The sequence below is a fragment of the Oncorhynchus clarkii genome, chromosome 20, assembly GCF_045791955.1.
Source record: "Oncorhynchus clarkii lewisi isolate Uvic-CL-2024 chromosome 20, UVic_Ocla_1.0, whole genome shotgun sequence".
NCBI lineage: Eukaryota > Metazoa > Chordata > Actinopteri > Salmoniformes > Salmonidae > Oncorhynchus > Oncorhynchus clarkii.
Genome location: NC_092166.1, coordinates 48,316,107 through 48,431,595, shown reverse-complemented (window position 1 = coordinate 48,431,595; position 115,489 = coordinate 48,316,107). Strand labels below are relative to the sequence as shown.

At 43.7% G+C, this 115,489-nt stretch overlaps 2 protein-coding genes, 1 long non-coding RNA gene and 1 pseudogene across 3 annotated transcripts; 1 reads left to right on the top strand and 3 right to left on the bottom strand.

Annotated features, from left to right (window-relative positions):
- Nucleotides 1-13,071: 13,071 nt before the first annotated feature.
- LOC139377108 (twinkle mtDNA helicase-like) lies at nucleotides 13,072-27,867 on the bottom strand (annotated as a pseudogene).
- A 1,849-nt stretch (nucleotides 27,868-29,716) lies between these two features.
- Nucleotides 29,717-105,684, bottom strand: LOC139376449 (semaphorin-4G-like). The gene is made up of 16 exons (XM_071119064.1): nucleotides 105,550-105,684; nucleotides 77,656-77,925; nucleotides 62,370-62,518; nucleotides 61,878-61,940; nucleotides 61,542-61,640; nucleotides 54,573-54,666; nucleotides 54,321-54,434; nucleotides 52,714-52,868; nucleotides 42,239-42,414; nucleotides 36,337-36,475; nucleotides 35,731-35,953; nucleotides 35,429-35,544; nucleotides 35,175-35,329; nucleotides 34,885-34,946; nucleotides 32,144-34,243; nucleotides 29,717-30,343 (listed from the first exon to the last, which is right to left on the bottom strand). The coding sequence occupies exons 2-15, from the start codon at nucleotides 77,780-77,782 to the stop codon at nucleotides 33,228-33,230; spliced, it is 2,688 nt and encodes an 895-aa protein (XP_070975165.1). The 5' UTR covers nucleotides 77,783-77,925; nucleotides 105,550-105,684; the 3' UTR covers nucleotides 29,717-30,343; nucleotides 32,144-33,227.
- On the top strand, nucleotides 36,756-42,377 carry LOC139376451 (uncharacterized). Its single transcript, XR_011627925.1, has 3 exons — nucleotides 36,756-36,793; nucleotides 41,542-41,770; nucleotides 42,247-42,377. It is a non-coding gene; the product is annotated as an uncharacterized lncRNA (long non-coding RNA).
- Nucleotides 48,605-51,201, bottom strand: LOC139376450 (uncharacterized). The gene is made up of 3 exons (XM_071119065.1): nucleotides 50,924-51,201; nucleotides 49,312-50,321; nucleotides 48,605-49,176 (listed from the first exon to the last, which is right to left on the bottom strand). The coding sequence occupies exons 2-3, from the start codon at nucleotides 50,234-50,236 to the stop codon at nucleotides 48,932-48,934; spliced, it is 1,170 nt and encodes a 389-aa protein (XP_070975166.1). The 5' UTR covers nucleotides 50,237-50,321; nucleotides 50,924-51,201; the 3' UTR covers nucleotides 48,605-48,931.
- Nucleotides 105,685-115,489: the final 9,805 nt, after the last annotated feature.

The following is a 115,489-nucleotide window of genomic DNA, read 5'->3' as shown; positions in this document are numbered from 1 at the left end:
CCATATGTGTCATTTCATAGTTTTGGTGTCTTCACTATTATTCTACAATGTAGAAAATAGCAAAAAATAAAGTAAAACCCTTGAATGAGTAGCTGTGTCCTAAGCATGTAGAGGTCTGTCATTTTTATCATAGGTACACTTCAACTGTGAGAGACAGAATCTAAAACAAAAATCCAGAACATCACATTGTATGATTTTTAAGTAATTAATCAGCATTTTATTGCATGACATAAGTATTTGATACATCAGAAAAGCAGAAATTATTATTTGGTACAGAAACCTTTGTTTGCAATTACAGAGATCACACGTTTCCTGTAGTTCTTCACAAGGTTTGCACACACTGCAGCAGGGATTTTGGCCCACTCCTCCATACAGATCTTCTCCAGATCCTTCAGGTTTCGGGGCTGTCTCTGGGAATATGGACTTTCAGCTCCCTCCAAAGATTTTCTATTGGGTTCAAGTCTAGAGACTGGCTAGGCCACTCCAGGACATTGAGATGCTTCTTACGGAGCCACTCCTTAGTTGCCCTGGCTGTTTGTTTCGGGTCGTTGTCATGCTGGAAGACCCAGGCACAACCCATCTTCAATGCTCTTACTGAGGGAAGGAGGTTGTTGGCCAAGATCTTGCGATACATGGCCCCATCCATCCTCCCCTCAATACGGTGCAGTCGTCCTGTCCCCTTTGCAGAAAAGCATCCCCAAAGAATGATGTTTCCACCTCCATGCTTCACGGTTGAGATGGTGTTCTTGGGGTTGTACTCATCCTTCTTCCTCCAAACACGGCGAGTGGAGTTTAGACCAAAAAGCTCTATTTGTGTCTCATCAGACCACATTACTTTCTCCCATTCCTCCTCTGGATCATCCAGATGGTCATTGGCAAACTTCAGATGGGCCTGGACATGCGCTGGCTTGAGCAGGGGGACCTTGCGTGCGCTGCAGGATTTTAATCCATGACAGCGTAGTGTGTTACTAATGGTTTTCTTTGAGACTGTGGTCCCAGCTCTCTTCAGGTCATTGACCAGGTCCTGCCGTGTAGTTCTGGGCTGATCCCTCACCTTCCTCATGATCATTGATGCCCCACGAGGTGAGATCTTGCATGAGCCCCAGACAGAGGGTGATTGACCGTCATCTTGAACTTCTTCCATTTTCTAATAATTGCGCCAACAGTTGTTGCCTTCTCACCAAGCTGCTTGCCTATTGTCCTGTAGCCCATCCCAGCCCTGTGCAGGTCTTCAATTTTATCCCTGATGACCTTACACAGCTCTCTGGTCTTGGCCATTGTGGAGAGGTTGGAGTCTGTTTGATTGAGTGTGTGGACAGGTGTCTTTTATACAGGTAACGAGTTCAAACAGGTGCAGTTAATACAGGTAATGAGTAGAGAACAGGAGGGCTTCTTAAAGAAAAACTAACAGGTCTGTGAGAGCCGGAATTCTTACTGGTTGGTAGGTGATCAAATACTTATGTCATGCAATAAAATGCAAATTAATTACTTAAAAATCATACAATGCGATTTTGATTCCGTCTCTCACAGTTGAAGTGTACCTATGATAATAATTACAGACCTCTACATGCTTTGTAAGTAGGAAAACCTGCAAAATCGGCAGTGTATCAAATACTTGTTCTTCCCACTGTATATCCTCCTCTGGATATAGTCTGCACTTTTGGGGGGTAGGATGGAGGATATTTTGGGTCAAAGGTGCCGAGCGCACTTGTGTTAGTCAGGCGGAGAAATATCCCCCTAATGTCTTTGCAACCAGAGCGGAGGGCAGAGAGCTTCTTCATCATATTTTAATTTGAGCCAGTACTGGCCTGTAGTGTGGCTATGAGGGAGTTTAGTCATAGATGTGCCTTGCATGCTACACTAAGCATAAAGTACACAGAGAAATAACCATTGCAATTATACAAAACAAAAATGTGATTATAAAGAAGGAAGCACAATACAAACAACAAGGCAATTTGAGTTCACTGAAGTGTTAAGCAGAAACCAGGTCATGTAATTTAAATGCAAAGGCATCAAAGACTAAGCCAGAAAACACTTCATTACCCCAAAGGCCAACTTTCAAAAGGCTCCTCCACAAAAAAACTATAAAGAGAAGAACAGATACAGTGTCTGCTTCAAGAAATCCTTGTTTGTTTTTGGAGTTTTCCTCCAATAACGTATTGCTTCCAGAGGATTATTTCAGGATCAATGCTGAACAGGAAGCACATATTTTGCAGTAGTCTTCTCGCTACATACTTGTATAAGGAAGAAAAGGTCTGTGGTTGTCCCACAGTTAGCCTCACAAAGTACAAGAGCGATCTGATGCCAAAGCCGCGTTGATGATTGACTGTGATTTAGGCTCCTGAAATTACCTCCAGCTTTGTCGACATAGTTGCCTTGATGTCAAATGAAGGGAAGTTAAGGAGCCGAAGAACTGTGCATATCCATCCCCACCAACCTTAGTATTACAAAAGAGCAGCAGAGGCTTCCATAGGGGAACGAAATTGTTGAGATTCCTGCCATATATACCTGTATGGCTCCATGCTTATGTAAGACAACGTGTATAGTACATTTACATAACTATTGAATATAAGCTCTCTGAAGACAACCCTCTAAATCTACGTGATTCAATTATTAGCCATGGCCAATTTCACTTATTTTCTGAACCCGTCAGACACTTGAGTTTGATTAGGGGAAATTTCCCAGATCTCATGTTTTGCCTTCTCCATAATTAAGGTGTTGGTATGAAGTAGGGCTGGGCGATATGGCCAAAATATTATATCACGGTATATAAAAAAAAATTGGACGGTATGACGGTATTTGACGGTATGTTGAGTTTTTAAATAGGTACAGTTCTACATTACTTTATGAGTAGTGAGTGATCCTAGAGTGGCAGCACATACATTCTACATGATTTCATTGAGTCTTTTTCCATTCTGATTGTTTTATACTGTTCAATTCAACTTCAACCAAAACAAATGTCAGCACTTTTATCATTTCTGCATTTCCTGCACTCAATTGCAGTAGTGAAAAAAGTACCCAATTGTCATACTTGAGTAATTTTCTATGAACATGTCTTTACTTTTACTGAAGTAAAAGTGAGTCACCCAGCAAAATACTACTTGAGTAAAAGTCTAAAAGTATTTTGTTTTAAATATACTTAAGTATCAGAAGTAAATGTAATTAATAAAATGTACTTAAGTATCAAAAGTACTTAAGTATTTTACACCACTGCTCAATTCAGATAATTTCCACACTGCCACGTAGGGCTGCACAATATGGGCAAATAATATAGGATTTATTTTTAACCAAACGTTGCAATTGGGATTTCACTTGCGAATTAGAGAAGAACTGTTTGAATCATGGAAATAGAATGACAATTCTAATTCTGTAGTTAGAATACAATAGTGGGCACTTTGAATACAGTGTTGTTTGAGGTGAAAACAAAATAAAATGCCAGGGAGGAGTTATTGAGACAGGGTTGGAACTAAAGTGTTGATAACTCTTTCCTAGGGGATCCTAAAAGCTTTGGCTACATTGCGTGTCTTCTAGCTACCCTATGTAGCTAACATGTTATTACTTTGCATATTCCTCTTCAATTTAGAAAATACTGTCGCACAAACAACATGCTGCTTTAGGTCTACACCATCACTGGTTTTATCAGCCTGTATTAGCTAGCTATGTTCTCTTACTCAGAACATATATTAGCTAGCTAATAGCATTAGCGACTAGCAGTTAGCGTCTCACAAGATTTTGGTCAACTTGCAAAGAAAAGACAAACTAGCTGTTTGCTGATGTAAGAAACACAAACTAACAGTGTCATTATAGAACGCAAGTGGATTTATAACTATTTAGGGCTAGGTGTCCTGCTGGAGGGCACGCAATTCAAATAAATAATCCTAAAAATTATGGATATTAAACATTTAGGTACAGTTGAAGTCGGAAGTTTACATACACTTAGGTTGGAGTCATTAAAACTCGTTTTTCAAACACTCTACAAATTTCTTGTTAACAAACTATAGTTTTGGCAAGTTGGTTAGGACATCTACTTTGTGCATGACACAAGTAATGTTTTCTATAATTGTTTACAGACAGATTATTTCACTTATAATTCACTGTATCACAATTGCAGTGGGTCAGAAGTTTACACACATTAAGTTGACTGTGCCTTTAAACAGCTTGGAAAAGTCCAGCAAATTATGTCATAGCTTTAGAAGCTTCTGATAGGCTAGTTGACATAATTTGAGTCAATTGGAGGTGTACCTGTGGATGTATTTCAAGGCCTGCCTTCAAACTCAGTGTCTCTTTGCTTGATATCATGGGAAAATCAAAAGAAATCAGCCAAGAAAATTGTAGACCTCCACAAGTCTGGTTCATCCTTGGGAGCGATTTCGAAACGCCTGAAGGTACCACGTTCATCTGTACAAACAGTAGTACGCAAGTATAAACACCATTGGACCACGCAGCCATCATACTGCTCAGGAAGGAGACTCGTTCTATCTCCTAGAGATTAATGTACTTAAATGTACTGGTGCGAAAAGTGCAAATCAATCCCAGAGCAACAGAAAAGGACCTTGTGAAGATGCTGGAGGAAACAGGTACAAAAGTATCTATATCCACAGTAAAACATGTCCTATATATCAACATAACCTGAAAGGCCGCTCAGCAAGGAGGAATCCACTGCTCCAAAACCGCCATAAAGAAGCCAGACTACGGTTTGCAACTGCACATGGGGAGAAAGATTGTACTTTTTGGAGAAATGTCCTCTGGTCTGATGAATCAAAAATAGAAATGTTTGGCCATAATGACCATCGTTATGTTTAGAGAAAAAAGGGGGAGGCTTGCAAGCCAAAGAGCACCATCCCAACTGTGAAGCACGGGGGTGACAGCATCATGTTGTGGGGGTGCTTTGCTGTAGGAGGGACTGGTGCACTTCACAAAATAGCTGGCATCATGAGGGAGGAAAATGATGTGGATATTTTGAAGCAACATCTCAAGACATCAGTCAGGAAGTGAAAGCTTGGTCGCAAATGGGTCTTCCAAATGGACAATGACCCCAAGCATACTTCCAAAGTTGTGGCAAAATGGCTGAAGGACAACAAAGTCAAGGTATTGGAGTGGCCATCACAAAGCCCTGACCTCAATCCTAAAGAATATTTGTGGGCAGAACTGAGAAAGCGTGTGCGAGCAAGGAGGCCTACATATCTGACTCAGTTACACCAGCTCTGTCAGGAGGAATGGGTCAAAATTCACCCAACTTACTGTGGGAAGCTTGTGGAAGGCTACCCGAAACATTTGACCCAAGTTAAACAATTTAAAGGCAATGCTACCAAATACTGATTGAGTGTATGTAAACTTCTGACCTTGTGGAAAAGTGATGAAAAAATAAAAGCTGAAATAAATCACTCTCTCTCTGCTATTATTCTGACATTTCACATTCTTAAAATAAAGTGGTGATCCTAACTGACCTAAGACAGGGAATTTGTACTAGGATTAAATGTCAGGAATTGTGAAACTGAGTTTAAATGTATTTGGCTAAGGTGTACGTAAACTTCCGACTTCAACTGTACATATGTGTCTTATATCGGTTGAAAGCTTAAATTCTTGTTAATCTAAATGCACTGTCCGATTTACAGTAGCTATTACAACAAAAACATGCCATGCGATTGTTTGAGGACGGCACCCCTCATCAAAATATTTTTCCACCGGCACAGGTTTCATAAATTCATAAATAGCGATTACATTTTCACCTACTTTTTGAAAATCTTTCTTCTATTTGTCATCCAAAGGGTCCCAGCTATAACATGTAGTGTCGTTTTGTTAGATACAATCCTTCTTTATACCCCAAAAAGTCTGATTAGTTGGTGCCATCGATTTGAGGAATACTCTCGTTCAACATGCAGAGAAAGGATTCTGGAAATCTACCCCTAAACTTTGTTTCAACAAGTGAAAATACATTTCTGTTAACTCCTCAGATACCCTAAAATGTAGTCAAACTATAATATTTCTTACGGAAAGATGTATGTTCAATAGTTAACCGATTTTAGCAGGTGCATTCTATCTTCATGGCACACGCAAACACTAATTTCCAAACCTGTGTCCCTGTAGTAAAACTGATATTTCTTATTCGTTTTTGAAGTTACAACCCCGAATGACTTATGACTTAATTTTGTGCCATTCTAAGAGGATGGTCTCTTTCAAAAAATAAATTCAGGTTGGTTTTTCTTTGGATTTTCTCCTACCACATCTATTGTGTTATATTCTCCTACATAATTATTACATTTCTACAAACTTCTAAGTGTTTTCTTTCCAATGGTACCATTATATGCATATCCTGGCTTCAGGGCCTGAGCAACAGGCAGTTTACTTTGGGCATGTCATTCAGGCGGAAATTGAGAAAAAAGTGGCCTAGCCCTAAGTTAAGAAGCAAAGAGAAAACGGCATTGTGGTCATCAACGTTATTGCATGTGCTGCATTGACCATGCAGACTGAATGCAAGTGTTTCGTGGTTGAGGAACATCAAATGCGCTCCGCGAGTGAGGTTAGGTCTGTGTGGAAAGTGGCACAGAGAGAAAAAGCAGAGAGAGACTCAAGTAGCGAAGTAAACTACAAAAATTGACATTACACATGGTGTATCACATTTAACAAACCAGACATTCAAATACCGTTATAGAAGGTAAAGTAACAATCCAAACCGGTCCCTGCAACAATACCGGTTTATCATAAAATACGGTATACCTCCCAGCCCTAGTATGAAGTTGTTCCATCTTCTCCTTCTCCAGATGTCAGCCATTTGAATGAGCACAGAACTCAGATCAGAGGTAACAAACCATAAAACAAAATGATAAGCTTCAGGATGTCAATATTTGATCATACTGCCTCTTACAAGACGGTCCTCTCATCCACTGCTTGAATGGGGCACAAAGGGCCTCTACAACCAACGCTTATAATGCCAATGTCCCACACCCACACTGTCAGGAATCAAATCAAATGATTTGTCACCTGCGCCGAATACAACACCTTACAGTGAAATGCTTACTTACAAGCCCTTAACCAACAATGCTTTAATAAGTTTTAAGAAAAAAAGTAAATAAAGTAACAAATAATTAAACAGCAGCAGTAAAACAACAAGCGAGGCTATATACAGGGGGTACCGGTACAGAGTCAATGTGGAGGCTATATACAGGGGGCACCGGTACAGAGTCAATGTGGAGGCTATATACAGGGGGCACCGGTACAGAGTCAATGTGGAGGCTATATACAGGGTATTACGGTACAGAGTCAATGTGGAGGCTATATACAGGGGGTACCAGTACAGAGTCAATGTGGAGGCTATATACTGGGGTTACCGGTACAGAGTCAATGTGGAGGCTATATACAGGGTATTACGGTACAGAGTCAATGTGGAGGCTATATACAGGGGGTAGCAGTACAGAGTCAATGTGGAGGCTATATACAGGGTGTTACGGTACAGAGTCAATGTGGAGGCTATATACAGGGGGTACCAGTACAGAGTCAATGTGGAGGCTATATACAGGGGGTACCAGTACAGAGTCCGTGTGGAGGCTATATACAGGGGGTACCAGTACAGAGTCAATGTGGAGACTATATAAAGGGGGTACTGGTACTGGGTAAATGTGGAGGCTATATACAGGGGGTACCGGTACAGAGTCAATGTGGAGGCTATATACAGGGGGTACCGGTACAGAGTCAATGTGGAGGCTATATACAGTGGGTACCGGTACAGAGTCAATGTGGAGGCTATATACAGGGGGTACCGGTACAGAGTCAATGTGGAGGCTATATACAGGGGGTACCAGTACAGAGTCAATGTGGAGGCTATATACAGGGGGTACTGGTACAGAGTCAATGTCGAGGCTATATACAGGGGGTACCGGTACAGAGTCAATGTGGAGGCTATGTACAGGGGGTACTGGTACTGAGTCAATGTGGAGGCTATATACAGGGGGTACCGGTACATAGTCAATGTGGAGGCTTTATACAGGGGGTACCGGTACAGAGTCAATGTGGAGGCTATATACAGGGGGTACCGGTACAGAGTCAATGTGGAGACTATATACAGGGGGTACCGGTACAGAGTCAATGTGGAGGCTATATACAGGGGGTACCGGTACGGAGTCAATGTGGAGGCTATATACAGGGGGTACCGGTACAGAGTAGATGTGAAGGCTATATACAGGGGATACCGGTACAGAGTCAATGTGCGGGGACACCAGTTAGTCGAGGTAATTGAGGTAATATGTACATGTAGGTAGAGTTAAAGTGATTATGCATAGATTATAAACAGAGTAGCAGCAGTGTAAAAGAGGGGTCTGGGTAGCCATTTGATTAGATGTTCAGGAGTCTTATGACTTGGGAGTTAGAAGCTGTTAAGAAGCCTTTTGGACCTAGACTTGGCACTCCGGTACCGCTTGTCGTGCGGTAGCAGAGAGAACAGTCTATGACTAAGGTAGCTGGAGTCTTTGACCATTTTTAGGGCCTTCCTCTGACACCTCCTGGCTGAGCAGTTGCCATACCAGGCAGTGATCCAACCAATCAGGATGCTCTTGATGGTGCAGCTATAGAACCTTTTGAGGATCTGAGGACCCATGCCAAATCTTTTCAGTCTCCCGAGGGAGAAGATGCCCAGACCTATGGAACCAGAACCACACAGCCTAGAATCATTATGGAATGTTCTGTTACTGTAGCCTACTTCCACAGCAGTTAAGCATTCACATGACTAACCTCAGAACTGAGGGGGAAAATTATCGAACAAAAAACCTAGCACCGCATCTGCTCAGAAACTGTCTCCCCTGCCGTCTCAGCAGAGCTGTGTTTCAGATGTTAAAAATCGCTCCCATCTCCATGCCTTTTGTTTGCATTGAGTGGATAATATCATGTTGGTCTCCCCTTCTTCTTAAGTCAAGGACCGCATACAAGTCCTTGGCTAGAATACAAGGATACAATAACATTTTAGGAGGATGGTTGGCTGTGCTTAGAACAACATTTTAGTTCCAGCAAGCTACATTTTAGGTCAGTTAAGAACTAAGTCAGTTAAGAACACATTCTTATTTTCAATAACAGCCTAGGAACAGTGGGTTAACTGCCTTGTTCAGGGGCAGAATGACAGACTTTTACCTTGTCAGCTCGGGGATTTGATCTTGCAACATTTTGGTTACAAGTCCAACGCTCTAACCTCTAGGCTACATGCCAGGACTACCAGGCTAGTGTCTTGCCAGGAGTTTCCCAGGACTGGTCTATGTAGGGAAAAACTATAGTGGATCTTACAGACTCCACAGTCTTATCTATTCAGTCCTGAGGGAAGAGGCGGTTAGAACAATATGAAACAGAGACTAACCAGATATCCCTGTACTGCACTCTGATTCTGAATATCACGAGAATCCCTGACATGGTATGCACGTTAAAATAAAAAAATGTAGTGTTCTTGAGTTAGTAACTAACGTAGAATCATATGGTCTGTGTAGCGGTCTGTTGAACATTTCATGACGTTATTACATTGAAACACAGTTTATCAGAGGTGTCGAACAATGTTTCAGTGGGGGGTACACACCTGCAGATTTTCATCCTGACACTTGGAGCCGACAATGGTTTTACCTAATCCTCCAGTAGAGCTAATGTGGTTGCACAATGCTTGTTATGTGATGCATACAGTAGTTGGCGCCCCCCAAGGGGTGTGGCGCCCCACTTTGGGATCGTGCCGTGGGGGAGATCTTTGTGGGCTATACTTTGTCTTGTCTCAGGATAGTAAGTTGGTGGTTGAAGATATCCCTCTAGTGGTGTGGGGGCTGTGCTTTGGCAAAGTTGGTGGGTTTCGATCCTGCCTGTTTGGCCCTGTCCGGAGGTAGTCGACGGGGCCACAGTATCTCCCGACCTCTCCTGTCTCAGCCTCCAGTATGTATGCTGCAATAGTTTGTGTCGGGGGGCTAGTGTCGGTCTGTTATATCTGGAGGATTTCTCCTGTCTTATCGGGAGCCTGTGTGAATTTAAGTATGCTCCCTCTAATTCTCTCTCTCTCCCTCCCCTTCCAGAGGACTACCTTGCCTGATGACTCCTTGCTGTCCCCAGTCTACGTGGTCTTGCTAATCCAGTATCTACTGTTCTGCCTGCGGCTATGGAACCCTGACCTGTTCACCGGACGTGTTACCTTGTCCCGGACCTGCTGTTTTCGACTCTCTCCCTAGCGCACCTGCTGTCTCTGCTATGAAAAGCTAACTGACATTTACTCCTGAGGTGCTGACCTATTTCACCCTCGACAACCACTGGGATTATTATTATTTGACCCTGCTGGTCATCTTTGAACATCTTCGCCATATTCTGTTATAATCTCCCCCCGGCACAGCCAGAAGAGGACTGGCCACCCCTCAGAGCCTGGTTCCTCTCTAGGTTTCTTCCAAGGTTCCTGCCTTTCTAGGGAGTTTTTCCTAGCCACTGTGCTTCTACATCTGCATTGCTTGCTGTTTGGGGTTTTAGGCTGTGTTTCTGTAAAGCACTTTATGTAAAAAGGTCTTTATAAATACATTTGATTGATTGAGTCTCTCTACTAAATGATATATAAACAAGGTCATCTGACACCTGTGAAGTTTCATTGGCCAATCAGAGACAAGTATGCACACCAGTCTAAAGCCTCAACATAATTTACCACCTCACGACACACAGGTGATGAGGGTAATTTAATCACCTCCTTTGTCAATGATTAAAGCCATATTGACTCACAACAGGAATCTAACACAAACAATATACATTTACTCCTTAAAGGACCCCAGGACAAAGAAGCTAAACATTGTCCACCAACATTCACTCCTTAAAGGACCCTAGGTCAAAGAAGCTAAACATTGTCCACCAACATTCACTCCTTAAAGGACCCCAGGACAAAGAAGCTAAACAGTGTCCACCAACATTCATCCTTAAAGGACCACAGGACAAAGAAGCTAAACATTGTCCACCAACATTCACTCCTTAAAGGACCCTAGGTCAAAGAAGCTAAACATTGTCCAACAACATTCACTCCTTAAAGGACCCCAGGACAAAGAAGCTAAACATTGTCCACCAACATTCACTCCATAAAGGACTCCTTAAAGCACAGAACTGGCTCATCCATACATACAATATACGATAATACTCAGCTGTAGGTTAACTACATAGGCCTCCTGTACACAAGTCACGCATGATCATGTATGGAAACTCAGAGCAGAAACTGTTTTGGTGAATTACAAAGAGAGGTCGACCGATTATGATTGTTCAACGCCGATACCGATTATTGGAGGACCAAAAAGCCGATACCGATTAATCGGACGATTTTTATTTATTCATTTGTAATAATGACAGTTACAACAATACTGAATGAACACTTATTTGAACTTAATATAATACATCAATAAAATCAATTCAGCCTCAAGTAAATAATGAAACATGTTCAATCTGGTTTAAATAATGCAAAAGCAAAGTGTTGGAGAAGAAAGTAAAAGTGCAATATGTGCTATGTAAGAAAGCTAACGTTTCAGTTCATTGCTCAGAACATGAGAACATATGAAAGCTGGTGGTTCCTTTTAACATGAGTCTTCAATGTTCCCAGGTAAGACATTTTAGGTTGTAGTTATTATAGGAATTATAGGACTATTTCCCTCTATACCATTTGTATTTCATTAACCTTTGACTATTGGATGTTCTTATAGGCACTTTAGTATTGCCAGTGTAACAGTATAGCTTCCGTCCCTCTCCTCGCTCCTCCCTGGGCTCGAACCAGGAACACAACGACAACAGCCACTCTCGAAGCTGCGTTACCCATGCAGAGCAAGGGAAACAACCACTGCAAACGTTTGAAACGCTATTAGCCCGCGATAACTAGATAGCCATTTCACTTCGGTTACACCAGCCTCATTTCGGGAGTTGATAGGCTTGAAGTCATAAACAGAGCAATGCTTGACGCACAACGAAGAGCTGCTGGCAAAACGCACGAATATGCTGTTTGAATTAATGTTTACACGCCTGCTTCTGCCTACCACCTGTAACGGTTTTCTTGAGTCGGAGGAGAGGCGGACCACAACGCAGCGTGGTTATTATTCATGGTTCTTTAATATAGAAACTATACATGAATAGACTAACAAAACAAGAAATGTGAAAAAACCAAAACAGCCCTATCTGGTGCAAACACAGAGACAGGAACAATCACCCACAAAACCCAACACCAAACAGGCTACCTAAATATGGTTCCCAATCAGAGACAATGACTAACACCTGCCTCTGATTGAGAACCATATCAGGCCAAACATAGAAATAGAAAAACTAGACATGTAACATAGAATGCCCACTCAGATCACACCCTGACCAAACAAAACATAGAAACATACAAAGCAAACTATGGTCAGGGTGTGACAGTACCCCCCCCCCCCCCCAAGGTGCGGACTCCGGCCGCAAAACCTGAACCTGTTGGGGAGGGTCTGGGTGGGCATCTGTCCGCGGTGGCGGCTCTGGTGCTGGACGTGGCCCCCACTTCACCATAGTCTTAGTCCGCCCCATTGTCCGCTTCCGTGGCCTCCTAACCACGGCGACCCTTCTAAATGACCCCACTGGACTGAGGGGCAGCTCGGGACAGAGGGGCAGCTCGGGACAGAGGGGCAGCTCGGGACAGAGGGGCAGCTCGGGACAGAGGGGCAGCTCGGGACAGAGGGGCAGCTCGGGACAGAGGGGAAGCTGAGGGGCGGAAGCTCGGCGCTGAGGGGCGGAAGCTCTGCGCTGAGGGGCGGAAGCTCTGCGCTGAGGGGCGGAAGCTCTGCGCTGAGGGGCTCTGGCGCCACTGGGCTGAGGGGCTCTGGCGCCTCTGGGCTGAGGGGCTCTGGCGCCTCTGGGCTGAGGGGCTCTGGCGCCTCTGGGCTGACTGGCGGCACTGGCGGCTCCTTGCAGACTGGCGGCACTGGCGGCTCCTTGCAGACTGGCGGCACTGGCGGCTCCTTGCAGACTGGCGGCACTGGCGGCTCCTTGCAGACTGGCGGCACTGGCGGCTCCTTGCAGACTGGCGGCACTGGCGGCTCCTTGCAGACTGGTGGCACTGGTGGCACTGGGCAGACGGGTAGCTCAGATGGCGCTTGGCAGACGGGAAGCTCCGGCAACGCTGGAGAGGAAGGCTCTAGCAGCACCGGAGAGGTGGGAGACTCCGGCAGCGCTGGAGAGGAGGAAGGCTCCGGCAGCGCTGGACAGGCGGGAGCACCTGTAAGGATGAGACGGAGAGACAGCCTGGTGCGGGGGGCCGCCACCGGAGGGCTGGTGCGTGGAGGTGGTACCGGATAGACCGGACCGTGCAGGCGCACTGGAGCTCTTGAGCACCGAGCCTGCCCAACCTTACCCGGTTGAATGGTCCCGTTCGCCCTGCCAGTGCGGCGAGGTGGAATAGCCCGCAATGGGGTATGCAGGCGAACCGGGGACACCGTGCGCAAGGCTGGTGCCATGTAAGCCGGCCCAAGGAGACGCACTGGAGACCAGAAGCGTAGAGCCGGCTTCATGGCACTTGGCTCGATGCCCACTCTAGCCTGGCCGATACGCAGAGCTGGAATGTACCGCACCGGGCTATGCACCCGCACTGGGGACACCGCGCGCTCCAAAGCATAACACGGTGCCTGCCCGGTCTCTCTAGCCCTCCGGTAAGCACAGGAAGTTGGCTCAGGTCTCCTACCTGGCTTCGCCATACTTCCTGTGTGCCCCCCTCCAATAAATTTTTGGGGCTTCCTTGCCAGCCGTGTTCCCTCATATCCCCGGCTCCTCTCTCCGGCTGCCTCTGCTCTCCTAGCTGCCTCCACCTGTTCCCATGGAAGGCGATCCTTTCCCGCCAGGATCTCCTCCCATGTGTAGCAACCCTTGCCATCCAATACATCGTCCCATGTCCATTCCTCTTTGCGCCGCTGTTGCTGTTGCCCGTTACCACGCCGCTTGGTCCTGTTGTGGTGGGTGATTCTGTAACGGTTTTCTTGAGTCGAAGGAGAGGCGGACCAAAACGCAGCGTGGTTTTATTCATGGTTCTTTAATAAAGAAACTATACATGAATAGACTAACAAAACCAGAAATGTGAAAAAACCACAACAGCCCTATCTGGTGCAAACACAGAGACAGGAACAATCACCCACAAAACCCAACACCAAACAGGCTACCTAAATATGGTTCCCAATCAGAGACAATGACTAACACCTGCCTCTGATTGAGAACCATATCAGGCCAAACATAGAAATAGACAAACTAGACATGTAACATAGAATGCCCACTCAGATCACACCCTGACCAAACAAAACATAGAAATATACAAAGCAAACTATGGTCAGGGTGTGACACCACCACTTAGTCAGATACTTAGATACATGTATGCTTGTATGCTCAGTCAGATTATATGCAAAGCAGAACACACTAGATAATATCTAGTAATATCATCAACCATGTGTAGTTAACTAGTGATTATGATTGACTGTTTTTTATAAGATAAGTTTAAAGCTAGCTAGCAACTTCCTTGTGGAGTGCAACGAGAGAGGCAGGTCGTTATTGCGATGGACTAGTTAACTGTAAGGTTGCAAGATTGGATCCCCCGAGCTGACAAGGTGAAAATCTGTTGTTCTGCCCCTGAACGAGGTAGTTAACCTAGGCCGTCATTGAAAATAAGAATGTGTTCTTAACTGACTTGCCTAGTTAAATAAAGGTATAAAAAAATGTGTTATGAAAACTTGAAATCGGCCCTAATTAATCGGCCATTCCGATTAATCGGTCAACCTCTAATTACAAACACCCTTGTCTGCATCTCCAATTCTGATCATATGCTTGACAAAAGCGCTTCACGTTTAAATGAGGCAAACAAGCAGCAATGCGGTGGGTCAGCTATCTTTCAATTATTACTTTTCAAAAGTCATTCATTGACAACATCCATATCATAGTAACCTTATTTGACATAACTATTTTCACCTTTAGATAACAGCTTTCACCCCACCTTTCAGTCACAAAAGCAAGCACATTCTCCAATCAGGTGACAAATCATCAATATTAAGCAATATTTTTTTTCAGGATATTATATCATACTCTGTACCATAAACGGAAACCCAAATAGCTTTTTTCTGTCATATCATATCATATCAAATCATAACATAATACATTATATAATGCCATACCCTGAGACCCTGTACTTTGCTTAGATCAATGAGTGTTGTCTGTCCTCTATGGCTCTTCCCCTCTCCATCTGTTGTGCCCTTCCCTGTTGCAGGAGTCTTAACAGCTCTTAGCGTTTTGGTAGCTTTGGGTGGCCTCTCCAAATTCACTAGTTTCTCATTTTTAACCGTTGTCTCCTTCTTTACAGTTGTCTCCTCCTTCTTTAGAGTCTATCCTAAAGTCTCCTCGTTCTCTGACCCCTCCCCCTTGTCACCTTTGACCTTTCTCAGCTTGTACCAACACACATTGATTAAAAATACATTGGTGACAGTGTGTGTGTGTGTTACAGTGAATCTCTTTGATTGAAAAATTATTTGGGTCTGTGAAACTAATATATATACATGCAACTGTTGTTGATAACGTTGTCACAAACACCCCCTATTGATCAAACAAGGAGAAGCACCCAACACTGACAGGTTTAATAAAAACACTGCATGCTTTAGAGAGGCATACAAGGAAAGAGCGTTATATTGATGTCTATAACTATATTATTCAGAATTAGATGTAACCCTCCACTCACTTTGGCTGTTCCAAAGATGGATGCAGTCTAGTTCTCTGTTGTCCTCCTCCTTCCTGGGTTGGAGGATCAGAGTGACATTACAGCTGCTGTTGGTGGCAAACTTCCTGAAAGCTCCGATAATGTCTTCCCGGATGGCCCATCATGAGGTTGTCAATGATCACGTGACTGATGACATAGCGGTACTCAGCGTGTTGCATGGTGTCCTGCAGAGGGAGAGAGAGGAGGGAGTTATTTACAACTCAAGCAGTACAGTACACCTATTGATTGACATATCACTTAACACTTTCAGAGGACTCACTTGATGTTCTGCTGCCCATGGAAGGTCATAAAGTAGAGGGGTAGGTCCTCAACCCTGTCAGCCCACGAGTCATACTGGTCCAGGTTCCCCTCCAGCCTATGCACGGCGAACTGGGTCAGCATGATCTAGGCCAGGCGCACGTTGTTGATCTCAAAGGTGCCCCACAGCGGGTTGACACCCTGCATGCACGGGTCCAGGGCAAACTCACTGATGAAGGTGGTCTTGACGCTGCCCGTGGTTCCTGGAGGTCAAGAAAATATGAGAGGTATGGTAAAGTGAGTTCGAGGCACAATCAACAGACGGATCAATTGCTTAGTTTTACTTTTGTTTTGACTTACACAGCGAAGCAATATTCTCACTCAGTCTAGTCTCAGGTTAAAAATCAATCCCCCATTTGAAGAATATTCTTCCATAGCTAACTATATACTTCAGTGTAAAGCATCATGACCAAATGTCAATGTGCATGCCAACCAACTATAGACTATACTTGTGAAGACAGTCAGCTCCCACTTTTGAAGGGCCTTCATTATCTTGTTGAGCTCCCTCTGATCCACTTTTTATTTTTAACCTTATTTAACTAGGCAAGTAAGTTAAGAACAAATTCTAATTTACAATGACAGCCTACCAGGGAACAGTGGGTTAACTGCCTTGTTCAGGGGCAGAATGACAGGTTTTTACCTTGTCAGCTCAGGGATTTGATCCAGCAGCCTTTCAGTTACTGACCCAATGCTCTAACCACTAGGCTACCTGTTGCCCACCCACCTGCTCTGTGTTGGCCAGCTCCCCAAAGACATCCTCCCTGAGCTGCCTGAACGACACAATGGACTTTTGGGTGGCGGGGATGAAGGCTTTGACGATGCAGGTCAGGTTCCTGCCCTCGGCCAAGGCCTCTCGGGTGCACCAGTGAGCAGCGCTTCAGGCCCAGCTTCCTGGAGAAGATCTTGGAGGCCTCCCAGGAGCGCATGTCGCCTCCCAGCCACAGGGTGACCCATTTGAACTGCTCCAGGTAGGGCAGGAGGGCCGGAGGCAGAGCGTTAACCCTCCGGGGAAGCTATCCAGTGTTGCATTTTGTTTAGCCTAGCCAGCTGCTGTAAATGTCAATTTGTGTTTATTAGCTGTCCCTGTCAGTAAGTTCACATTTTTTATAATGTTTTGGTATGATCATGTGTTTCATTTCAAGTACCTAGCTGTAGGCTTAAAGAAACATCAACTCATATACTTTGCATAGAAACCCAAATAAAAGCATTTAAAGTGCATTCAGAAAGTATTCAGACCACTTTTCTGTAACACGTTCTGTTACAGCCTTAAGTTCATATAGCTTAATTTGTTTTCCCCCCTCATCAATCTACACACATTACCCCTTAATGACAAAGCAAAAACAAGGTTTTTGAATTTTTAGCAAATTTAAACCCCCCCCAAAAAACTGAAATATCACATTTACGCAAGTATTTAGACCCTTTGCTATGAGACTCGAAATTGAGCTCAGGTGCGTCCTGTTTCCATTGATCATCCTTGAGATGTTTCTACAACAGTTGCGACCCGTCATTCACCTTTTTTGAGCACCACAATTTTAGCTTAACATTTTTTATGTTATTATTTATTTTTAAGTGGAGTGGTTGCATGTTATGCATGTTATTTTGACATTAATACGTGCCACACATCAGTTTGCAAACAAGTTAAAAAATAAAATAAATAATTGAGTTAATAAAGGGACAGCTTTATGTAGGCCCTAACAGTGTGTGTGCACCGTTTGTCACCATTATAATGCAATTCATGTATTGTTTAGTGTTGTGTTTTGTTGTGTAGTGTAGTGGCTTTGCTGGCATGCACCCCCCCCCCCCCCCCCCCCCCCCAATCAAAAAAATGTAGTTTGCCCAACCAAGATTCACAAGCTAAAATCACCACTGTTCTTCAACTTGATTGGAGTCCACCGGTGGTGAATTCAATTGATTGGACATGATTTGGAAAGTCACACGCCTGTCTATATAAGGTCCCACAGTTGACAGTGCATGTCAGAGCAAAAACCAAGCCATGAGGTCGAAGGAATTGTCCGTAGAGCTCCGAGACAGGATTGTGTCGAGGCACAGATCTGGGGAAGGGTACCAAAAATGTCTGCAGCATTGACAGACCCCAAGAACACAGTGGCCTCCATCAATCTGAAATGAAAGAAGCTTGGAACCACCAAGACTCTTCCTAGAGATGGCCGCCCAGCCAAACTGAGCAATCGGGGGAGAAGGGCCTTGGTCAGGGAGGTGTCCAAGAACCCGATGGTCACTCCAACAGAGCTCCAGAGTTCCTCTGTGGAGATAGGAGACACTTCCAGAAGGACAACCATCTCTGCAGCACTCCACCAATCAGGCCTTTATGGTAGAGTAGCCAGACGGAAGCCACTCCTCAGTAAAAGGCGCATGACAGCCCACTTAAAATTTGCCAAGAGGCACCTAAATAACTCTCAGACCATGAGAAACAAGATTCTCTGGTCTGATGAAACCAAGATTGAACTCTTTATCCTGAATGCCAAGCGTTACATCCGGAGGAAACCTGGCAGCGTCCTTACGGTGAAGCATGGTGGTGGCAGCATCATGCTGTGGGGATGTTTTTCAGCGGCAGGGACTGGGAGACTAGTCAGGATCGAGGGAATGATGAACAAAGTGAAGTACAGAGAAATCTTTGATGAAAACCTGCTCCAGAGCGCTCAGGACCTCAGACTGGGGTGAATGTTCACCTTCCTACAGGACAATAACCTAAAGCACATAGCCAAGACAATGCAGGTGGCTTCGGGACCAGTCTCTAAATGTCCTTGAATGGCCCAGCCAGAGTCCGGACTTGAACCTGATCAAACATCTCTGGAGAGACCTGAAAATAGCTGTGCAGCAATGCTCCCCAACCAACCTGAAAGAGCTTGAGAGGATCTGCAGAGAAGAATGGGAAAAACCCAAAAACAGGTGTGCCAAGCTTGGTAGCGTCATACCCAAGAAGTCTTGGGGCTGTAATCGCTGCCAAAGATTCTTCAACAAAGTACTTAGTAAAGGGTCTGAATACTCATTGGAATGTATTATCTGTTTTTTATTTATTTACACATTTGCAAAAAAAAGTATCCATTATGGAATAAGGCTGAAACGTCACACAATGTGGAAAAAGTCAAGGGGTCTGACAACCTTCCAAATGCACTGTATATGCTCTATATACAGTTTAAGTCGGAAGTTAGGATAGGCTGGAGTCATTAACACTCGTTTTTCAACCACTCCACAAATTTCTTGTTAACAAACTATAGTTTTGGCAAGTCGGTTAGGACATCTACTTTGTGGATGACTCAAGTTATTTTTCCAACAATTGTTTACAGACAGATTATTCACTTTCTTATGGAATATCTACATAGGCGTACAGAGGCCCATTATCAGCGACCATCACTCCTGTGTTCCAATGGCACGTTGTGTTAGCTAATCCCAGTTTATCATTTTAAATGGCTAATTGATCATTAGAAAACCCATTTGCAATTATGTTAGCATAGCTGAAAACTGTTGTTCTGATTAAAGAAGCAATTAAACTGGCATTATTTACTAGTTGAGTATCTGGAGCATCAGCATTTGTGGGTTCGATTACAGTCTCAAAATGACCAGAAACAAAGCACTTTCTTCTGAAACTCGTCAGTCTATTCTTGTTTTGAGAAATGAAGGCGATTCCATGCAAGAAATTGCAAAGAAACTGAAGATCTCGTACAACGCTGTGTACTACTCCCTTCACAGAACAGTGCAAAACTGGCTCTAAAATCAAATCAAATCAAAGTTTATTTGTCACGTGCACCAAATACAACAGGTGGCAAAATTACAGTGAAATTACTTACAGGCTCTAACCAATAGTGCGGAGAAAAGAAAGTATGTGTGTGTAGGTAAGTAAAGAAATAAAACAACAGAAGAAAAAAAATTGAAAGTAAGAGCAGCACGGATATATACAGACACCGGTTAGTCAGGCTTATTGAGGTAGTATGTACATGTAGGTTAATTAAAGTGACTGTGCATATATAATGAACAGAGAGTAGCAGTAGTGTAAAAAGAGGGGTTGGCGGGTGTTGGGACACAATGCAGATATCCCGGTTAGCCAATGTGCGGGAGCACTGTTTGGTCGGGCCAATTGAGGTAGTATGTACATGAATGTATAGTTAAAATGACTATGCATATAAGATAAACAGAGTAGCAGCAGTGTAAAAGAGGGGTTGGGTGGGGCACACAATGCAAATAGTCCTGATAACAATTTGGTTACCTGTTCAGGGTCTTATAGCTTGGGGGTAAAAACTGTTGAGAAGCCTTTTTGTCCAAGATTTGGCACTCCGGTACCGCTTGCCATGTGGTAGTAGAGAGAACAGTCTATGACTGGGTTAGCTGGGGTTTTTGACAATTTTCAGGGCCTTCCTCTGACACTGCCTAGTGTAGAGGTCCTGGATGGCATGCAAATTGGCCGTACGCACTACCCTCTGAAGTGCCTTGCGGTCAGAGGCCGAATAATTGCCGTACCAGGCAGTGATGCAACCGGTCAGGATCCTCTCGATGTTGCAGCTGTAGAACCTTTTTAGGATCTCAGGACCCATGCCAAATCTTTTTAGTTTCCTGAGGGGGAATAGGCGTTGTCGTGCCCTCTTCATGACTATCTTGGTGTGTTTGGACCATTCTAGTTTGTTGTTGATGTGGACACCAAGGAATTTGAAGCTCTCAACCTGCTCCACTACAGCCCCGTCGATGAGAATGGGGACGTGCTCGGTGCTCCTTTTCCTGTAGTCCACAATCATCTCCTTAGTCTTGGTTACGTTGAGGGATAGGTTGTTATTCTGGCATCACCCGGCCAGGTCTCTGACCTCTTCCCTATTGGCTGTCTCGTCGTTGTCGGTGATCAGGCTTAACACTGTTGTGTCATCAGCAAACTTAATTATGGTGTTGGAGTCGTGCTTGGCCATGCAGTCGTGGGTGAACAGGGAGTACAGGAGGGGACTGAGCACACACCCCTGGAGAGCTCCAGTGTTGAGGATCAGCGTGGCAGATGTGTTGCTACCTCCCCACACCACCTGGGGGCGACCCGTCAGGAAGTCCAGTATCCAGTTGCAGAGGGAGGTGTTTAGTTCCTTAGCTTAGTGATAAGCTTTGAGGGTACTATGGTGTTGAACGCTGAGCTGTAGTCAAAGAATAGCATTCTCACGTAGGTGTTCCTTTAGTCCAGGTTTGAAAAGGCAGTGTGGAGTGCAATAGAGATTGCATCATCTGTGGATCTGTTTGGGCGGTATGCAAATTGGAGTAGGTCTAAGGTTTCTGGGATAATGGTGTTGATGTGAGCCATTACCAGCCTTTCAAAGCACTTCATGGCTACGGACATGAGTGCCATGGGTCTGTAGTCATTTAGGCAGGTTGCCTTTGTGTTCTTGGGCACAGGGACTATGGTGTGCTTGAAGCATGTTGATATTACAGACTCAATCAGGGACATGTTGAAAATGTCAGTGAGAACACCTGCCAGTTGGTCAGCACATGCCCGGAGCACACGTCCTGGTAATCCCTCTGGCCCCCAGCCTTGTGAATGTTGACCTGTTTAAAGGTCTTACTCACGTCGGCTACGGAGAACGTGATCACACAGTCGTCCGGAACAGCTGATGCTCTCATGCATGCCTCAGTGTTGCTTGCCTCGAAGCGAGCATAGAAGTGATTTAGCTCATCGTGTTACTGGGCAGCTCATGGCTGTGCTTCCCTTTGTAGTCTGTAATAGTTTGCAAGCCCTGCCACATCCGACGAGCGTCGGAGCCGGTGTAGTATGATTCAATCTTAGCCCTGTATTGACGGTTTGCCTGTTTGATGGTTCTTCGCAGGGCATAGCGGGATTTCATGTAAGCTTCCGGGTTAGAGTCTCACACCTTGAAAGTGGCAGCTCTACCCTTTAGCTCAGTGTGAATGTTGCCTGTAATCCATGGCTTCTGGTTGGGGTATGTACGTACAGTCACTGTGGGTATGACGTCCTCAATGCACTTATTGATAAAGCCAGTGACTGATGTGGTGTATTCCTCAATGTCATCGGAAGAATCCCAGAACATGTTCCAGTCTGTGATAGCAAAACAGTCCTGTAGTTTAGCATCTGCTTCATCTGAACATTATTTTATAGACCGAGTCACTGGTGCTTCCTGCTCTAATTTTTGCTTGTAAGCAGGAATCAGGAGGATAGAGTTGTGGTCGGATTTACCAAATGGAGGGTAAGGGAGAGCTCTGTACGCATCTCTGTGTGTGGAGTACAGGTGATCTATAATTTTTTTCCCTCTGGTTGCACATTTAACATGTTGATAGAGATTTGGTAGAACTGATTTAAGTTTCCCTGCATTAAACTTTCCGGCCACTAGGAGCACCGCCTCTGAGTGTAGTTTCCTGTTTGCTTATTTCCTTGTACAGCTGACTGAGTGCGGTCTTAGTGCCAGCATCTGTCTGTGGTGGTAAATAAACAGCCACGGAAAGTATAGCTGAGAACTCTCTAGGCAATTAGTGTGGCCTGCAATTTATCATAGTATACTCTACTTCAGGCGAGCAAAATCTAGAGACTTCCTTAGATTTTGTGCACCATTCAGCCACGATGCCGTGAAACATAGGATATTACAGTTGTTGTTGTCCCGTTGGTATGATATTCGTGATCGTATCTCGTCTAGTTTATTGTCCAATGATTGCACGTTGGCGAGTAATATTGACAGCAATGGCAGCTTTCCTTAGTTGTCTTCTGTGGGTCCGTACGAGGCATCCTGCTTCTTCTTCCTCTGCGTCGCTTCCTTTTGCGAATAATTGGGATGTCTGCCCTGTGAGGTGTTTGGAGAATATCATGTGAGTCCTGTTGCTGCTGTTGTTGTTGAAAAATCTTCATCTAATCCAAGGTGAGTGATCGCTGTCCTGATATCTACAAGATATTTTCTGCCGTAAGATATGGTTGCAGAAAAATTATGTACAAAATAATTTAGAAATATCGCAAAAAAAACACATAATAGCACAATTGGTTAGGAGACCTTAAACGGCGGCCATCTCATGAACTTCTTTGAGGAAAAGATCATGATTATTAGAAAGGAAATTATGGACTCCTCTTTAAATCTGCGTATTCCTTCAAAGCTCAGTTGTCCTGAGTCTGCACAACTCTGCCAGGACCTAGGATCAAGAGAGACACTCAAGTGTTTTAGTACTATATATCTTGACACAATGATGAAAATAATCATGGCCTCTAAACCTTCAAGCTGCATACTGGACCCTATTCCAACTAAACTACTGAAAGAGCTGCTTCCTGTGCTTGGCCCACCTATGTTGAACATAATAAACGGCTCTCTATCCACCGGATGTGTACCTGTCACGTTCTGACCTTAGTTCCTTTGTTTTGCCTTTGTTTTTGTATGGTCAGGGCGTGAGTAGGGGTGGGCAGTCTATGTTTGTTTTTCTATGTAGGTTTTTGTGTTCGGCCTAGTATCGGCCGGCTAGAGTGGGCATCGAGCCAGGTGCCATGAATCCGGCTCAGCGCATCTGGTCTCCAGTGCGTCTCCGCGGGCCGGTGTACATGGCACCAGCCTTACGCATGGTGTTCCCGGTTTGCCAGCACAGCCCAGTGTGGGCTATTCCACCTTGCCGCACTGGCCTGGCTACGGGGAGCATTCAACCAGGTAAGGTTGGGCAGGCTCGGTGCTCGAGACCTCCTGTGCGCCTTCACGGTCCGGTCTATCCAGTGCCACCTCCAGGTACCAGCCCTCCGGTGGCAGCCACCCGCACCAGGCTGTCTCTCTGTCTTCTCCCTACAGGTGCTCCCACCTGTCCAGTGCTGTCAGAGCCTTCCTCCTCTCCAGCGCTGCCAGAGTCTCCCGTCTGTCCTGAGCTGCCAGTCTCCCGTCTGTCCTGAGCTGCCAGAGTCTCCCGTCTGTTCTGAGCTGCCAGAGCCGCCAGTCTGTCCAGAGCCGTCAGTCAGCCAGGAGCTGCCAGAGCCGTCAGTCAGCTAGGAGCTGCCAGAGCCGTCAGTCAGCCAGGAGCTGCCAGAGCCGTCAGTCAGCCAGGAGCTGCCAGAGCCATCAGTCAGCCAGGAGCAGCCAGAGCCGTCAGTCAGCCATGAGCTGCCAGAGCTGCCTGTCACGCCGGCGATTCCAGAATCGCCCTTCACTCCGGAGCTGCCGGTGTTTCCCGCCTGTCCGGCGCTGCCGGAGTCTCCCGCCTATCCAGCGCTGCCAGAGCCTTCCTCCTGCCCAGTGCTGCCGGAGTCTCCCGCCTGTCCGGCGCTGCCGGAATCTCCCGTCCATTCGGGACCCGTGGCGAGGGTGCCCAGTCCGAGGTCGGCGGCGAGGGTTGCCGATCATAAGAGGCCACGGGGGAGGTTGAGGAGGCGGACAAAAACTATGGTGAAGTGGGGTCCACGTCCCGCGTCAGAGCCGCCACCGCGGACAGACGCCGACCCAGACCCTCCCCTATAGGTTCAGGTTTTGCGGGAGGAGTCCGCGCCTTTGGGGGTGTACTGACACGTTCTGACCTTAGTTCCTTTGTTTTGTCTTTGTTTTTGTATGGTCAGGGCGTGAGTTGGGGTGGGCAGTCTATGTTTGTTTTTCTATGTTGGTTTTTGTGTTCGGCCTAGTATGGTTCTCAATCAGAGGGAGGTGTCGTTAGTTGTCTCTGATTGAGAATCATACTTAGGTAGCCTTTTTCCACCTGGGTTTCGTGGGTGTTTATTTTCTGTCTTTGTGTGTGTCGCCAGACAGGACTGTTTAGGTTTTCGTTCGTTCACTTTATTGTTTTGAATTTCAGTGTTCAGTGTTGATTTATAAAAGATTACATCATGAACACTTACCACGCTGCGCATTGGTCCTCCGATCCTTCTCACTACTCCTCCTCAGAGTGGAGGAGGAGTAGCAGTGGCAGTAATAAAGCCTCTCTTGAAAAAGCCAAACCTTGACCCAGAAAATATAAAAAACTATCGGCCTATATCGAATCTTCCATTCCTCTCAAAAATTTTAGAAAAGGCTGCCTTCCTGAAGACAAACAATGTATACGAAATGCTTCAGTCTGGTTTTTAGACCCCATCATAGCACTGAGACTGCACTTGTGAAGGTGGTAAATTACCTTTTAATGGGATCAGACCGAGGCTCTGCATCTGTCCTCGTGCTCCTAAACCTTAGTGCTGCTTTTGATACCATAGATCACCACATTCTTTTGGAGAAATTGGAAACCCAAATTGGTCTACACGGACAAGTTCTGGCCTGGTTTAGATCTTATCTGTCGGAAAGATATCAGTTTGTCTCTGTGAATGGTTTGTCCTCTGACAAATCAACTGTAAATTTCGGTGTTCCTCAAGGTTCCGTTTTAGGACCACTATTGTTTTCACTATATATTTTACCCCTTGGGGATGTCATTTGAAAATATAATGTTAACTTTCACTGCTATGTGGATGACACACAGCTGTACATTTCAATGAAATATGGTGAAGCCCCAAAATTGCCCTCGCTAGAAGCCTGTGTTTCAGACCTAAGAAAGTGGATGGCTGCAAACGTTTAACTTTTAAACTCGGACAAAACAGAGATGCTTGTTCTAGGTCCCAAGAAAAAAGAGATCTTCTGTTGAATCTGACAATTACTCTATTTGATTGTACAGTCGTCTCAAATAAAACTGTGAAGGACCTCGGCGTTACTCTGGACCCTGATCTCTCTTTTGACGAACATATCAAGACTGTTTCAAGGACAGCTTTTTTCCATCTACGTAACATTGCAAAAATCTGAAATTTTCTGTCCAAAAATGACGCAGAAAAATGTATCCATGCTTTTGTTACTTCTAGGTTAGACTACTGCAATGCTCAACTTTCCGGCTACCCGGATAAAGCACTAAATAAACTTCAGTTAGTGCTAAATACGGCTGCTAGAATCCTGACTAGAACCAAACAATTTGATCATATTACTCCAGTGCTAGCCTCCCTACACTGGCTTCCTGTCAAGGCAAGGGCTGATTTCAAGGTTTTACTGTTAACCTACAAAGCAATACATGGGCTTGCTCGTACCTATCTCTCTGATTTGGTCCTGCCGTACATACCTACACGTACGCTACGGTCACAAGACGCAGGCCTCCTAATTGTCCCTTGAATTTCTAAGCAAACAGCTGGAGGCAGGGCTTTCTCAAATCAAATCAAATCAAATCAAATGTTATTTGTCACATACACATGGTTAGCAGATGTTAATGCGAGTGTAGCGAAATGCTTGTGCTTCTAGTTCCGACAATGCAGTAATAACCAACAAGTAATCTAACTAACAATTCCAAAACTACTGTCTTGTACACAGTGTGAGGGGATAACGAATATGTACATAAGGATATATGAATGAGTGATGGTACAGAGCAGCATAGGCAGATACAGTAGATTGTATCGAGTACAGTATATACATATGAGATGAGTATGTAAACAAAGTGGCATAGTTAAAGTGGCTAGTGATACATGTATTACATAAGGATACAGTCGATGATATAGAGTACAGTATATACGTATGCCTATGAGATGAATAATGTAGGGTAAGTAACATTATATAAGGTAGCATTGTTTAAAGTGGCTAGTGATATATTTACATCATTTCCCATCAATCCCATTATTAAAGTGGCTGGAGTTGAGTCAGTGTCAGTGTGTTGGCAGCAGCCACTCAATGTTAGTGGTGGCTGTTTAACAGTCTGATAGCCTTGAGATAGAAGCTTTTTTTCAGTCTCTCGGTCCCAGCTTTGATGCACCTGTACTGACCTCGCCTTCTGGATGATAGCGGGGTGAACAGGCAGTGGCTCGGGTGGTTGATGTCCTTGATGATCTTTATGGCCTTCCTGTGACATCGGGTGGTGTAGGTGTCCTGGAGGGCAGGTAGTTTGCCCCCGGTGATGCGTTGTGCAGACCTCACTACCCTCTGGAGAGCCTTACGGTTGAGGGCGGAGCAGTTGCCGTACCAGGCGGTGATACAGCCCGCCAGGATGCTCTCGATTGTGCATCTGTAGAAGTTTGTGAGTGCTTTTGGTGACAAGCCAAATTTCTTCAGCCTCCTGAGGTTGAAGAGGCGCTGCTGCGCCTTCTTCACAATGCTGTCTGTGTGAGTGGACCAATTCAGTTTGTCTGTGATGTGTATGCCGAGGAACTTAAAACTTGCTACCCTCTCCACTACTGTTCCATCAATGTGGATAGGGGGGTGTTCCCTCTGCTGTTTCCTGAAGTCCACAATCATCTCCTTAGTTTTGTTGACGTTGAGTGTGAGGTTATTTTTCTGACACCACACTCCGAGGGCCCTCACCTCCTCCCTGTAGGCCGTCTCGTCGTTGTTGGTAATCAAGCCTACCACTGTTGTGTCGTCTGCAAACTTGATGATTGAGTTGGAGGCGTGCGTGGCCACGCAGTCGTGGGTGAACAGGGAGTACAGGAGAGGGCTCAGAACGCACCCTTGTGGGGCCCCAGTGTTGAGGATCAGCGGGGAGGAGATGTTGTTGCCTACCCTCACCACCTGGGGGCGGCCCGTCAGGAAGTCCAGTACCCAGTTGCACAGGGCGGGGTCGAGACCCAGGGTCTCGAGCTTGATGACGAGCTTGGAGGGTACTATGGTGTTGAATGCCGAGCTGTAGTCAATGAACAGCATTCTCACATAGGTATTCCTCTTGTCCAGAAGGGTTAGGGCAGTGTGCAGTGTGGTTGAGATTGCATCGTCTGTGGACCTATTTGGGCGGTAAGCAAATTGGTCCGTAAACACACCGGCCAGCTGGTCTGCGCATGCTCTGAGGGCGCGGCTGGGGATGCCGTCTGGGCCTGCAGCCTTGCGAGGGTTAACACGTTTAAATGTCTTACTCACCTCGGCTGCAGTGAAGGACTCACCTCGGCTGCGGCTATAGAGCTCCATTTTTATGGAATGGTCTGCCTGCCCATGTGAGAGACGCAAACTCGGTCTCAACCTTTAAGTCTTTACTGAAGACTCATCTCTTCAGTGGGTCATATGATTGAGTGTAGTCTGGCCCAGGAGTGTGAAGGTGAACGGAAAGGCTCTGGAGCATTTGACCATGCTTGTCATTTATGAACATTTGAACATCTTGGCTATGTTCTGTTATAATCTCCACCTGGCACAGCCAGAAGAGGACTGGTCACCCCTCATAGCCTGGTTCGTCTCTAGGTTTCTTTCTAGGTTTTGGCCTTTCTGGTGAGTTTTTCCTAGCCAACGTGCTTCAACACCTGCATAGCTTGCTATTTGGGGTTTTAGGCTGGGTTTCTGTACAGCACTTTGAAATATCAGCTGATTTACGAAGGGCTATATAAATACATTTGATTTGATCTCTTCCGGCACCAACAGTAACCAGAATAGAAAGAGTAGTGGGAGGCTCCCGTGCACAACTGAGCAAGAGGACAAGTACATTAGAGTGTCTAGTTTGAGAAATGTATGCCTCACAAGTCCTCAACTGGCAGCTTCATTAAATAATACCTGCAATACACCAGTCTCAACGCCAACAGTGAAGAGGCGACTCCCGGATGCTGGCCTTCAAGTCAGAGTTGCAAATGAAAGCCATATCTCAGACTGGCCAATAAAAATAAAAGATTAAGATTGTCAAAAGAACACAGACACTGGACAGAGAAACTCTGCCTTAGAAGGCCAACATCCCGGGGGCGCCTCTTCACTGTTGACGTTGAGACTGGTGTTCTATTTTTGTGGCCATCTTGAGCCTGTAATCGAACCCACAAATGCTGATGGTCCAGATACTCAACTAGTCTAAAGAAGGCCAGTTTTATTTCTTCTTTAATCAGAACAACCGTTTTCAGCTGTGCATAATTGCAAAAGGGTTTTCTAATGATTCATTAACGTGGATTAGCTAACACAACATGCCATTGGAACACAGGAGTGATGGTTACTGATAATTGGCCTCTGTACGCCTATGTAGATATTCCATAAAAAAAATTATCCGTTTCCAGCTACAATAGTTATTTACAATATTAACAATGTCTACACTGTATTTCTGATCAATTTGATGTTATTTAATGGACAAAACAATTGCTTTCCTTAAAAAAATAAGGCAATTTCTAAATTAAACTTTTGAATTTTTTAAAAATATTTGTATAGCTTATTGTTATTTTGCTGTTAGTCAGCACCTCTACATACACTGTATGTCGGGGTTGGTAATCATCTCTAGTTGCGCCGTAATTGGCTCGGTGTTCTGTCACTCATGGGGGACAAGGATAGCCTGTTGTAGCAGTGGTAAGGATTCGCTCTCACCCTTTGTCACGGTTATGTTGCAATTAATGTATTGTTTAGTGTTGTGGCTTTGCTAGAAAATTTAGAGTTTGCCCCACCAAGATTTACATGCTAAAATCGCTACAAATGGTTATACATCATCTGCGGTTGTGAGGCCTGTTGGACATACTGCCAAATTCTCTAAATCGACATTGGAGGCAGTTTATGGTAGAGAAATTAACATGAAATTATCTGGCAACAGCTCTGGTGGACATTCCTGTTGTTTGCATGCCAATTGCACACTACCTCAAATCTTGAGGTATCTGTGGCATTGTGTTGTGTGACAAAACTGCACATTTTAGTGGCCTTTTATTGTCCCCAGCACAAGCTGCACCTGTGTTATGGTAATGCGGTTTAATCAGCTTCTTGATATGCCACACCTGTCAGGTGGATGGATTATCTTGGCAAAGGAGAAATGCTCACTAACAGGGATGTAAACAAATGAATGCAAAAAAAAATGAGAGAAATAAGCTTTTTCAGGGATTTTTTATTTCAGCTCATGAAACATGGGACCAACACTTTACATGTTGCGCTTATTTCTGTTCAGTGTAGATTGTAAAGTATTAGTAATTTCTACATCGAGCCAGAAAACAACAAAACACATAACATGGATGTAGCACATGGATGTAACACTTTACAAGGGTATACTGAATGTTCTTATGTACAGAGCAAATAAGTCCTCAGAAGAGGTATAGTGCAAATACGTCTTTTAGTCATTGTTCACTCAAATGTATTCTGTAGGTGACGTAGAGTTCAGGTCTAAACCTTGACTTGAATGTTGTCATGTCTGTATGACGTGAGTGCCTATGTTTATTGAAATTAATGTTCCACACTGTTTATGGGGACATACAGTATACTGAAGGTGTGTACTGGAGGTATACAGTATACTGAAGGTGTGTTGAGTGTAGCAGCCAGCATGTTTGCCATTTGACCATAAGTAGCAAGTACAATATCCATAACCGCATCCAAGTTCACTGCCAGTGGAGATTGGACACACTGATTGTCCTTTGGTGTGTTTTGAGCAGACACTGGCTCAGATCATCAGGGTTCGTCACACACTTCAACTTCCATTCACCAGCTTCTCCATCTCCTTGTGTATCTAAAGACAGAAAAAATATCAAAAACAGAGAGACTTTAAACATAACACCTGTAATGAGAAATGACACACACAAAAGTTTAAATGTTCAGTTTGTTCTTTCAATATTCATCCTCAACTACCCTCATTGTGATTGCACTTATCGGTACAGCGTTAGTTATTTTACACGAAGAGGCAATAAGAGAAGGGAAACACATTCATCAGGCTTGCTTGATCCCCGCTGTAGACAAGCTTTTATACAACATTAATATAATGGTCCTGTGACAGTTTATTTTACCCTTCCACGAGATACCTTGAGGAAACTGTCCAATGCAACACCTGGTATAGTCCATCAATATTCTAATCAACCAATAAGAAGATTCTGCTCGGCTATTATAATGACCAATGGGGAGATCTTTGTTATATGGGCACATCTTTGTTATAGCCCAGCACTGAAACATCTGATTCCACATAACTCATCACCAAGCCCTCGATTGGTTGAATACAGTGCTGGGCGAGAACAAAAACGTGCACACCCTGTCGGACCTCCAGGCCCAGGGAACAGGATGGAGAAACACTGCAGTAGCCCCTTTGCAAAGACAAGGTCACAAGCACTGTTTGAAGGCCAGGCTTAATTGATTGGAGGGCTTTCGTGGTGGTTTGTGAACTCAGCAGGCTCCTTTAGGGGAGAGGGGAAATAAGAGAGGAAGAGGGAGGGAGAGGAAGGGTAATAATGGATGGAATGATGATCCTCTAGCGTGGGGGTGAAGGTGTAGAGGGGACAGGGAATAGAAAGGGGAGCATGTACGGATAGAGAGGGTGGGAATAAAGAGAGGGGGAGGAGGAGGAAACCTGCTGATGGTGCAAAGCATCTCCTGTCGGCCCCCCTCCCCCTACACACACACACAAATACACACTCCCTCCCTCTCCTACTCTATCAGCTCACTGCATCACTGACCAGGACACACAGGTCAAATGTTTCCTGTGCCGCTTGGCCGCATTCGATAAAGTCTGCGAAAAAGGACAACAAGCCTTAACTTGGTGTCTCTATGGAGTCCAGCCCAGGAGCGATGAGCGCTGCTGTTACTGTCAGCGACGTAGTGACAGATACACAAACCGGCGTGCTGAGCCACAAGGGAAGCCACAGGGCAAGAGCTGATTCAACACTTTACTGTGGTGAGGAGACACCTCTATTTAACACGGCCAGCCTTGATAGGTTTATAAAGCACCGACTGACTGGCTGACTGGCTGCTGGGAGATACGTTTCAGTCAACTTGTTACTAAGCTGGATACGCCTGAAATAGCAATGTATTACCTATATAGTGCACTACTTTTGTCCAGAGCCCTAAATAGTCCCTATAGTGCACTACTTTATAGAGAAGGATGCCATTTCAGTCTCTGACAATATTTGTTTTAGTCACTCTCTCTCAAGGCAATGGAGTATATCCCTGGTTGTTGCTAGCGTATGTTGTTATTGAGTTGACACTGATGTCACGTAGACATTGAGAGAGTGTTGCGGGTTAGGTAACAGTGACACAGGTCTTTTTCAGTGTGATGGCCCTATAGCTCATCTGGCTTGTGGCCACCAGCTTGGGACAACAAAGGACACAAATCAACCTGGGCTGGAATGAATATGTCTGCCGCTCTGCCCTTCACCTTTTATGGAGAGGAAAATGAAAGCTGATATTGACAGAATCTGTTTGGTGGTGGTGGTGGACTGAATTTGAAAAAAGGTTCAAATGACATAGTGTTACTGTACATGTTCATAGTAATTGTGAAGTATTTCAACAAGACGTGCAGGGCACAGCTTTCTCTCAGTCTTACCTTTGCTTTCTTGTCTCCTGTTGGGCTCACACATTTCTGGCAATCAGGTCCCACCGTCTTCATCATCATCACCATCATCATCACTCAGCTTCTCTGATCAATCTGGCGAGAGATCAGTCCTTCATGATAGTCTTCATCCTTTAATGCTAGTGTTAATCCGGCCAAGCTTAGATGAACCCTGCTGTCTATCTATAATACTGCCGTTTTACCCCTCTGACACAGTCAGATGCTAACAACACAAAGATGCAAAAAATCGTTTCAATTTGGTTTCGCTACAACCATTTCAATTGCCATTATTTCCAAAGTTGCTACTGATGGTTGCCACAGAAATATAATAGCTATTTACATGAGAACAAAAGAAAACAAAGATAAGTGTGTGTTATTGAGTTATGACTGAAATGTATTAGGCCTGGGTCTTTAAGAGCCATCATATAAGTACACTGTGTGGCACTCAACTACAGTAGCCATCGTTGTCTAAACTCAACAGCTCCGAAGATGGTCTATAATGTTCTTACAGGCTTGAATAGTTCCTCAGTCGAACTCATTACCATCTTACGTCATGGTCATTGGTCATATGACCTGGACTCTCATTGCGAGTCTGTGTCCCTTGTCCCACGATGCATCACAGCGCTCTCTGTCAGTATGTCAGCTGACTAGACCAGCACTGAACCTTATCGTAATTGACCAGCTTCCACAATAGGGTTAGGGTCTGAGGTAGGATTGTAACTAACTTGTGTATGTATCATGTATTTGCTTGGAAGTTCATCAAAGGGTACATGCACTAGTACAGTGTGTGTCCAAAATGGATACCATGGCGATCTCCATGACTGCTCCAGTTAGGGAAAGGTCAAAAAGTCCTCTTTACTCCAATGTTCAATAGTGAAATGATGTGGGTGGGCCACTCGTCTCGAGTCACGGGAAGTTGCACATTGGGTTTTAGGTATGAATACTCCCACAGGTTGCTTTGGCACTGGGTAAACTAAAGCAGTATAATACAAGTTAGACCTCCCTGCCTCTTGGGGGCACTATTTTGTAGTTGGGTTAAACCAATAAACAGATCAACGGGAAAGAGCTCAAGGTGGGGCTAGACAGAGCTCTCGTCTGTCTCCTGGGGGTCCGGTTGCGTGTGCTTCCTCTTCTCCAGGATGCGGTTGAGCTCTTCGGTGAACGAGTGGTAGAGGGGAGACATGCTCCCCTCTGGGTCCGACGTCTGCCTCAGCAGCACGTAGCTGTTGCCGTTCATCTTGCGTAGGACGCTGGGTAATGTCGCCGACATCCCGTTGGTATACTCTGACGACACGTACTCCGAGGAGGGCAGGGGTGGTGGCATTGGGAGCGGCGGAGCGGGAGGGGGCGGCGATTTCCCTGGAGATCCTTCTGCGGGCACGATCTGGAGGAAGCCATCGCCCATGTCGTCCATGTTGGATACCGACAGGGAGCAGCGTCCGTGCTCGCTTTCCTGCCTGCCGTTGCAGTGGCTGGAGATGGTCTTGAGCTCCAGGTGTGAGCTCCTCTTCCTCTCGGCTGCGGCCCCCAACTCGGGCAGCTCCTGCTGGGAGTACTTGCGGCCCTGGTATGGCCCCCGGCTGCAGAAGCTGACGTAGAGCAGCACTACGGTCAGCACCAGGCACAGCCCCCCCAGCACGGCCACCAGGGAGATATACACGGCCTCCATGTGCCTGTAGGTCTGGAACTTGGGTCCAGGGGGGAGGGGAGCCAGCAGGGAGGGCAGGGGCTGCTCGGTGGGGCTGCTGGGGGGAAGGGAAGGGCTTGGTGGGGCGGTAGTGGTGGTGGTTGATAAAGTGTCCGTCACGACTGTTGGCCCCACAGGGAAAGGCAGGTCAGGTTGCACCGTCACGGTGTACATCCTCACTGGTACCCACACGTCGTTCTCCACGGCGTAGCAGCGATAGTCTCCGCTCTGGTCGGGCCGGGCGCAGATGAGAAGCAGGCCGTCAGTGCCCACACGAAGGCCCGAGTCGAGGCCATTGCCCTGGAGATGGTGGCCATCCAGGGTCCAGCGTGGAGTGGCCAGGTTGGAACGTAGATCGCAATGGAGGAGGACATCGTCCCCAGACATCACTGTACGCCTGCGGTGGACTACAGACACACAGAGAGAGAGAGACAGAGAGACACAGAGAGAGAGAGAGAGAGAGAGAGAGAGAGAGAGAGACAGAGAGAGAGAGAGAGAGACAGAGAGAGACACAGAGAGAGAGAGACACAGAGAGAGAGAGACACAGAGAGAGAGAGAGACAGAGAGAGACACACAGAGAGAGAGACACACAGAGAGAGAGACACACAGAGAGAGAGACACACAGAGAGAGAGACAGAGAGACAGAGAGACAGGGAGACAGAGAGACAGAGAGACAGAGAGACAGAGAGACAGAGAGAGAGAGAGAGAGAGAGACAGAGAGAGAGAGAGAGAGAGAGAGAGAGAGAGAGAGAGAGAGAGAGAGAGAGAGAGAGAGAGAGAGAGAGAGCGAGAGCGAGAGCGAGAGCGAGAGAGAGAACAAAGTCCAATCAAGCCCCCCAACCCATTTTTTTGGTAGTTTTATAGTTAATCTCATGTTATTTTACACCTTTTGCCATGAGGCTGAGAGAAAATTCAGCCGTTTTAAAGCTAATTTCCTGTAATTCCGGCCCCCCAAAAAATCATAGCTTATGACGTGTTTATATGCGACACTTGTGGGCCCCCTCGCACTGCGGGGGCTGCGGCAGTGGTGTGTGTGTTCAGTTCATACCAACTCCTGTGCTGTTGTCACAGCCTCTTTTCCCCCCTTGTATATCCTGGGTTAGATTGGACCTGAATAGGAGCCAGAAGAATGTCAGTTCTCATTTATTATTTGCAGGCATACAGAAACACAGGAGTAACTTGATTGGTAATTATAAATGTACTGTACAGTATATGGAATAACACAGAAAATAGAACAACTATTCTAAAGTCAACACAAAAAATATTATGGTGAGATCATTGATAGAAAAGATTGATAGCTTCTTCTAATAAAATGTGTGTGTGTGTGCCTGCCCTCACCTGTTTGTGCGTGAGGAAATTTTCACACACAGCGCCCCGTCCCAGCCACAGAAGGGGTCCCGGGCAAACACACAGTCAAAACAGGACGTGTAGCGCTGGCAGGAGGACAAGGGGACCTGGAGCACTGCAGAGTTGGAGCCAACATAGATACTTTCCTGTTGATGGATAAATGATGTTCAATACAATTTTGATAACACTGTACTCAAAGCCAAAGGTATCATGCTTTATAAGCATGTATGTGCCACGTGTAACACCTGTGCCTGCGAGATGACCATGTTGTCTATAGGCTGAGGGTTCACAAACAGCTGCAGCTCCTCTATGATGTGCATTTGACCTCCTATCTCCACAGCCCTGTGCAGCCAACCCTCATCTGCAGGGAAAAACAGACATATAATGTTCACATAACATTCATATAACCATCATAACCTTCATATAACATTGATAACTCTCATAAAACATTCATATAACATTAATACAATAAAAAACTGAAGTTAAATAAGTGTTCAACTATTCCTTGTGTACTATGTTTATGCATTATAAACCTAGCCAGACTCACCAGTTCCCAACAAGAGCACTGTGTAGACGTGTCGGTCCAGGGCTGCCACCCTGTGCACGGCCATCTTTACGTAATTGACACTTCTCTTGAACAGTAGGGGGTGCTCTCCTATGGGGTGGACCTGGGTGGACATCAGGGGGTGCTGCCTCGCAAAGGCTAACACGTCATCTGGGAGGTCACGGGACGAGTTGATGCCCTGGGACCTGTGCACGTCTGTCATACACTGGGCAGTGAGAGAACGACAGAGGTCGGAGAAGGAAAGAGAGCGAGAGAGCAGTCAATGCAGATCAGAAAAGAGTGAGTGAGACGGAAATAGAGACAAGGGTGCACCTCAATAGCATTAATGGCCTTCCTCTTCTCCTCTCCTTCCATACATTAGCATATAAAATAACTATAGAAAGACTGAATTAGTGAAAACCGTGTCTAAATACTGCTTTCACCAATTCAGTCTTTCTAGATGCAGGAAAGAAGACGAGGAAAGGAGGACACTGTGTAGAGAGTATTGAGATTGATCCAAAAGATAGTATGTAAATGGGGGCAAGGGGAGAGAGGGAGGCATAAGGTTTTCTGTAGCAGGGAAATAGAGGGGTATTGCTAGAGACTTACCGAGCCAGGCCTTGGTACTGGAACCTTCCCTGTATATTCCCTCCATTTGGAATCCTGCACCTCCATGTAAGGCCCCTCGAAGGCCCTCTGAATATCTGTGAAGGAGTACTGGCACACCGCAGATGCCTTGATATTTTTCCTGAGAGAGAAAAAAATGCACCAAGTCAGAGATTAATAATTCAACGTTATATCAACATTGAAGCGTTTGTTCTCTTGGAAAGTAAATGCCACCTGCCACCCAGATCGAATTTCTAAATCCACGAGCACTCACCAAGAGGGAACATTTGAATAGACTTTAGTTAGGTTGTAGTAGATCATTCACTGAAAGCTGAAAGCTATGGTGGGTGGGGAAGGGAGTGGAAGTTTGGTTATGGGCAACAGTAATAATTTCTTGTTTCTGTCTTTCACTTAGTCTACAACAGGGATATGGGGATTTGGGAGTATGTCACTGACAGGGGTAAGGTCGTCTTATCTCAGTAGTAAGCTTATGCTTTATTTGCATTCAATGTGCACTTTAGTCATGTGCTCAGGGCCGGCGCCAGAACGAATCAGTTGGATGGCCCTCTGATATCCATAGCCAGACTTCCTGTGTGCACGGGCTTGCATGTTATAGTAAAGACCATTGGCAGCTCGTGAGTTTCAAGTTTGGGGAAGCTTATAACTTGTACTACCATTTCTACCGATCTGAGTGAAAGAAATTATTGTATGCACATTTTTCTGGAACAGATTCTTTTGAATAATAACGTTTTTGTTTCGCAAAATCATTGTCACGTGGTTAATCACGTGATACAAATCTAAAAGTTCACGTTCAACTACGGCGAGAGCACCATACTTGATACACGGTGGTACATTGGCGACTAAAGAAATGAGTGCATATAACTCAGGGTAGCCTATAGGCCAATGCAGGAGCAGGTCTATAACTTCCATTGTCATCTAAGTAAAAAACAAAGGCCTAAAGCCGACAAATAAAACAGTAGAAAATATCCTAATGAACATGTTGGTTCATTCAATCACATTCCACTCTCTACTTTGTTTATATCTATCTTGTCTTGACTTGAGCTATTGCTAATGCAGTGCAACATTGTTTCAAATCATCAACTGGAACCAGCCGGATATATGGGATCGTCATGTTTTGCCCTTTCACAACGAGGCTTGGTGATTATCGAGGCCAGGAGTGTTGGAAAGATATTTCAAATACTGAGGAACTATCATTCGCAATGGATGTAACAATGTGTGAGGTGAAGAAAAAAATACTGAGAAGCTCAGCTTATTCGTGGTGTACGTGGTTAGTTAAGACAATCAGAAATCAGACATTGCCTATTGGGCACTTTTCCTACATTCGCATGCAGCAGGCCAGGTAGGCATACCTCTATCCTTGCTCAGGCGGGCGCGCTCAAAATTATGACAGAGACCAGACACATGCTCATTGCTTTCGGAGCACTCCAAACAAAAGACAATGAAAAGATTTACAAAACTCGTAATGGTTATGAAATAAACCAAAACTTGTTTCTCACAAGTATAGCCGGTTGTAAACTCCGCAAACATCCTTTCCACTCAGAGAAATGAGAATGATAAATGACTGTAGCCTAATTAATACATGCATTAACAGAAATGTACGTGTTCGTGTTTCTTGGTTTGTTCATTTATTCATTAAATGTGTTCACTCCCTGCACGTACTTGCTGCCCGACTCTCAGCGTACATCGTTACACACAATGAAACAATACATGTGGAAGGATTAGCGGGAGATTGCTGAGCCCATTCTGGAGAGTTGAGTGCATGGATTTTTTTATTGTTTTATTTAACTAGGCAAGTCAGTTAAGAACAAATTCTTATTTACAATGCCGGCCTACGCTTCGCCACACATCCCTCTTCTTCTTTTTGCAATATTTAAATTCAAGACAAATCGTCTTCACACATATTTGAGATACTTTTCACTGACAGATGCAACTCAATCAGCTAGACATATTGCCACGTGCGCTGCCCAAATTGCGCGATTCCCAAATAGGCATAGGCCTACACATTTGTGATTTCAAACAATCCACGGGGGGAAACTATATAAATTGTGTAGCTAAGTCATGCTCTCTGAAGTATTTCGAATGTTTTTATTTAGACAGGAGTAATTATATAATTTTGGCAAAACATCAATTTAGTTTAGGGGAAACCAGCATCCTAACAGTGCACCCGCCAACTTTTCTTTCCAATTTGCAAGAGGCTGAAACCAGATATCTGTATATAATGACGAGATCCTCATGTCTCCGCCTTAACAATGGGAGTCGCGGGAAAGTTTAGGTCTACATATTATACCCATAGAAACGCATTGGGCTTATTCTGGACAGATTTTGGCGAGAGTGAGCCCTCTCTCTTCGCCTCTTCCTCTCTGCTGAAATATAGAGTCTGGCTTACTCACTCAAGTCACACACATGGTGACAGGTTTAACTCACAAAGGTGCACTTTCGTATGTCACAAATCGGGGAGGGGGGGGGGGCAAGACAGTATAAGAGCCCGTGAGGGAGAGAGAGAGAGTCCCAATACAAAGGAGAAGAGAAAGCTATACAAAGTTATACAAAGTGAGCGTGAGAATGCTATTTTTTGCTGTTTTTACCCTCCATCTGATTCTTAGTCCCGTCAGGACAGTTGGATGCAGCATGACACTGCATATCATATAACCTTTGTGAGACTTTAATATTCACATGGAAAAGTCCACAAACCCACTCAAAAACGCTTTCGGAGCCATCATCGACTCAGTGGGTTTTGTCCAACATGGCTCCGGACCTACTCACTGCCACAGTCATACTCTGGACCTAGTTTTGTCCCATGGAATGAATGTTGTGGATCTTAATGTTTTTCCTCATAAACCTGAACTATCGGACCACCATTTTATTACGTTTGCAATCGCAACAAATAATCTGCTCAGACCCCAACCAAGGATCATCAAAAGTCGTGCTATAAATTCTCAACCAACACAAAGATTCCTTGATGCCCTTCCAGACTCCCTCTGCCTACCCAAGGATGTCAGAGGACAAAAATCAGTTAACCACCTAACTGAGGAACTCGATTTAACCTTGCGCAAAACCCTAGATGCAGTCGCACCCCTAAAAACTAAAAACATTTGTCATAATAAACTAGGTCCCTGGTATACAGAAAATACCCGAGCTCTGAAGCAAGCTTCCAAAAAATTGGAACGGAAATGGCGCCACACCAAACTAGAAGTCTTCCAACGAGCTTGGAAAGACAGTACCGTGCAATTTCGAAGAGCCCTCACTGCTGCTCTATCATCCTATTTCTCCAACTTCATTGAGGAAAATAAGAACAATCCAAGATTTATTTTTTATACTGTCGCAAAGCTAACTAAAAAGCAGCATTCCCCAAGAGAATATGGCTTTCACTTCAGCAGTAATACATTCATGAACTTCTTTGAGGAAAAGATCATGATCATTAGAAAGCAAATTACAGACTCCTCTTTAAATCTGCGTATTCCTCCAAAGCTCAGTTGTCCTGAGTCTGCACAACTCTGCCAGGACCTAGGATCAAGGGACACTCAAGTGTTTTAGTACTATAACTCTTGACACAATGATGAAAATAATCATGGCCTCTAAACCTTAAAGCTGCATACTGGACCCTATTCCAACTAAACTACTGAAAGAGCTGCTTCCTGTGCTTGGCCCTCCCTATGTTGAACATAATAAACGGCTCTCTATCCACCGGATGTGTACCAAACTCACTAAAAGTGGCAGTAATAAAGCCTCTCTTGAAAAAGCCAAACCTTGACCCAGAAAATATAAAAAACTATCGGCCTATATCGAATCTCCCATTGCTCTCAAATTTTTTTGAAAAAACTGTTGCGTAACATCTCACTGCCTCCCTGAAGACAAACAATGTATACGAAATGCTTCAGCCTGGTTTTAGACCCCATCATAGCACTGAGACTGCACTTGTGAAGGTGGTAAATTACCTTTTAATGGCGTCAGACGAAGGCTCTGCAACTGTCCTCGCTGCTTTTGATACCATCGATCACCACATTCTTTTGGAGAGATTGGAAACCCAAATTGGTATACACGGACAAGTTCTGTCCTGGTTTAGATCTTATCTGTCGGAAAGATATCAGTTTCTCTGTGGATGGTTTGTCCTCTGACAAATCAACTGTAAATTTCAGTGTTCCTCAAGGTTCCGTTTTGGGACCACTATTAATTTCACTATATATTTTACCTCTTGGGGATGTCATTTGAAAACATAATGTTAACTTTCACTGCTATGCGGATGACACACAGCTGTACATTTCAATGAAACATGGTGAAGCCCCAAAATTGCCCTCGCTAGAAGCATGTGTTTCAGACATAAGGAAGTGGATGGCTGCAAACTTTATACTTTTAAACTCGGACAAAACAGAGATGCTTGTTCTAGGTCCCAAGAAACAAATAGATATTCTGTTGAATCTGACAAATAATCTTGATGGTTGTACAGTCGTCTCAAATAAAAACTGTGAAGGACCTCGGCGTTACTCTGGACACTGATCTCTGTTTTGATGAACATATCAAGACTGTTTCAAGGACAGCTTTTTTCCATCTACGTAACATTGCAATAATCAGAAATGTTCTGCCCAAAATTGATGCAGAAAAATGAATCCATGCTTTTGTTACTTCTAGGTTAGACTACTGCAATGCTCTACTATCCGGCTACCCGGAAAAAGCACTAAATAAACTTCAGTTAGTGCTAAATACGGCTGCTAGAATCCTGACTAGAACCAAACAATTTGATCATATTACTCCAGTGCTAGCCTCCCTATGCTGGCTTCCTGTTAAGGCAAGGGCTGATTTAAAGGTTTTACTGCTAACCTACAAAGCATTACATGGGCTTGCTCCTACCTATCTTTCCAATTTGGTCCTGCCGTACATACCTACACGTACGCTACGGTCACAAGACGCAGGCCTCCTAATTATCCCTAAAATTTCTAAGCCAACAGCTGGAGGCAGGGCTTTCTCCTATAGAGCTCAATTTTTATGGAATGGTCTGCCTACCCATGTGAGAGACGGAGACTCGGTCTCAACCTTTGAGTCTTTATTGAAGACTCATCTCTTCAGTAGATCCTTATGTAGTATTTATGTGTCAGGGGGCTAGGGTCAGTCTGTTATATCTGAAGTATTTCTCCTGTCTTATCCGGTGTCCTGTGTGAATTTAAGTATGCTCTCTCTAATTCTCTCTTTCAGAGGACCTGAGTCCTAGGACCATGCCTCAGGACTACCTGGCATGATGAATCCTTGCTGTCACCAGTCCACCTGGCCGTGCTGCTGCTCCAGTTTCAACTGTTCTGCCTGCGGCTATGGAACCCTGACCTGTTCACCGGACGTGCTACCTCTCCCAGACCTGCTGTTTTCAACTCTCTAGAGACAGCAGGAGCAGTAGAGGTGCTGACCTGTTGCACCCTCGACAACCACTGTGATTATTATTATTTGACCATACTGGTAATTTATGAACATTTGAACATCTTGACCATGTTCTGTTATAATCTCCACCCAGCACAGCCAGAAGAGGACTGGCCACCCCTCATAGCCTGGTTCCTCTCTAGGTTTTCTTCCTAGGTTTTGGCCTTTCTAGGGAGTTTTTCCTAGCCACCGTGCTTCTACACCTGCATTGCTTGTTTGGGGTTTTAGGCTGGGTTTCTGTACAGCACTGAGATATCAACTGATGTAAGAAGGGCTATATAAATAAATTTGATATCAGCACAAAACACAAACACCACTGCTGCCAGCTACTCTATACCTTCGCTTGCCATTCCCATTCATACTGCTGCCTCTCAAAAACAGACAACAAATCTCTGTATACTAAGTTGTGAGTGTATGACCATACAACAGTATCAAGCCAGTAGCAGTATGGTAAACAACTCACATTAGTCCATCCTCTTACCATTCCAGGCCAAAGATCCCGTAGAAGACGGTGCTGTGTATGTCTGGGCCCTCCAGTACGAAGACACTACGCAGCACATTGAGGTGGAGCTCGTAGTCAGGAACGGAGCACACCAGCCTGGCCTTCAGGAAGGACGTCCACTTCCTCTGCAAGGTCCTCTGGCCCCCCCAGTCACCCTGGAGGGAGGAGAGTGAGGTTAGAGATAAACAGGTCATCAGAGTCACACAAACACACATCAACACAGGTTTTCTCATGGTCATACATACCTATACCACACACTCATACGTTATACACACAGAGACAGGTGCACACACACACACTAACACAACCCCACTACACAATAGAAGCATTACCAAGTACCACTGAATGAGAGTGTTTGGTTCTGGCTCAAAGTGTGCCTACTTGAGCATATTTACTCTAATTGCATTTCGGGCAGCAGCAGCAACAGCATAGGAGGCGCTCAGAGGCGATGGCATTGAGAAAAAGCCTGAATAGACAGATTGTGCCCCTCATTTAGAGCAGAGACTTCTCGTCTCTTTGTTTGTTGGGGTTTTAATAGATCACCACTGGGCACACATTGTGTGATTCAATGTTGTTTCTACTTCGTTTCAATGAAATGTGCCCAGTGGGTTGCTCTTCATTTCTGTTTTACATAAAAACATATTCTACCCAGCCTCAGTACTTTATCCTTTAGAAAATACAGTAGTCACAGTAAACAAAGCAAATTAAACAAACACAAAACAGCACACGTTACTCATACAGTACCAGTCCAAAGTTCTAGAACACCTAATCATTCACGGCCTTTTCTTTATTTTTTACATTGTAGAATAATAGTGAAGACATCAAAACTATGAAATAACACATATGGAATCATGTACTGTAGTAACCAAAAAAAGTGTTAAACAAATCAAAATATATTTCAGTTTTGAGATCCTTCAAAGTAGCCACCCTTTGCCTTGATGACAGCTTTGCGCACTCTTGGCACTCTCTCAACCAGCTTCATGAGGTAGTCACCTGGAATTTCAATTAACAGGTGTGCCTTGTTTAAAGTTCATTTGTGGAAATTCTTTCAGCTAGGGCCAATAGCTTTTTAGGCTGCTAGCCAAGTAGGCCTGCCTCAAGCATGGACGCCACATCTGGCAACTGGATGGCTGTGCGGTAGACCGTACACCGTAGATGCTGGTTGCCGATGGAAAGGAGGTTGGGGATTTGCTGAGAAGCAGACAAACCTGTGGCACGCCTCCAGTTGTGGTCTGGCTAGCGACTAATGTGAACTCTGTGTCTGCGGATCTGTCGCCGCCACAACTGTCATCATCATGGGCGACTGCCACTGTGCCATTGGGGTGAATCGAGCCCACCCCCAGATGGGCTGCTGTGGCCCAGTTAGGGCTGGATCCATCACGTTCTACCCCCACCATCACCACTACCACAGAGCAGACATGTCCCAATTTCCAGAAAGCTGCATTTTTGTATATAGGGGTACTGCAAGCATGAAACAATGGAGATTACAGTTACACCAGGCACAGCCAAAGAGAGAGGAGGAGTGAAAAAAACAGCCTTCTGTATCTCCAGGAGTGGTTTCTGGGCATGCTGATCTCCAATGGAATGAGGTGGTGAGAGAGGGAGTGGGAGGAAGAGAGGGGGAGAGGAGAGAAAATGACAGACACAGAGAGAGAGAGAGAGAGAGAGAGAGAGAGCAAAATAGAAAGGGGGTGGGATGGAGAGAGAGAGAAAGGGGGAGAGAAAGAAAGACTGCCATTGGAGCGGGCTTGGGTGGGCTTCTACTCTGCCTGGCAACAGTGGGACACCAAGGAACCCCTCAGAAAGCAGCCGAGATGGCTGGTCTGAGGCACTGCATCACAGTGCTATCTGTGCCACTAGAGAACCTGGTTCGAGTCCAGGCTCTGGCGCAGCCGGCAGCGACCGGGAGACCCATGGGTGGCTCACAATTGGCCGAGCATCATCCGGGTTAGGGGAGGGTTTGGCCGGCAGAGATGTTCCTGTCCCATCGCGCACTTCTGTGGTGGGCTGGGAGCAATGCACGCTGACAGGGTCGCCAGGTGTAAGGTGCGTCTGGCTTCCGGGTTAAGCAGGCATGGTGTCAATAAGCAATGCGGCTTGGCTGGGTTGTGTTACTGAGATTACTCACCACAAAATCTACTTAGTGGAGCTGGATCCCTTCATCACAGGAGCCCTTTTTTTAAAAAGACGTTGCCGGAGAAGAGGAAGGTGAGCTGGTGTTCTAGTCCGGTTAAGGAAAAGGTCAAACCACCCTCCGCTTCCTACTATATTACTTGCTAATGTACCGTCTCTGGACAATAACCTTTGTGAGATCAGAGCGCAGATGTCCTACAAGAGAGACATGAGTGACTGTAACAATCTGCTTTACAGAGACTTGGCTGATGGAGGAGGTGCTTGATCAGGCTATACAGCCTGGCAACATTGGGGTTTCCATACATCACGCAGACATGGAAAAATAACTTTGTGGGAAAAACCAAAGGCGGAGGAGTATGATTCATGATCAACAACTCATGGTAGGATTGTAGGACTGTACAAACCCTTAAGAGTTTCTGTTCCCCTGACTTGGAATACCTCACAATCAAATGCCAATCCAGTTATTTCTGAGAAAATTCACAGCTGTTTGTATCACAGCTGTGTACATCCCCCCCCCCCCCCCCCAAGCCTACACCACGCTGGCACTCAAGGAATTACACAGGACTTTGAACAAATTGGAAACAGCATATCCCAAGGCCACACCTGTTGTAGCCGGGGACTTGTAAGGAAAATTCCCTTGAAATTCCACCAACACATTTTTTGCCCCATTCGCGGGAAAAATACATTAGACCAAATCAAATCAAATGTATTTATATAGCCCTTCGTACATCAGCTGATATCTCAAAGTGCTGTACAGAAACACAGCCTAAAACCCCAAACAGCAAGCAATGCAGGTGTTGAAGCACGTTGGCTAGGAAAAACTCCCTAGAAAGGCCAAAACATAGGAAGAAACCTAGAGACAAACCAGGCTATGAGGGGTGGCCAGTCCTCTTCTGGCTGTGCCGGGTGGAGATTATAACAGAACAATGCCAAGATGTTCAAATGTTCATAAATGACCAGCATGGTCAAATAATAGGTCTGGGACAGGTAGCACGTCCGGTGAACAGGTCAGGATTCCATAGCCGCATGCAGAACAGTTGAAACTGGAGCAGCAGCACGGCCAGGTGGACTGGGGACAGCAAGGAGTCATCATGCCAGGTAGCCCTGGCATTGTTATTCTCTACTCCAAGATGGATACAAAGCCCTCCTTCTGCAAATCAGACCATGGCTCCATTCTGCTCCTCCCCACCCCACTCCCTCAAGTTAAATCAGGAAGCACCCGTCGTAATGTCTGTTCATGTCACGTCCTGACCTTAGTTCCTTTTTATGTCTCTATTTTGATTTGGTCAGAGCGTGAGTTGGGGTGGGCATTCTTTGTTTTTTTCTGTGTTTTGTAATTCTATGTGTTTGGCCTGGTATGGTTCCCAATCAGAGGCAGCTGTCAATCGTTGTCTCTGATTGAGAACCATACTTAGGTAGCCTGTTCCCACCTGTGTTTGTGGGTAGTTGCTTTCTGTTTTTGTGTCTGCACCAGACAGAACTGTTTCGGTTGTTCTCATTGTTGTTTTGTTAATCAGTGTCCAGTTCCATTAATAAAAGGATGAACACGTACCACGCTGCACCTTGGTCCTCACCTTCTTCCACCAACAGCCGTTACAGTTCAACGCTGGTCTGACCAACCAGAATCCATGCAACAGGATGGTTTTGATCACGCGGACTGGGATATGTTCTGGTCCGTCTCTGGGAATAATATAGACGAATACACTAACTCTGGGTTTATTGGTTTGTTTGGATCCCTAGAAGGCCAGCATCCCAGAGTCGCCTCTTCACTGTTGACTTTGAGACGGGTGTTTTGTGGGTACTATTTTATGAAGCTGTTGTATTGGCCAGTTGTATTGCTTTTTAATCAGAACAACACTTTTCAGCTATGCTAACATAATTGCAAAAGTTTTTTTTATGATCAATTAACCGTTTAAAATGATAAGCTTGGATTAGCTAACACAAGTGCCTTTGGAACACAGGAGTGAAGGTGGGCCTCTGTACACCTATGTAGATATTTAATTAAAAATCTGTTTCCAGCTACGATAGTCTTTTACAACATTAACCTCTTGGTCTAAACTGTATTTCTGATCAATTTGATGTTATTTTAAATGGACAAAACATTTGCTTTTCTTTCATGAACAAGGACATTTCTAAGTGACCCCAAACGTTAGAACTGTAGTGTAGGTAGAGTTTTGGAGCTCCCGAGTGGCGCAGTGGTCTAAGACACTGCATCTCAATACTAGAGGCGTCACTACAAACCCTGGTTTGATTCCAGGCTGTATCACAACTGGCTATGATTTGGAATCCCATAGGGCGGTGCACAATTGGCCCAGCGTCGCCTGGTTTAGGGTTTGGCCGAAGTAGGCCGTCATTGTAAATAAGAATTTGTTCTTAACTGACTTGCTTAGTTAAATAAAGGTCAAACAAAAAAAGGGCGGGCTTCTGAATCTGGTTGGCGGTTGCAGTTAAAAAATATATCTTTATCTTTGGTTTATTACACAAATAATATGTTCCTTTATTTTTATTACATTTTTTTTTCTTTGCTTCCTCTTGGGCCCCGGCAAGCCTCTGCATTTGTCCAGCCCTGAATAGGACCCCAGTTATCACTCAACTAAACAGAGTGCATACCAATAGTGTTGGGTCTGTGACATCCACTTGTATTGATCATATATTGTCCTCCCCAACCCTCTTTTCACACTGCTGCTACTCTCTGTTTATTGTCTATGTATAGTCACTTTATTTATATATATATTTTTATTTAACATTTATTTAAATAGGCAAGTCAGTTTTAAAGAAAAAAATATTATTTACAATGATAGCCTACCGGGGAACTGCCTTGTTCAGGTTAACTGCCTTGTTCAGGTTAACTGCCTTGTTCAGGCACAGAACGACCGATTTTCAAGCAATAGGAAAAACATAATTCAGCAGTCCATTAACCAGTTGTTGTGTGTAAGTCTGTGTGTGTGCTGAGGAGTTGACGCTACAGGCGTGGCTCTCTGATGACTTCCAGGCTTTTGGGAGGGAGGGTGTACAATGAGCCTGTCATAGCGGATGTAAGCAATGTCCCCACGCATTCTGGCAGTTTTAATGGATGGGATAAGTTCTTTCCTCTTCTGGCGCACAGCTTCAGGATAGTCCTCATTGAGGAAGATGTACGTTCCTCTCAAGTGCTTGGCTCTTTACAGAACAGCTACCTTGTCCTTGAACCTTAGGAACTTGAACACTATCGGCCTGTGCCTGTCACCTGGGCCAGAGGTGGGGTCTACAGGTGGGGTCTACAGTCCCTTCGAGCTGACCCTGGGAGAACTGAACACTATTCTTCAGGTCCTAGAACTCTCTGGTCAGATCGTCCATTCTTTTATTAGTTGAACCCTACAGACGAAGAACCATATATGTGACAATTTTTCCATTTTAAGATAATCAGTTATTTTTATATTATTAATTGTGTGTACCACATTAGGTGTTTTATGGTTGAGAAATACTTCACCATACCCATATCTTCCAACAACAATTTATATTTTTTTGTTATTTCAAATAATACTTTTTTTATTGTCGTTTTAATTTTTAGAATGTGGAAGAACAGTATATCTCCAGTGATGATTTCAGTTTGTGGAAGAACAGTATATGTGACATTTTGCATGACTCTTGTAAGATGTCCTTTTTTAACACCTGATATGATGTTTTAAGTACTTTCAAGTACATATGCCCTTCATGTAAATAACTTTAATGCAATATGCAGTTAATTCATTTGTATGGAGGTTCATTTAAAGGTGGTCTATCAACTTTAGCAATGATGACTTTTCTTAAAAGTTGAGTCATGAAATCTTAGTCTCATTTAAAATGAAGCCCTCAATGTGAACATACCATAGAACTACCAAAATAGAATACAATTAAATTAATTAAATCAAAACAAGCACAACTTGTAAATATCAAATAGGGATAAATGTGATGTGCCAATATGCATGTCCATTATGCAGGTCCCTAAGGTCAATATTACAAAACGTTCAGAAAACCATTCTCTTTGCGTTTAACACTATGATCAGCCATTACGTTGTGAATTGCGTTAAACCCAAGCTAAAGGCAAGAAATGTCCTTCTGCGCTGAGGTGACAGCAGTAAATAAGTATTAACTGCTTAGAGTTAATGCTAAATGTGGTGACAGAGAGACAGTGTATATTGTAATGAATAAAAAAAGGGAATCAAGATCAAATGAATACTCACATACTGTATGTGATGACTTATTTGTTTTTAATTCATTCAGATTAAAAAAGGTTCAAATGATCACACAAAATAATTATCAACAGAACACATTGTACATAACATTTTCTACACTAGGAACAACATCTTAAAATTAAATGAATTCAATATATTGTGCTGGTTCAAATCACACACACATTGATTCACATAGAAAACACCTACGATACATTTAATTTCCTACAATAGGGGTGACATGTCTTCTGAAATGTATACAGATTCAACATACTACAGTATACAGGTTCAGGGGATCATAAACTCACAGAAAAAAACGTTTAATTATGTAGCTTAGTTTAACAACAAATTATTCACTCTGCAGTGATTCATAAAAAGAGCGTGCAGCAGCTGGCAAGTAGTTGAGCATGGTCATCAGATCTTGGTACTTGTTTTTTTTGATGGGTAGAGGACTCTCATATGCTCTAGGGTAGTGGCTTGCAAAATAGGGAGGTTGAGGTGTAGCTCCGTGTTTTGGTTTGGAGATCAGCCACGACTTCCATCCCTCAAATAGACTGTGGCTCTGTTTGGCGTACAGATTCCAAGGATCCTCAACTGAAATTAGAACAGAAACATTTTAAGTTCTTGACATCAATAACAACTTTCACAGTCAAGCATTAGGATATTTTATTGTTAGAACAACATGTTGCATGTTGATGGGATGTTAGTAAACTATTCTCTGTGCAATACCTGTGACTTTTAACCACCTCACTGAGGTGATCTGTAGTCCAGCTGGTCGCTTGAGGACAGAATCTGGGAGGTGCCTGAAGTCTTCACATTGCATCCTCATCACCTTGAATGGTTTTGCTGGTTGTGCTTCAAGTATCATCTTTGAAACATCATCAGGTGTATGAAGGACTGACACCTTGCGCCTCTTCTCGATGGTGGCAAAAGATCGATCACAAGGAAGAAAAGAATGACCAGAGACCATGAACTTCTGCTCAACTTGGGTAAAGTAACCCATAGAGACGAGCATCGACATCAGATTGAGCATCCGCCAGTTGTTATTCTGCCCACAGCATCTGTCACTGAATATGATCAACTTGCGCACCTCTGGTTTGGTGAGTGGCGTGAATTTTGTCTTCACCCACTTCATTATGCAGCTTGCCACCTCAATGGACCCTCGGTGTGCAATCCCCTCATGCCAAACACACATGTATGCAGGATCTTCTTTTCCAAGTTCCTGGATGCAAAAGTTAAAATTTGACAGCTGCCGCTGGTAGTAGACATTGGAGTGGGTCAGATTAGGGGTGTACATCACCCCCTGTAGATCCACAGAAATAACATGGCAGTCAGCATTGGCTTTAGCCCACTCAGTGTCACTTTGAAGCTGTGTGTAGGCCTTTTCGGCTTTTCGATGGTGTAACTCACTTTCAACTGCAATCTTCCTCTTCTCCTCTTCAGATGTTGCTGCTGACATCTTAGTGAAGAATGCGTCACATTTGCCACAGGTGTCACTCCTGGGTTGGCCGAAATTGAGACTCTGCTGTTTGAAAATGTCCCTATAAACCCAGAATTTTGCAGATGATGTGGTATTATTCTCTTTGTAGAGTCGGTACATTCGCAACAAATTCAGATCAGGGCTGAGGTATTCTCTGTGTACATCCCCCTTCATCCGTGAGTAGTGGTTCTGGGTTCTTGGGAAAGATAGAATGTGCTCCTTGATGCCCTCTTTCACTGTAGCATGTATCCGATGTGGCCTGTAAGGAGACAACAAGGTGTTGTTAAACTTGTATTCTCTCAATGGTCTAGGGACCTGCCTTAGAGTGCAACTGTGTCGCTATAACCGGGGTACAAATCCCGGTCACGCCATTGCCGTTTGTGGCCGGGGGTCCTGTAGGGCGGCGAGAATTAGGCCAGTGCTGTCCGGTGGGAGGGGGAAGGTAATCGGCACTCAGTTCTCAATGCTCAGGTGGTAGTTGGACAGCTTAGTTACCATCATTTTGTTTAAAAGTAATAAACATTTTTATATTTTTGTTTCAGAATTCGCTATTCATCCATTCGATACTCTATGTTAATGTTTAGAAGATTGTTTAGAGCACTGCTATAGTGAAATAATCCAGGCTGGAATCCATAGTGCATTACCTATTGCTATGCTTCCCTCTTCCATCTTCTAAAGGAGACCTAGCCTCAGTAGCCTGATCTGGAGACCCTGCAACCTCACCTGCCTCAGCTAACTTTTCCTGAATAACCTGACCAAAACAATTACATTTCAATTAGCAGGTTATTAAAAACTAGTACAGCGAATACAATATGTTTGTAATTGATATTCATATAGACATTAATTCATATTTTCACTTGCCTGAAGACGGCTGTTGGTTAGCTGGAACACAGACATGAAAGTAACCTTGCACACATTCAATCTCTGGCCTGCTTGCTGTACATGGTATTTGAAGGTTTGTTTCCGTCGTTTGTTCTCCTTTGTATCCTCAGGTTTACGTCTCCGTTTCACCTCATGCTGCAATAAAAATTGACAATGATGAATTCAGAATTTAATATACTGTAGCACATTCAGGATATTGCTTGATCAGGACCTCCATCTTTCACACACTCCCAATCTATACACAGAATGAGTTTGTATTGCACCATTGTGCAACGCAGCACTTTTAGAGTTAACGTTAATGTACGTATCATTACTGTCAAAGTTAAACTATGCAAGTGTTCAATATAGCTATTATAATAATAGGCGTTTTGTCTTATTTCTAACCTGTTCCAAGCCGGAGAGAATCAACGCTTGTTGTTTCTCGTATGGGACAGTATAGAACCTGTTGAACAGATGCAGCTTGCGTTCATCAGTCAACTTTCCACAATCCTTTCTGCACGTCGCGGAACACGCTCTTCCCTGCAGGATACAGTGTAACTAGCTAGCTACTGTAGCCATGTCGAATCATCCGGTGGACGGAGAAAAAGTAGCTAGCTATGTTTCTTCTATAATCTAGCAATAACATTTGTAACGATAATGTATGAGTTAGTAGCCAACGAACTTTAGCTAATATGTTTTCTCTATAGTTACAAATTAGACAACCCAGAACATACATGTTAGTTACTGTACTCTATAGCTAGCTAGCTAGCTTGATTGTTTGATATACGGTTCTTCCACATACCTCTTTTGGACAGCTTTTCCCAGTTTTTTTTTGACCCTTACGATTTGTATAGGGTTTTCCCGCATCCCGTAAGATCTTCCTTTGCCTGTCTTTCCATTCTTTTAGTTTTGTTTTACGTTTCTTTCCCACATTTCTGCGATTTTCATCAGCAACAGAAAGGTTGTGCGCTTGTCCGTCCATTCTGAGTGCTGCACATAAACGGTTATTCCACGAGAGCCTATCTTTAAATTTAAAATTATTGTTAATTAGCGCATGGAAAGCTTGTGAAACCGGTTCACTATAGAAAAATGGTGTCCAATAATGATTTTTCATGTATATCTCTTTTTTTTTTTAAATGTCACATATACGGTTCTTCGTCTGTAGGATTCAGTTGACTCCACCAGTATTTGGACACACCTGAAGCTATTTTCTTGTTGTTGTGACAACAGCTTGTAGAACTATTTTTGTTAATTTAAAAGATCCTTCACCTGTGATAGAGAGACCACTGTCCTCAATGGTATTCCCAATGGCTTTGGTCTTTGTCATGGTTGCGATGTAGGCTAATGCTGGTACTCCACGCAGTTCCAGACAGCACAGCTTGCAGAGCCGTTGGAAACAGCAACAAACAGCTGGGATTTAAACAGCCACAAGCCACGTGAATATCCGCGGTCTCAGCCACAAGAGCTAACCGCGTCGCGGGCTGTGTTCAAACTGTCAAGGAAATCTGGCTAGCTTGATATGCTTCACCAAGCAGCAGTTCTTCAAACCTTAGGGTTTGGCAGTACGTGTGTAATTAGTTCTTCAAGCTTCTGAGATTGAGGCGAATCCCAAATGTGAGATCTCACTCATAATATCAGAGAACCTGGGTTACGCAAGTAATCTTGAGGTTCCTTGTGTTTGATACCGTTACATTCATTCCATTGCAGCCATTGAGCCTTTTCTCCACTTTCCCCCTCCATTGAGTTGGGCAACCCCTAATGCCATAACACATGTCCCACTTCAGGCCTACCTTGCAGATGCGGGCCACCCGTGCCACCCTGGTCTGGCTGGGGTAGGCCATCTGCTCCTGGCTCCTCTCTGTGAAGAAGAAGTAGATCTTGTCGTCGTCGCCCACTGAGCTGTTGACACTCTCCTTCAGCAGCGCCGAGCCCACAAAGTCCGCCTCTGCTCACACAATGACAAAAACAGATCATCACACTGTGTACATTCTGTCCAACTCCTGGGAAAGCACATACTATGGTGAGATTCATGTTATTGTCATCCTCATACCATGCCACCTACTGATACAGAGATAATGTAGGTGGAAAGCAAAGATAACCACAGTATATGAATTAGAGTATGCTAAGGTGAAGGCAGAGCTTGTATTATGAAGGAATGACTATTAAATGCCCTATGTTTTTGGCCAGTACTTAGTACCACACTTGGGATCAAATAATTAGATTTGATAATATTTACTGCATTTTAATGACTTTCATATACATTTCAAAACAATTACTTGGACAACGTTTATTTGAAAATACAAGTAGTTCAATATTTCCGGAATGTATTTAAAAATTGGAATGTATTGTCATGTATTTACAACTAACTACCGGTATTTGAAGTAATGTATTTTCAAATACTAATACTTTACCCATTGAAGACCCCACCCAGTTTGACTTGCATGTTTAGGTCAGCCCAAGGGGACCCCGAAAAATAGAAATGGTTGATTTGGCAAATTTGAAAATACTCAAATACACAGAAAATAAGTATTTCGAATACAAATATTTAAATATGCATGTATTTGAACCCAGGTCTGCTTAGTACCATATAGTCGTAGTATAATGAATCAGAATTACAGATTACATTGGTATTCCAAAATTGTATAGCTGTACGGATCAAACAGGACCACAGTGTCCGGTTCAGGGGCGTAGGCATGGGTGGGTCTGGGTGGACACAGGCCCACCCACTGAGGAGCCAGGCCCACCCAAAATAATACATTATTATTACAAAAATGCTTCTACACACATCAACGAATTTCTGGCTATGCCCCTGGTCCGGTCTGGAGCGTGAAGTCAAGAGCTCTGTTGGTCAGCTACTGCGTAGCAACCTAGTAGTGCCAAAAACCCTGGTCTGCCCTAGAAAGCCTATATAAATTACAATCGCCCGAACACATTTTTTTTTCTAGATGGACGTTTTGGGCTCCCCAAGGTGAATTAAGTTCATTACAAATTGAGACATTTAAGTAAATAGTGATCCATTCTGACTACAACATTTGTCGTCACGCACGACACACGACAAATGTCGTCACACACAAATAACACAGACCAATCACGGGCCAGCAGGCTACGAGAAGGCTCCATAGACGTTAAGGTTAACTCTATCAGGCAGGATGAAAATGACTATAGCGACCTTGATCTTTTGCTAGTTATGGCCACTTTCACCATGATCCTTAGATCGTTTTTGGTGCCATTCAGCAATACGGCACGTTTCAAATTCAAATACTTCTGCCCATCAGGAGTTTTCCATAGAAATACGCGGATGACGTCAGCACTGTCTACTGGTTTTAATGTATATGGGAACAAACCACAAAATGAAACCAATGTCTATAAGATAACGGATGGGTCAGCCTCTCTTTACCCAGCAGCCATCTGGTGGGGGCCTCCTCTGTCCTCAGAGTGGGGAAGGGGAAGTTCCGACGGACATCCGGAGAGCTGCGGAACTCATACTGGGAGGCTGAGAACATCTCACCGTCTGCAATCAGGACCAGAGAGATGGAGGGATCAAAGAGAGAGAACACAGAACCGGGGATAGAAGAGTGTCTCTCAGTTCATTCTTAGTGGTGGGTTAGGGCAAAATAGTGCAGCCCAGGGGGTAGATTAGGGTTCTTACCCACAAGGAGGCCGGTGTAGCCCTTGGCTGGGTCGTAGGGACACCTGTCCCTGCCCTCTTCGAAGCCAGAGGAGAAACTGAAGCGTTCCACATCCTGATAGAAAAGAGAAGAGAGAGGATCAATAACTACAGTAGAGGAATATAAATCAAACCATCACCAAAGCAGGTAACCCAGCATGCTAATAGAGCACTTCAGTATGAATCGTAATACCCATAAAACCTAGCGGTCAAATACAGAAATGGTTCCAATCGATTTTACAACCTTAATTTTCCCATAAGGGAAACACTTAAAAGAATCAAATCAAAGTGTGTTTGTCACATGTGCCAAATACAGTGAAATACAGTCAAATGCTTACTTACAAAATAAGGGCTGTGTTTTTTTAAATGTATTTATTTAACTAGGCAAGTCAGTTAGGAACAAACTCTTATTTTCAATGACGGCCTAGGAACAGTGCTGCCTTGTTCAGAGGCAGAACGACAGATTTTTTCCTTGTCAGCTCAGGGATTTGATCTTGCAACCTTTCAGTCTGACGCTCTAACCACTAGGCTACCTGCCGCCCCTTTTGTGTAGGCTTACCCTGGCTTCAGTGGTCGAAAAAGTACCCAATGTCATACTTGAGTTTATCCCTTAATAGAAAATGACTTGGTGAAAGTCACCCAGTAAAAGTATTTGGTTTTAAATGTACTGAAATATCAAAAGTAAATTGCTAAAATATACTTAAGTAACAAAAGTAAAAGTACAAGTATAAATAATTTCAAATTCCTTATATTTAGCAAACCAGACAGCATAATTTTCTTTTTTTAAAATTTACAAATAGCCATGGGCACATTCCAACACTGACATCCCTTACCAACAAAGCATTTGTGTTTAGTGAGTCCGCCAGATCAGAGGCAGTAGAAATTGTTCAGGGATGTTAACGTGATAAGTGTGTGACCATTTTCCTGTCATTTTACGCATTCAAAATGTAATGAGTACTTTTGGGTGTCAGGGAAAATGTATGGAGTAAAAAGTACATTATTTTATTTAGGAATATAGTGAAGTAAAAGTAGTCAGAAAATATAAATAGTAAAGTACAGATCAAAAACTACTTAATTTGTACTTTAAAGTATTTTTACTGAAGTACTTTGCACCACTGCCTGGTGTGATGTTTTGACAACCGTGTAAATCTATCTAGGACAACGTGACTTTTATCAAAAACCCTGTATTTATTCCCCAAAAATGAAACATTAATTAGCTACTAATGTGGCTATCATACAGAACTACAAATGCCTGTCTCAAGCTTCACGTCACTCACCAGGGCCATGATAATCTGGACGAGACTGACGAATCAAGGCAAAGGTAAGAATATCTGGATTAACTATCTAATGTTAGCTAAATTTAGTAATGAGTAGATTGGGTAAATTTGTTTAAATTGACAATTCTTGAACTGTCTAGGGCAAGTTTTGAATATACACAATACCTGTAATCTAGCTAGTCTTGAGGCAACAGCGTGCTTACTTTACTGCAGGAAGACATTGATCTGTTACTTTCACAAACCGGCTCGAAGCCCGTAACAAAAAGGGAGACAACGTGGAGATAATAAATAACAAAATATATTTATTAACTAAGGTAACCTATAGCCAAATAAACAATAGTGTGTCTGTGTGGAGAGAGTCTCCTCAATCAATGTGGAAGAGGTCTATTTATCCTGGGACACACCCGGGCCCAGGTGTTTCCCATGTAGCTGACGACCCTACCAACTCCGCCCACCGGCATCCTAATAAGGAAACAAGAACAAAGAGAGAATACAGCAGACAGAGTGGGAGGGTCGTCAGTATAGCTACAAGGAAAGGTAATGTAACCTTATTTAGTCCTATTTGCATTGGTGGGTTTTAAATGAATTGTTATTCACACATTTGTTTTTGAGGTAGAATTTCTCCCATGTTATTGATGCCAAATTGCCAACATTATTCCAGAACCAATGGGTGAGCCTGAGTCTTATCACCTCTTATCACCTCCACTAGGAAAGCTGTTTCAACTTCCTGTAATATTTCAGTCATTGCAGGAAGTTCAGAAGAGCAGGAGTGTGTGAAGGGTTTTGTCCCAGCCCAACTCTAACACAACAAATCACAGCGATAGGCTATGATTTGTAGTCAGGTATGCTTTGTAATCAGGGATGGATTCATATACTGTAGATGTTATTGATTTATAACGCATGCTCCACTCTCAAGTTGAACTTGTTGACTGATGCCAAGGCGGTGGTTGCGAAGATGAAGGGAGCAGCTGCAGACCAGAAGACTGCAGCCAAGGCATCACTGGTCCACACCTGCCCTGCCCTATATATTTGTAAGTTAATGTACTGGCCTTTGTGGTGCAGTCTTTCATATGTGTAGTAATTTGTTGCATCGTATTGCTTAGCTTATCATTTGTGTCAACTTTGAATTCAATCTTAGCCACAGATTGTTAACTTACTTGATTTTGTACTTGACCTTTTATAGACGCAGAACCAAAGACATTCAAGCGGCACTTTGAGAGCATGTATCCAAAGTCTTCAATGGTCCCAGTACTGGTTGATGTGCAGGCCTAAGTGACCACACACACTCAAATGGAACTCCAGCTAGGGTAAGATTCTTTCATCATTCACACACAGTAGACATAGTCCATGCTTTTGTCACTTCTAGGTCAGACTACTGCAATGCTCTACTTTCCGGTTACCCGGATAAAGCACTAAATAAACTTCAGTTAGTGCTAAACACGGCTTCTAGAATCTTGACTAGAACCAAAAAATGTGATCCTCTTACTCCAGTGCTAGCCTCTCTACACTGGCTTCCTGTTAAGGCAAGGGCTGATTTCAAGGTTTTACTGCTAACCTACAAAGCATTACATCGGCTTGCTCCTCCCTATCTTTCCAATTTGGTCCTGCAGTACATACGTACACTTACGCTACGGTCACAAGACGCAGGCCTCCTTACTGTCCCTAGAATTTCTAAGCAACAGCTGGAGGCAGGGCTTTCTCCTATAAGAGCTCCATTTTTATGGAATGGTCTGCCTACCCATGTGAGAGACGCAGACTCGGTCTCAACCTGGCCGGTTCCCCTCTGGCCGGTTCCCCACTGGGATTCTCTGCCTCTTCTCAGCCTCTGAGTCACTGGCTTACCATGCCGTCCCTAGGAGGGGTGCGTCACTTGAGTGGGATGAGTCACTGACGTGATCTTCTTGTCCGGGTTGGCCCCCCCTGCTTGGGTTGTGCCGTGGCGGAGATCTTTGTGGGCTATACTCGGCCTTGTCTCAGGATGGTAAGTTGGTGGTTGAAGATATCCCTCTAGTGGTGTGGGGGCTGTGCTTTGGCAAAGTGGGTGGGGTTATATCCTGCCTGTTTGGCCCTGTCCGGGGGTATTGTAGGATGGGGCCACAGTGTCTCCCGACCCCTCCTGTCTCAGCCTCCAGTATTTATGCTGCAGTAGTTTATGTGTCGGGGGGCTAGGGTCAGTCTGTTATATCTGGAGTATTTCTCCTGTTTTATCCGGTGTCCTGTGTGAATTTAAGTATGCTCTCTCTAATTCTCTCTTTCTCTCTCTCGGAGGACCTGAGCCTTAGGACCATGCCGCAGGACTACCTGTCCTGATGACTCCTTGCTGTCCCCAGTCCACCTGGCCGAGCTGCTGCTACTGTTTCAACTGTTCTGCCTGCGGCTATGGAACCTTGACCTGTTCCCCGGACGTGCTACCTGTCCTAGACCTGCTGTTTTCAACTCTTTAGAGACAGCAGGAGCAGTAGAGATACTCTGAATGATCGGCTATGAAAAGCCTAATAACATTTACTCCTGAGGTGGTGACCTGGTGCACCCTCAACAACCACTGTGAATGTTATTATTTGACCCCGCTGGTCATCAATGAACATTTGAACATCTTGACCATGTTCTGTTCTAATCTCCACCCGGCACAGCCAGAAGAGGACTGGCCACCCCTCATAGCCTGGTTCCTCTCTAGGTTTCTTCCTAGGTTCTGGCCTTCCTAGGGAGTTTTTCCTAGCCACTGAGTTCTTCTCCACCTGCATTGCTTGCTGTTAGGGGTTTTAGGCTGTGTTTCTGTACAGCACTTTGTGACATCAGCTGAGGTCAGAAGGGCTTTATAAATACATTTGATTGATTGATTGACATAGTGTCAACAAAATGCTGTCTTCAATGCTTAAGGCCAGGCACCACACCCTCATTGGGTACTTTTACCCCCTTAATCATATCACAATCAACTTTTACCAGTTAATGTAGACACACATTTATGAATATTTTATATTAAACATTTCTGAAATATGTTATTAAAATATGCAAATGAGGTTATCTCATTAAATATTCAAATATTTCATATCGCGCAAATCAATTTTTCAGGACACTGGATGAAGTCAGACTAAATATTTTGATTTAATTTTGTTAAGACACTCCATGATGGGACTTGTCCAGAGCATTTTTTTATCTTTCTATCTGTAAAATACTAAAGACATGTATGTAAAATGCATTCTGGCATATTTTTCCAAAGAAAATTTTAAAAACACTCCATGATGGGACTTGTCCAGAGCATTTTTTATCTTTCTATCTGTAAAATACTAAAGACATGTATGTAAAATGCATTTTGGCATATTTTCCCTCTGGGTAGGTCTGGAGAATATATCTATTCAGATGCTTCTGAAGCTGAGAAAAATGAGTTGGCGTGTGGGAAGAGTCTGCCCTTCGGGAAATTGCAGTTAAAGACAAGTACACTGAATTTAGACTACCAAACGTCTATTCAGAAAGGGGAAAGGGCAACCTAGTTGCCTAGTCAGTTGTTCAACTCAATGTATTCAACTGAAATGTGTCTTCCACATTTAACCCAACCCTTCTGTGACCCAATAACCACCTGTTCAAAGTAAGTTACTAATATAGTCCAGTTTGTAACAATCTCTATGAAATGGGCTTTTAAATTATGTGTCATTTAATGTAGTGAGATTTGAAATCATTGATGTATGTCCATTTTTTAAGTGTTTCAAATTCATTAAAATGTTGAAGGTAGTATGATAAACTAAGAAAATATACATTTTCATCAAGTTTTTGTCATTTTTATGTTTACTTTTTGAAAATACTAATATTAATGGACCAAAATACCAACAAATCTCAAAATTGAAAGGTAGATGCAAGAATGTAATTTCCTTCTGTGGTGACTGGCCTTAAATTCACAGATCACTGCACCTGCCCATCTGTAAACAGCCCATCTATCTACCTACCTCATCCCCATACTCTATTGATTTATTTATCTTGCTCCTTTGTACCCCAGTATCTCTACCTGCACATTCATCTTCTGCACATTTACCATTCCAGTGTTTAATTGCTATATTGTAATTACTTCGCCACCATGGCCAATTTATTGCATTAACTCCCTTATCCTACCTCATTTGCACACACTGTACATATACTTTTTCTACTGTATTATTGACTATGTTTTGTTTATTCCATGTGTAACTCTGTGTTGTTGTATGTGTCGACTTGCTATGCTTCATCTTGGCCAGGTCGCAGTTGCAAATGAGAACTTGTTCTCAACTAGCCTACCTGGTAAATAAAAATGTAAAAAAGTGATATTGTGTATGGCTCAATATGTTGAAATGCTGTGATCACTCATCGCCTTTAATGTTGTGATTCACATACACACAATGACCATGATATGAATGCTGCAACTGACAGAATGACTACGCTGAGACCCCGATTGCGACTGGACATTGGCCGGATTTTTGACAATGACCTAAAAAGGGGTGGAGAAACACACACCCCATTGTATGTTTATTCCATGACCAACCATCCCTCTAGCTACCCCTTATTCCAGACTATGCCATTTATGCCCGATGGTCCCTCGAACTTCGCACACTTTGGAACTCTCCATCTTATCTCTTATAAACCCACCCTACCTTCCCAATTCCCCTATGCTGCTTCCTTCACTACTACTTTTGATTTGATTACATCTGTTTTTGCTACCTTTTTTTGCCTGTGTAATGCCGTTCTCCTGCTGGTCACAATTGACAACAGCAACAATTGACAAGATGGGTGTTGACACAGCTGCGTGTAGGCATGGTTTCCTTGTTTTGAGTCGGTTTCTCATTCTGCTGGAGTTGAGCTAGTATTTTAGATTAAACATACCTTACACACCCAGTTGTTTCTCCATTTGTATCTCACCCACCAAAAATCACAATATGCCGTTTTACATTTTGTGATTCGTGCTGGTCTAATTCCTAAAATGGACAAGCAGGAGAATCTGTGCTCTCTCGGATATGTTAGTAATAATAATTCATACTGTGCTCTTCGACGTCCCAGGTTCCTGGCATTGATGAATAAATCAAGTCAGATGTTTATATGTTATGTATGAAAGGCATATGTATGCATTGTTAACTATTTAGATTTATTTAATTGATGTAATTGTTGGAGTGGCCTAGAATCCATTGATGTAATTGTTGGAGTGGCCTAGAATTCGTAGCACATTGTAAATATCTGACTGCTACTAGGTTAGTATTATGTTCAAGAAACAAGACCAAATGCATAAATAAGACAACAAATATTAGTTAAATAAAAATATGGAACAATATGTTCAATATATCTTTCATTTTGGATCAAGGAAGCTAGTAGCCAGCTATCTGACAGCAAAGGTGTCAACTACAGATGACTTGCAGGAGCTTGCAGGGATTTGTAGTGTTGCAGGACGTCTCATTTGATGCTACTTAGCATTTGTCCGAGAGAGATTTACGCTGTAATCAAAACATCACACCAGGGAAAGGCTACATGAAACACAGACCTTGTTTGAAGTGGTCCCCGTAGGGAAAAATGGATGGTGAAAAAAGATTTGGAACCATTTCTGTGTTTGACCACTAGTTTCTATGGGTTTTATGACGTGTCCGCAGTGGGGCTCTATGGGCAGTTTGTTGGGAGCCTGAATGTAAACCAGGGAATCCCGAGCAAAATGAAGGACAGCTCTTACTATGTAAGCACAGAGGGGCCTGAAGGCGTGCGTGCCACAGACGTACAGGTGAGTCTCATTGTACCTCTGCAGGAAGCGGATGTGATTGTAACAATCTGTCTGTAGGAGAGACACAACAGTTTGGTTATACATCTATATAACATCAACCTAATCTTGAAGGCTAACACATTCACTTGACTCCTTCTTGATCAGAAATACATTGTTACATTATAATAACAACACCACATAATTGTTATACGAGATAGGGCCATCGAATAAAGAGAGAAAGAGTCAGAAGCAGAGAGAGAGAGAGAGTTTGTGTGTTGAGCAGTGGGTGCTACACGCCATTGGTTATACCTGATTGTCTTTTCCTTTGTTGAGACACTGCTTCTTCTGCTCTGCCGAAGCTTCCCAATCAATCTGCAAACATCGGGAGACAATAATGACCACCCAGTGGGAGCATGGGGCAGTGTACCATGGCAATGCTTGAATACTCCAGTGAATACTCCATTTTAATACTCCAGTTACTCCCATCAACGACATCATTGTGTTTTAATCTATTCTATTGGCCCGTGAGTAAACTTGCCCCCTACATTTAATCCAATAGTCACACTGCAAAAAATTTACCTATTATAGGATTTACTGAATCTCCTTAAGGCTATTATTAGCCAGTCCTGTTTAAAAGTTGTGAAAGAGAAAAAGATTTGTGAAATAGGATTAGTTTTGCCATTGCAACATATCGGTTATATGATATGTTGTGCTGTCACAGCTAACTAGTTTAGCAGTTATAAAACAATACAACTTTGTTGCCCATCGAAACGGAAAGTTAGCGTCCAGGCTGTTGCTCACCGTGAGATTGCCAGGTGTAGAGATGTTGGTGGTGTCCAGGGCGTAGAGAGCCCCCCTGGCCCCTACATACAGCACCCCATTGTCCTCCTCCAGTAGCAGTGTGCTGTAATTCTGAGATGGGCTGCTGAACCGCTGGCAACCCAGCAGGCCTGAAAACAAACACAAACTTACTGAGACTTTGGGGCAATTTAACTGAGCCTGCAATGTGGTATTTGCACAGTTTTCCAATGGTCAAATAAAGTCACAGAATGGTTTTGGTACTGGAAAAAACTATAATTACTATTACTACTGCCAAGCACAGGTACAGTTGAAGTCGGAAGTTTACAAACACTTAGGTTGGAGTCATTAAAACTTGTTTTTCAACCACTCCACATAATTTCTTGTTAACAACCGATAGTTTTGGCAAGTCGGTTAGGACATCTACTTTGTGCATGACACAAGGAATTTTTCCAACAGTTGTTTACAGACAGATTATTTCACTTATAATTCACGGTATCACAATTCCAGTGGGTCAGAAGTTTACATACACTAAGTTGACTGTGCCTTTAAACAGCTTGGACAATTCCAGAAAATTATGTCATAGCTTTAGAAGCTTCTGATCATTTGAGTCAATTGGAGGTGTACTTGTGGATGTATTTCAAGGGCTACCTTCAAACTCAGTGCCTCTTTGCTTGACATCATGGGGAAAACAAAAGAAATCAGCCAAGACCTCAGAAAATAAATTGTAGACCACAAGTCTGGTTCATCCTTGGGAGCAATTTCCAAACGCCTGAAGGTACCACGTTCATCTGTACCATCAATAGTACGCAAGTATAAACACCATGGGACCACGGAGCCGTCATACCGCTCAGGAAGGAGACGCATTCTGTCCTAGAGATGAACGTACTTTGGTGCGAAAAGTGCAAATCAATCCCAGAACAACATCAAAGGACCTTGTGAAGATCCTGGAGGAAATGGGTACAAAAGTATCTATATCCACAGTAAAATGAGTCCTATGTCGACATAACCTGAAAGGCCACTCAGCAAGGAAGGAGCCACTGCTCCAAAACCACCATAAAAACGTCAGACTACAGTTTGCAACTGCACATGGGGACAAAGATCGTACTTTTTGGAGAAATGTCCTCTGGTCTGATGAAACAAAAACTGTTTGGCCATAATGACCATCGTTATGTTTGGAGGACCAAAGGGGAGGTTTGCAAGCCATAGAACACCATTCCAACCATGAAGCACGGGGGTGGCAACATTATGTTTTGGGGGTGATTTGTTGTAGGAGGGACTGGTGCACGTCACAAAATAGCTGGCATCATGAAGAAAGAAAATTATGTGGATATATTGAAGCAACATCTCAAGACATCAGTCAGGAAGTTAAAGCTTGGTCGCTTCAACTTCCAAAGTTGTGGCAAAATGGCTTAAGGACAGTGAAGTCAAGGTATTGGACTGGCCATCACAAAGCCTTGACCTCAATTCTATAGAAAATTTGTGGACAGAACTGAAAAAGCATGTGCGAGCAAGGAGGCCTACAAACCTGACTCGGTTACACCATCTCTGTCGCAAGGAATGGCCAAAATTCATCCATCTTATTGTGGGAAGCTTATGGAAGGTTACCCCGAAACATTTGATCCTGTCTGGTATGCGTAAATGGCTGCAAGGGAGTCTGGCGCAGGAGAGCAGAAATTGGGTAGCACACGGAGCCTTTTATTCAGGCAAACCAAAAGCACACGGGACAATGAACACGAAATACAAAATGGGTGTACATAACCCAGTGCAACCAGACTAACGTGCGCATACATCAAACAGATATACAATACCACACAAAGACATGGGGGAAACAGAAGGCTAAATACACAACACATAATGAGGGACAATGAGAACCAGGTGTGTGGGAAAACGAGACAAAACAAATGGAAAATTAAAAATGGATCAGCGATGGCTAGAAGGCCGGTGGCGTCGACCGCCGAACACCGCCAAAACAAGGAGAGGAATTGACTTCGGAAGAAGTCGTGACAGACCCAAGTAAATAAAAATTAAGGCAATGCTACCAAATACTAACTGAGTGTATGTAAACTTTTGACCCACTGGGAATGTGATGAAAGAAATAAAAGCTGAAATAAATCATTCTCTCTACTATTATTCTGACATTTCACATTCTTAAAATAAAGTGGTGATCCAAACTGACCTAAGACAGGGAGTGTTTACTAGGATTAAATGTCAGGAATTGTGAAAAAATGACTTTAAATGTATTTGGCTAAGGTGTACGTAAACTTCCGACAACTGTACATGCTTCCCCTTTTCAGAATAAGAAAACATTATGTTGGGTCTGGTATTATTCTTGTATTCGGGTATATGTCTTTCCTCATAGAATGAAACTGTCTGTACTTAAAGTTGTACTTAAAGTAATATAGTTGGAATATTATGCACATACTTTCTCTTTACAATGGTTTCTGTGACACTTTAGCAGGCTGTGTTTTCTACCAATTATTTTTCTTTTCCGCTATCTTAACTCTGCCCCTACGCTCCATACACAGCTGCAGTATAGACTCTCTATCAGAAGTAAAGGAGTGTAACAAATTGACTGAAACAAACATTCATCTGTCCCCAGTAAATCAATGGGCGGGACAAAATTAACATAAATTCCCTTATTACTGCGAGCAGCCTGGGACACACTCCCATCAATTCACCAGAGAAGGGAGAGGGGAGGATAAAAGGAGAGGAGAGGATAAAAGAGAGGAGGGTAGGATGTGTGCTATATTATTGTACCCATCTGCACCACGCTGACTCATATTACTCAGTGTATTTTCCATTGTTCCTCTCTCCTTCTGTCCATCCCTCCCTCTTCATCTCTCACTTATTCACACTATCTCTGTCAGCTTCCATCTCCGTCTTAATCGCTCTCTCTTTCTATCCCGTATCCTCACTTTTGACTCCATCAATTAACTTTCAGCGCTCCTATATCAAATGAATATCTGCTATCTTATCACTAAATAAGACCACATCTTATTATTGCAGCAACCTCGATGAAAACAATGACCTCTCTTCACATCTCATAGGTAGGGCAGTTTGCCCTCATTTCAGACGTTCTAGACTGCTGACCAAATATTTAGTTGGGTGAGTTTCCATGAATGAAGGGAAAAACACAAAGGAATGAATGTGTAACCCTGTGTTGTTTGTGTGCTGTATTTTTTTCAAGGGATATGAAGCGCAGACGCTGTACAATATGTACAACCCATAGAAACATGCAATGGTTTTGAGCAGGTGCTGTGTATATTCAGCAAATATGAAAAGACTCATCGACTTGATGCTCCCATGAGGTATATTGAAACAATGTTTTGAGTCTTTGGTCTTCTAACGGTCAAAACATTGTTACAACAACACATACACTTGGAAATATAGATTTGCAGGGTACCAAGGCACACTATACACACAGTAACGCCAGTCAGATTGAATAGGTTATTCTAATAGGGTTAAAGACATGCTCCGGTACTTTGGTGGCTATGAAGTCTTTTTTAAACCTCCCACTTTGGGCTGGATGTATCAATGTGTAGTTCATACATGCAGAATCCTTATGCAGAATTATTGTCTTGCCTTAATTAGTCACAAAATCCCTAGTTTGAAAGCAATTGTTTTTCTGGGAGCTGTGCTGCACTATTTTTCCTACATTTTCCCCCATGTGGGCCAGCCCCTTAGCAATTCCAGTTCAACCAATGAGCTTTAGCCCCTCGCCATATGAGTGACAGCTAGCAAGATGCACATGATGCACCCACAGCAGAGCTGGAGAGAGAGCAATGACAAGGTCCACATTTTTGCAAATATGTGACAGAGTACGTCACTTTCGGGAACCACTTTTGGCTCGTGAGCTCTACTTTCAGAACTACTGGCTGAAAAGTATACAAACGAATCGGAGAATCCCTTTAATAATGTAATTAAATGCATTACTGAAGTTTTGGACAGAAAAGTCAATACATCTCTGTGGACAGGTGCACAATTACAAATAACTCAACCACCCTCGCAGACTGCAATGGCGAAAATGAATTTGGGACTGCCAGTTACTACAACAAATACTACATGTTGTTGTCACTGGTTAAGTCACTTTGATATAATGTCAAACCTCTTTGAAGACCCCCTTCCCACACAAACAACCTAAATAGTCTCTCAGGGATAAAACGGTGATACTATGAGTAGCACCCATGACTATAACCAGACTGAGTCGGTGTCAACCCACTGCCCACCCCCTATGTCTTGAGGGCACCAGGCAGCCAGGCAGGCAGAGAGCTAGTCAGACAAGCAGGCAGAGAGCTAGGCAGCGAGGCAGGCAGAGAGACAGGCAGCCAGAGAGACAGGCAGCCAGGCAGGCAAAGAGCTAGGCAGCCAGGCAGGCAGAGAGACAGGCAGCCAGGCAGGCAGAGAGCTAGTCAGACAAGCAGGCAGGCAGAGAGACAGGCAGCCAGGCAGGCAGAGAGCTAGGCAGCCAGGCAGGCAGAGACAGGCAGCCAGGCAGACAGAGAGACAGGCAGCCAGGCAGGCAGAGAGCTAGTCAGACAAGCAGGCAGAGAGCTAGGCAGCCAGGCAGGCAGAGAGACAGGCAGCCAGAGAGCTAGGCAGCCAGGCAGGCAAAGAGCTAGGCAGCCAGGCAGGCAGAGAGCTAGTCAGACAAGCAGGCAGGCAGAGAGCTAGGCAGCCAGGCAGGCAGAGAGCTAGTCAGACAAGCAGGCAGAGAGACAGGCAGAGCCATGAGTGAGCCATGATGATCTCTTCTCCACTCACCAACTCAAAGGTCAGGACACACTGGGCGGGTTATGAGGAGAGGTAGGTGCATTCACGACACAGCAGGACACACAAACACATCGGCAGACGTGCGTGCACACAGACACAAATACACACAGGAGCAGGAAGACAGACAGACACACACACACAGACACACACTCACACTATAACTGTCCCTTTCTCAACAACCCAACTTGAACCCCACAGGAACGGTATGTTTAGTCTAATATCATGTTATTTTGCAGTCACAATGATAGCCCATGGCAATGTAAAACACATTTCATTTTTCACTTATTCTATGAGTCATCCAGGAGTGTGCACGAGAAGTGGCTTGGATTCTACATGAAATAAATAGTGGCAGACCATATGACGTAACATGCCACGCATGATGACAATGATGAGGATGACGCAAAATGGCCGCCACCCAAGGCAGTTGGGGGTGAAGATTCCTTGATGTCTGTTTGAAGCCTGACCAATGAGCTGCTCCGAAGGTAATGTTCTGAGGCCAAACCAGCACATATGTAGAGCTATGACAATTGTGGAATTTTGGGTAACAATTAATTGTCATGCAAATGACAATATATGTATATATGTCGTAATTTATTTGTATTTTATTCATTTTTTAAGCTTGTAATGTATCATAATGCATCTTTGAAAATTACCTATGACATACCTAATCAATACAGCACAGCTTTGGTGACACCCTGTCTCAAAAACAAATGGTTTTGACAGCTTGGAACTTTTGGAATTGATGCTCCTCCTCTGCCTTTCTGCACGTAAAAAATGTTCAAAGTTCATTGGGTAAATCTACTTGAAAATAAAGTTGAATCCCCCCTCCTACAATGAATGTACTAAAATGATTATGACAAGAAAAACCAAGGTCGGTTATACGATTATACAATAATTGTGACAGCCCTACACATAAGTATTAGGAAGGCCAGCCTTCTCCTGACTACGCAAAAACCAGAATCTATTAAGCATAGCTCCAGACCTCGAAGGTCACTATGCCTTTTACATTAACGAGCTAGCTTCCACCTGGGAAACAATACTTTCACTTTCCAGACATCATGTACCCATACCAGGGACAAACCAGCAGGGCTGGGAAACTTGTGGGCCTGAGTTGTGCACTTCTGATGTAGAGAGAGAGAGAGAGAGAGAGAGAGAGAGAGAGAGAGAGAGAGAGAGAGAGAGAGTACAGGATAGGCAGAGACCAAGAGAGAAAGACAGGTAGAAAGAGGGAGAGAGAGAGAGAGAGAGAGAGAGAGAGAGAGAGAGAAAGAGACATATTGGCTTGCGGTTCCTGCTCTAAACCCACAGCACAAGCTGCACATTGGGCTCTGTTAATCGATGATGAGAGTCCACAAAGCGAGGGGGCATGCCAGTTGAATCTGAGCTGACAGGGCGGTTTCTATTTAACATTGTCGAATGCACCGTGTGTACACTGAACACACACACTTTCCATCTATGGCAGTTCATGGCGATTGTGATTGTGTTGAAGAGTGTTTAGGAAATAAAGATAGACATGATATAAAAAGTAGTGTTAATACTTAATTCAGTACAGAAATGTGTAGGCGGCTTAACTTGCCCTGTCCTTGGCTCAGCTTACCCCACGCTCGGGGAAAGCTGAGCCAAGAGAACACTTTTTTAAGACAACCTATGGCTTATAAAATTGATTGTTTACATGAATTCTGATTATTTCTAAGCATACACAATATTATTTTTTATCATTTCTATTTTTAGGGGTAGACCAGCTTTAATATTGCAGATAGATTGTAGCTTCCATCAATGTAATTGTCTGCATCACTTCCAATCCCCCATATATTTTTTGTATACAGTGCCTTGCGAAAGTATTCGGCCCCCTTGAACTTTGCGACCTTTTGCCACATTTCAGGCTTCAAACATAAAGATATAAAACTGTATTTTTTGTGAAGAATCAACAACAAGTGGGACACAATCATGAAGTGGAACGACATTTATTGGATATTTCAAACTTTTTTAACAAATCAAAAACTGAAAAATTGGGCGTGCAAAATTATTCAGCCCCCTTAAGTTAATACTTTGTAGCGCCACATTTTGTGGCGATTACAGCTGTAAGTCGCTTGGGGTATGTCTCTATCAGTTTTGCACATCGAGAGACTGAAATTTTTTCCCATTCCTCCTTGCAAAACAGCTCGAGCTCAGTGAGGTTGGATGGAGAGCATTTGTGAACAGCAGTTTTCAGTTCTTTCCACAGATTCTCGATTGGATTCAGGTCTGGACTTTGACTTGGCCATTCTAACACCTGGATATGTTTATTTTTGAACCATTCCATTGTAGATTTTGCTTTATGTTTTGGATCATTGTCTTGTTGGAAGACAAATCTCCGTCCCAGTCTCAGGTCTTTTGCAGACTCCATCAGGTTTTCTTCCAGAATGGTCCTGTATTTGGCTCCATCCATCTTCCCATCAATTTTAACCATCTTCCCTGTCCCTGCTGAAGAAAAGCAGGCCCAAACCATGATGCTGCCACCACCATGTTTGACAGTGGGCATGGTGTGTTCAGCTGTGTTGCTTTTACGCCAAACATAACGTTTTGCATTGTTGCCAAAAAGTTCAATTTTGGTTTCATCTGACCAGAGCACCTTCTTCCACATGTTTGGTGTGTCTCCCAGGTGGCTTGTGGCAAACTTTTAACGACACGTTTTATGGATATCTTTATGAAATGGCTTTCTTCTTGCCACTCTTCCATAAAGGCCAGATTTGTGCAATATATGACTGATTGTTGTCCTATGGACAGAGTCTCCCACCTCAGCTGTAGATCTCTGCAGTTCATCCAGAGTGATCATGGGCCTCTTGGCTGCATCTCTGATCAGTCTTCTCCTTGTATGAGCTGAAAGTTTAGAGGGACGGCCAGGTCTTGGTAGATTTGCAGTGGTCTGATACTCCTTCCATTTCAATATTATCGCTTGCACAGTGCTCCTTGGGATGTTTAAAGCTTGGGAAATCTTTTTGTATCCAAATCCGGCTTTAAACTTCTTCACAACAGTATCTCGGACCTGCCTGGTGTGTTCCTTGTTCTTCATGATGCTCTCTGCTCTTTTAACGGACCTCTGAGACTATCACAGTGCAGGTGCATTTATACGGAGACTTGATTACACACAGGTGGATTGTATTTATCATCATTAGTCATTTAGGTCAACATTGGATCGTTCAGAGATCCTCACTGAACTTCTGGAGAGAGTTTGCTGCACTGAAAGTAAAGGGGCTGAATAATTTTGCACGCTCAATTTTTCAGTTTTTGATTTGTTAAAAAAGTTTGAAATATCCAATAAATGTCGTTCCACTTCATGATTGTGTCCCACTTGTTGTTGATTCTTCACAAAAAAATACAGTTTTATATCTTTATGTTTGAAGCCTGAAATGTGGCAAAAGGTCGCAAAGTTCAAGGGGGCCGAATACTTTCGCAAGGCACTGTATATGTTCCTATATTATTTTCCCCTAACCCTACCATCCCTCCCCTAATTAGAGTAAACTAACAGACAACAACACTTAGGCTTCAACTTCCAGCGTATACAGATGAAGTAGGAAGTTTACATACACCTTAGCCACGTACATTTAAACTCAGTTTTTCACAATTCCTGACATTTAATCCAAGTACAACTTCCCTGTCTTAGGTCAGTTAGGACCACCACTTTATTTTAAGAATGTGAAATGTCAGAATAATAGTAGAGATAATTATTTATTTCAGCTTTTATTTCGTTCATCACATTCCCACTGGGTCAGAAGTTTACATACACCCAATTAGTATTTGGTAGCATTGCCTTTAAATAGTTTAACTTGGGTCAAACGTTTCGGGTAGCCTTCCACAAGCTTCCCACAATAAGTTGGGTGAATTTTGGCCCCTTCCTCCTGACAGAGCTGGTGTAACTGAGTCAGGTTTGTAGGCCTCCTTGCTCGCACACGCTTTCTCAGTTCTGCCCACAAATTTTCTATAGGATTGAGGTCAGAGCTTTGTGATGGCCATTCCAATACCTTGACTTTGTTGTCCTTAAGCCATTATGCCACAACTTTGGAAGTATGCTTGGGGTCATTGTCCATTTGGAAGACCCATTTGCGACCAAGCTTTAACTTCCTGACTGATGTCTTGAGATGTTGCTTCAATATATCCACAACATTTTCCTCCCTCATGATGCCATCTATTTTGTGAAGTGCACCAGATCCTCCTGCAGCAAAGCACTACCACAACATGATGCTGTCACCCTCGTGCTTCACAGTTGGGATGGTGTTCTTCAGGTTGCAAAACTCCCCCTTTTATCTCTAAACATAACGATGGTCATTATGGCCAAACAGTTTTATTTTTGTTTCATCAGACCAGAGGACATTTCTCCTAAAAGTACGATCTTTGTCCCCATGTGCAGTTGCAAACCATAGTCTGGTTTTATGCGGTTTTGGAGCAGTGGCTTCTTCCTTGCTGAGCGACCTTTCAGGTTATGTTGATATAGGACTTGTTTTACTGTGGATATAGATACTTTTGTACCTGTTTCCTCCAGCATCTTCACAAGGTCCTTTGCTGTTGCTCTGGGATTGATTTGCACTTTTTGTACCAAAGTACCAAAAAGAATGCGTCTCCTTCCTGAGCGGTATGACGACTGCGTGGTCCCATGGTGTTTATACTTGCGTACTATTGTTTGTACAGATGAACATGGTACCTCAGGCATTTGGAAATTGCTCCCAAGGAGGAACCAGACTTGTGGAGGTCTACAATTTTATTCTGAGTTATTGGATGATTTATTTTGATTTTCCCATGATGTCAAGCAAAGAGGCACTGAGTTTGAAGGTAGGCATTGAAATACATCCACAGGTACACGTCCAATTGACTCAAATTATGTCCAATTGACTCAAATTATGTCAATTAGCCTATCAGAAGCTTCTAAAGCCATGACATCATTTTCTGGAATTGTACAAGCTGTTTACAGGCACAGTCAACTTAGTGTATGTAAACTTCTGACCCACTGGAATTGTGATACCGTGAATTATAAGTGAAATAATCTGTCTGTAAGCAATTGTTGGAAAAAATTACTTGTGTCATGCACAAAGTAGATGTACTAACCGACTTGCCAAAACTACAGTTTGTTAACCAGACATTTGTGGAGTGATTGAGAAATTAGTTTTAATGACTCCAACCTAAGTGTATGTAAACTTCCGACTTCAACTGTACATACTATATACATTTTACAGACACAGAATATTTTACATTATAAACTGGGTGGTTCGAGCCCTGAATGCTGATTGGCTGATAGCCGTGGTATATCAGACCATATACCACGGGTATGAAAAAACATTTATTTTTACTGTTCTAATTATGTTGGTAACCAGTTTATAATAGCAATAAGGCACCTCTGGGGTTTGGGGTATATGGCCAATATACCATGAGAAAGGGCTGTATCCAGGCACTCCACGCTGCGTCATATGCCACACCCCCTCGTGCCTTATTGCTTTAATAGTTATCTTTTGTTTGTTGTTAGTCCCAGCGTTCAGCTCCACTCAACACCTCCCATCTATCTCTGAACACCATCCAGTCTTGATTTCTATTTGCCATATATTTTTTATCTGTGCTGTGATGTTTCACAAAAGTTCTGAACCTTTCTATTCTCATAGATTCTACATATTGTACATAAAAAAGACATTTGCTATGAGTATTATTTTATTATTGATCGATGACTATGACTTTTGAAATCACCCAGCAGCGCTATTTGCTAAATGCTGCAATTCTTAATTAAGCCATTCCTGACCCTGCGACGAAAAACAAGCTACATATGGGCGGTAACAAAACAAATTATCGAATGATTCTGTCTCTTTGCAGCAAAATCTGCAGAGCTGGGATGGTTGTAACCCCCATATGTAGACATCTTCGTTGGAAAGAATACTATATTTCCCTTGGCGGAGTGATGCTGAATATAAAAAATGCCTCAACTCCCTTACATGTGCTAGGGGGACAACAGTTTCAATCATTTCCAAGTTTTATTGTCACATGACTTAACCACTGTAGACACTGGTGAATACTGTCAGCTGTTGCTAAGTTGATCAATGATATATAAGCCGCTATCCTGGTGTAGCAAGCACCATGCTCTACCAACTGAGCTACAGAGGACCAACATTTCCTGTTTCCTATTTTCAAAAACCTCCAAAATGTCTGAAAGTATCTCTAAATAGATTATTTGGACCTAAGGATCGGCATAGCTGCCTCAGCCTCGGTGGCTTAATTTCCTTAAGTGAATCATCCCATCGTGAACAGTTCACACACAGTCAGCATAAACAAGACTGTTCTCTCGATCACTAGTGAAGTCTGTCATATTTACCATCACGCTTGTGATCTTTGGCAGTACTGTGGTTTTCACCTCAGTGCTCGTGGTTGCCTGTATCAGCGTGACTGTGTATTTCGAATATAAACTTTTGCCGTGACTGTTTCGAATGATGATATTACAACAAAAGCAGTGCAGGCACAGCATTAACAGAAAGCAGAGATCTTTATCTCACGGTGGCAAATCAAGCAAAATCTCCCAGTGAATGCATACAGTACACTACTCCTATCCTGGTGCTATTTCAGGTACTGTATCTACGCAAAGTCTGTTGCTGCTCAGATCCTGTCAAAACCAAGCCCAGGGAACATCAGAGAAAGAGATAGATCAAAGCATCCGAGGATAACTCCAACTCCTCTCTATTGTCACCAGAGGAATTTCACATTAAAAGAAGCCATTTTCTGCAAACACTGACTAGTGAGAACAAATTGTAAAATGCTATATACAACAAGAATGAAAGGCAGAGAGTTACTCTAGAGGCTGAGAGAGACAAAACATTTGCTTCCAGATTGAGTTTAGGTTAACTCATTAGAATTTTTGTGAGTAATTTATCCTTTATTCTGTACAATTTTTTGAAATGTTTTGCCTGTTCATCTCGACACAACAACTGACTTGAATAAATACATGTGATTTACAGGTCAACATTGCCATTTATTATTTATTTACCTTACTATCGCATAGGTTCATGCCTCAGGATTGGTATGCTAGTCTACATGAAATCTCCCAACTGATGAAATTGCAATTTCAAGGAGATTATTTTATTTTAACCAGTTTTTCCTCCCCAAATGGTAGATACAGTCTTGTCCCATCGCTGCAACTCCTGTACGGTCTGTACGTTGATCCCGGGCTGCGGGAGCTATGTCGAGAACCAGAATCTGTAGTGACGCCTCTAACACTGCGATGCAGTGACTTAGACCGCTGCGCCACTCGAGAGGAGAAAAAACTATTCTAAACCATGTCTAAATAATACACAGAAATCCACTACTATCAAGCCCCCCGATGCCCTCTCCTCGTAGCAACAGTAGACAGATCTTACACATGCATCAATATTGCATGGTTCCATTACTTCAAGTCTGGTTGGCACCAGCAAAGAGGGCAGGACATGGGAGACAACCCCCTAGGTAGACCGTTGAGTTCAGACTAGGGCTGTTGCAGTGACTGTATTACCGCCAAACCGGCAGTAATGAGTCATGAGCGCAGTCAAATTCCAGGTGACCGTTGAGTCACGGTAATCTCCTCTTATGCACTCTGGATATGCTTTGGAAGTACCCAACTTGCTAACAACCATCGGGTCCTACTCAGGGCTCTAGTGTCCCTCTAACCACTCCGACATCAATGCAAATCCAGTCAAAAATCTTGCTTTTAAAACTCACCTCACTGTGATGATCAGTTTGAAGAAAGAAGTTCAACAACAGGTTGAAACTGAGTGTAAAACATGGTCGTTGTGGATGTTGTTTCAAAGCCTAACAAAACAAAATGGACAGTACTTTCTAAGGTGATGATTAATTCAAAACATCCATACGCATAGGGTTATGAGTCCCAAAAAACAGAATAAAAATTACGATTGTTAATTTTTTATTTTCTTTATCCTTTATTTAGCATTGTGCAATACATAGCCTACTGCATAGTACACATGGCAGAACAACAAACATCTAAACTGATTTAAGATGTCTTTGGTAAATACTTGGTTCTCCCAAATACAAAAAAATTAAACAAATTGAAGTAATCACCTTTGAATGTGGACTCTATTATTATTCATGCTGGATGGACTGGTTACTTTATGCTATGGTCCAAAATGTCTATCCACGAGTCAGGGAGAGAACATACAGGCCATGGCGATGCTGTTGGTTCATTGATTGTGCATGGCGGCTTACAGAGGTAGCCTACAATTATAGTGAATTTGTATTTGACTTTGAATAGCCTATTAATGGGGCATTTTCATAATTAATTGGGTGACACATTACCTTTAGCTATACAGCATATCTCCCCAACAATGTTCTTCCATCTCCTCCTCTCTCTCCTTTATTCCTTTCTAGAGCAAGCAGGGGGGCTGTCAACAGTTTAGTCACGCCTGCTCCCACTCCCCGAGGGTGCCAGGCTGCCCATCATTACGCACACCTGTCACCATCATTACATGCATTGGCGCTTCATTGGACTCACCTGGACTCCATGACTTTATTGATTGCCTCCTCTATATCTGTCTATTCCTCAGTTTCATCCCCGTGTCAGAATTAATGTCGTTCTGTTTCCCTTGTCCAGACTCAGTCCATGTTTTGTTTCGTGTCTGTTATTAAATATTCACTCCCTGTACTTGCTTCTCGTCTCCCAGCGTCTGTCCTCGCAATGACGGAGCGCATAGACAGATCAATCTTTTGCATGACAATAAACTGCTGACAAAATGTCATGACCACCACAGCCCTAGTTCGGACCAGAGTCAGCCATTCATCTATCCACAGAGAGGGACACACACACACACACACACACACACACACACACACACACACACACACACACACACACACACACACACACAAACAAATGCACACACACAAGAACACAAACACACACTTTTTTTTCAATTACAGTATGTCAAATATGCCCTTTTTCTATCATGGTTCTAAATTATTGCTCTGTTTTATTGCGAGTTAATGTACACCCACTCCTACAGACCAACTGTAAAACATGTGCAAATGAATAATCGCCCTCTCACCCCAACTGTGAAGCATTATAAATCCACCCAGAGCGACACATACATTTATGCTCCGACTCTACCAAACACAGTGCCACCACCAGCACCACCCACATAGCCCTTATTTCCATACACAGTGCAGTCAAGTGCACGGTGGCCATTTTCCTCTAGGACGTGCTACTCTGCACTCTTCAGTTCTGCACTTGGGCATGTTTCTCCTAATGACAGGGGGTGCATGCCCGTGCAGATTCTCAATGTGAGTAGAGATCATAAATGCATGCACACGCCCAAACGCACACACACACACAACCCATGGGAGTCCGAATGTAGGTCAATGGCTTCATTTTACAAGGATAAGTAGAAAAATAAGATAGACCGACTCTGTGCCACACACTTCTATAATAAAAGAGTGTTCCAAATTAGCAGTAGAGGCTTTCTGAACAAAAATGAACATGACATTAACATGGTTCCCATAGGAACTCACTGATACTTCTGCATCACACTATCTGGAATCCATTTCCCTGAATGGGGAACCCAGTGACATCCTACATTTTAGTGGTTTCATATCATTTTTCTGTTGTGCACGCTCAAGCATTGCATGTGAATTACACATCATACATGATTTTAATACTACCTCCGGTCAGGAGCAACATAGCTAACAAAGACTTACAAACACCCTGTCTATCTCTTATCTCTAACCATCTCTTTCCACTGCAATAGTCTGGTTTTGTGACTGCACCACAGTGCAGGCAGGCGAAGCACCCGGCTCTCGTCACTCCCCTCGTCTGTTAATAATATTCCTCTTCTCAAGACAGGAGTGGAGAGGATTGGAGAGCTGACAGCAGCCAGGTACAGTATAGTTGTCTGAAGAGCCTGCCAGGGATGGCTGATCCCTCTGCAGTAGCTTCTGCTGCAGTAGATAGAGAGGCTGAGCTGCTATGGGGGAGTGTGTGTGTGTGGGGGGGGGGGGGGGGGCTGATGTGTATAAATGACGTACCCTAACCCTTCTTCGTACAATCATCTATTCAGCACTACTTCATTTTCAACACAGCCACTGGACAGGGCTCCACCGTAGAGGGTTCCTCTTTTATGGGCGATGAGAGCTTCTGTCTATTCTCTATTGTTTCATTAGAGCTGCATGGTGAACTAAGTGAACTAGGACAGGACTTGAGAGAGAGGATTAACAACTCCCTGGAAGTAGGGGGGTGGCTGTCTTCGGGGCCAACTTCCAAAACTGTGCCACCTGTTTAAAGTGAACAGGAGGGAGTTGGAGCAGCCTTTGTATTGAATCAGCACAGTGAGTGGGATACTAGTATATCGTAGACATTCTATAAGTACAGCCAGGAGTTTTTTCAGGCCATATGGCCTGACCAGAAAAAACTCCTATGCCACAGCCTATAACTCGGTCCCAGAGTTTTCCTTAGGTCAGGTGTAGTCACTTTTCTAGGACAACCTCCTGGTCTAGTGTACCGCAACCTGGAGCCTTGGTCTGGTCTTACCTTGGTAGAGCACCGTGGTCCTGGGGGTGACGTCAAGGACAGGGCCGAAGGGGAACCCCCATACCCCTGACAGGCTACAGAGGAGCAGCTGTAGGAAGGGGGGCAGAAGTGTGACGTGGTCCACCATGTTTGCCAGGCTGACCTGGGTGCAGGTGGAGCCCTGTACGCTGTCACACACCTTTGTTGCTTACACACACAAGTGATATTATCCTCTGTTGGGCTCAGCAGTGGTGGCTTCTAGGTCATCCTCTGTCTGTTGGAAGGCTCACTCTGCACAGAAGACAAAGAAGAGAAAAACAGATAGTATCCAGCACTGTAGATGCCATTGTTTAGATCAAATCAAATGTTATTTGTCACATACACATGGTTAGCAGATGTTAATGCGAGTGTAGCGAAATGCTTGTGCTTCTAGTTCCGACAATGCAGTAATAACCAACGACCTAACAATTTCACAACAACTACCTTATACACACAAGTGTAAAGGGATGAAGAATATGTACATAAAAATATATGAATGAGTGATGGCCAAACGGCATAGGCAAGATGCAGTAGATGGTATAGAGTACAGTATATACATATGAGATTTTTTTATTTATTTTTTATTTCACCTTTATTTAACCAGGTAGGCAAGTTGAGAACAAGTTCTCATTTACAATTGCGACCTGGCCAAGATAAAGCAAAGCAGTTCGACACATACAACGACACAGAGTTACACATGGAATAAAACAAACATACAGTCAATAATACAGTATACACAAGTCTATATACGATGTGAGCAAATGAGGTGAGATAAGGGAGGTAAAGGCAAAAAAAAGGCCATGGTGGCGAAGTAAATACAATATAGCAAGTAAAACACTGGAATGGTAGATTTGCAGTGGAAGAATGTGCAAAGTAGAAATACAAATATTGGGGTGCAAAGGAGCAAAATAAATAAATAAAATAAATAAATACAGTAGGGAAAGAGGTAGTTGTTTGGGCTAAATTATAGGTGGGCTATGTACAGGTGTAGTAATCTGTGAGCTGCTCTGACAGTTGGTGCTTAAAGCTAGTGAGGGAGATAAGTGTTTCCAGTTTCAGAGATTTTTGTAGTTCGTTCCAGTCATTGGCAGCAGAGAACTGGAAGGAGAGGCGGCCAAAGAAAGAATTGGTTTTGGGGGTGACCAGAGAGATATACCTGCTGGAGCGCGTGCTACAGGTGGGTGATGCTATGGTGACCAGAGAGCTGAGATAGGGGGGGACTTTACCTAGCAGGGTCTTGTAGATGGCATGGAGCCAGTGGGTTTGGCGACGAGTATGAAGCGAGGGCCAGCCAAGGAGAGCGTACAGGTCGCAATGGTGGGTAGTATATGGGGCTTTGGTGACAAAACGGATTGCACTGTGATAGACTGCATTCAATTTGCTGAGTAGGGTATTGGAGGCCACTTTGTAAATGACATCGCCGAAGTCGAGGATTGGTAGGATGGTCAGCTTTACAAGGGTATGTTTGGCAGCATGAGCAAAGGATGATTTGTTGCAAAATAGGAAGCCAATTCTAGATTTAACTTTGGATTGGAGATGTTTGATGTGGGTCTGGAAGGAGAGTTTACAGTCTAACCAGACACCTAGGTATTTGTAGTTAGTCAGAGCCGTCCAGAGTAGTGATGTTGGACATGCGGGCAGGTGCAGGCAGCGATCGGTTGAAGAGAATGCATTTAGTTTTACTTGTATTTAAGAGCAATTGGAGGCCACGGAAGGAGAGTTGTATGGCATTGAAGCTTGCCTGGAGGGTTGTTAACACAGTGTCCAAAGAAGGGCCAAAAGTATACATAATGGTGTCGTCTGCATAGAGGTGGATCAGAGACTCACCAGCAGCAAGAGCGACATCATTGATGTATACAGAGAAGAGAGTCGGTCCAAGAATTGAACCCTGTGGCACCCCCATAGAGACTGCCAGAGGTCCGGACAGCAGACCCTCCGATTTGGCACACTGAACTCTATCAGAGAAGTAGTTGGTGAACCAGGCGAGGCAAGCATCTGAGAAACCAAGGCTGTCGAGTCTGCCGATGAGGATGTGGTGATTGACAGAGTCGAAAGCCTTGGCCAGATCAATGAATACGGCTGCACAGTAATGTTTCTTATCGATGGCGGTTAAGATATCGTTTAGGACCTTGAGCGTGGCTGAGATGCACCTATGACCAGCTCTGAAACCAGATTGCATAGCAGAGAAGGTATGGTGAGATTCGAAATGGTCGGTAATCTGTTTGTTGACTTGGCTTTCGAAGACCTTAGAAAGGTAGGGTAGGATAGATATAGGTCTGTAGCAGTTTGGGTCAAGAGTGTCCCCCCTTTGAAGAGGGGGATGACCGCAGCTGCTTTCCAATCTTTGGGAATCTCAGACGACACGAAAGAGAGGTTGAACAGGCTAGTAATAGGGGTGGCAACAATTTCAGCAGATAATTTTAGAAAGAAAGGGTCCAGATTGTCTAGCCCGGCTGATTTGTAGGGGTCCAGATTTATGAGTAATGTAGGGTATGTAATGTATGATGAGTAATGAGATGAGTAATGTAGGGTATGTAAACATATAAAAGTGGCATTGTTTAAAGTAGCTAGTGATACATGTATTACATAAAGATGGCAAGATGCAGTAGATGGTATATAGTACAGTATATACATATGAGATGAGTAATGTAGGGTATGTAAACATTATATTAAGTGGCATTGTTTAAAGTGGCTAGCGATACATTTTTACATCAATTTTTCCATTATTAAAGTGGCTGGAGTTGAGTCAGTATGTTGGTAGCAGCCACTCAATGTTAGTGATGGCTGTTTAACAGTCTGATGGCCTTGAGATAGAAGCTGTTTTTCAGTCTCTCGGTCCCAGCTTTGATGCACCTGTACTGACCTCGCCTTCTGGATGATAGCGAGGTGCACAGGCAGTAGCTCGAGTGGTTGTTGTCCTTGATGATCTTCATGGCCTTCCTGTGACATCGGGTGGTGTAGGTGTCCTGGAGGGCAGGTAGTTTGCACCCGGTGATGCGTTGTGCAGACCTCACTACCCTCTGGAGAGCCTTACGGTTGTGGGCGGAGCAGGCGGTGATACAGCCCGACAGGATGCTCCCGATTGTGCATCTGTAGAAGTTTGTGAGTGCTTTTGGTGACAAGCCAAATTTTTTCAGCCTCCTGAGGTTGAAGAGGCGCTGCTGCGCCTTCTTCACAGCGCTGTCTGTGTGGGTGGAACAATTCAGTTTGTCCATGATGTGTATGCCGAGGAACTTAAAACTTACTACCCTCTCCACTACTGTCCCGTCGATGTGGATAGGAGGTTGCTCCCTCTGCTGTTTCCTGAAGTCCACAATCATCTCCTTTGTTTTGTTGACGTTGAGTGTGAGGTTATTTTCTTGACACCACACTCCGAGGGCCCTCACCTCCTCCCTGTAGGCCGTCTCGTCGTTGTAGATGAGCCTGTGTGTGTGTGTGTGTGTCTCTGTGTGTGTGTGTGTGTGTGTGTGTGTGTGTGTGTGTGTGTGTGTGTGTGTGTGTGTGTGTGTGTGTGTGTGTGTGTGTGTATACACGCGTGTGTAGGTACACATTTCCTGAGCCTGTTTGAATTTTTGCATAATCACACTGTTTCCACCATAGGTCACCCCACATTAGCTTAGGCCCTATAAGTACACACAAAATGAGTCAAGATGCATTACATAAAACACCAATTACAAAAGTTGATGATGAAGAAGAATTGTTGTTTTCTCTAATATTCTGGAACATGGTTCCACTTCTCCACTTCCTAATTAGCAGTGTGTGTTGGGGGGCTAGGCTTGGCAGGGTAGGCTATCTGATGGCTAATCTAGTGATTAGGCCCGATGCCATCAGATCAGTCTCCGCCTGGTTGGCCGCACTCTTGTACTCTGTCACTGATCAAAGGCCTCTAACATGAATCATGTTCTCCTCCCCAACCTACAGTGTAAACACACCAGCGTCTCACCCATCTGACACTATATTGGGTCGATGGTGTTGCGTGTGGAATGTGGCCCGGGCGATGACCTATCTGTCATCACCGTGACGACAACATGGAAACTGCACATGGAAAGATAAACACATCTGCCTGAGCCATGTCACGCCTGGATAAAAACACGCATGAACAATTAGAAAGGGTAGAACACAAAGCACGAGAAGGATGTCCTCTGAAACGTTTGGTAAAATTGCTCAAATCTGACCAAAACATCTTTTGACGTGTATTTTTTGCTCAAACATTTTAAATGTATTAACTGTTGACATGGACTGAAAATATTTTGAAGGGTTTTATCTGTAGAAGCTCGGTTGCATGTTACTTTTTTAGCACTGCTGTTGTAGGCTACTTCCCATGAGAGTCTCTGACTAGTTTCCCACAAATTTACCTCAGTTGCCTCCCTGTTCAGAAAGCCCAGTTATATTGATTGATGGCCTATAGAATGTGAAAAGATATAAAATGGAGTTATAGTCTCTCTGGATCCGGCCATCTGTCAGGCAAGACATAATGATATGAAAGATATTATCCAGCCTGACATTTCTACAGATGGCCAAGGAATACGCTCATATTACCCAAGTGTCTCATATAATCCTTGCTTTACTGTAGCTATGAAAAGATAATATCACCTAATACTAAAAGCTTAAAACCCCCAGCAAATAAGCATTTTCTCTACTATACCCCTAATTTGGTAGAGTTTCTAGAGTTTCTTCAAAATGAAATGTTAACCCCCTAGAGTGTATTGATGCTAAGTAACATAACAAAAAAATCTCTAGCAAAATCTGTCAATTCATTTGCATGGGCTGCGTCTCAAACCACAACATTTATCAGACCATGAGACATCCCGAAAATAGGTATTCTCACGAAAACGTCTGAAGCATCCAAACGGTTTGCCCAGTCTATGAAACGATGAGACTCCCACAAACACAATGGTGATCTCTGTTTTGCTTTACGACCCCCACAAGCTCCAAAGGACTATGGTGAAATCGGTACTGTCGATGTGCCAACTTCTGTTTGCAGCATCAGAAGCGTTTTTCTTTATTTTTACTAAAAAAAGTGTTAAACAAATCAAAATATATTTTAGATTTGAGATTCTTCAAACTAGCCACCCTTTGCCTTGATGACAGCTTTACACACTCTTGGCATTCTTTCAATCAGCTTCACCTAGAATGCTTTTCCAACAGTCTTGAAGGAGTTCCCACATATGCTGAGCACTTGTTGCCTGCTTTTCCTTGACTCTGCTGTCCAACTCATCCCAAACCATCTCAATTCGGTTGAGGTCGGGTGATTGTCGAGACCAGGTCATCTGATGCAGCACTCCATCACTCACCTTCTTGGTAAAATAGCCCTTACACAGCCTGGAGGTGTGTTGGGTCATTGTTCTGTAGAAAAACAGATGATAGTCCCACTAAGTGTAAACCAGTTGGGATGGCGTATTGCTGCAGAATGCTGTCGTAGCCATGCTGGTTAAGTGTGCCTTGAATTCTAAATAAATCACTGACAGTGTCACCCCCACAGCATCACACCTCCTCCTCCATGCTCCACGGTGGGAACCACACATGCGGAGATCATCCGTTCGCCTACTCTGCGTCTCACAAAGACAAGACGGTTGGAACCAAAAATCTCACATTTGGACTCATCAGATCAAAGGACATATTTCCACCATTCTAATGTCCATTGCTAATGTTTCTTGGCCCAAGCAAGTCTCTTCGTCTTATTGGTGTCCTTAGTAGTGGTTTCATTGCAGCAATTCGACCATTAAGGCCTGATTCATGCAGTCTCCTCTGAACAGTTGATGTTGAAATGTGTCTGTTACTTGAACTCTGTGAAGCATTTATTTGGGCTGCAATTTCTGAGGCTGGTAACTCTAATGAACTTATCCTCTGCAGCAGAGGTAACTCTGGGTCATCCTTTCCTGTGGCGGTCCTCATGAACGCCAGTTTCATCATAGCGCTTGATGGTTTTTGCGACTGCAAATTAAGAAACTTTTAACTATTTGGGGGATTGACAGACCTTAAAGTAATGATGGATGATGGACTGTCGTTTCTTGCTGTTCTTGCCATAATATGGACTTGGTATTTTATTAAATAGGGCTGACTTCTGTATACCACCCCTACCTTGTCACAACACAACTCATTGGCTCAAACTCATTAAGAAAGAAAGAAATTCCACAAATGAACTTTTAACAAGGCACACCTGTTAATTGAAATGCTTTCCAGGTGACTACCTCATGAAGCTGGTTGAGAGAATGCCAAGAGTGTGCAAAGCTGTCATCAGCGCAAAAGATGGTTACTTTGAAGTATCTCAAATATAACACTTTTCTGGTTATTACATGATTGCATATGTGTTGTTTTTTAGTTGATGTCTTCACTATTATTCTACAATGTAGATAATAGTTTCCATTTTTTTTTTTACCTTTATTTAACTAGGCATGTCAGTTAAGAACAAATTCTTATTTTCAATAACAGCCTAGGAACAGTTGGATAACTGCCTTGTTCAGGGGTAGAACAACCATCTTTTATCTTGTCCTCTCTGGGATTCGATCTCGCAACCTATCGGTTACTAGTCCAACGCTCTAACCACTAGGATACCTGCCGCCTAGTGGTTACCTGCTGCCTAAAGAGAAACCCTGGAATGAGTAGGTGTGTCCAAACTTTTGATTGGCACTGTATACATATTTCCTGAGCTTTCTTATATCTCCTACATATAGGACAGACCCTTCAAAACCATATTCCTTATGATACATGTTTTACTGTCTTTTTTGCCGTTTATTCATGTGTTATTCAATGTGTTTCTACTATAGTAAAGGCAAAATTCAATATTTTATCAAATACATTTTTCATTCAAAAAATTACACCTAAAGGAGACCTAAAATCAAATAGGTAAATTATCCATGGTATGACCATTTTAAAACAATTCCATATGTCAGCTTAGAAGTCAGGAAGAAGTCATGAAAAAGTCATGAAATTCCATCTGTCAAAATGTGTATGAACCCTGTAGATAGCTATACTTGAGAGGAAGGGGTGAAGCTTACTCCGCCCCGAATCTGTCCACGAAAAGAATTCCACAAAGTGAGGAAATGGTTTGTATGGTCAACGAGAGGGTCGGATTTGGTCAACAAAAAATGTAACCGATAATTTGCTACGTGAGGCTTATTTGATCGCATTGAAGTTTTGCAATGCTTCTATTGTTACGAGTGTACTGATTGATATAAGTGTCAATCAGGCAACTTTTAGAATAATATTTTATATCTGAGTTGTGACTTGTTCACACGCGTATCTGCCCTCTCATTAGGTAGAATGTTCCCACCTGATCTCGCCTCCTCCCACCTGCCTTCCGTCTTTGTGGACTTTCGACTCCCATTGTTAGGGCGGAGACACAAGCATCTTGTAATTATATCATCCATCTCTGGCTATACTATCACACCAGCACTAATCGCCACATCTGCCAGTTGTATGTACTTTTGTTAATTGTTCTGTTAAGTGTTCCTGTTTCCCGATTGGCTGCTCTGTAATTTTGGCCAACTGACACAGGTGATTGTGATTAGACTTGACACAGTTATGCCTGTGTCTCTAGTCTTGTTCTCACTTGAGCTGTTTAGTTTTACGATAGTGTGTATTAATCTATTCTCTCAAGTGATTGGGTTGACCTACTTTTTGTGACCCACAAAGCAGAGGGAAAAGAGTTATGCTATCACTGCTGTTGGACACTTGTTAAGCAATTATGAAATAACCGAAACTGAAGAGCTTTATCCAATGAATGAGGATGGATGAATGAAATTACTTTGTTCTAAACATAGAGACCATATCCACCCAGAGAAAGCACACTTCAAATGGACCAAGGCAAAGTAGCATGAAATGGGGATTGTGTCTAAAATAATCTGACATTATATTCTGGATAAATCTAAAGAACTGTATACAGAGCTTCAAGTTTCAAGTTTTAATGTCACATGCACAAGTACAGTGAAATTCTTTTCTTTAAAGCTCTAACCCCAACAATGCTGTAATCATGTAGGGTAGAACAAAAAAACCACGAGAAATAAGAAATAAGAAAAACACAAATAAGTAAGATATATACAGTGTCCGTTCCAATTCCATATTTACAATGTGCAGGGATACTGGAGTGATAAAGGTAGATACGTATAGCGGTAAGGGGACTAGGCATCAGGATATATGATAAACAGAGTAGCAGTACCATATATGAAGACAATAATAAGCTTGTGAGAGCTGTTTTGTGCGACTTCAGTGCAGCTGTTGACATTATCAATCATAATCTGCTGTTGGAAAAACGTATGTGTTATGGGTTTACATTCCCTGCTATATTGTGGATCGAGAGTTACCTGTCTAACAGAACACAGAAGGTGTTCTTAACTTCTTTGGGGTACACCCCCTTCTTCTCAATTTCCGCCTAAAGACATACCCTAATCTAACTGCCTGTAGCTCAGGCCCAGAGGCAAGGATATGCATATTCTTGGTACCATTTGAAAGGAAACACTCTGGATATTGTGGAAATGTGAATTGAATGTAGGAGAATATAACACAATAGATCTGGTAGAAGAAAATACAAGGAAATAAACAAACGTTTTCTGTTTTTATTGTTGCTGCATCATCTTTCAAATGACCAAGAACAGCCAAACATACAGATAGGATGCTGGGGATGATTTGAATGAAGAACATAAGATTGCAACAATACTGAGCAAAGTTTTGGACAGATAACTTCAAAAATGAGCGAGCTACATGACATTGAGCATGAAGTCACCCAGGTGTCCCACACAAATGTACCCAAATGTACCCAAGTGGCCGAATTGGTACAGTGATACATTTTGAAGGAAAGAACTATATACAAAATACATAAATGCTATTCTAACACTATATATATATATATATATATATATATATATATATGACCGGTTTGGCGGTGGTACTCAAAAAAATAAAGGGAACACTAAAATAACACATCCTAGGTCTGAATGAATTAAATATTCTTATTAAATACTTTTTTCTTTACATAGTTGAATGTGCTGACAACAAAATCACACAGAAATTATCAATGGAAATCAAATTTATCAACCCATGGAGGTCTGGATTTGGAGTCACACTCAAAATTAAAGTGGAAAACCACACTACAGGCTGATCGAACTTTGATGTGACGTCCTTAAAACAAGTCAAAATGAGGCTCAGTAGTGTGTGTGGCCTCCACGTGCCTGTATGACCTCCCTACAACGCCTGGGAATGCTCCTGATGAGGTGGCGGATGGTCTTCTGAGGGATCTCCTCCCAGACCTGGACTAAAGCATCCGCCAACTGGACAGTATGTGGTGCAACGTGGCGTTGGTGGATGGAGCGAGACATGATGTCCCAGATGTGCTCAATTGGATTCAGGTATGGGGAACGGGCGGGCCAGTCCATAGCATCAATGCCGTCCTCTTGCAGGAACAGCTGACACACTCCAGCCACATGAGGTCTAGCATTGTCTTGCATTAGGAGGAACCCAGGGCCAACCGCACCAGCATAAGGTCTCACAAGGGGTCTGATGATCTCATCTCGGTACCTAATGGCAGTCAGGCTACCTCTGGCGAGCACATGGAGGGCTGTGCGGCCCCCCCAAAGAAATGCCACCCCACACCATGACTGACCCACCGCCAAACCGGTCATGCTGGAGGATGTTGCAGGCAGCAGAACGTTCTCCACGGCGTCTCCAGACTCTGTCACGTCTGTCACATGTGCTCAGTGTGAACCTGCTTTCATCTGTGAAGAGCACAGGGCGCCAGTGGCGAATTTCCAATCTTGGTGTTCTCTGGCAAATGCCAAACGTCCTGCACAGTGTTGGGCTGTAAAAGCACAACCCCCACCTGTGGACGTCGGGCCCTCATACCATCCTCATGGAGTCCATTTCTGACTGTTTGAGCAGACACATGCACATTTGTGGCCTGCTTGAGGTCATTTTGCAGGGCTCTGGCAGTGCTCCTCCTGTTCCTCCTTGCACAAAGGCGGAGGTAGCGGTCCTGCTGCTGGGTTGGTGCCCTCCTACGGCCTCCTCCACGTCTCCTACGGCCTGTCTCCTGGTAGCGCCTCCATGCTCTGGACACTACGCTGACAGACACAGCAAACCTTCTAGCCACAGCTCGGATTGATGTGCAATCCTGGATGAGCTGCACTACCTGAGCCACTTGTGTGGGTTGTAAACTCAGTCTCATGCTACCACTAGAGTGAAAGCACCGCCAGCATTCAAAAGTGACCAAAACATCAGCCAGGAAGCATAGGAACTGAGAAGTGGACTGTGTTCACCACCTGCAGAACCACTCCTTTATTGTCTTGCTAATTGCCTATAATTTCCACCTGTTCTTTATTCCATTTGCACAACAACATGTGAAATTTATTGTCAATCAGTGTTGCTTCCTAAGTGGACAGTTTGATTTCACAGAAGTGTGATTGACTTGGAGTTACATTGTGTTGTTTAAGTGTTCCCTTTATGTTTTTTTAGCAGTATATATATATATAAAAAATAATAATAATACAACAATTAACAAGGGTAACTATTTACATATTTTCTATTTACAATATTGTGAAGACCCTCAGTCCTCTACATAATATTGTGCTGCTGGTGTCATGGCCCATAGCAGTCTCCTTCTGCTGTAAAGCAAAGGCTTACTGAACAGGTGGTGCAGGTGATGGGGCATTTCCTGTGACAAAGGGCACAACGACGTCTCCCTACTGTGCCCTTTTTGCCCTGAGGCACATTCGTGCCTGCAGAGATGAATCTGGGCAGGTGAACACCACTGGTTGGAGCAGAAGGGACAGAGGTAGAGGGGACAGAAGGTGCTACAGTGGACTTGCTGTAGCTAGCAAGCTCCTGGATGAGCAGCTCCCTGAAGGCTAGCTGTGAGATGGGGGCTGTCCACAGCTCTTCGCCATTTCCTTCTGGAGGATGAAGGCATTCACCACAGCAATGTCAATGAAATGATAAAAAAATGTCTTGTACCATTTCATGGTCTTGTGGAGAACATTGTAGTATCCTATCAGCGCATATGACAGGACCACACCTCCCATGCTCTTGTTGTAGTCCTTCACAGCAGCTGGAATTGGGACATTTTTTGTGGTCCATGCCCCGGCACCGTCCTTCACGCGCCTGACGACATATCTATCTATTTCCTCTATAATTTGGGTTAAATCTGTATACCTAGACTTTGTTTTAGCTTTTCCTGATTTATTCGCCATATTTTAAATATATAAACTTGTTTAAAATGCTATTGAATATGTACTGCTATGCGCAACACCCGTGGCTCCGTCAAGTAGGATTTGCAATGCCAGAGTATACGACAAAGGCTGGTCTTCAAACGTATAACCATTACATATTGCCGTTTACCTCAGCTCATTGGCTATCTTCCAAGCTAGATTTCAAGATGATCAGTGGTCATTGGTCCAAAATACAGTCAATCAACGATAGGCCGGTCCTACCATTGGTGCGCAATGATGTCATTGATTGGTGTCTTCAAATCGGTTTGTTTCGGTCAATATGTCCCGGGAAAAGAACCATCTAGTATGGTTGTGTTAGTAACAACCAGAGGATGGCAATGAAACCAACCATGACTGGATAAACGTTTGTTTAGTGTGTGTAATTACCACGAACGCATCTTCCAGAAATGATGACGCAAGCAGTTTACAAATGTTTCGTGTTAGGCTATAAAAATTGATTTTATCAAACAAAACGAACATTCACTGTGTAGTTAGGAAACTTGGCATTGCCACCAGAGGAAGATCTTCAATGGTAAGCGATTTATTTTATTGTTATTTCTGACTTTCATGACGCTAATGCTTGGTTGGAAAATGCTAGTAATACTTGTGTGTGCGTCCTCAGAAAATAGCATGTTTTCGGCTTTTTGAAATCTGACACAGCGGCTGGATTAATAAGACGTTCATCTTTTAAATGATGTAAGATACATGCATTTACAAGAATGTTTACTATAACAAATGGTGTATTTAGAATGTTAGCTCTCTGCAGTTTCACCGGATGTTGGCCTGGTGGGACGTTAGCCTCTCCAACATAATCCAGGTAGAGTCAGGCATTCGCCAGGGCAGTTGTCTAGGCCCCTTAATTTTTTCAATCTTTCCTAATGACCTGCCACTGGCACTGAGTATAGCTTATGTATCTATGTACAGTATGCCGATGACTCAACATTATTCACATCAGCTACCACATCAAGTGAAATCACTGCAACAGTTAACAAAGAACTGCAGTCCGTTTTAGAATTGGTGGCTAGAAATAAGATAGTACTAAATATTTCAGAAACTAAAAGCATTGTATTTGGGATAAATCATTCACTAAACCCTAAACTGCAACTAAATACTTTACTGAATAATGTGTAAATTGAGCAGGTTGAGGAGACTAAGCTGCTTGGTATAACCCTGGATTGGCAACTGTCATGGTCAAAACATATTGATGCAATGGTAGCTAAGATGGGGAGAGTGTTTGTGTCTCTTCACAGTCTGCGTTGTTCCATAAGGTGTAGTTGTATCTGTTTTGTATCTGATTTTATTGCTTGCATGAGTCACATGATGTGGAATGGAGTTCCATGTTGTCATGGCTCTGTGTAGTACTGTCCGGTTTCCAGTCTGTTCTGGACTTGTTGCATGTTTTGTGGGGTATGCATGGGTGTCTGAGCTGTGTGCCAGTCATTTGAATAAACAGCTGTGTGTATGCATAGAGAAAAAAATAGGAAATAATTATAAGGGTCAACTCAAAATATTCTGTGTAGTTATTTTGTTAGCTATTTAGCAGTCTTATGGCTTGGCGATAGAAGTTGTTCAGGAGCCTGTTGGTGTCAGACTTGATGCACCCGTACCGTTTGCCGTGCGGAAGCAGAGAGAACAGTCTATGGCTTGGGTGGCTGGAGTCTAACAATTTTCTGGGCCTTCCTTTCACACTACCCGATATAAAGATCTTGGATGGCAGGGAGCTCAGCCCCAGTGATGTACTGGGATGTCCGCAACACCCTCTGTAGCGCCATGCGATTGGGGGCAGTGCTGTTGCCATACCAAGCAGTGATACGGCCAGTCAAAAAGCTCTCAATGGGACAGCTATAGAACTTTTTGAGGATCTGAGGGCTCATGCCAAACCTTTTCAACTTCCCAAGGGGGAAGAGACGCTGTCGCGCCTTTTTGACAACTGTGCGCGTGTGTTCCGTTTTAAGACCTTAGTGATTTGTAACCGAGGAACTTGAAGCTTTCAAACCCACTCCGCTGCAGCCCCGTCGATGTGAATAGGAGCGCGTTCGCCTGTAGTCCACGATCAGCTCCTTGGTGACGTTGACGTTGAGGGAGAAGTTATTGTCCTGGCACCAGACTGCCAGGTCACTGACCTCCTTCCTGTAGGCTTTCTCATTGTCGCCGGTGACCAGGTCTACCACTGTTGTGTCATCAGCAGACTTGATGATGGTGTTGGAGTGGGGTGTGGCATGGCCATGCAGTCATGAGTAAACGGGGAGTACAGCAAGGGGATTATGCACAAATCCCTGTGTGGCCCCCAGTGTTGAGGGTCAGTGTGGCTGAGGTGATGTTGCCTACTCTCACCACCTGGGGTCGGCCTGTCAGGAAGTCCAGGATCCAGTTGCAGAGGGAGGTGTTCCATCCCTGGGTCCTAAGCTTGGTGACAAGCTTGGAGGGGACAATTGTGTTGAACGCTGAGATGTAGTCACTGAACTGCATTCTCACATAGGTATTCCTCTAATCTAGATGGGTGAGGGCAGTATGAAGTGCAATTGAGATTGCGTCATCTATGGATCCATTGCAGCAGTATGAAAATTGGAGTGGGTCTAGGGTATCTGGGATGATGGAGTTGATGTGAGCCATAACCAGCCTTGCAAAGCACTTCATGATTACAGATCTTGTTCCATGCTGTCAGCGCAGTAGGACGTGTATATCTGTCTTTGTTTTATCCCGTGTCTTATCCCATGTAAAAAGCCAGTCTTTTTTCATATATATCTTAATCTCGCTTTCTATCTACGAACTAAATACACTTTCCTGCAACCCGCCTCACCCAATGTGGTACGGATCTGCTATTTTATTCCTTATAACTGGAACTTCCATCAGAAGCTAGCCAGCTAACTAGCTACTAGTCTTTGTTAGCCACAGCTAGCGGTCCTCGCCTTTTTTTCCCCCGGCATTAGTCAGCCTTAGCTCGGTCAACACATGCCAGTCTGCACAGCGCGATTTCAACCCAGAGCATATCGGACTGCTTCTCTCTACCATATCACCGGATTCCTGCCGCTCTGGATCATTACACCGGATCATTACTCTGGATCATCGCAGCTAGCTAGCTGCAAACGAGTGGCTACTGTTAGCTAATGCCTCTGTCCCGAAGCAAGCACCAGCTAGCCTTGAGCTAGCCTCAAGCTAGGCCCACATACCAGCTAATTCTAGGGCTACAATACCTCCTTTGCCAATTGGCCTGGACCCTTTATTGTCGAAATGGAGCCCCGCCGATCCATCACGACGTGATCACCCGATCACAAGCTATTCTGTTACTATATCGCCGAGGAACCATCTACTAGCCTCGGCCCGCTAGCTTTTCTGAACACTGTGTCTCTAATGTCAATATGCCTTGTCTACTGCTGTCTTAGCTAGTTTTTGTTGTTTTATTTCACTGTAGAGCCCTCAGTCCCGCTAAAAAAGCCTTAGATAGCGCTTTCGTCCCACCCCACACACATGCGGAGACCTCACCTAGGTTAACTGATGCCTCCAGAGACAAAACATCTCTCATCATCACCCAATGTATAGGTTTACCTCCACTGTACTCACATCCTACCATACCCTTGTCTGTACATTATGCCTTGAATCTATTCCACCACGCCCAGAAATCCGCTACTTTTATTCTTTGTCCCCAACGCAACAGATGCCCAGTTCTTATAGTCTTTAGCCGTACCCTTGTCCTACTCCTCCTCTGTTCCTCTGGTGATGTAAAGGTTAACCCAGGCCCTGTAGCCCCCAGTTCCATTCCTATTCCCCAGGCACTATCATTTGTTGACTTCTGTAACTGTAAAAGCCTTGGTTTCATGCATGTTAACATCAGAAGCCTCCTCCCTACGTTTGTTTTTTTCACTGCTTTAGCACACTCCGCCAACCCTGATGTCCTAGCCATGTCTGAATCCTGGCTTAGGAAGGCCACCAAAAATTAGGAAATGTCCATCGCCAACTACAACATTTTCCACCAAGATAGAACTGGCAAAAGGGGTTGAGTTGCAATCTACTGCTGAGACAGCCTGCAGAGTTCTGTCATGCTATCCAGGTCTGTGCCCAAGCAGTTCGAGCTTCTACTTTTAAAAATCCACCCTTTCAGAAATAAGTCTGTCACTGTTGCCGCTTGTTATAGACCCCCCTCAGCCCCCAGCTCTGCCCTGTACATTACATGTGCATTAATCGCCCCCCATTTATCTTCAGAGTTTGTACTGTTAGGTGACCTAAACTGGGATATGCTTAACACCCCGGCCGTTCTACAATCTAAACTAGATGCCCTCAATCTCACATAAATGATCATGGAACCTAACAGGTACAATCCCAAACACGGGCACCCTCATAGAGATCAACCTGCCCTCTAAATACACCTCTGCTGTCTTCAACCAGGAAGAGGCCTTTCTAATCGACCCGGCCCGGGTATCCTGGAAGGATATTGACCTCATTCCGTCAGTAGAGGATGCCTGGTTATTCTTTAAAAGTGCTTTCCTCACCATCTGAAATAAGCATGCCCCATTCAAAAAATTTAGAAGTAAGAAAATATATAGGCCCTTGGTTCACTCCAGACCCGACCGCCCTTGACCAGCACAAAAACATCCTGTGGCGTACTGCATTAGCATTGAATAGCCTCCACGATATGCAAATTTTGAGGGAAGTTAGGAACCAACATAAACAGTCAGTTAGGAAAGCAAAGGCTAGCTTTTTCAAACCGAAATTTGCATCCTGTAGCACAAACTCCAAAAAGTTCTGGGACACTGTAAGGTCCATGGAGAATAAGAGCACCTCCTCCCAGCTGCCCACTGCTAGGAAGCTAGGAAACACTGTCACCACTGATAAATCTACGATAATCGAGAATTTCAATAAGCCTTTTTCTACGGCTGGCCATGCTTTCCACCTGGCTACCCCTACCCCAGTCAACAGCACTGCACCCCGCACAGAAACTTGCCCAAGCCTCTCCTATTTCTCCTTCACCCAAATCCAGATAGCTGATGTTCTGAAAGAGCTGCAAAGTCTGGACCCCTACAAATCAGCTGGGCTAGACAATCTGGACCCTCTCTTTCTAAAATTATCAATTGTTGCAACCCCAATTACTAGCCTGTTCAACCTCTTTCGTATCATCTGAGATACCCAAAGATTGGAAAGCTACCGCGGTTATCCCCCACTTCAAAGGGACACACACTCTAGACCCAAACTGTTACAGACCTATATCTATCCCACCCGGCCTTTCCAAGGTCTTCAAAAGCCAAGTTGACAAACAGATCCCCGGCCATTTCGAATCCCACTGTACCTTCTCCACTATGCAATCTGGTTTCCGAGCTAGTCATGGATGCACATCAGTCACGCTCATGTTCCTAAACGATATCATAACTGCCGTTGATAAAAGACAACACTATGCAGCCATGTTCATCGACCTGGCCAAGGCTTTTGACTCTGTCTATCACCACATTCTTATCGGCTGTCTCAACAGCCTTGGTTTCTCAAATGACTGCCTAGCCTGGTTCACCAACTACTTCTCTGATAGAGTTCAGTGTGTCAAATCGGAGGACCTGTTGTCCGGACCACTGGCAGTCTCTATAGGGGTGCCACAGGGTTCAATTCTCGGGCCGACTCTCTTCTCTGTATACATCAATTAAGTCGCTCTTGGTGCTGGTGATTCTCTGATCCACCTCTACGCAGACGACACCATTCTGTATACTTCCGGCCATTCTTTGGACTCTGTGTTAACAAACCTTCAGACGAGCTTCAATGCCATACAACTCTCCTTCCGTGGCCTCCAACTGCTCTTAAATACAAGTAAAACTAAATGCATTCTCTTCAACCGATTGCTGCCCGCACCCGCCCGCCCGTCTAGCATCACTACTCTGGACGGTTCTGACCTAGAATATGCGGACAACTACAAATACCTAGGTGTCTGGTTAGACTGTAAACTCTCCTTCCAGACTCGCAATAAACATCTCCAATCCAAAATTAAATCTAGAATCGGCTTCCTATTTTGCAACAAAGCATCCTTCACTCATGCTGCCAAACATATCGTTGTGAAACTGACTATCCTACCGATCCTTGACTTCGGCGATGTCATTTACAAAATAGCCTCCAACACACTACTTAGCAAATTGGATGCAGTCTATCACAGTGCCATCAAGTTTTGTCACCAAAGCCCTATATACTACCCACCACTGCGACCTGTATGCTCTCGTTGGCTGGCCCTCGCTTCATATTCGTTGCCAAACCCACTGGCTCCAGGTCATCTATAAGTCTTTGCTAGGTTAAGCCCCACCTTATCTCAGCTCACTGGTCACCATAGCAGCACACACCCATAGCACGCGCTCCAGCAGGTATATTTCACTGGTCACCCCCAATGCCAACTCCTCGGTTGGCTACCTTTCCTTCCAGTTCTCTGCTGCCAATCACTGGAACAAACTGCAAAAATCACTGAAGCTGGAGACTCATATCTCCCTCACTAACTTTAAGCATCAGCTGTCAGAGAAGCTTACAGATCATTGTACCTGTACATAGCCCATCTGTAAAGAGCACACCCAACTACCTCATCCCCATGTCATTTATTGTTTTGCTCCTTTGCACCCCAGTATCTCTACTTGCACATTCATCTTCTGCACATTTATTACATTTATTACTTCTGCACATTTATTAAACCGTGTTTAATTAATAAATTGAAATTATTTTGCCACTATGGCCTATTTATTGCCTTACCTCCCTAATCTTACTTCATTTGCACACACTGTATATCAACTTTTCTATTGTGTTATTGACTGTACATTTGTTTATTCCATGTGTAAATCTGTGTTGTGTCGCACTGCTTTGCTTTATTTTGGCCAGGTCGCAGTTGTAAATGATAACTTGTTCTCAACTGCCTACCTGGTTAAATAAAGGTGAAATAAAATAAAACAAATTAAAACGTGAGTGCAACAGGGTGGCAAGAAGCCGTAGAGTTCTTGGGAACAGGAATAATGAACTTCTACTTAAGACATGGGGATTACAGACTGGGACAAGGAAAGGTTGAAAATGACCATGAATATGCCTGCCAGCTACTCTGCACATGCTCTGAGAAATCACCCTGGGATACCGTCCGGCTCCGCGGCCTTACGAGTGTTGGCCTGATTAAAGGCCTTACTCATGTCGGCCTCGGAGACCAAGATCACCCAGTCCTCTAGGTCGGCATTAGTGTTGGTTTTGTTATTGTTGAAGCATGCATAAAATGCATTGAGTTCATCTGGTAGAGAGGCATCGTTAGGCAGATCACGACTGGGTCTTCTTTTGTAATCCATAATTACTGTAGACCCTGCCACATGCGGCGGGCTTCGGAACCTGTGTAATATGCTACTACCTTATTCCTATATTATCATTTTGCTTGTTTAATGAAATTCTTGTACTTGTTCCTGTCCTCAGCCATAGCCTCAGAGTTGTCTACGCACTGTGTGCGGTAGCCCTGTTAGTTTACCTCGAACCTCAGTGTTAACCAGGGCTTTTGATTGGAGAAGCAGAGAACCTTCACTGTGGGGACAACGTCGCCGATGTATTTCCTAATGAAGCCGGTAACGGAGGTGGTTAACTTGCCGGCGGAGTTTCGAAAATATTCCGATCAGCGCTAGAAAAGCAGTCCTCTAGCATAATCTCTGGTTCTGGTGTCCATTTCTCAATGGAGCGAGTCACGGGTACTTCCTGTTTGAGCTTCTGCTTGTAAACACCAGTCACGATAACAGCTGAAAACTCCCTCGGGAGGTAAAAGGGTTGGCATTTGACGATCAGGTATTCCAACACATGTGAACAATGGATCGAGATTTTGACTGAGCTTGAGTCAGCACATCATTTGTTGTTGATGAAGAGGCAAACCCCTCCCCTCTCGATTTCCCTGACTCCACTGTCCTGTCCGCTCAGTGAATGGAGAATCCATACAGTTGGATAGCCATGGGGGGGTATCTTGTCCGAAAGCCATGCTCCAGAAAAGCGGATATTGTAGTTACGAGAGTCCCGTTGTTAGCAAATCTGTGATTGGAGGTCATCCATCTTATTATCAATTGGCCAATGGAATGGAGGAAAGAGGTGGCCGGTTTTCCCTTCACAATTGTTTTGCTCACTTTGAGGACAATACAGTGCCACTCACACGACCCACTACCAAAACCTGTGGGCTCTCCTTCACTGTAGCCAACGTGAGTAAAACATTTAAACGTGTTAACCCTCGCAAGGCTGCAGACCCAGACGGCATCCCCGGCCGTGTCCTCAGAGCATGCGCAGACCAGCTGGCTGGTGTGTTTACAGACATATTCAATTAATCCTTATCCCAGTCTGCTGTACCCACATGCTTCAAGAGGGCCACCATTGTTCCTGTTCTCAAGAAAGCTAAGGTAACTGAGCTAAATGACTACCGCCTTGTAGCACTCACTTCTATCATCATGAAGTGCTTTGAGAGACTAGTCAAGGTCCATATCACCTCCAACCTACGTACCTGACCCCCTAGACCCACTCCAATTTGCTTACCGCCCCAATAGGTCCACAGACGACGCAATCGCCATCACACTGCACACTGCCCTAACCCATCTGGACAAGAGGAATAACTATGTAAGAATGCTGTTCATCGATTACAGCTCAGCATTTAACACCATAGTACGATCCAAACTCCTCATTAGGCTCGAGACCCTGGGTCTCGACCCCGCCCTGTGCAACTGGGTCCTGGACTTCCTGATGGGCCACCCCCAGGTGGTGAGTGTAGGTCACAACATCTCCACCCCGCTGATCCTCAACACTGAGTCCCCACAAGGGTGCGTTCTCAGCCCTCTCCACGACTGAGTGGCCATACACGACTCCAACTCAATCATCAAGTTTGCAGACGACACTACAGTGGTAGGCTTGATTACCAACAACGACGAGACGGCCTACAGGGAGGAGGTGAGGGCCCTCGGAGTGTGGTGTCAGGAAAATAACCTCACACGCAATGTCAACAAAACAAAGTAGATGATCGTGGACTTCAGGAAACAGCAGAGGGAGCAGCCCCCTATCTATATTGACGGGACAGTAGTGGAGAGGGTGGAGAGTTTTTTAAGTTCCTCTAATGGTCCACCCACACAGACAGCGTGGTGAAGAAGGCGCAAAATGTTGTTTCCTCCGACACATTGGTGCAGCTGGCATCCGGGTTAAGCAAGCGGGTGTTAAGAAGTGCGGTTTGGCGGGTCATGTTTGGGGGATGCATGACTCAACCTTTGCCTCTCCCGAGCACGTTGGTGAGTTGCAGCGATGAGACAAGATCGTAATTATGAAATTGGGGAGAAAAAGGGTGTAAAAATTACAACAACAACAAAGAACGATATAAATTGGTACTTTTTTGGGGGTTCGAACCAGTTCAGAACTTTATTTTGCTTGTTGGAACATAGGAACTAAACAAAAACATTTGTGGTTGGAAACAAACCCTGGTATAAAGCATATGCTTTGAACACAATGAACATTTAGCATATTCACCAAAAGCCCTATCTGACACATCGCACCCAACAACAAACAACATTGAGTATGGTTACATGCACACAATAATGCAATTATTGTGGATTGTCAGATTAATATAATAGATTAATATAATTAAAACCTTTACATGCTTTGCAAGAAGAATGATTTCCCTAATAATCCTGTTTACATGGACACATCTGAAATCAGGCTACCCGATGGCACTGATACAGTGGGGCAAAAAAGTATTTAGTCAGCCACCAATTGTGCAAGTTCTCCCACTTAAAAAGATGAGAGGCCTGATTTTTCTTTTCTCATTTTGTCTGTCATAGTTGAAGTGCACCTATGATGAAAATTACAGGCCTCTCTCATCTTTTTAAGTGGGAGAACTTGCACAATTGGTAGCTGACTAAATACTTTTTTGCACCACTGTAAATGCAGAAAATCACCAATCAAAATAAACATTTTAACACAGCGACCATGTTATTTTCGGGAAGCGTACTTGATCCTGATTTCGGACATACAAAGTTTGCATGTGAAAACTACTTCTAAGACTCATACATTCAGTTGTTCCGAAATGACTTTACTTGCGCTAAAGAGGGAGGATCGTTCGGCTGGTGTTAGCACATGCGCAGATCAAATACACAGCGGAAATGCCGATTTAAGGTGTTTAATCGGCGTATGCTTACTTTGATTTTGAAGTTACACTGATTAAGATAAGCAGTAAGGTGTTTACATTACTATTGCATAATCAGCCTACTACCATAATCAGTTTAATATGTCATTATTTTGTGCATGTAAACATACTGTCACAACATTACCACAACACAGTAGTAGAGGCACATTGACAATTATGTCACATTGATGGAGAGGGGTTTCAGATTTTTTTCAGTAAAATATCCAACTGAATAAAAGGTTTATTTTTTAAAACCGAAGCCAATCCAGATAAGGGCAGTAAAAGGCTATTGAATAGTCATGATACAAAGTAATTTCCTTCTCAGTGTTGGAAAAATAGCTACTCTCTTTCATTTGAACCCTGAGGGTACAGAAGTGAATAAATTATTGGTGATCCACAAACATGAAGAGGATGACACTGGATCCCCATTTTGATGTGATTTCCACCCTACCTCACAACAACCCTCCATCTCCGGTGTCACCTTGAATCAGTGTCGATGAGTTACAGGGTCACAGAGGTTGCTTATCATCATCACTTCTGGTGCTCCATACTATATTACCTCTTATAAACTGGGTGGTTTGAGCCCTGAATGCTGATTAGCTGACAGCCATGGTATATCAGACCGTATACCGTTTTACTGCTCTAATTACATTGGTAACCAATTTATAATAGTAATAAGGAACCTCACGGGTTTGTGATATATGGCCAATATAGGTCAAGTTAAAATGTACAGTGCATGGCTTCCCAAAGGTCTTACTAATTTCTACCTGTCCTGATGGAGTGCTTCATATAATTAATTACGGCTAAGGGCTGTATCCAGGCACCCTTAGCAGTGGTATATTGGCCATATACCACACCTCCTCTGGCCTTATTGCTTCACTCCATCAGGACAGAAAGAAATTAGCAAGGCCTTCGGGAAGCCATTCACTGTACATTTTAACTTGACCTATATTGTAACAAAGGAAAGCTTCCAAATACTGCAGCATCAGTTTGTCCCAGCTCTAAGTTGTCACCATGCATATTTGCTGGACTCGGGCGCAACTTTCACTGGGGACGGGGGGACATGGTCCCCCCCACATTCTGAAAATGCATTTTGGTCCCCCACAGTTTTATCACTGCACTGTGATACAGAAAACGGCATCGGTGTGCTTTAGGACCATGCGGATGCCTCAGAGCTATTGGGTAGACTGTTTGGTGAATCAACAGGCTGGATTTCAAACCACGCGGACACCACAGAGCGTGCCAACAGAGACAGCTGTGGTCTGTGTGTGGTGCTTTTTCTCAGCGTTGTAAAAGCATGCAGACCAGAAACTGGCTACTCTTCATTTGACTGACGTAGCTGGCAAGGTAACTGCTGTTTGACTTAACAGAAAAATGGATTTATTCCCAGTGCTGAGTTAGTAGTGTAACTGCCTTGAAACGTGTCAGTTACACATGTTTCATCCCCTCTCGACTAAAGTTCTGTCTGAAGTGAATTAATTAGCTAGCAATTAGCTACCACAGCCAGTTTAGCTATAGCCTCTAGTTTTCTGTAAGGTAACAGTATCTAACAGCTGTTGTGTGTATGGACATGTTTTGTAGCCTTTGTTTTGTCCTGTTTCAACAGAAGTAAAGTAACTTGGCTAGTTTTCGGCAGTTGATGAACCATTAGAGCTAGCCAAAAGTTAGCTAATGTTAGCTAGCTAGCTAGCAAGCTTACAATCCCTAGCTGCTGGGCTGCTAAGTCCTGGCACTGGGGGTCTGCCATACTCTTGGTTATCACTCTGGCCTTGGCCTAACACACCTGAAACCAATAATGAATGTTGCACTAAGATCTTAAAGCTGAGTGGGATGTGTTGGGTTGGGGCACTGCAGGGTGGTGGACCTCTAGGGGAAGGAAGTGGCAATCCAGCTATGTTGTGTGCAATTAAAAAGAGCTCTACAGTACTATTAGGCCTATGATATGAATTACAGTGCCCTCTGTAATTATTGGGTCAATTAAGCATTTTTTTCTTTTGGCTCTATAGTCCAAAAGTGAGGATTTGAAATCAAACAATGATTGTGAAATTAAAGTGCAGACCCTGAGCATTAATTTGAGGGTATTTTAATCGATATCGAGGGAACCGTTTAAAAATTATAGCCCTTTTTGTAAATGTTTGTACATTTTAGGAGAGCAAAAGTATTGGGATAAATTAACTTGTATGTGTATTAAAGTAGTTAAAAGTTAAGTATTAAGTCCTCCGTTCATAGCAGGCATTGACTACATCCAGCTTGTGACTACAAATTTGTTGAATCTATTTGTTTTGGATGCATTTCAGATTATTTTGTGCCCAATAGAAATGAATGGTAAATAATGTATTATGTCATTTTGGAGTCACTTTTATTGTAAATCTGAATAGAAAATGTTTCTTAACACTTCTACATTAATATGGATGATACCATGATTACGGATAATCCTGAATGAATCATGACTAATGATAAGAGAGAAAGTTAGACGCACAAATTTCATACCCCTAAAACTAACTTCTCACCACTAAAATAACAATGGAGGTTAGCATTTTGGGGGGATATGATATTTGTGCATCTATAACTTTCTCACTCATCATTAATCATATTTCATAGATGATTATCCATAATCATGGTAGCATCCACATTCATGTAAAAGTATTTAGAAACATTATATTCTTTTTACAATAAAAGTGAACCCAAAATGACCCCAAAGGGGTAATATTACAGTACCAGTCAAACTTTTGGACACATTCATGGGTTTTTCTTTATTTTTACTGTTTTCTACATTGTAGAATAATAGTGAAGACATCAAAACTATGAAATAACCCATGGAATCATGTAGTAACCAAAATAGTGTTAAACAAATCAAAATATATTTTAGATTCTTCAAAGAAGACACCCTTTGCCTTGATGACAGCTTTGCACACTCTTGGCATTCTCTCAACCTGCTTCACCTGGAATGCTTTTCCAACAGTCTTGAAGGATTTCACACATATGCTGAGCACATGTTGACTGCTTTTCCTTCACACTGCAGTCCAACTCATCCCAAACCATTTTAATTCTGGTTGAGGTAGGGTGATTGTGCAGGCCAGGTCATCTGATGCAGCACTCCATCAATCTCCTTCTTGGTCAAATAGCCCATACACAGCCTGGGGGTGTGTTGGGTCATTGTCCTGTTGAAAAACAAATGATAGTCCCACTAAGCGCAAACCAGATGGGATGGCGTATTGCTGCAGAACGCTGTGGTAGCCATGCTTGTTAAGTGTGCCTTGAATTCTAAATAAATCACTGACAGTGTCACCAGCAAAGCACCCCCACAGCATCACACCTCCTCCTCCATGCTTCACGGTTGGAACCACACATATGGAGATCATCCGTTCACCTACTCTCACAAAGTCAAGGTGGTTGGAACCAAAAATCTCAAATTTGGACTCATCAGAACAAAGGACAGATTTCCACCATTCTAATGTCCATTGCTGGTGTTTCTTGGCCCAATCAAGTCTCTTCTTCTTATTGCTGTCCTTTAGTAGCGGTTTATTTGCAGAAATTCAACCATGAAGGCCTGATTCACGCAGTCTCCTCTGAACAGTTGATGTTGAGGTGTGTCTGTTACAATTTTCCAGATTGACTGGCCTTTATGTCTAAAGCAATGATGGACTGAATGTTCTATTTGCTTATTTGACCAGTTCTTGCCATAATATGGACTTGGTCTTTTGCCAATCTTCTGTATACCATCCCTGCTTTGTCACAACACAACTCATGGCTCAAACGCATTAAGAAGGAAAGAAATTCCACAAATTAACTTTTAACAAGGAACACCTGTTAATTGAAATGCATTCCAGGTGACTACCCCATGAAGCTGGTTGAGAGAATGCCAAGAGTGTGCAAAGCTGTCATCAAGGCAAAGGGTGGCTACTTTGAAGAATATCAAACACTTTTTTGGTTACTACATGATTCAATATGTGTTATTTCATAGTTTGATGTGTTCACTATTATTAGAAAATAGTACAAATAAAGAAAAACGTTGAATGAGTTGGTGTGTTCAAACTTTTGACTGGTACTGTAGATTGTGTAGAAACCAGGAAATTAGCTTTAGATGACCCAAAACAAATCTGAGGCAGGACCCCCAGACCCCCCTGCGAGGTTATGTCCCCTCCACTTCTAAAACCAAAGTCGCACCCCTGGCTGGACTGGTGAGTTGTCCTCTTCAGAATGTACCTGTATTCCAAAGGCTCATGTCATGAATAATGACTAATGAAGTAATCTACTATAAAGGCCTTGCTCAGTCCACTAATACTTGAAGAGAGCACCAAAGGCAGTTTCCAGTGTGAAATCAATTTGTTACCAGTCCTAAACACACACACAAACACACAGCAAGGGTGCAGTTGATGGGAACATCTAGCAAACCAAAGGTTGTGTGTTCGAATCTCATCATGGACAACTTTAGCATTTTAGCTAATTAGCAACTTTGATACTTTTTCCTACTTTTTAGCTACTTTGCAATTACCTAGTATGTTAGCTAACCTTCCCCTAACCTGAACAATTTTAGCTAATCATTCACCTAACTCTAACCTTAACCCTAACCTTTACCCCTAACCCCTAGAGCTAGCTAACGTTAGTCACAACAAACTGGAATTAGTAACATCAAATCAAATTGTATTTGTCACATGCGCCAAATACAAAAAAATGCTTACCTACAGGCACTTAACCAACAATGCAGTTCAATAAATAGTTGAAAAAATATTTACTAAATAAACTAAAGTAAAAAATGAAAAGTAACACAGTAAAATTACATAACAATAACGAGGCTATATACAGGGGGTACCAGTACAATGTGCGGGGGTACAGGCTAGTCGAGGTAGTTTGTACATGTAGGTTGGGGTAAAGTGACTATGCATAGATAATAAACAGCGAGTAGCAGTAAATAGTCCGGGTGGCCATTTGATTAATTGTTCATCAGTCTTATAGCTTGGGGTTAGAAGCTGTTAAGGAGCCTTTTGGACGTAGACTTGGTGCTCCGGTACTGCCTGCCGTGCGGTAGCAGAGAGAACTGTCTATGACTTGGGTGACTAGAGTCTTTGACAATTTTCCGTGCCTTCCTCTGCCACAGCCAAGTATATAGGTCCTGGATGGCAGGAAGCTTGGCCCCAGTGATGTACTGGGCCGTACGCATCACACTCTGTAGCGCCTTGCGGTCGGATGCTGAGCAGTTGCCATACCAGACGGTGATGCAACTGGTCAGGATGCTGTCGATGGTGCAGCTGTAGAACTTTTTGAGGATCTGGGGACCCATGCCAAATCTTTTCAGTCTCCTGAGGGGGAAGTTTTGTCGTGCCATCTTCACGACTGTCTTGATGTGTTTGGACCATGATAGTTCGTTGGTGATGTGGATACCAAGGAACTTGAAACTCTCGACCCGCTCCACTACAGCCCATTTGATGTTAATGGGGGCCTGTTCAGCCCTCCTATTCCTGTAGTCCACGATCATCTCCTTTGTCTTGCTCACATTGAGGCAGAGGTTGTTGTCCAGGCACCACACTGCCAGTTCTCTGACCTCCCTATAGGCTGTCTCATCGTTGTCGGTGATCAGGGCTACCACTGTTTTGTCGTCAGCAAACTTAATGATGGTGTTGGAGTCGGGCTTTTTCACTCTGTTGTTGATGAACAGGGAGTACATTTACATTTCGCAAATTCGTAACATATTGTACGTTTTTAGCACATTTGTGAACATATGGACGAATTGCAATTCATAACATATTGTACGAATTGCAATTTGTAAGATATCATACAAATTGTAATTCGTAACATATCATACGAAATAGATGATGGATCCACAAATGCATTATTACATACCATATGAAGTGTCAGATATCATAGAAATGTAACATATCATACTAAATGGAGTATCTTGGATTAGACTAGAATAATAGGACATGCTCTGAAACCAAGTTTAAATATTTTGCCTCACCATTGCTTGTTCAAGTGGACATAAACTGACCTATATGGCTTTGCCTATTAGAAAACTTCAAAAGCAATGTACTGTATATGGCCAGGAAAATGTTGCTTATAGATAAGTAAACTCGAGTGCTATATATGCTCTCAATATCATAGCAAGTTTGTAGGATAAATATTTTACATTATGACCGAGATCAGACAAAACCGTCATGGGCTTCATTTGCATCCCAGCACCTAATTGTAGACATCGCAACATAACTTCGGATCATTCTGCCACGCGCGCAAGCGTTGTCTTACGTTATTACCCATTTTCAGAGTAGCCTACCGATAATAACCATGCAATGTGCTCTGTCTGAAATAAATGATCCTATTTAGCCTAGTACACCACCGCGACGCAATACACATTTCCACAATGTTACGTGTCTGGCGAACACTGCAGCATTTAAAAAATACTTAGAACGCTCTCTCACACACCTTCACCTGCCTGCGATTTGACATATAACTCACACCCCATTCAAGACTGAATAGGTAAACTGAACGAAATAGAATGCAGAGCACTGTACAGTAGGCTACAGTACAATTAGTCTACTGTAGTTACAATTTTGTAAACCTTACCTTGCCAATGCTCTACGAAACTAGAGAATACTCTTCTATAGAATAATTATTTGTCAGTCCCCGCGTGGTGTTGGAGTGGTGCGCAGTCCAGCGCGCATATGCCAGCCTCTGCTCTGTCAAACCAGCATATTGCGCATGCATATGTCTATTCTAGTCCCCACACCGGTGTCGCGCTCACGCTCTCTCTCTCTCTCAATACATGCGCAAATGGTTTCAAATTAGAATGTTAATCAATCCCTTCTTGCCATTGTAAACAATTATCTCTATGCTCATATCCTTGCTACTTCTGACATGGTAACATGCAACTCATTGGTCAGATGTGGCCCTACACATAGGTTGAAATGTGGATTTCCGAGTGGCGCAGCAATCTAAGGCACAGCATCTCAGTGCTAGAGGCGTCACTACAGACCCTGGTTTGATTCCAGGCTGTATCACAACCGGCTGTGATTGGGAGTCCTATAGGGTGGCACACCCAGGTTAGGGTTTGACAGGGGTAGACCGCCATTGTAACCAAGCATTTGTTCTTAACTGACTTGCCTAGTTAAAAAAATATATGATATTTGAATTGGTGTGACTTAATGTGCACCTGATGTGGAAAGCCTATATACAATTCTAATAGCTTCCTACGATTATATATTCAAATCGATATGATAAATGTTTTATGCGTGCGTGTGCGTGCGCGTGTGTGTGTGTGGCAACAAATTAATTTCACACAGGTTATACAGGAAACTTACTTTATCATAATAAAGATGCACTCCTGCACTCACATTGACTTAGCACCACCTGTTGGGGGACCATGGGAGTTGAAGTGATATCAGGGTCCAAATACAAAACTTTTTTTTTAAAGGTCCTAGGAATCATGTTAAACCCTGTTTTAAAAACCCCAGCTCAGAGAAGGTTTTAGGACAAAGTTAAGACTGCCTAGACAAACTCTGAGCAAAGAGTAAAATCAACTCATAAAAGTTTATCTCACTGGTAATCGCTCAGTTTGAGGTACCGCAAAGGGAAGATAAAGATGACGCTCATTGACACTGTTGCAAATTATGGACAATAACCAATGAGGCACCGCCAGCTGTGAACTCTATAGCACGCTTAAAACAACCACAGTGAACGTGACTGTACATCAAATGTTGTAATGGTAAAACGTTTGATATAATTTTTTGATTAATCTTAATTATTGCCTAATATGTTGGCATGCATAACCTTTATTATAATTTTTTTTTTTTTACCAATTCTGATGGTTGTCAAAATTCTGTTAAATCAACAGGCTACTCGTCACTCCCGTTTGATAACTCCAAATAGCTTTGGCACAGTTACAAGGAACCCAAACCGGCTGCCATGCGCCATCGTGCATACATTTATTCCCCCCCCCCCCCCCACACACTCCAAACGCGATCACGACACGCAGGTTAAAATATCAAAACAAACTGAACCAATGACATTAATTTGGGGACAGTTCGAAAAGCATTAAACATTTATGGCAATTTGGCTAGTTAGCTTGCACTTGCTAGCTAACATTAATTTGTCCTATTTAGCTAGCTTGCTGTTGCTAGCTAATTTGTCCTGGGATATAAACATTGAGTTGTTATTTTACCTGAAATGCACAAGGACCTCTACTCCGACTATTAATCCACACATATAACAGTCAACCGAATCGTTTCTAGTCATCTCTCCTCCTTCCAGGCTTTTTCATCTTTGAATTTACCCCACGACTACCGGCAAAACAGTTCATCTTTCAATCACCCACGTGGGTATAACCAATGAGGAGATGGCACGTGGGTACCTGCTTCTATAAACCAATGAGGAGATGGGAGAGGCAGGACTTACAGCGAGATCTGCGTCAGAAATAGGAATGACTTCTATTTTAGCCCTTGGCATCGCTGTCACGCCCTGACCTTAGTTTGCTTTGTTTTCTTTATTATTTTGGTTAGGGTCAGGGTGTGACAAGGGTGATATATGTGTTTTTGTACTGTCTAGGGGTTTTGTATGTTCATGGGGTTGTTTACTATCTAGGTGTTTTGTATGTCTATGGTTGCCTAGATTGGTTCTCAATCAGAGGCAGCTGTTTATCGTCGTCTCTGATTGGGAACCATATTTAGGCAGCCATATTCTTTGGGTAATTCGTGTGTCAGTTGCCTGTGTCAGTTGCCTGTGTCAGTTGCCTGTGTCAGTTGCCTGTGTCAGTTGCCTGTGTCAGTTGCCTGTGTCAGTTGCCTGTGTCAGTTGCCTGTGTCAGTTGCCTGTGTCTGCACTTATCATATATAGCTTCAGATTCTCGGTCACTTTGGATTTTCTTTTTTCCTTGTTTTGGAAGAGAACGTGAGCCGGGTGTGCCATTCTCCTTGCGGAGATGGCGCAAACTTCAACACGGTCGGTCCCTGGGATTGGGCTGGCCAACACGATTCGTTTTGCATGGAAGGAAAAGGAGATGGAGCCTTTAGGACGGGAAACATTTGGAAGGACCATCTTGATGGGGATTCTAAAGCTGACGGTGAAGGACGTGTTTTACTTCCAAGGCAACTCGTTGGAGGGAGCATACGACGTGGCACTACACACAGAGGAGAAACATGATGAGATCCTGAGAAGGGCAAGAGCAGTGGGAGGTGAGAGGCCGATGTGTCACTATGAAGTAACCGGCTTGGCGAGGAACAACTTTAGGGTTGTGACTGTAAACATTTACAACCCATACGTTAAGGACGAGGTGGTGAGGGCCTTTCTGGGGAGATACATGGATAACATCTCCTCAGCAAGGCACCTCAAGGTCTCCCTAGGGTTTTAGAATGGGAGGAGAGGCTTCCAGGACCTCCTCAGGGAGGACCCAAAGGGACATGGTGGCTACCTCCATCCTCCTGCTATGTTCTCCCTGGGGGCTGACAGGGGGACGTTGTTTTATGCACGTCAGCCCCCATTTTGCAGGTGCTGTATGGCCTACGGCCACATTCTCGCCTCGTGCAGCACAAGAAAGTGCAGATTTTGTGGATCTGGGGAGCACGAGGCGAAGGATTGTGACGAGCCTAAGGCGTGCCACGGGTGTGGCTCGTCAGCACACCTGTGGCAGGGGTGCCCGGCTCGTCAGAGGTCATACGCGTCTGCGGCTAGGGGGGGAGCAGGAGCGGGGGATGGGGGAAGAAGAGGAGGGGAAGGAAGGACGCCTCATGACCAGAGTACAGGCCCAGAGGGGAAGGCCGCAAGGAAGGAGGAGGAGCAAGGAGCGGCGGACGGAAGAGAGAAGGAAACGGAAGGCACGGGAGTAGTGTCGTGGAAATTTCCTCTATTTACCAAATCATGGGAGCAAACCACAACACAAGTCAGAGTTAGTTATCAAAGTCCATCTTTAATTATATGAGCTCTATCACAACCCTGTGACTCTCAGATCGATTCAGTGTCTTTCAATGAATTCTCTGAGAGCCCCCTACACATTGCAGCTGAGATCCTTTAATAGCAAAAAAACACACATAGTCAGACAGCATAGACATAATAAATCGTTCAGCTTTGTCTCCCATCTCAAACCCAGAAACATAAACCAATCCTCCATATCAACAGGCATATATCAAATTGTCATTTAGATACAACCAATTCTAAATACAACCAATCCTGGACAAGCTCACGGAGAGCATAGAATGATTCCAGACACTGCCATCCTCCTCTCCCCCATGGGAAATGTAGGGAGTGACTGGCACACAGACACAGTGGAGCAAAAGATATGTTTACACATGATGACACTTTGACCTCTCCCCTCTCTGCGGACCATGCAACTTAGTCTTGACATAGAACAGATAACTGCAACCCCGCCACAGTATTATACAAAAATAACATTCTTGATGAGAAGTAACTTACAAACATATGATGAATATAAAACATCTTACCTATGTTACCAACCAATTCTGATTATTCCCCAACAGTAGGAGAACCGGGAAGAGAGGAGGGAAAAGCGGCGGAAGAAGGCAAGCGAGTGGAGGAGCATGAGAGAGAAGAAAGCGAGGGAGGGGTGGTGGAGAAGGAGACGGCCAAAGAAGAGAGTGAAGAGGAGGGTGCGATTGGCCGACAGTGAGAGGGAGGGGATGGCCAAGAGAGCGATGGGGGTGGGAGAAACCTCTGGGTTGCTGCTGGTTTCCCCAGGCCCTCAACTCATGTTGGGTGGGGACCCACCTAACAAGGCCCAGGATTGGGTAGAGGAGGAGTTGGGGAGTTTTTTGTTTGGGGACTCAGCCTCCCCTATATTTTTCCAAACCAGCTACAGCGCTGGGAAGGGGGAAGAGTATGGGGGTAGACCCAGGGTGCAGGGCACCCCGATGCCAAACACTATTCCTGCATCCTGGGTTGGTGAGATGGAGGAAGAGGGGGGGACGTCGGGAGTACGGATGGTGTTCCCACCGGTAGATATGGAGCAGGGGAGCATCGGGTGAGTCTCCTGTTTTTGTTTTTTTCTGTCTGGGTTTAGTATTTGAGTGAACTTTTTGATGTTTTTATTTTATTCTTTCATGGGGTCTAATTTTACTTTTGTTAGTTTAAATGTAAGGGGTTTAAGGGATTTTGTTAAGAGGAGGGCGGTTTTTAGTTATTTGGAGGGTGTGGGGTTTGATTTTTGTTTTTTACAGGAGGTTCACCTGAGGGATGGAGGGGAATTACATGTGTGTGTACAGCTGCAAGCAGGGGTCTCTTCCTTCCTTCCTTTCATCTCTACCTCTATCTCTATCCAATAATCCTTTTTAACGCCAGAACGGTGAAGGTTACATGGTGACATTTGATGATTTGTTTTTCTTCCTCTAGTCCACAGGCCATTTTAGTTTCCATCTCTCTGCACTGTGTTCAATCTCAACTGGGGGAATTCCTAGTTCCTCCTCCAAGCAGTCCCTTTTGTATTTTTATAGGAACCAAGGGCCGGCCAGCCAGTCATCTGTTTCTCTATTCTCAGAACTGCATTGTACTGTATATTTGTATTGATTCAGAGGCTCCCTCCCATCCCTTCCCCTATTACTTGGAAGTGACTGCTTGGCTTAACTTGTAGAAAGACAGACACCGAGGTAGATATGGCACAGAGGGTATGTAGAGAGCTCGTCATACACTAACAGTACGTATCAGAAAGGCTTGCAATAATCAAAGTCAAACAGAAGACGGCACATAATTTTATTTGGATCAAAGTTGTCTTTTTCTTTCAACAGATATCTGTTGTACAACGTGGTTACAGTGACAATTCCAACAAGGTCTGGGGACAGGTGGAACTTCAGCTTCAGTGAGAGATGGAAACGGGTAAGTTACTGATTCTCTCTCTTGTATTATTATGTCAATGCTGTGCAATATTGTTACTAGTCGCCCTAACAGTTGCTTTTGACTGATCTCTATCCAATTTTATTCTGTGAATTAAAACCTCAGTAAAGTGGATGGTTTTGATCATATGTAGTTTATCCACATACTTGTATTGTTTGAGAGAGTGAACAGGAGAGAGAAAAGAGAGATTAAACAGTTGTGACATAAATTAGACTCAACAACAAGACAAAGATCAATCATTCACTTTAAACTGGTCCATAACTTACATATCACGACACAGCAGGCTATAGTCTACAGTATGTGTTGTACATACTGTATGTCATTCCATGTAGGGCCTCCACAATCAGATGCCCACCCTGGGCCTCATGTGACACAGCATGTCTGATCACACACGTCTGCATGCTGTGACTCAGAGTGGCCTAGAGATATCCCTGACTCATTCATTCTCATGGGGGTTTGTTTTCTCTGCAAATCTATTAAGTAATGCCTTTGCCACTCTTTTTTCCCGCTAATGGACAAGACATTTCACTGTCATTCCAGCTAGGATTGTGGGGAGGGTTTTGAATCAGCCCTAGCAATGTCAATTCATTGTACTTTCAATGTACTCTCAATGGACATAAGCACCTAGATGTGCTGTCAAAGAGTAGAGGTATGTGTCGTTTTAAATGTTGTCAACAGTGCTATGCTATTTCATATTAATATGTCAAATAAATCAATAAAGTATGAAAACATTTATTTCTGGCCCTTCTGGTGTACTACTTTGTGGTCTACTAATACAATGTAATTGTGTAAACCATCTAGGCCTACCTGATGCTGCATTAGTCTTGATTTGCGGCTGCAAATGAGTGTTTGGCCATGAGAACTGAATTCCATAGATGGTAGTCGCTCAGACATCTATGGAATCAATTCTTCTTGCCTGGCAGCTACAATCATCTGATGAAGACAGCTTGGCTGTCGAAACATTGGAAATTAAATTTTTGCATCTGAGCTCCTAGAGTGTGCGGCTCTCTTTTATTTTGAAGCTACAATCATCAACCTGTCAAGGACAACAGAGAAAAGGAAAGAAAAATGGTTTCTTTGATTTTGGTAAGATATTGCAACATTGTCTGGCCCCTAAGCAAATACATCTGAATTATGATAAAGTTGCTTTATTCTGGTCAGCACACTCTCTCATTACTTTGAATTTGCATAAAAGAAGCAAACAAACACACACACACACAGAACCTGACTCTAGGTGGCACATCTTCTTCTTCGATGAGGTTTAATGGCAGTTGGCATACAATAAATGTTGCATTACAGCCACCTACTAGACTTAAGCAATAAGTCATGACTGGGTGTGGTATACGGCCAATCGGAAAATATTCAGATCACTTGACTTTTTCCACATTTTGTTACGGTACAGCCATATTCTAAAATGGATTAAAAAAAGAATAATCCTCAGCAATCTACACACAATACCCCATAATGACAAAGAGAAAACAGTTTTTTTTTTAAATATCTACAAATGTATTAAAAATAAAAAAACATACCTTATTTACATAGTCAGACCCTCACTATGAAACTCGCAATTGAGCTCAGGTGCATCCTGTTTCCATTGATCATCCTTGAGGTGTTTATACAACTTGATTGGAGTCGACCTATGGTAAATTGATTGGAAATTATTTGGAAAGGCGCACACCGGTCTATATAAGGTCCCACAGTTCATAGTGCATGTCAGAGCAAAAACAACGCAATGAGGTCAAAGGAATTGTCCCTAGAGCTCAGAGACAGAATTGTTTCAAGGGACAGATCTGGAGAAGGGTACCAAAAAACATCTGCAGCATTGAAGGTCCCCAAGAACTCAGTAGCCTCCATCATTCTTAAATGGAAGATGTTTAGAACCACCAAGACTCTCATCCACCAAGACTCTCTCTTCCACCAAGACCACCAAGACTCTTAGAGCTGGCCAAACTGAGCAATCTCCTGTTTGGCCCTGTCCGGGGGTGTCATTGGATGGAGCCACAGTGTCTCCTGACCCCTCCTGTCTCAGCCTCCAGTATTTATGCTGCAGTAGTTTGTGTCGGGGGGCTAGGGTCAGTTTGTTATATCTGGAGTACTTCTCCTGTCCTATCCGGTGTCCTGTGTGAGCCCTAGGACCATGCCTCAGGACTACCTGGCATTATGACTCCTTGCTGTCCCCAGTCCATCTGGCCGTGCTGCTGCTCCAGTTTCAACTGTTCTGCCTGTGATTATTATTATTTGACCATGCTGGTCATTTATGAACATTTGAACATCTTGGCCATGTTCTGTTATAATCTCCACCCGGCACAGCCGGAAGAGGACTGGCCACCCCACATAGCCTGGTTCCTCTCTAGGTTTCTTCCTGGGTTTTGGCCTTTCTAGGGAGTTTTTCCTAGCCACCATGCTTCTACACCTGCATTGCTTGCCGTTTGGGGTTTTAGGCTGGGTTTCTGTACAGCACTTTGAGATATCAGCTGACGTACGAAGGGCTATATAAATCAATTTGATTTGATTTGAGAAAGGCCTTGGCCAGGAGGTGACCAAGAACCTGATGGTCACTCTGACAGAGCTCTAGAATTCCTCTGTGGAGATGGGAGAACCTTCCAAAAGGACAACCATCTCTGCAGCACTCCACCAATTTGAGGAATCTCAAATATAAAATATATTTTGATTTGTTTAACACTTCTTTTGGTTACTACATGATTCCATATGTATTTTTTCATAGTTTGGATGTCTTCACTATTATTCTACAATGTAGAAAATAGTAAAAATAAAGAAAAACCTTTGTTCTAAAACTTGTGACCGGTAGTGTACATTCCATCCCTGCAGTACAGTTTATAACCATTGCTATAAATGCAAATACATCCAATCTTACTGAAACATATATCACTTGTTGGTTGATCCCTCTGTACTGGTACAGATCACCTACTCACACCACTCCTCTCAGGCTCCCCCCTTTGGCTCATCTTTTTCTACTTTCTTCACTGCCTCAGCATATGACAGCTTCTGCATTACTCTAAACGTGGAAACCTCAACCTGCCTCTCTCACAAGGGACATTTCTGATCCCCAGCCCCATGGGTACCCCTACAATTAACAAATACCACGATTGTCTCATGCTCTTATGCACACTTCTCAGACCTAGGAACCTCCAACACACTGCTGTCACATGCCAATAAAGTTGACTATTCTTTAACAAACCATCTCCCTTTTTCCAGCCATTTTTAACCAATTCAAGCTCACCCTCTTCCTGCTTCTCTCTCTTAAACCTGCCTCTCTTCTCCCCTCCCTTCCTCCTGGATATTCCAAGTATAAATCTCCTTATAACACCCCATTTCTGACATACTGTTGATGTCGGAAGTTTACATACACTCAATTAGTATTTGGTAGCATTGCCTTTAAATTGTTTAACTTGGGTCAAACATTTCAGGTAGCCTTCCACAAGCTTTAAGTTGTGTGAATTTTGGCCCATTCCTCCTGAAGGAGCTGGTGTATCTTAGTCAGGTTTGTAGGCCTCCTTGCTCGCACACGCTTTTTCAGTTCTGCCCACACATTTTCTATAGGATTGAGGTCAGGGTTTGTGATGGCCACTCCAATACCTTGACATTGTTGTCCTTAAGCCATTTTGCCACAAGTTTGGAAGTATGCTTGGGGTCATTGTCCATTTGGAAGACCCATTTGCGACCAAGCTTTAACTTATTGACTGATGTCTTGAGATGTTGCCTCAATATATCCACATAATTTCCTACCTCATGATGCCATCTATTTTGCGAAGTGCACCAGTCCCTCCTGCAGCAAAGCACCTCCACAACATGATTCTGCCACCCCTGTCACGAATATCACCGAAGGTGGTTCCCCTTCCTGTTCGGGTGGCGGTCGTCGTCGCCGGTCTACTAGCTGCCACCGATCCCTTTTTCCTTTTCGTTTGTTTTAGTCTAATTGTTTTCACCTGTTCCTTGTTGGGGTTTTGAGGTGGGTATTATTTAAGTTTGTTTAGCCCGCTTGTGGTTGTGCGGGCTTGTTGTTATTGTACGTAGGTGGTATATTGTTGATTTTGGGGTTTTCGCTGTCCAGTTTATGTAACAGTGGTCTTTGGGTTGTGTTTGCCGCCTGTGTTTTGGCTTCACCCATTTTTGTACCTGTTCCTGTTTACTGAGGACATTAAAGCGTTTTTTCCCGTGAAACTTCTGCTCTCTGCGCCTGACTCCACACCCATCACTCTCCCGACGTTACACCCCCGTGCTTCACGGTTGGGATGGTGTTCTTCAGCTTGCAAGCCTCCCCCTTTTTCCTCAAAACATAACGATGGTAATTATGGCCAAACAGTTATATTTTTGTTCCATCAGACCAGAGAACATTTCTCCAAAAAGTACGATCTTTGTTCCCATGTGCAGTTGCAAAAAGTAGTCTGGCGTTTTTATGGCGGTTTTGGAGCTGTGGCTTCTTCCTTGAGGAGTGGCCTTTTTTAGGTTATGTAGATATAGGACTCGATTTACTGTGGATTTAGGTACTTTTGTACCTGTTTCCTCCAGCATCTTCACAAGGGCCTTTGCTGTTGTTCTGGGATCGATTTGCACTTTTCGCACCAAAGTACGTTCATCTCTAGGAGACAGAACACGTCTCCTTCCTGAGCGATATGACGGCTGCGTGGTCCCATGGTGTTTATACTTGCAT

Excerpts from the sequence above, each read along its gene's own strand:
- LOC139376449 (XM_071119064.1), bottom strand. The coding sequence starts at position 77,782 with ATGGTGGACCACGTCACACTTCTGCCCCCCTTCCTACAGCTGCTCCTC. Across the intron at positions 42,415-52,713 it reads GGGTGGCCCGCATCTGCAAG|GGTGACTGGGGGGGCCAGAG; the intron begins GTAGGCCTGAAG and ends TCCTCCCTCCAG. Across the intron at positions 34,244-34,884 it reads TGACAACAGCACAGGAGTTG|TCCACCGCAGGCGTACAGTG; the intron begins GTATGAACTGAA and ends GTGTGTCTGTAG.
- LOC139376450 (XM_071119065.1), bottom strand. The coding sequence starts at position 50,236 with ATGAAGGGGGATGTACACAGAGAATACCTCAGCCCTGATCTGAATTTG. Across the intron at positions 49,177-49,311 it reads GAGGTGGTTAAAAGTCACAG|TTGAGGATCCTTGGAATCTG; the intron begins GTATTGCACAGA and ends TTCTAATTTCAG.